The sequence below is a fragment of the Marmota monax genome, unplaced genomic scaffold (assembly GCF_021218885.2).
Source record: "Marmota monax isolate L192 unplaced genomic scaffold, Marmota_monax_Labrador192_F-V1.1 WCK01_AAM20220418_F8-fsc00160, whole genome shotgun sequence".
Taxonomy (NCBI): domain Eukaryota; kingdom Metazoa; phylum Chordata; class Mammalia; order Rodentia; family Sciuridae; genus Marmota; species Marmota monax.
Window position 1 is genome coordinate 3966701 of NW_026694183.1, and position 144179 is coordinate 4110879.

Genomic DNA, 144179 nt, shown 5'->3' on the forward strand with positions numbered 1-144179 from the left:
TGTTGGACATTCACAGTGTCACAGGGTCACTGTGAACGTGACATATTTCTCTAAAATTATCTGACAATATGAAGAATAAAACAAAATTCATGAAACGGTTTTCCCTTTTAAAAAAGGTAGCTCTTGTGGCTGGGCTTGTGACGCCGTGCTAGAGCACTTGTCTAATATGTGTAAGGCCTGGGTTGAATCCTGAGCACCACACAAAATAAATACATAAATAAAAGGTTTAAATATAAATCATTAAATTAAAAAAAGGTAGCTCCTTTTCTTCATGTGCATATTATTCTGTCAGAGAACAGGTTCCCCTCTGCAATTTTGCCTAATTGGATCCACTTTTCCTTCAGCCAGAATACTACTCATGCCCAGTTATTGGTCATTCTCCCCAAGATACACTCAGCAGTCTGTGGCCACCTGAGATTTAGGGTCAGAATCAACAGCTCCTGGTGTCACACACAAGTGCTCAGTCTATTGATACACCCAAGAATTAAGAGGGAAAGTGGCAATGATTTTGCTCCTGGTTATCATACATTCTACATGAAACACTGTTGCGTCCAATGTGGGGCTTACATTCATTAGACGGTTTTCATTTTAGCTGACAGAAGACCATGGGGACTGACAAAGATGTAGGTGCATCCTGAAGCATTCCTGGAATCAGTAGGTGGCTATTTATGGGCCCCCTGGATGGGCGTGTTGCTTGAACATGTGGAGCTGTTGGTCCCCGAGTCTCCTGGGTACTGAGAGTGCTCGACCAAGGATGAGGCAGAGCTTTGACGGACCCTTTATGTGGTAGATATGAAGACTCTCTCATCTCAGCCCCTAAATCCTGACAGCATGCAGCCCACTCCCACAGGTTAATCAGAAGGTAATGGAGGACTGGACCCTGGAGTCCAGTGACAGTCCACCTCATATCTGCTGCCTCTGAAGCAGGTTCCTGCCCTTTAGCCTGAGAGTCTTCAGTCCACTGTCCCTCTGTCTGCTTCCAGGCTACACTGTATCAATTACACTGTATCAGTCGGTTGCATGTAAAAATTCTACTTTGAAAACTCTTCAAATGCAAATAAATGAGAAAGAGTGGCTTTCTCAGGTCTCAGGGATTCATCAGTGGGATTATTTTGCAGCACTTGCCACGGCGTCCTGTCGTGAGATCATGTTGAGGTCACAGGGCTCATGTTCTCTGTATGAGTCCAAAATTGATCAATACAGTGAAACTTTAAACCACCAGTCACAATTTGTTTTTATAACAGTTAATTTGACCAAAAAAAAGTTAATGATTCTTTTGAACCATTACTTTTTTTTTTTTTTTTTTTTACTTTTGTTAAAGTAAGACTAGGTTTAAAGTCCAATCTCACTATCTCCCACAAGGCCCAATGGTGTGAACCTCAGCACAGCACAGAGAAATCATCATCATGACAGATGGCTACCTGTGGTTTGAAGGGTTACCTTTCCCCCGTGTTGGTTGGAGCTGTGATGGCCTAAAAGAAGCATGTACTAAATTTGTGATAAAGGACGAAGACACAGTAATGGTGTCATACCCTAAGTCAGGTAAGGAAACTAGAAAGGAACTGTCCATGAGAACGGCGAGGGCTGTGTTCTTCCCCTGCTCAGCAGATGGAGTTCATGGCCTCTACAGCCAGTGAGCCCTGCTTGGGGGAGGAAGGGGCAGTGCCCCAGGCCACTTCCACTCAGACTAGGACACAGGGACATAAGTGCTCAGCAGGGGTCAGCTAAGCTACTGCAGGAAGATACAGGAGTGAATCCTAATATCACCCAGGCATCTGTGTGGTGGCCTGGGAGGGGGGTGGCAGAGAATGACCAGTGAGCACTTAAGGGTGAAATACCAGCTCCATAGAAATGAAAGAGGGAGTGGGAGGCCATGGGGTGAGGAGGGGGATTTTAGAGCAGGAGGGTCAGCATGGACAAGGGCTGGGAATCAGACAGGAGCCTGAGAAATTCAAGGGACTGAAAGGACATGCATCATAAATCTATGTGGTGGGCCTGGGGGCAGGGGCATTGCAAACAGGGCGAGGATTGAGGCCAGTGTCCTTGGAAGGGGCACTGTGCTGGGAAGTCAAGGGAAAGGGGAACATATAAAACTGACCTCAGCAAACAGCCAAGAGGTGGAGCAACCTAAAATCCTTTCATAGATGAATGCATAACAAAATGTGGCGTGTTGATACAATGGGATACGATTCAGCCTTCACAAGGAATGTCTGACACCCTCTATAACACAGATCAATCTAGAGGGTCTTCTGCTAAATGCAGTATGTTGGGCACAACAGGACAAATGCTATAGGATTCCATTGGTGCAAAATACCTAGTGTATTCAAGTTCATAGAAACAAAAAGACAATGGTGGGTTCCAGGGGCTGAAATATGGGGTTTTTAAATAGGGAAATGTTGTTAAGGAGCATGGTTTTTCACCATGAAAGGTTTCTCAACATTGATTGAGCAAAATGAGGAATGTGCTTAACAATGTTAAGCACCACTCACAGCATGCTTAAAATGGGTATGAGGTAAAGTTTATGTTATGCATTTCATCATTATGTGTTTGTTCACAATCCAGGTTGATATGAGTGACTATCACTTTTCCTTCCTTATCTAGGATCCCACTGGGTGATTGAAATTCTCTGTCTGATTCACTCCAAAGGGGATACCAAGTGGATTCAATCTGTGCCCATCTGGGAACGCGCACCCTGGTTAGAGACAGATGTAGGCTATAAAATGTTAAATGAGAGAGAGGGCCCACGGCTCCTGGCCTCTCACCTCCCCTTCCATCTCATCCCCAAGACTTTATTCACTTCCAAGGCCAAGGTCAGTGCCTAATGTTTGATCAATGACTTTTTTCCCTTCCATGTGCCTAGATAATCCCTGCAGATCTTGCTGGGAGTCTGCTTATTGGTAAATTGGGTGAGAAATAACATTCTCAGATATGAGGTGTGGTTGACGTGGCCACAACAAGACCACACTGAGGGCCAGGATGTGGACCATTACACAGATTACCTTGCCAGATTCAGGAAAGTCACGGGCTAATGCCAGAATATTAGAAAACCACTCTCCTGTGCAAGCAGAATTTATAATCTACACCGGATTATCCCAGCCTTGCAGCTCTTTAAGACGTCAGCCTGTATTAATTCAATAAAAGCCTCCTGCCAGGTAGGTGGAAGCAGAGAGGTCAGTGGTGCCCACATGGGAGCAGAGCACGCACACATTGAAAAAGCATGGATCCAGGGGTGGCTCAGGAGTGGTGGCCAGCTGTGTCTCCATGGCAGCCCAGGGCACGCCACTGTGTCTTGTGATTCGCAGCCACTGCAGCCTCCCTCTGGCTGACAGATGATCAGCACAGACCAGGGATATCCCAGATGTGATGTGCCACAGACTCTCTTTAGAAACACACCTTTTAAAAGTGTTTGTTGACTTCTGAAATTTTTCATGGTTTTGTTTAAACAACACCAAGAAATCTGGAATACTAATCTCCACTCTTGGAAATGTCATAAAGTGTCTAACAGTGAGGCTGCCCCAACAGACCCACTTCCATGTCTCCTGTTGGGTTGCTTTAACCCCTGCCTGATTAAACTGGGGTCTAAGGAGACACAAGACCTCCAATAACAACACCAGGAAAGTTGGTGCAAATACAAAGTCAATTTCTGATGTTCAAGTACAAAATGGTGAGTGTGTGTGTTTGTGTGTGTGTTCACTAATCTTGAACACCAGCCTCTTCCTATGCACATATGTACACAGTTGGGAAACTATCACCCAGACCAGATTAGACTTTTCTACTATCCAGAAAGTCTTCCCACGCTCTTCCTACCAATCAGTGCCCCACACCTGAGGAAACCACTCCCTGCACTTCAGCTATACATTACTTTTGTTTATTCTTGAATTTGTATAAAGGCATTCATGCAATTTAGATGTGATATCTGTGAGATTCCTGGATGGTCTTGAGTGTGAGAATGACTGTGTGTTGCTATGAATCTGAATATACCAGAACTGATTAACCCATTCTGCTGTTAGTGATTGTTCTGGGAAAGCACACACACAGCCCTCCCCACTAACCACTTAAACCTTTCCAGCAGCTTCCCATGTGGAGTCGACTAATATCCCAGAAAGAAGAGACAAGGTCTTCCTCTTCTATTCCTGCACACGAATAGTAATAGGAATGTTAAAGTATTTCATTGATGAATGTTATACTTAATTCATTAAAGGAGCCCATTGATGTTTATTAGTAGAGCTTAAGTAATAACTGCCTGGATACAGTATGATCAAGGTGGGAAATGACCAATTGAGGCTGATTTTTCATTCCTCATGTTTCCTTAATTCAAGGTGATATATGTTATGAGAAGTCCCAAAGATGTTCTTGTGTCAGGTTATTATCATCGGTCTGTGACAAAACTGAGTAAGAACCCAGAGTCACTGGAACAATATTTTCAATGGTTCTTGGAAGGAAACGGTGAGTGTTCTGTGACAGATTTGCTTCCTCTAGTTTCCTGGCCTTTCTCCTACTTTTGTGAAATCCCTTTTGAATTCTCTTTCTGTATCCTTTCCACATATTAGGAAAACAGACCACCCTTGGCTTTGTGAGTGTGGCTTGTTTCAAATACTATGCTGTTCTCCAACCCACCCATTTTCCTGCAAATGACATAATTTAGTTCTTCTTGATGACTGAGTAAGACCCATCATGTGATGTGACATATTTATTTGTCTGTCCTTCAGTCAGGGGACACCCAGGCTGAAGTAGCTGCTGGGAGTTGGACTCCTACCAACATGGGTGTGCCTGTCGCTGTAGTGCGCTGACTTTCATTCCTTTGGGTAAATACCATGGAGCTCTGTGACCAGATCATATGGTGGCTCCATTCCTTGTCTTTTGAGGAAACTCCACACTGATTTCCATGTGGTTGTGCTAATTTCCAATCCCAACAGTGTGTAAGTGCTCCCTTTCTCTCCCATGCCTGCCAGCGTTTATTATTATTTATTTATTGTGTTCTTGATGATTGCCATTCTAACTGGAGTGAAGTTGTTAAAAATGTTGGAATTTTTTTTCATAAAATTTTTGGCCATTTTCTTTCTTCTTTTAGAAATGATTGTTCATTTGCCCACCTACTCATTGGATTATTTGGTTTTTGGTGTTAAGACTTTTGAGTTCTTTATATATTCTGAATGTTAATCCTCTTTCCTCTCTCCCCTGTCTCGATTCCTTTGCTGTTCAGAAGCTTCTTAACTTGATGCCAGTCAGCAATTCTCGGTTTTCCTTCCTGAGCATAGAAGTCTCTGGAGGAGGCCGAGCCTGCACCTGGATGTTGGAATGCACGTGCTGTGTTTATGTCCTTGTAGTGTTTATGGTCCAATCCTGTGTTTTTTCATCCACTTTGAGTTGAGTTCTGCAGGATTTCGCTTCATTCTTCTGCATGTAGCTATTTAGTTTTCTAAGCAGCAATCATTAGACTGGCTATGTTTCCTCAGTATTGGCTTCTGGTGTCTTTGTTAAGGGTCAGATGATGCCATTGTGTGGTTGCCTCTGTGTCTTCCATTCTCACCCATTGGTCTATGTGTCTGCTTTTTTTTTTTTAAGAGAGAGAGAGAGAGAGAGAGAGAGAGAGAATTTGTTAATATTTATTTTTTAATTTTTGGTGGACACAACATCTTTAATTTTTATTTTTATGTGGCGCTGAGGATCTAATCCAGTGACCTGAGCATGCCAGGCGAGCATGCTACCGCTTGAGCCACATCCCCAATCCCCTATGTGTCTGTTTTTATAGTAACAATTTTTGTTACTATTTCTTCTTAGTATGATTTGAGACTGGGAAGAATTTAAAAAGTGATTAACTTCAGCACTATTCGTGTTTGTGTGTGTGTGTGTGTGTGTGTGTGTTGGGGATTAGACCCAGGGCCTTGCCTACGCCAGTCAAGTGCTCTACCACTGAGCCACACACCTGCACTTCACCATAGTTCATACTGCTGAGAAAGGCTTTGAATTTTTGTTTGTCATTTAATTGGGGATTGTTTCTTCTATTTCTGTCTAGAATGTCTTTGGTGTTTGATGGGGATTTCATTGAATCTGTAGAATTCTTTGGGTAATATGGCATTTTTGATTCTGGTCATTTAAGAATATAGAAGGGCTTTTCACCTTCTAGTGTCTTCTTCAGTCCCTGGTTTGTCAAGGGTTCTGCATGAGGTCTTCCTCCTCTTTGGGAAGATTATGCTTAGGACTTTTGTGTTGTTGTTTGTTTGCTTGTTTTGGTACCAGCCAGGAATTGAAGTCAGGGTCGATCGACCACTGAGACATATCCCCCCATTTTCTGATATTTTATATAGAGACAGGGTCTTGCTGAGTTCCTTAGGGCCTCACTAAGTTGCTCAGGCTGATTTTGAACTTGCCAACCTCCTGCCTCAGGCTCCCAAGCTGCTGGATTTACAGGTGTGCACCATGCACCTGGCTACCTAGGTATTTTTTGAGACCATTGTGAATGAAAAGCATTCCTGATTTCTTCCTCAGCAGATTCATCATTGTTATGAAGAATAGTTCTGGATTTCAGTGTGGTGATTTTGTATCCTTCTACTCTGCGGAGTTGGTCATCGATTCTACAAGTGTTTGGGGAGAGCTTTTTTGGGTATTCAAAGCATGGTATCCCATCATCTGCAAACACTGATAATTTGGCTTCATTCTTTCCAACTTGTATTTTCTTTTCCTTTTCTTTTTTCCTTCTCTGGCTTTCTTTCTCTGACTAGAGTTTTAAGACGTTTATTGAATGGGAGATGTGACAGTGGACATCCTTGCCTTGTTCTGGATCCAGGAGCAAAGCTTCCAGTTTTTCCCAGGTTAGCATGATGTTGGCTTTGGGCTTGTCACAGATAGCCTTTAGGATGCTCAGCCAAGTTCTTCTCTCAAGGCAAAATCTATTGATGTGGTAAAATACATTTATGAGTTTGCATAAGGTGCACCCACCTTACATCCCCACAATGAAATCAGCATGTTGTGATGTATGACCTTACAGTGTTAATACAACATGTCTTGTGTTTAATCTTAATGTTGAAAAGGATTTTCTAATATTTCAATAAGGTTTTCTGTATCTGTGTTCATGAGGAATATTGGTTTGTTAATTTCTTACTTGATGTGTCTTTCTCTGGTTTGGGTATCAGTATGATACTGGCTTCATAGAATTAATTCAGGAATGTTTCCCTCTGTATTTCGTTACCTAATTTGAACAGCATTTATCAATTATACATGAATCAAGGTGTCAGGGTATGAAGAGTGACATGGACAGTCCAGCCTCTGTTTGGCAGTGTGTAACCTGCACCCCTGTGCCTACCCCGCAGTGGCCTATGGATCATGGTTCGAGCACATTCGTGGCTGGATGTCCATGAGAGACAGGGAGAATGTCCTGCTGCTGAGTTATGAAGAGCTGCAGAAGGTGAGCCCCCTCTCAGGGTCAGCACCTGGCAGCCCTGATTGCTACCCCTGATATCCCTGGTCCTCAGGGTCTCCACTCTACATTCCCTGTCACAGTGTCGCCTCCCAGAGGTCAAGAAAAGTAGTGAACTTTGATCTCCATTGCTCGCTCTGCTTCTGCCTGACCCTCTCCAAGCTCCAATCTATTTCTTCACATCTTCAATCTATTACATCTGGCAACATCTGAAGGGCCCTTCCACACCCAGGCAGAGGTCAATGGCTTATGATTGCACCTGTGGCTGCCAAGGTCTCTGCAGGCAGGACCTATGATGCTGACAGAAACCTCGTCATTAGAAGAAACTGGGCAGAAAGCATTGATCCCAGAGTTGTGTCCACCTTTCTGGCTTCTCCTCTTGACTGACAAAGTGACATGAATGTGAGATATCACTTTGTGTAGCTTTTCTGAGGGGTCAGGGGCTGGAGTAACAGGAAAGTCCTGCAGATGATGCTCAGCCCTGGTGGGTGGGTGCAGGGTACAGCTGGGAACAGCAATGACTTCCAGTGACCTGAGGCACAGGGTGGTGACTGTGGAGAACAGTAATCAATCATACATTTCAAATTAGCAAACGGAAAAAATTTTGAATGTTCCCAACTAAATATAGGATTTATTTCTGAGTTTGTACATGTGCCACATTCAAAGGTTAGGTCATCCTACATCAAATAGATCCCGATTCTAACTTTATTTTTCTGATGGTGTAGAAAAATGCCACACTGAACAGCACAAAGCTGCACAGTTCTGTGTGTGATTTTTAGAGGTCCAGACATAGCTGAAAGCTTTAAGATTTTTAGAAAATTTCTTCAGAACTGTTAAGCAATGTAAGAAAAAGTAAAAGACTGAAAAGACCTTTAGAGAACAGCTGGCCTGTGAGTGTGTCTTGGGGACAGAGAAGGTGCCACAGGCTCAGGCATCTGCTTACCCTGGAGAAAGGACCCTGCTCACCTTCCTGCAGCTGCTTCCTGTTCTGCTGGGTTCTCAGCATGAGGTCGGTTCTCACCAAGGACCTTGATGCCACCTCCAGCCACCTCAGCCTCAAGCTCCCACACGTCCCTGTGATTCTCCACTCAAACCACATGTTTTTTTAAATTATTGCCACAGTTGTGCGTCTTCTTGTTATATAGTGACTGGGGATCATGAAAAAAAAACCACTACTAATAAAGGCTGATTGTGCCACCAGGAAGGTCTAGGATTCCAAGAAATCCTCCTTATAAAGATCTACTTCCTTGGTGTGATCTCCCAGGAATACACATCAATAATCATGGGTCAATTTTAGGGAGACATTTTAAAGCCCGATGGTTATTCAATGTCAGTTAAGGATTAGTCTTTGGGGGATTTTTCTCCTTGCTCATGTTGCAAGGACATTCTTTAGACGTCCGACACCTGCCTTTGGGGTGTCCTGAGCTCAGCCTCCCTGGGAAGCCCCTGTTGATCATCACGTCACCACATCCTTCACTCCCTCTGCTGGCCCCTTGCTCTTTCTCCCTCCATCCAGCACCCACTTCAGTCTTTTCCCATTTTGAGATGTCGTCCTCTCCTCTTCCTCCCCCACACCCCTCCTAACACTTCTGTTCCCATTTCCCACCTCTGCTGTCCTTCCCGTTCAGAGCATCACTCTTGATTGTTCACATGTAGGACCCAAGAAGCATCATAGAGAAGATCTGTCAGTTCCTGGGAAAGAAGTTGAATCCAGAAGAACTGGACTCAGTCCTCAAGAACAGCTCCTTCCAAGTCATGAATCAAAACAAGATGTCCAACTTTGAAATACTGTCTGAAACTTTCACTACTAAGAATTTCAAAATTACTAGAAAAGGTAAAATGCTGTGGTATCACAATGTATGAGAACACTTGGAGGGCATTCTGTGTTCACCGCCTGACACTAAAGGTGAAGGAGTTGGACCTTTTCAACTTTAACCATTCATGGCCCAGAAAGCCTCTCGTGCCCTTGTGGGAAAGCTGTGTTCATGGGACTGGGATGGGCTGCAGGTACCTGGAGAAGGTTGACCCCATCTTGGGGAGGAGGGGGGGGGGTTCTGGAGATGGTGGTGTCTGGGCCACTCCACTGGTGTTTGAGCACTGCCCTAAAGAGAGAGATACACAAAGAAAGACCAAATTGGAGAAAGTGGGGTGTGGGTCATTTGCTCTGAGACATTGTAAGGCCTCTTTTCTATGAGGAAAGATGAATCATATCTACATGTTTGGAATCAGGCCTATTGAAAATATCTGCTCCGAGTAGAACCTGTTTTCCCCAAGTTTACGTGCACCTGGAATGGTAAACCATGGAATCAATATACCAGATCCTTCAAAGGATATTCAATAGGTCAGGATTCCTGCCACAGAGTGCCTGGAGCACAGAGCCATAAAACAGAGGACTGGGCTGGGGAGGTAGGTGAGAGCCCAGGCCTAGCAGAAGAAATCAATAAAGACTGTTCTACTAATGAAGATAACTATGAAAGTGGGAGTAAGAATGAGTGGTTATAGGAGAGCCATTGCCTATTAGAAATTCTGCTACTTGATATTCATTTGGGTGCCGGGTTTCTGTTCTCACAACTAAAAGGCTCAGGGGTCACTCCAGTTGAACTGGGCTGACTGAGCTGCACAAAATAACCACACAAGAGTCACAAATACCTTTTTCATTGGGGTCGCTGTGATGGCTCCTCTGACCCTAAAGGTCCACAGGAAGAGAGAGAGCGAGAGCACACACTCTTATTGAGGAGAAGCTATTCAAATGAGGCCAGGGGTCAGGTTTCAGGGAGCTGAGTCTATCTTCATGGATGTCCACTGTCAGCAGGTTGACTGACACCTGGGTAGGCCACACCCAAGGGCACAGTAAGAGAAGGGGACACACACAAGGCACTTCCATGGAAGATTCTATCCTAAACAGGGCAAGGGGTTATATCACAAAGGAACAGGTGAGCGTAACTTCACCCATGGGGCTGTAGCAAGACACACCCATGCACCAGACACTGACCCTCGAACCCAAGAAGGATGGGGAAAGCTCTGCCACATTTATGTGACTGAGCGCCTCAGCACCCAGCCGGGGAGTGTGACTCAATACGTGCAAGGTTGGTCTCCCACATTTGGGTTAATTGTTTATAGGAGTATATTAGTTTAGATGTCATTAAATATTTCATTAATTATTTAGTTTGGGCTGGTAGGTCAAAATTAATTTATGTTATATATAATACTGTGACCACATAAGTAAAGGGTATGACTTACATCCATATCTTTAGCTTCCCATCCACCCACCACTCAGTAACCCCTCCAAGGCTTTTAAAAAAAAATCCTTTTCTGGAAAACAAGGTATTATGCTAGTATATTACTCTTTATTTATCCTTTCAAACATTTGTTATTGAGCATATACTATGCCATTCCATTAAGTACTGATTCTTAGGTAATTTATAAAAATGATTTCATATCCTGATATCTCAGAAATGCATACCTTATGCACATTCAGAAAGGAAGTACAGAGCTGGGGTGGTGGCTCAGAGGGAGCGAGCTTGTCTAGCATGCCTGAGGCACTGGGTTCCTTCCTCAGCACCACATAAAAATAAAATAAAGATATCGTGTCCCCCTATAACTAAAAAAATAAATTATTTAAAAAAGGAAGTACACAGAACGTATCATGTTTGATCATTGCTATGAACGAGGATGGAGATGTAGGGTTCTGAGCTGAGAGCCCCACTGAGTCACTGCACTGGAGTAAACATTTGAGTGAGGCCAGTGGACAGAGGTGAAGGTGTCTGCTAGGACAGCACTCTGGGGTCAGGAGCAGGAAAGGTAAACACCCTGAGGAGGGGGCAGCCTGGCAAGTCTGAAGCTGAATCAGAAGACTGTGTCATGGAGCCGAGAGAGCAAATGGGCAGTCCCAGGGATGGAGTCCAACAAGGACCCTACACCTAGAGCCTCAAAGCACCAGGGAACTTGGCTGAAGGAGAGTGGACGTCCTGGGAGACTCTGACCCCAAGGGACTGGAGCCACTGGATCTGGCAAGGGGTCAACATGGGTTCCTTGTGCAGAAGGAATGATCACAGGGATTGGCCAAAGCAGAGAGACTAGGTGTGACCTGCTCTCATCACCCAGGTCAGAAATTTTGTCAGCTTGGGCCAAAGTGCTCGAAAAACAAGTGGTCAGACTTAGTTCCAGTCCAGATGTTCTGATTTATAGTCAGGATTGCTGCTTGTGGATTCTGTGCAGGATGGTTTGGGAGAGAAGGGCAGTCAGGACACACTTTCCAGACAGGTAGAAGGGGAAATGCGCATGGTGGCCAGGGGAGAAGGCCTCACCAATGACCCAGGGGTCACTCTGCTGTCTTGACAGAGCAAGGAGGAGGTCTCCATCTTAAGACCTATCCCTAGATCTGATCTGTGTCTACTTCATGTTTTCTAGGCATCTCTGGGGACTGGAAGAATCACTTCACAGTGGCCCAAGCTGAAGCCTTTGATAAAGTTTACCAGGAGAAGATGGTGGGTTTCCCCAAAGAGCTGTTCCCATGGGAGTAATGTCCTCCCCAAATTCCAGATTTTATATGGATACTGACATTGGTTTCCTGTCCTGGGACATGTATACATCTTGATGGTTCTTAAGATAAAACACATTTCTAAAAGGAAGGGGGAAGGAAGGTTAGGTAACATAAAGAGCCAGTGAAATATAAAATGATAGATGAGGAAAAGGAGTCTAGTCCTATAGAGAAAGGACAATGGGAGAGGGAGGGTCCTGGTGGGGAAAGTGGGATCATGCACTAAAATGGATTCCCATGCACCAAGGAGTTTTTCCAAATGAACCCAACATATGTATACGTACAAAGCTGTGACAAAAATTTAAAAATGTGCTTCTTCATTCTGGAGTCTTGAATCATATATTCTTCTTTCTCTGATCACTTGCTTGTAAAAATTACTGGGACTTCAATATTCACTTCATCACATCCTAGCCCTTAAAATGGTCTTTGTAGTATTTCAAACACACAGATGCTTACAAACATAATATGAATATTACCCACCATGGTGTCTACTTTTAAATGAAGAAATACAATACAGGAGTAGTTAAGGTTCCTTTTCTGTTACGTGTATCACCAGCATTTATGATGATGATGATGTAGAGGAGTATAATTTCCAACCTACATTTGTTTTAATTCCTGGTGTGTGTTACAGCATCAATCAAAAGTGGTATGAATAAAACTTTTAATACTTACATAAATGGTGAATGGTGCAATATATTCATAGACTCTCATTTCTACTCAGCATTTAAGAGATGGTTTTATGTGAGCTGACATGTATAGAGTCGTTCCAAATTAAATTGAGCCTTGGGACACAGTTGAGTCACCTGTTCTGCTGTAAATGACTCTGGGTTTGTCCCTCACCAATTCTCCCACATTTAAAGCAGTGTCTGGAAGCATAAGGAAAACAAAGGTAGGAGGTGTCCTAGGATGTACATTTAGTATTGAACTGTTCTGACGTTTAGTCTGACTGGTAACTGATAGGCCTTTTATGGGTGATACCAAAATTTCTCCAATAATCTTGTAATTAATGTAATATTTAAATAAACTTTTTTGCCACTGCCTGCTTTGAGTTTGGTGTGAAATTCACTAATTTGGAGGACATGCAGCTGAGCTATATAGTATTGGTCTCCCATTTCGAGGTGTTGAAGACCTTGGAATTTGAACAGAAACTTTTTAACTGCTAGAAAAAGGCATGGGGTCATGTCTCTGACATATAGTGGCAGGTATCGACTTCCTCAATAATACACCTAAAATATAGAAAATAGAACAAAGGTTAACAGAAAGATACCAAATTAAAAGATTCCGCACAGCAATGGAAGCAAGTATGTGAAGTAAGATACTAAAGAATGGGAGATCATTGCCAGCTACTCTTCTGACAGAATGTAATAAGAACTCAAAAAAAAAAAAAAAAACTTAACACCAAAAGCAGAATTATTTTTTAAATACATGACTGTGGAATGCATTACAATTCTTATAATCAATTAATTATTTTAAAAAACCACGATTATGCCAATCAATACATGGGCAAATAACATTTTCCACTAGAAGAAATACAGATGGCCCACAAATATATGAAACATTATTCAATATTCTTATCAATCAATGTAATGCAAATAAAAACCAATAAGAATTTATCTTCACATAGAATGTTAAGTATCAATAATAATAATAAATTCTGGTGAAGGCATGGGAGAAGGGAAACTTAGGTACTGTTGGTGCAATTAGAAGTTAGCACAACCAGTATGAGGATAGGAATGGAGATTCTTCAAACACTAGGAAGGGTACCACCACATTCCCCAGCTCTATCTGTGGTATTATTCAAAAGAATTCCAGTCATCATACTATACAACAGTAAATGCACACCCAAGTTTATACCAGTGAGATTTACAATAAGTAAGTTAAGGGAGTCATTTTGTCAACTGATGAGTGCATAATAAATGTGGTATACATTCATCAGGAAGCTTTGTTCAGCCATAAAGAGGAACAAACTTATGCCATTTGCAGGAAAATGGATAAAAATGGAAAACATTTTTTAAGTATAGTAAGACAGACTTAGAAAGACAATGGTCATATATTTCATAACATATGTAGAAGGTTGAAGGAAAAAAGAAAATAGCAGAGACAGTACAAAGGTAAATGAAAGAGACAGGAGAGTCTTGGAAATGAATCACGGAAGGGAGGAGTGGGTGGAAGGGGAAAGCTTGGTCCAGCAGTGAAGCAAACCTCATTACGCTCTGCGCATGCGTGAATACATCACCACAAGCCCAAGTATTGTGTGCAATCCTAATGCACAATACAGCCCTCTGTGTGGGCTGCTTGGATAACTCTTTCCAATGCCTTTATGTTCGCAATGTGGGAAGGTTTTTCCAATTGCTCATGGAAATACTTAAACAAATACACATATTTTGTTTCTAGTATGTTTAGTTTGATAGAAATCCCTGTGATGCTGTTTTAATGAAACAGAATTTGATTGTCATTTCTGCCGCTGAGTAATATCATAATTTTAATTACTAATTTTTCAGATGCTCTCTCTGTGGTCATCTCTCTGGGTTCAACGGTTAGCTTCTATATTTACTGTTTAGTGAACACTGCTTTGTGCCCTACTTTCCTTTACATAAAAGCAATTACAATAGAAACTTACTCATAAATTGGTTGTACTATACATGATATAATGTAGCAAGCAATAAAACAATATCTAGCACATACTGAGTGCTAAGAAAATGGTTTATTTAGCATTGTTGGCAATCTTGCTCCTATTACTACAACCAATAACAATAAAATGAACATTGTACAATGATTCTTCTATTAAAAAACAAAACCCCCAAACTTCATATGGCATGCAAATGTATGAACCCACTTTATTGATGGAGAAACTTTGCCTTAAAAGTTAACCAACCATTCTAAGTTCTTCCTGCTGGTAAATATGTGTTGGGGATCAAAATTTCATGTCATCTTATTCTGGCATGAGCTAAGTCTTATGACATTGTAGTTGTGTGGTCAGAATTTACTGATTTTGTTAACCAACTATACTCTTTGTGGGTCTTGGTATCTATCCAGGTAAAACTGTATTTTATTTATGGAGAGTGAACAGTGTTGATGCCTAGTGGATTCCTCCAGAACAATTACTGAGATTTATATTGTGTATAATTTTGTCTGGACCCTTTATACTGAATGGACAGCTTGGCTGGGTATAGAGTTGTTGGTGCAGAGGTAGGGTTGGCTCAGTGATAGAGCACTCATGGAGCATGTGTGAGGCCCTGGGCTTAATCCTCAGCACCACATAAAAATCAATAAATAAAATAAAGATAAATGTTAAAAAATTATTAGTGCACACACTTATATGAATAGTTTCATAGCATTTCCCTCATATTTTTCTGCCAATGAATGTTGTTGTGACATATTCGATAATCTTATAAATTGGTAGCTAAATGTCTGTTAAGTGTTGAATGGAAAAATAGAGTGTGACACATATAAGTAATGCAATCTGGTCAGTCTAAGAAAGGCATGCAATGCAATTTCTTATGGCAGCATGGATGGACATGCAGTACATTATAAGTGACATCAATCAGTCACAGAAAAACCCATACTACACTTGTAATGGCATATAGAAAAGATGACATCGGAACAGCAGAGTGGTGCTTAACAGACACAGGGATGGTAAGGAGCAGAGGACAAGGGAGTTTGGTTAATGGGTACGGTTTTACAGGTAGACTGGAGAAATATGTCCTGGTGTTCCATGGCACAGTGTGCCATACGGTCAACAATAATGCATCATATGTGTCAAATTAGTTAGAAGTTAGAAGTAAGGGTTATTTATAACTTTGTCCTTTGGGAAAGCTTAGAGTTATCAGGTGCTTCAAGTTACATACTTTTACTCTATGGATATATCAGTATAAGATCTTTTTTTTTTACTTTTTTCATACATGACAATAGTGGAATGCATTATCTTTGTTATCTTATGAATTTTCTCTTGTTGAGAAACTTTGGGTTCTTTTTTAGAAATTGCAATTATTTCTATGTCTGTCTGCTATATATAATCACTTTCTAAAAGGGTGTTTATTTTTAAACATAGTTTTCTTTTCTTCTTGCATCACTATGTTTATATTCCTCCTTAAATTTGATGATTGTGAATATGGTGGCAGTCCTTTGAATCACATCTTCATTTATGATGAATTTTAGTGCTTTTACCTGTTTCTAACTTTAGTTCTATAGGTTTCTGCATAATATCCTTCGGTTGAAAGGGTCAGAGTTTGAGGTAATTGGGGTAATACTTGCCTTTGTTCTCAACAGTGAGGGGAACTTATTCAGATTGTGGATATGTAAATCCAGAGAGAGGGGAAGAGGGAATGGAGAGAGAGGATGGAGGGAGGTAGGGAGGGAGGAGAGGGGCTAGAGATGGGAGAGAGGGGGACATGGTGGGAGGGAGGGAGAGAGAGAGAGAGAGAGAGAGAATATGAATATAGCTATGATAATTCAGGAATTCAAGGATCATTCTTTTTAGTCAACCGAAAGTACTGACCTATCAACATCATGAAGGAAAGGGTTTGCTGCTTGTTTAATTTTACCAAAAATAAATGCCATGGAAGAAACAGCAGCCAAATTGTATAAAGCAAGACATTCTCCATGGTGCTACCTCTTAGTTCTCCATATTCAGAGCCTGGATATAGTGAGTGGCTGTAAGAGGAGCCTGAATTAACAATGAAAACTGCCATCAGGCCTCTGATCACATCCTGGACCACACAGATACAAGACAAAGGAAAAAGCTACACAAAGCCCAGATAATCAGCACATTAGAAAGTTCTTAAAGAAGGAAACTCATCACTACTTGAAAACACAACAGTCACTGGAATAAATTCATTTACTTCACTCTCAAAAAGGCCCAGAATTTGAGGCCAAGCTCTTGGGGAATGAGAAGGATTGGTGTTCTTCAGCTAGGAAGCCAAGGAAGATGGGAGGCTCTCACCACAAAGCCATGAGAGGGAGCCCAGGTGCTGAAGGAAGAGAGAGAGAGGGAAGCAGGACTGGGCTGGGAGTGGGCAGAAGGCACCATAACGGCAGACCTGTAGGTGGCGCTCCCGAGGCCTGGTTGGCCCATTGTCTTACTTCACTTTATTTTGCTGTATTTATTTTGCTGTATTCAGGATGAGATAACTTGGGTACATTGAGGTCAAATTATCCTTTTATTTCAGGTCCATTTACATATGTTTTAAAAGTTCTAAACATAGCACTTGTTTTTTTATGCTGTAAAAACCACTGGGAATGAAAATAAATCTACGTTGGAAATTTCACTCTTCCAGATCATCATCATAATAAATTCAGGAGACCCAAGTAATGGAAAGGAACCTCAACTGGTTCTACGATTTATTTCTTGTTTTAAAAATGAGACACAATGGTGGGATATTCATTTTATCTTTGCAGGCCTCTATGTGTTTGAAATATTAGTTAGATTATTTAAAAGCTAGGATGTGGTGAAGTGAATAGGGAAATTCTAGTAGTTTTCAACAGGCAAGTGATTAGAGAAGAAAAACATATAATTCAAGTAAGCAGAATGGCAAATTGGTTTTTTTATTTTTTGACACAGCTGTTATTGTTATATACATAGTGTTGAGATCTTCCGTAAAAAGTCATCCATGCAATCAATTTTAGATCACAATCCTTCTTTCTCTGCTGTGCGCCCCCCTTACCCATTCTCCTTCCTCTGACTGACTAGACTTCCTTTTACTCATTTATTATTTTACATTTCATTGGTTCTTTATGTTATCATATCTTTTCCTTCCTTTTCTCATAGAAATGGTTTTTATATTAAGAACCTCCCAATCCTGTAAATATCCCAAGACAGGAAACAATGTCAGTATCCATAAAAGCTCCAGAATTTTTGGACATTACTCCCATGGGAACAGCTCTTTGGGGAAACCCGCCATCTTCTCCTGGTATAATTTATCCAAGGCTTCAGCTTGGGCCACTGTGAGGTGATTCTTCCAGTCCCCAGAGATGCCTGGAAAAGATGAAGTAGACGCAGATCAGATCTAGGGAGAGGTCTTAAGACGGCGACCTCCTCCCTGCTCTGTCGACAGCAGAGTGACCCCTGGGTCACTGGTGAGGCCTTCTCCTGCCTGGCCACCATGCGCATTTCCCCTTCTACCTGTCTGGAAAGTGTGTCCTGACTTCCCTCTATTTTCAAAGCAATCTGTACAGAATCCATACTCAGTGAGGCTGGGTGTAAATCAGAAGATCTGGACTATAACCAAGTCTGACCACTTGTTTTTGAGCACTTTGGTCGAAACCAACAAAATTTCTGACCTGGTGATCAGAGCAGGTCACAACTCATCTTTGTGCGTTAACTTTTCTCTGTGAGAAGTTCTTCTGCACATGGCACCATGTGGATCCATTGGCAGAGCCAGTGGCTCCAGTCACTTCTGGCTCAGAGTCTCCCCAGATTTCCAGTCTCCTTCAGCCAAGTTCCCTGGTGATGTTGAGGCTCTAGGTGTAGGGTCCTTGTTGATTCAGACTCCATCCTGTGACTGCCCATTGGCTCTCTCGGCTCCATGGCACAGTCTTCTGATTCAGCCTCAAGCTTGCCAGGCTGCCCCCTCCTCAGAGTGTTTACCTTTCCTGCTCCTGACCCAGAGTGCTGTCCTAGCAGACACATGATGTCATGTCCGTTAGCCTAATTCAACTGTTGACTCCAGTGCAGTGACTCAGTGGGGCTCTCAGTTCTAACCATACAAATCCATCCTTGCTGACTTCACAGCAATGACCAAAATGATATGTTCTATGTATTTCCTTTTGAATGTTCATATGGTATGCATTTCTCAAATATTAGGACACCAAAAAATTTATAGACTATGTAAGATTTAATTCTTCAAGGAATGACATAGTAAATGTTTAAGAAATAATTTTTGAAATGATTAAAAGGACCATGGAATTTGATAGATATCATTATCCAAAGTATGTGTATGAAGACACAAATTGGTGTGAACATACTTTATATACAACCAGAGATATGAAAACTTGTGCTGTAAATGTGTAAAAAGAATTGTAATGCATTCTGCTGTCATTTATTTAAAACAAAAAGAATGAGTAATATACTAGCATTATACCCTGTTTTACAGAACAGAGTTTAAACAATGCCCTGTCAGGGTTACCCTGTGGGAAAGTGGTGGGGGTCAAATGGAAGCTAAAGTTACGGGCATAAGTCAGACCCTTTCCTTATCTGATTATAGTGCCATTTTATGTATCATACGAATTCATTTTCACATACCAGACCAATCAAATTAATTAATAGAAAATACAACAATATCTGGTGTATATAAATGTAAACATTATACTCATATGAATATAAACAGGAATGTCTAATATGTAATTGTTATCCTATAACCACTGATTCTTATGCCCATGTTCATTGATATCTTCGTCATTAGAACAAGCTTTCTTGACTTCTTCTGCCAGGCATGGGCTCTCCCCATGAGGTACACCCCTAGCTCACTCCTCTGTTTTATGGCTCTGTGCTCCAGCCTCACTCAGTGGCAAGAATCCTGATCTTTTGAATATCTTGTGAAGCATTTAGTCTAAATACTCCATGGATTGCCATTTCAGATACATGTGAACTGGGGAAATTTTGGAAAAACTGGTTCTGTGAGTACATGCAGTAGACATTTTCAATAGACATGAAAGTGAAGGTGTAGATATAATTCATCTTTCTTCACAGGAAGGAGGCGTTACAATGTCTCATCACAAATGACCCAGTCCCTACTTCACCTATTGGCTCATCCTCTATGTATCTCTTCTTGAGGGCAGTTCTCGATGGTAGTCACTAGTGGTGTGGCACAGACATGACCATCTCCAAGATGCACTCTCCTCCCCTGGAGGAATCAGCTGTCTCCAGGGACTGCAGCCCATCCCAGAACCGTGGAGACATTCTTCCATAAGGCACATGAGAGGTTTTCTTGGTTATGAATCACTCAAGTCAATATGTTCAAACACCCTAACTCTAAGGGTCCGGTGGTAAACACAAGAATTCCCTCCAAGTATTCTCACACATTCTGAAACCAGAGCTTTTACCTTTTCTTGTAATTTTGAAATCCTTATCAACACGAGTTTCAGGCAACGTCTCTAAATTGGACATCTTGTTTTCTTTCATGACATGGAAGGAGCTATTCTTGAGGACTGAGTCCAGTTCTTCTGGATTTAACTTCTTTCCCAGGAATTGACAGATCTTCTCTATGGTGCTTCTTGGGTCCTACAATGTGAACAACAAAGAGCGAGTCTATGAGAGGGCAACACAGGGGATTCGGGAGGATTAGAATGAAGGTGTTAGGAGGGCTGGGGGACGGGGGGAGGGGAGAGGAATGACATCAGGATGAGAGGAGATTGCTATGGGTGTCAGAAGGAGGGAGAAACAGAAAGGGTTTTTTCTTACATTGCTTAACAACTCAGAAAAAATTTCTAGATATTTTAAATTACATTAATTTATTATGTAATTTAAAGGTTTGAATTACATTTGGTGCTCTTAAACTCACATCCAGAAGTGGACATCTATGTGCAAGTCAGTGTGCCATTCCTCTACGATAACAGAAAAATAAAGTTAGAATGAGTTTCTATTCAATGTGTGACGATCCAATCTGTAACGTATCACATCTACAAACTCAGACATAAATCATTGATTTAGTTGAAAACACTCAAAATCCTCTTCACTTGCTATTTTGAAATGCATTATTGATTATCACTGTTTATAGTGGCCACGCTGTGCTACAGGTCATTAGAAGTCATTTCTGTTACCCAGCTGTACCCGGCACCCAGCCCAGCAGTGCCGAGCTTCATCTGTAAGCCCTTGGGATGACTCCAGCCCCTGACCTCTCACAAGAGTTACACAAAGTGACAGCTCTCCTTCATCTCACCTGGCCAGTCAAGGGGAGAAGCCAGACAGGTGGACACAACTCTGGGATTAATGTTCTACCCAGTCCCTTCTGATGACGAGGTCTCTATGAACATCATAGGTCCTGCACACAGAAACCTTGGCAGCCATAGGTGCTAGCATAAGCCGTTGCCCTCTGCCTGGGTGTGGGGAAGGGCCCTTTAGATGTTGTCAGATGGAAAACTTTGAAGACATGAAAGAAGAGCTTGCATTTGGGGGCAGATCAATGAAGAAATGGCAATGGAGACCAAGGGCTCATCTCCTCTTAGTGACCCTTAAGAGGCTACGATTTACAGAAAGTTGGGGAGCAGATACTGAGGACCACGGACATTACAGGGAGCAAGGATGGTCAAGAGCTGGCGGGCGCTGCATCTGACAGGTGCTCACCTTCTGCAGCTCTTCATAACTCAGCAGCAGGACGTTCTCCCTGTCTCTCATGGACATCCAGCCACGAATGTGCTCAAACCATGATCCATAGGGCACTGTGGGGCAGGCACAGGGGTGCAGGTTACACACTGCTGAAACAGGGCTGTGCCATCCGTGTCACTCTAACACCCTGACAGCTTGACTCATGTATAATTGACAAATACTCCTCAAACAAGGTGATGAAATAGAGACGGGAACATTTCTGAATTCATTCTATGAAAGCAGTAGCGTATTTACCCAAGACAGACAAGATATCATGTAAGTAAACAACAGCCCAATATTCCTATGAACACAGATACAAAAACCTTATTAAAATGTTAGCACATTCTATTAAGATTATACACAGGGCATGGTGTGTTGACACTTTAGGATTATACTTTAAGACACGTTGATTTCATCCCAGGGATGTAAGCCTGGTTCACCATATGCAAATTCATAAATGTATTTCACCACATCAGTAGATTTTACCTTGAGAGAAGAACATGGCTGAGCATCCTAAAGGTTACATGTGACAAACCCAAAGCCAACATCATGCTAACCTGGGAAAACTGGAAGCATTTCTCCTAAAACCAGGAACAAGGCAAGGATGTGCACTCTCACCACTCATTAAACAGAAGTTTGGGAACTCTAATCAGACAAGTCAGGCAAGAGAAGGGGATCAAGATAATACAAATTAGAAAGAAGGAAGCCAAAATATCAGTGTTTGCAGATGATGGATGCAATGTTTGAAGACCCCTAAAGCTACCCCAAAACCCTTGTAGAACTGATACCACATTCAGCAGAGTAGGAGGATACAAGATCATCATAGAAAAAAATCCATAATAATAATGAATCTGCTGAGGAAGAAACCAAAAATACAATTCCACTCACAATGGTCTCAAAAAACACTTAGGTAGCCAGGTGTGGTGGGGCACACCTGTAATCCCAGGCGCTAGGGAGGCTGAGGCAGGAGGATGGCAAGTTCAAATCAGCCTGTGCAACTTAGCAAAGTTAAGGACCTCAGCGAGACTACCTTATTTATATATAAAATATAAAAATGGAAATTGCTCAGTAATTATTTGGTTTGAGATCAATACCTGGTACCAATTCAAAGAAACAGAAAAACAATAACAACAACAACAAACAAACCAACCCTTGGCATACTACTCCACCCAAAGAGCAGATACACCTCTTAGAATGAAAATTATAGAACACTGAAGAAAGAAATTGAAGAAGACACTAGAATGTGAAAACCCCTTCCATGTTCATGGATAACCAGAATTTAAACAATGCCACATTTCCAAAAGAAATCTACAAATTCAGTGCAATCTCCGTCAAATACCAATGAGATTCTTCACAGAAATAGAAGAAATAGTCCCACAATTTTCATGAAAAACAAAAATGCAAAGCCATTATCAGCAATAAAAATAATGATCAAGGGCCGAGAATGATGCTCAGTGGTAAAGCACTTGACTGGTGTTGCAAAGCACTGGGTCTAATCCCAACACACACACACACACAATGAACAGTGCTGAATGTATCACATTTTAAATTCTTCACGGTCTCAAATCATACGAAAGTGGTGCAATAACAAAAAAATTGTGCTGTATAAAACAGACATAAAGATCAATTTATTAGAATAGAAAACACAGAGAGAGACAAATCACCCAGATACAATCATCTGATTCATAACAAAGACACCAAAAGCTAATATTGGAGAGAACACAGTCTGTTAAATAAATGGTACTAAGAAAACATGTAGAAGAATGAAGCTAAATGCTGCAACAAATTCCACTCAAAGTGGATCAGCAAATAGGAATTTGACCCTAAACCCCTTAAGTACTAGTAGAAAACAATGGTTACACCACAACATACAGATGCAGGCACAACTTCGTCCACAAGACTCCTCGTGTTCAGGAAACAAAACCAAGAATTGATAAAGGAATGTCATCCATCTAAAAAGCTTTTTTACAGCAATGGTAAGGAGACAAGAGAGGGTTGAAAAATGGGGAGAAAATCTTTGTCAGCTACTCTTCTGACAGAGGATTAATATCCAGAATGTATGAAGAACTCAAAAATATTAACACCAAAACCCAAATAACCGAATCAATAGATGGGTAAATGAACAATCATTTCTCAAAAGGAAAAATATGATGGCCAACAATTTAATGAAAATAAAAGTCAACATTTTTAATAACTAGAGAAAAGCAAATCCAAGCTACACTGAGATTGCATCTCACTCCAGTCAGAACGGCAAATGTCAAGAACACAAATAATGATACATGCGACAAGGATATGAATGAAAAGAAATGCTTACCCACCACAGAGATTGGAGATGAGTACAACCACCATGGAAATCAGTTAAGCACCTCTGAAAAGACTAGGAGTGGGACCACCATATGCCCCGGTCACAGGGCTCCTTGGTTTTCATCCAAAAGAATTAAAGTCAGCCACTATAGCAATATGTGACAACCATGTTGATGCCAGTTCAATTCACAGCAGCTAAGTTACGGAGCCAGCCTAGGTGTCCACTGACTGAGGAAAGGGTAAAGAGAATGTGGCACATACATGTGACAGAGTTTTCCTCAGTCATAAGGAAGAACTGAATTATGTCATTCACAGGAAAATGGATGGAACTGGAGACCAGCATGCTCATTGAAGGAAGCCAGGCTCACAGAGTCAAGGGTTGTCTGCTTTCTCTCATACATGGGATGTACACAGAAAAAGAACACAAAAGTCATGCCACACAATTAGGAGAGCAGTGTGGATGCAGATCTGTAGGTCACAGAGACTCACCGTGGCCTTGGAGGAACCACTGAAAATATTGATCCAGTGACTCTGGTTTCTTAGTAAGTTTTTTCATGGACCAATGATAGTAACTTGACACGAGGACATATTTGGGATTTCTCATGATATATATCACCTTAAGTGAAGGAAAATGAGAGAAAGAAAAAAACCAGTAATAATCAGTCCTTTCCCACCTTGATTTTCATCTTTTCCCAGGAAGTTCTTACTTAACATCTGCTGAACATCAAGGGATTCATTTAATTAATTATTTATAGCATTCATTCATCAAATACACATTTTAGTTTCCCATTATAGGAATAGAAGAGGAAGACCTTGCCTCTTCATTCTAGGACATTAGGTTACCCAACATGGGAGCCTTCAGGAAAGTTCTAGATGGTGTTGGTGAGGCACTTGTGTGCTTTGCCATAATGATCACTAACAGCAGAATGAATTGATCAGTGATGGTACATTCACCTTCATAGCAACACACAGTCATTCTCACACTCAAGCCATGGAGGAGGCTCACAGATAGGACATCCATGCAGCACGAATTCCTTATTCAAAATACAGATATACACCAAAGCAATCTGTAGCTGAAGTGCAGGGGGAGTTTCCCTCAGGTGGTGGGCACTGATGGGTACAAGGAGCCTGGGGGACTTTCTGGACAGCAGGAATGTTCTAGTCTGGTCTGGGGATAGTTGCCTAACTGTGTACATATGTACATATTAAGAGGCTGGTGTTTATTAGCCAGTCACTTCACTACCAAATTTAGACTGGGCTAATCTGTGCAATGGCTCACATTCTTGCACCTTAGTGTGGTCTAGTTGTGGCTACATCAACCTAAACTCGTATCTGAGACTATCAGGTCTCGCCCAACCTACCCAGGGAGCACATACCCCAGCAAGATCTGCAGGCGTTATCTGGGCACATGGAAGGGAAAAAGGCACTGATCAAACATTAGGCACTGACCTTGGCCTTGGAAATGAAAAAAGACTTAGGGAAGAGATGGAAGGGGAGGTGAGAGGCCAGGAGCCGTGGGCCCTCTCTCTCCTTTAACAATTTGTTTCCTGAATCTATCTCTAACCAGGGTGCACGATCCCAGATGGACGCAGATCGAATCCACGTGGTATCGCCTTTGGAGTGAATCAGGCAGAGAATTTCAATCAACCAGTGGGTTCCTAGATAAGAAAGTAAAAGTGATTGTCACTCATTTCAACATGACTTGCGAACAAAAAAAATGATGGTAAAAATGCATGACACAAACTTTACCATCATACCCATTTTAAGCATGCAGTGGGGTAGTGCTAACCATTTTAAGCACGTTTCTGATTTTGCTCTTCCAATGTCCAGATACTTTACATCTTGAAAAACTCAAATTCTTGCCTTATTAACAACATTTCCCTAGTTATTCCATATTTCAGCCCTGGAACTCACCATGCTTTTTGTTTGAACACTAGGTATTTTGCTCCAATGCAATCCTATAGTACTTGTCCTTTTGTGCCCAAAATATTGCATCTAGCATGACTCCCTCAAGATTGCTCTATGTTGTAGAAGGTGTGAGACTATTCTTCCTTGTGAAGGCTGAATCGTATCCCATTGTATCAACATGCCACATTTTGTTATGCATTCATCTATGAAAGGATTTTAGGTTGCTCCACCTCTTGGCTGTTTGCTGAGGTCAATTTTATATGTTCCCCTTTCCCTTGACTTCCCAGAGCAGTGCCCCTTCCAAGGACACTGGCCTCAATCCTCGCCCTGTTTGCAATGTCCCTGCCCCCAGGCCCACCACATAGATTTATGATGCATGTCCTTTCAGTCCCTTGAATTTCTCAGGCTCCTGTCTGATTCCCAGCCCTTGTCCATGCTGACCCTCCTGCTCTAAAATCCCCCTCCTCACCCCATGGCCTCCCACTCCCTCTTTCATTTCTATGGAGCTGGTATTTCACCCTTAAGTGCTCACTGGTCATTCTCTGCCACCCCCCTCCCAGGCCACCACACAGATGCCTGGGTGACATTAGGATTCACTCCTGTATCTTCCTGCAGTAGCTTAGCTGACCCCTGCTGAGCACTTATGTCACTGTGTCCTAGTCTGAGTGGAAGTGGCCTGGGGCACTGCCCCTTCCACCCCCAAGCAGGGCTCACTGGCTGTAGAGGCCATGAACTCCATCTGCTGAGCAGGGGAGGAACACAGCCCTCGACGTTCTCATGGACAGTTCCTTTCTAGTTTCCTTACCTGACTTAGGGTATGACACCATTACTGTATCTTCATCCTTTATCACAAATTTAGTACATGCTTCTTTTAGGCCTTCATAGCTGTAATCAATAGAAGGGAAAGGTAACCCTTCAAACCACAGGTAGCCATCTGTCATGATGATGATTTCTCTGTGCTGTGCTGAGGTTCACACCATTGGACCTTGTGGGAGATACTGAGAGACTAGACTTTGAGTCCAGTCTTATTTTAACGAAATTAAAAAAAAATCATTGAAGATTCAAAAGAATCATTAACATTATTGGTGTCAAATTAACTGGTTATAAAACAAATTGTGACTGGTAGTCTAAAGTTTCACCGTATTGATCAATTTTAGACTCATACAGAGAACATGAGCCCTGTGACCTCAACATGATCTCATGACAGGACGCCGTGGCAAGTGCTGCAAAATAATCCCACTGATGAATCCCTGAGACCTGAGAAAGCCACTCTTTCTCATTTATTTGCATTTGAAGAGTTTTCAAAGTAGAATTTTTACATGCAACCGACTGATACAGTGTAATTGATACAGTGTAGCCTGGAAGCAGACAGAGGGACAGTGGACTGAAGACTCTCAGGCTAAAGGGCAGGAACCTGCTTCAGAGGCAGCAGATATGAGGTGGACTGTCACTGGACTCCAGGGTCCAGTCCTCCATTACCTTCTGATTAACCTGTGGGAGTGGGCTGCATGCTGTCAGGATTTAGGGGCTGAGATGAGAGAGTCTTCATATCTACCACATAAAGGGTCCGTCAAAGCTCTGCCTCATCCTTGGTCAAGCACTCTCAGTACCCAGGAGACTCAGGGACCAACAGCTCCACATGTTCAAGCAACACGCCCATCCAGGGGGCCCATAAATAGCCACCTACTGATTCCAGGAATGCTTCAGGATGCACCTACATCTTTGTCAGTCCCCATGGTCTTCTGTCAGCTAAAATGAAAACCGTCTAATGAATGTAAGCCCCACATTGGACGCAACAGTGTTTCATGTAGAATGTATGATAACCAGGAGCAAAATCATTGCCACTTTCCCTCTTAATTCTTGGGTGTATCAATAGACTGAGCACTTGTGTGTGACACCAGGAGCTGTTGATTCTGACCCTAAATCTCAGGTGGCCACAGACTGCTGAGTGTATCTTGGGGAGAATGACCAATAACTGGGCATGAGTAGTATTCTGGCTGAAGGAAAAGTGGATCCAATTAGGCAAAATTGCAGAGGGGAACCTGTTCTCTGACAGAATAATATGCACATGAAGAAAAGGAGCTACCTTTTTTTAATTTAATGATTTATATTTAAACCTTTTATTTATGTATTTATTTTGTGTGGTGCTCAGGATTCAACCCAGGCCTTACACATATTAGACAAGTGCTCTAGCACGGCGTCACAAGCCCAGCCACAAGAGCTACCTTTTTTAAACGGGAAAACTGTTTCACGAATTTTGTTTTATTCTTCGTATTGTCAGATAATTTTAGAGAAATATGTCACATTCACAGTGACCCTGTGACACTGTGAATGTCCAACAGTAATGGAGGGCTGACATGTCTCTGTAGAATTCTGAACATTTAATACCTGTGACCCGTTACATCATCCCACCAAGCCTATGGAACAAATGAGGCAGTCCTGAATCCACCCACCCGACAGTGTAAAATGCTTAACTTTCTTAAGCTCTTATTAGTGCACTGGGGTTCAACATTGCAGTGGTGTTCATTTTAACATAGCCATACAGACATGGAATTTAACTCCCTCCCATTCTGTGCCCAGTGACTATGCCCTCCGTCCCCACTTTTCCTCCTCTACCTACTAGTATTTATTTATGTATTCATGTGTTATCAATATGCATGAAGGTGAACCCACTGTGGTGTATTTATACATGCTCATGGCATAATTTTATCCATTTCATTCTGCACTTGCTTGCCCTTCCACCCCTCCCTATCCCCTCAGTCTATTTCTTCTTCTCCATTCACCTTCCCTCTATCTTTATGATATCAAAGCCCCCACCCCAGAGTTCCCCCATGCTTTGCTCTATCTTCTGCATATGAGCAGGACATTTAACCTTTCACTTTCTGAGTCTGGCTTATTTCACTTAGCAGGACAATCTCCCGTTACATCCATTTACCAGCAAAGTCCACAATTTCATTCTTTGTCATGACTTACTAATTCTCCTCTGTGTCTATAATGCCATATTTTCTTAATCCATTCGCTTGTTGATGTGTTCCTGGGCTACTTCCAAAACATGGCTCTTGTGAGTGATGCTGTTATCCACACTGATGCAGCAGCGTCACTCTAGTATACTGACTTTAGAGATGGGTAAATACCAAGGAGTGGGATTGCTGGGTCACCTTGGGGTTCCATTAGTCTTTTGAGGAATCTCCATAGGACTTTCCAGAGTGGCTGTGCTAATTTGCAGTTCCACCCATGATGTCTGAGTATACCCTTTCCCCGCTCATCCTCCACAGCACTCATTATTTGTGTTCTTGATGATTGTTATTCTGATGGAGTGAGATGAAATCTCAATGTCGTTTTGATTTGCATTTCCCTGATTGCTAGGGGTGTTGAACATTTTTTTTCATGTATTTGTTGGCCATTTGTATTTCTTCTTCTGAGAAGTGTCCATTTAGCAGTTTTGGTAAAATGGTTACTTTATTGGAAAGCATCCATGTGTCAAGAGTGTGATGACACTTACATATAGTTCCTCTGAAGCACCCTCTGCCTACACTTGTCACCAGATGTGACCCCAGTTATTGCTCTCTGCTGGATCCCACAGTGTCACCAGAGTCCATGCTCAGTACAGAACTTCTGTCCATGTCCTGTCGTGGACCAGTGTTATGTCTGAGGGAAAGCAGAGTCCAGCATCCACTGGACTACAGTGATCCCTGGGTGACCCCAGTCCAGCTCTGTGCTGCACTATGCTTGTTCCCAGTGGGAACCAAGTTCATGTTCTCTAATGGAAATGCTGGGTGACCCCTGAGTCAGTGCTGCACTGGTCACTGTTATCCCCAGTGCCCTCGAGTGCCTGCTGTGTACGGTCTGCAGTTATCCCTGGTGGCACAGGAGGCTCTGACTGTACTGCTACAATCTGTCCTTCCTGTCTAGTCCCTCTGCTAGGGTGGTCCAAACATGTCACCCATGGAGATTTTACAAGAAATCGATGAAGTAGATCCCTGTACTTCACCTTAATATAAAAGTCAACACAAAGTGGGTCAAAGACCTAGAACCAGACCAGAAACATTATAACTGTTATAAGAAGACATAGGGTCAATTCTCTGACGTATAGTTCCCGGCACTGACTTCCTCAATAAGTCTCCTAAAATTTAGGAAATCAAACAATGAATCAATAAATAGACACCAAATTAAACCAGTTCTGCAGAGCAACGGAAGCAAGTCTGTGAAGAAAGATGCAAGTAATGGGAAGAAAACTTTGCCAGCGACTCTTCTGACAGAATGTAAAAAGAACTAAAAAAAACCTTATTTCCAAATAACCAAATACTCCAATTAATAAATGTCAGATGAAAGTTCTTCAAAGACTAGGAGCAGAGTCACCATGTGACCCAACTCTAACACCCCTTGGTACTTATTCAAAAGAATTCAAATCAGCATAATAAACAGCAATACGTGCACAGCCAGGGCATGGACTAAAGTTGAGTCTATGGAATCTGGCAACACTGTGTGATCAAGCAGAGAGCTTGAACATGGGTCACAAATGGGGACAAGTTTAGGCAATAGTGTGCTTCAAAGGAACTTTATATCAAAGGGTCAACACAATCCTGACACATGAACTTATTCCAGCAAATTGACAATTTTACCAGGAGAACTGAACACATACTTCTCAGAAGAAGAAATACAAATGGCCAAGAAATACATGAAAAAATGTTCAACAACATCCCTAGTTATCACAGAAATGCAAATCAAAACTACATAGAGATTTCCTTTCACTCCAATCAGAACGACAATCATCAAGAACACAAATAGTATATGCTGGGGAGGATGTGGGGGGATGGAGACACTCATCCATGGTGGACATGCAAATTAGTACAAACACTCTGGAAATTGGCATGGGTTACCCATGTGACCCAGCTATCCCACTCCTTGGTATTTACACATCTCTAAAGTCAAATACTATAGTGATACAGCCACATCAATGAATATTATAGCATAACTCACAAGAACAAAGGTGTGGAAATAGCACAGCTACCCATCAATAGGTGCATGGATTAAAAATCATGGTGTATATACACAGTGGACAGTTCCTAATTTATAAGGAAGAACAAAATTATGGCATTTGGCAGTAAAACTATGGAACTGGTGAACATCATGCTGACTTAAACAAACCAGGCTCAGAAAGCATACAGGTAGATGTTGTTGCTTATATCCAGAATCTAGAGTAAAGTAAGAGGGAAAACCAGGTGGGGGTTCTAATATCATAAAGATAGAGGTAAGCTCAGAGGACTAGAAGGAGACCCAGGGAGTAGGGAGATGGATGGGAAAGGTAAGGAAATGCAGAAGAAATTAACAAATTTATGCTGTGTGCAATATAAGTAGACCACAGTGGATTCCTCCTTAATGCATATCTATAAAGCATAAATAAATAAATACTAGCAGTTAAATAAATAAATACTAGCAGTTAAGGAGGGAAAAGTAGGGTAGGAAAATCACAGTCATTGGGGTCTGAAGTGGAGCAAATTATATCCCATGCATGTATGATTGTGTCAAAGCAAACCCAAATATAATGTATAAACATAGTGCACTATTAAACTGTAACAAAGTTCACCATTTTACTCTGTTGAGTGTGTGGAGTTCATGACCTCCTCATTCAATTAATGGGATTGGTGGATGATGTAATGGTTGATATGTATGAAGTGTTCAGAATGCTGTAGAAACATGTCAGCCCTGCATTATTAGTGGACATGACAGGGTCATTGTGATTGCCATAACTCTCTAGAATTACTTGGCAATACTGAGAATGAAACAAAATTCATGAAACAGTTTCCCCTTTAAAAAAAAATGATAGGTTTTTTTGTCTTGATGTGCATAGTATTCTGTCCAGAGCACAGGTATCCCTTGCAACTTTGCCTAATTCAATTCCACTCTTCTATCAGCCAGAATAATACTCAAGCCCCAATTGTTGGTCTTTCTCCCCAAGAGGCACACAACAGCCTCTGGCTATATCAGATTTACACTCAGTGTCAACAGCCCCTTGTTTAATAAACAAGTGCTTCATCTATTAATACTTCCAGGAATTAACAGGAAAAGTGAAAAGGGTTTTTCCTCCTGATTATCAAATATTCTACATGAAACAGTAGTGCCAAAAAATGGGGTTTGCAGATTCAGGCATTTTTATGGTGGCATGGGAGAAAGTGGTGGAAGAGTGAAAATCTCCTAGGGAAATACCAGCTCAATGGAAATGAAAAGTCTGAATGGGTGTTCACGTGGTGGACAGGGGTACTGTAGAGCAGGAAAGTCAGCATCGACAATGGCTGGGAATCAGAAATGAGCCTGGAAAATTCAAGGGACTGAAAGAACATGCATCATGCCTCTACAGGAGAGGGACTTGGGGCAGGAGCATTGCAAACTGGGCAAAGCTTGAGGCCAATGTCATTGGAAGGAGCATGGGACTGGAGAGTCAAGGCAAGTGGGAACATATTAAAAGCATCTCAGCAAAGAGCCAAGTAGTGGAAGCAACCTCAAATCCATTGACTGATGACGCATGAACAAACTGTGGCATGTTGATACAATGGAGTATGATTCAGCCTTAACAAAGAACATAGTCTGACACCTTCTGCAACATAGATCAATCTTGAGGACATCATGCCAAATACAGTCTGTTGGGCACAAAAGTCTAAATCGTATATGATTTCATTGGTGCAGAATACCTAGTGTAGTCAAAGTCATAGAAATAGAAAGCTCCATGGAGAGTTTCAGGGGCGGAATGAAGGAATGAATAGGATTTATTGTTCATAAGCAGAGAATTTCAGTTTTTTAACAGGAAAAGGTTCTGGACATTGACTGAGCAAAAATATGAACGTGCTCAACACAGCTTAGCACCACCCAAATGTAAGCTGACATGGGTATAATGATAGATCTTGTGTTATATATTTTGTCATGATTTTTTGTTCAAAAGTAAGGTTCAAATGAGTGATCATCACTTTTTTTTTCCTTATCTAGGAAACTACATGCTGATTAAAATTCTCTGCCTGATTCACTCTAAAGCAAATCCCAAGTGGATTTGATCTTTGCCCATCTGGGAACACTCACCAATGTTAGAGACAAATATGGTTTATAAATTTGTGAATGACAGTTGAGGGCCCACAGCTCCTGGCTTCTCCTCTCCCTTTCCATCTCTTCCCCAAGTCTTTATTCACTTCTAAGACCAAGGTCAGTGCCTAATGTTTGATCAATGCTTTTTGCCCTTCCATAGGCCTAGATAATCCCTGCAGATCTTGCTGGGTGTCTGCTCATTGGTAGGTTGTGTGAGACCTGAGTTTCTCAGACATTAGATAAGGTTGCTGTAGCCAGACCTCACCTGAGTGCAAGGATATGGACCATTCCACAGATTAGCCTAGCCTGAATTCAGTGGTAAAGTCACTGGCTACTGTTGCCCTTAGCCTGTGGGGGCAGCTGAACTTAAGTTCATTCATGTGAATTTCCAGGGACACCAAATAAAACATAGACACACACACTTTACCTTTAAACAAGCTTCAGGATGGCACCTCCACTCTTGGCCTCAAGCTCCCCAAATGGGATAATGAGAGATAGTCACAAGAGGCTGGCGAGAGAGAGAGAGCCAGCACTTTCAGAAGTGGGCTTTTATTGGGAGGACCCTCATTCTTAGAATATTCCATCCAAAAAAGGTAAGAAGGGGGTGGAGTTACAAGGGACATGTGAGTGTAATTCCACCCAAGGACTGTAGGGTGACACCTACATCTGAAGACATGTCTTCAAACTTCTAGGACCAGGGCAATGTCCAAGTCACTATGAGATGTAGTGACCATTAAAGCCTCTCTGCCCTGGGACGGAAACACAAATCATTCAGAGTGGCTCCCCACATATTCCCTTTTCTTTCTTTGAAAAGCAGGTGATGGGTCACTATTTCGAGTCCCAGAATCTTTGTTTTGAAGGCTCACCATCCTACAATTATAGAGAGAATTAGTAGCAAAGAGAACAATATAAGGATATAACCTGTAGAATGTTTAAGAATGTTTCCAGGGTTGACGTCATTCAATTATTTATGTATTTGATCAGCTAAAGAAGTAGGATCTGAAAAATCAATCTTACTTTTTTTGTATATCTTGAATATGATGATGGAGCTCCAAAAAAATCCAAGGTGTTATTATTATTTTGCTGAATACCCAATAAATGATTTTTAACCTTTTCCCAATCCCATTGGGAAGCATTGTATTTGGCAGCAGTAACACACACATACCTATTGCTAGTGCAAGAGTTAAGTCTTTCCTTGAATTTCAAAGCTGAAAGTTCATTACCAATATTTATGACAGTAGCCTCTAAGGCATTTAGCTTAGTCTCAATCCTTTCATCAATATTTATTTGGTAAATAAATATTGATGAAAGAATTCTGAGCCATATTATTAAGAAAATTTGCATGTTGAATATTTTGAGATGTGGCCACCAAAACTGTGATCATTGAAACAATAAAGGCAACAATTCCCACTACAACAAGTCTAAGAGCACGTTTAGGTCTCACTAGCTGGGTATGTATTTATTGTAAAACTTGAAAACCAGCATCAGCATATCATGGCTCTGAAATATTAGCTGGCAATAAGACAAAAGAGAGCTGATGATGTATCAGCATTCCTTTCCCTCTGTTATATCTGGGGATACAGTTAGTTACTTTGATATTTCTTCTTTTTGAGGGAAGGCTTCTCTAGGTCAATCTTCAGTCATTTGAATCTTGGTTCGATTTCCTCCATGCCTGATGGCACGTTCAGGTACCCAAATAGGATGAAAAGCACCTTCTGGGAAAATCCAAGCATGACCTCTGCCCCACATAATCACTGGATCTGGTCCTTTCCATTGACCAGTCTGTAAGTCCTTCCACCAAACTCGGCCTAAAGGGCCTGTTGCTGTGGAAGACATGTGTCGCTCTGCTGCAGTGTGACCTTCCGAGTCACAATTTTAAAAATTTAAAATAAACAGCATGATTGAGGTGATTTGGGGGAGTCCTAGTCCTATTTCCCCCTTTTAGTTTTTGTAATTATAGCTTAATAGATAAATAAGCTCGTTCCACAATGGCTTGACCTTGGGGGTTATAAGGAATTCCTGTTTATGGTCAATATGAAACTCTTGGCAAAATTGTTGAAATGTAGAGCTAACATAAGCCAGTGCATTATCAGTATTAATCTGTAAAGGGCATCCTAATACTGCAAAGGCAGCTAGGCAATGAGAAATAACATGCTGAATATTTTCTTTTGCATGGTCTATAGCAAAGATAAACCTAGAATAAGTATCTACAATTACATGTACAAAACATTGTTTACCAAATTGAGGAATGTGAGTTACATCATTTACCATAATTGATTTGGTTTTAATCCACAGTGATTTACACCAGATGGTAAAGATGGAGTGTGTCTAACACACAGGGGACAGTGACATACAATTGACAAGCTTGCTCTCTAGTAATATTAAGTTTTTTATGTAAGCTAGAAGCATTTTGATGATGTAAAGAATGCAAAGCTTGTGCACAGTCATACAAAGACCTTTGCTTACAAACAGCAACCAATTTATTAATTTTTTATTACCTGAATTTAGAGGCCCTGGAATATTAGTGTGAGCCCATATGTGACCTATAAAATATGGGTGCTTTCACATTTGCACCGTCCTTTGTAGGATATGAAACAAACTGAATAACTCTTGTGATGACGTATATCCAATAACTGAATTATCCAAGTTTCAATATTTTTTTATAACTCCAACTGCACATAAGCTGTCAGAATAAATATTGATGGACTCATTTGTAAAATAACTTAAAGCACAAATGAGAGCTTATTGTTTTTCTCCTTGGGCAGAAGCATATGAGGTTTGTATTGTCTCTGTATGAGCATAACTATAAAAACCTGCTTTACCTGAGCTTGAGCTATCAATGAATACTGTTAGTGTGCCATATTTGTTGTGCACATAAAATCTTTGGAAATATGAATGGCTTTACCGATGCGAATTGAATAATTTTATCCCAAGGATAATGACTCTTTATTTGACCAGGAAAATTAGCAAAAGCTACTTCCCAAGAATTGGAATTTTGAAACAGCCAATTATTCTGTTGAACAGAAAATGGAATGATTATAATATTAGGTTCTGATCCAATGAGCTGTAAAACTCTTGTTTTGCTCTTTATCACTAATTCAGCAACAAACTCATGAAGAGGAGTTAATGACTTTTGAGCAGAGTGGGCTAAATGAATTCACTCAGTAACTCCCAGTGTTTGTCGTATCACCCCTGTAGGAGAGTGAGCAGTTGAAAATATCAGTAAATATATAGGCTCTTGTGGTTGATTCTAGTAAACTGAGCATTTTTAATAGCAATTTCAACTTTCCTTAAAGCCGTTCTTGCTTCTGCTGTGAGCTGACGAGAAGAAGTTGGAGAAGGATCTCCCTGTAATATCAGGAATAAAGGACTCAAATCTGAAGTAGTTAGTTTTAAAGATGGCCTCAGCCAATTAATATCTCCTAATAACTTTTGAAAATCATTAAGGGTGTGCAGCTCCTTGACTATTATTTGTAAGTTTTGAGGACAGATTGTATGTCCTTCGATCACATGACCTAGATATTGAAAAGGAGATGTCTTTTGCAACTTTTAAGGTGCAATGCACAAACCCATTGCTTTCAGTGAAGTCTCTAATTGGGCAAAACTTTTTAAAAGTACATCTGAATTAGCATGAGCTAAAAGTATGTCATCCATAAAATGAATAATATATGCATTAGGGAATTTTTCCCTCACAGGCATGATAGCCTGCACAAATTCTGACACAGGGTAGGACTGTTATGCATTCCCTGAGGCAGCACTTTCCAGCAATATCTTTTAACTGGTTCTTTAAAATAAATGGCTGGAAAGTGGCAGGATATAAAATCAACACGCATAAATCAAAGGCATTCCTGTATATCAGTGACAAATCCTCTGAAATGGAAATGAGGACAACCACTCCATTCACAATATCCTCAAAAAAAATAAAATACTTGGGAATCAACCTAACAAAAGAGGTGAAAGACTTATACAATGAAAACTACAGAACCCTAAAGAGAGAAATAGAAGAAGATCTTAGAAGATGGAAAAATATATCTTGTTCATGGATAGGCAGAACTAACATCATCAAAATGGAGATATTACCAAAAGTTCTCTATAGGTTTAATGTAATGCCAATCAAAATCCCAATGGCATTTCTTGTAGAAATAGAGAAAGCAATCGTGAAATTCATATGGAAAAATAAAAGACCCAGAATAGCAAAAACAATGCTAAGCAGGAAGTGTGAATCAGGCGATATAGCGATACCAGACTTCAAACTATACTACAGAGCAACAGTAACAAAAACAGCATGGTACTGGTACCAAAACAGGCAGGTGGACCAATGGTACAGAATAGAGGACACAGAAACCAATCCACAAAACTACAACTATCTTATATTTGATAAAGGGGCTAAAAGCATGCAATGGCGGAAGGATAGCATCTTCAACAAATGGTGCTGGGAAAACTGGAAATCCATATTCAACAAAATGAAACTGAATCCCTTTCTCTCGCCATGCACAAAAGTTAACTCAAAATGGATCAAGGACCTTGATATCAAATCAGAGACACGCCGTCTGATAGAAGAAAAAGTTGGCTACGATCTACATATTGTGGGGTCGGGCTCCAAATTCCTCAATAGGACACCCATAGCACAAAAGTTAATAACTAGAATCAACAAATGGGACTTACTCAAACTAAAAAGTTTTTTCTCAGCAAAAGATACAATAAGAGAGGTAAATAGGAAGCCTACATCCTGGGAACAAATCTTTACTCCTCACACTTCAGATAGAGCCCTAATATCCAGAGTATACAAAGAACTCAAAAAATTAAACAATAAGAAAACAAATAACCCAATCAACAAATGGGCCAAGGACCTGAACAGACACTTCTCAGAGGAGGACATACAATCAATCAAGAAGTACATGAAAAAATGCTCACCATCTCTAGCAGTCAGAGAAATGCAAATCAAAACCCTAAGATACCATCTTACTCCAGTAAGATTGGCAGCCATTATGAAGTCAAACAACAACAAGTGCTGGCGAGGATGTGGGGAAAAGGGTATACTTGTACATTGCTGGTGGGACTGCAAATTGGTGCAGCCAATTTGGAAAGCAGTATGGAGATTTCTTGGAAAGCTGGGAATGGAACCACCATTTGACCCAGCTATTCCCCTTCTCGGTCTATTCCCTAAAGACCTAAAAAGAGCATGCTACAGGGACACTGCTACATCCATGTTCATAGCAGCACAATTCACAATAGCAAGACTGTGGAACCAACCTAGATGCCCTTCAATAGACGAATGGATAAAAAAAAATGTGGCATTTATACACAATGGAGTATTACTCTGCATTAAAAAATGTCAAAATCATGGAATTTGCAGGGAAATGGTTGGCATTAGAGCAGATTATGCTAAGTGAAGCTAGCCAGTCCCTAAAAAACAAATGCCAAATGTCTTCTTTGATATAAGGAGAGTGACTAAGAACAGAGTAGGGACGAAGAGCATGAGAAGATGATTAACATTAAACAGGGATGAGAGGTGGGAGGGAAAGGGAGAGAGAAGGGAAATTGCATGGAAATGGAAGGAGACCCTCAGGGTTATACAAAATTACATACAAGAGGAAGTGAGGGGAAAGGGGAAAAAATACAAGGGGGAGAAATGAATGACAGTAGAGGGGGTAGAGAGAGAAGAGGGGAGGGGAGGGGAGGGGAGGGGGGATAGTAGAGGATAGGAAAGGCAGCAGAATACAACAGACACTAGTATGGCAATATGTAAATCAATGGATGTGTAACTGATGTGATTCTGCAATCTGTATATGGGGTAAAAATGGGAGTTCATAACCCACTTGATCAAAGTGTGAAATATGATATATCAAGAACTATGTAATGTTTTGAACAACCAACAATAAAAATTTTTAAAAAAATAAATGTTGGTGAGGATGTGGGGGAAAAGTTACACTTATATATTATGGTGGAACTGCAAATTAGTACAACCACTTTGGAAAGTGATGTGAAAATTTCTAAAAATAAATAAACTACCAATGAAAGTAGCATACAAAAATAAATAAATAAATAAATAAATGGCTGGGACACTAAAGGCAAACTTTTACAGTTATCTGGGTGCAAAGGTATAGAGAAAAAACAATCTTTTAGATCTACTACTATCAAATTATAATTTAAAGGGATAGCTGTGGGAGAAGGAAGCCCAGATTGTAATGCTCCCATGAGCTCTATGACCTGATTAATAGCTCTAAGGTCTTGTAATAATCTCCAGTTACCAGATTTTTTTAAATTACAAAGATGGGTGTGTTCCAAGGGCTGAGCTTAGGCTCTAAATGACCAGCTTGAAGCTGTTCCTCAACTAACATGTGGGCTATTTTAAGTTTTCCCCCTGTTCGGGGCCACTGACTAATCCAGATTGGCTCTTCTGTGAGCCAATTAATATTTTTGCTGTTTTTGTGGTCAGGGAAAAGGTCAGGGCCCCCATGAAAAATTTTGGTTGGGTGCATTAAATAATCTCTGCCAAGGAGATTGGGTCATAGGTAGGTACTCACCCTGTAAGTTTCCCTCAATTTCCCTAGGAGTCAATCCTTGATTAAGTTCCTCAAATGAACCGATAGAATCTGGGGTTACTAATAATAATCCTAAACTGCTTAAAATATCTCTGCCCCATAAATTTACTGCTAATGTGTCCAAAACATAAGGCTTGAAAATTCCAGTATTACCATCTCAGTCTTCCCAGCGAAGATACTGGGCACTCTGGGCAGGCTGAGAAATCTGCCCTATGCCTTCAAAATTGGCAGGCACAATATGTAAAGGCAGCATTGGTGCCAAAATCCACGAGATAAAACAGATTTATTTGCCCCAGTATTTACCATACTTTGAAATTTTTTATGATTGATTTTAAGTTCCAGTAGGGGGCGCTCCTGCAGAATTAACTGAGCCCAGTACACCCTGTCATGGAACCCGAATGTTGAGCTGTCTAGGGAACAGCAAGGTGAAAGTACTGATTGTGCCAGGCTGTCTAGGGAACAGCAAGGTGAAAGTACTGATTGTGCCAGGCTGTCTAGGGAACAGCAAGGTGAAAGTACTGATTGTGCCAGGCTGTCTAGGGAACAGCAAGGTGAAAGTACTGATTGTGCCAGCTCGGCTTTTGTAGAGAGCCGAATGGCATGCTCTGATTTCACAGTGACTGTTAGCTCTTCTCTAAAATCTGAATCGATAGCTCCAGGCATTACTTGAATTCCCTTTTTAAAACTATTTCGTCCCCAAATTAGGCCTATGGCACCTGGGGGTAATGGCCCATGGATTCCAGTGGGAACTTGCTGTGGTCCCATTTCAGCTGTTTATTACCACGTCTGGGTGGAGCTGGCTGGTAAGAGTGATGCTCTGCAAAGGCCGGCTGTGATGACGTCAAGGCCTGCGACTCTGACTCCTCCTCCCACCCATACTGCAGAGCCCCCACTGTTTGTTGGGCCTGGGGTAGATCCCGCCCTCCATTTTTTGTCCCCAAAGGAGGCGGATGTGAAGTTAGAAATGCAGGCGGGCCGCTGCCATATCCGTTCCCATCCCCCCTCGCCTCGCGGCTTTCTGCCGCCAGTGGGAACCAGGAGAGGTTTCTGCCCTATGGCGCGGATTCGCAGTCCTGCCAAATGCCCAGTTCTGCCACAATTAAAACACCGCCCACGAGAATGGTGTCTCCAGGATTGGGGCTGAAGTACCTGTTTTAAAGCCGCGGTGAGCATTAAAACCTTGTAATTGTGTAGGACCAACATCCTCACAAAGGCAAATAAATTCCAAAAGTGTCCCTTTCTTCCAGTGGGGTGGGAGTGAAGCCAGAATCAGACAGGCAGTCAGTATAGAGAGGTAAACCCAGTCAGGTCGGATCCAGGCGGCCAATTTTGAGTCCGGGAAGTTGGAGACTGTCCCCTGAGGGATTGAAATGTTAATTCCTTCAGGGCCCTTCTGTTGTAGGGACAAAGGAGGCAAGGCACTGAAGACAGCAGGAAACGGTTTTATTTGGGGGCAGCCAGGTTCAGGGGGCACAGCTTTTGCTGTAATCAATCCCCTGAACCCCGAGTTCAGGGAGTGTCAGAGTTTTATACCCAGCATGTAAGGGGAGGGGCTCGGAAGTTCCCAGTCTGCAGAAGTTCACATAAAAGCAGCTTTTTCTTTCACTGTTCTGGGAAAGTTAACCCTTCAAGGACAACATCTGACTGAGAAGGGGGGAAACTTCTTCTCCCCTCTCCTTCTTCCCCCTGTCAGCTGTTACCATGGAGCCCATTTGTAACTTATCTTAAAAATGTAGACATCTCTGTGAAGCCCTGCTCAAGGCCAGAGGCCTTGTTTGCACATTTCTTCAAAGTACTGTACTGGATACATGTTTGTGAAAACTAGTGAGGGGGTGTCCAGCACCTGGAGGGCTGGTATCTTCTCGGCCAGTGGCCAAGTAAACAGGGCGACAGGAAAATAGGAAGTTTATCTACACTGAACTCTTTTGCAGAGATTCTTTTGCTGACAGTCCTAAAATGTAGGGCGTGGCTGCCTGCTTCCTTCCTGGTCTTGAGGCCACACATGTGACTGGGACAGCTCCTGGGGATCAGCCAGGAGGCAGTGCTGTGGGCAGTGATGGAGGAGGCAGACCACCTCAGGATAGGTCTAGGACCCTTCCACCCTCGTGGACAGCTTGTGCCTTCCCTTAAAGACTATAAGGTGGGTGTACACGTGAACTTGCTCCACCCCTCTGACCTTTATCCTGATTGGCTCCTGTGCAGTATATAAGCTGTGTGTACTTCCTCATTAAAGGAGATCCTGCTTTGATTGTTCTCCCTGGCACATCTGATTGTCCTCCCAGGAGGGAGGGCTGGGTGTGGTCTGCCAGTCGACCTGACCTTTCCTCTCTTGGTTCATCTTGGTTGGGGCGTGCTTTTCCCGCTTCTCCCACTGGTCAGGAGGAGACGGGCTAAAAACCCCAACATCTGGCGCCCGGAACAGGGACGCCGAACAGGGACACGAAGAAAGTGTCAACGAGCCAAGCGAGTACCGAGGTAAGGGTATCCCCGGAAAGATGGGGTGATCTCACACTCCCTGGTTGATGCTTCTCCTGCTTCCCTGTATGGCTGAGGGGAAGGAGGAGGGAGAAGTGTGTGAGAGGGAGCCAAGCCGGGAACCAAGCGGGCCGTCTCGAGGCTCACCCTGCGCCCCTTTTTCTTTTTTTACAAATTTTGACATCCCAGGAGCCCCCACTCCACTTTCTTGGGGAAACCTACTACTGAAAAGTTGGGAGATATGGAGTGTTCCTGGTGCCTGGGGTGGGACAAAACCAGCGGAACTAATCCTGTAAGTGGGAGGAGGGACTGAGGGACTCCCAGCAGCTGCTGAAGCCCTTTTGCTTTGGGGAACTTCCTCCTTCCTTCCCTGCACTGTAAGGAATACTCCACCTCTGTCTAGTTAAAAAGGGGGAAATAGGGGGGCATTGAATGCAGTAATGTGTTGATATTATAGTTTGTTTCTTGGGAATGACCTTGGTTGAATGTGAGTCTACAGGATGATGTTTTATTGTAACAATCTGGTATCTGAATGGGTTTTTGAAACTTTGCACAATCTTGCAGTTAAAAGTTAGGTTTATATAATTGTCTAGTATATGATTTCAGATAATTCATGCCAGAGAACTTAAATACTTAGGATGGGAAACTAAAGAACTGTACTTCCAAGTTGGCGGCTAACTCCCAATCATTCAGTTTTTTCATCAATTTTTGAATTAGGTAGCCTGGGAAGATTTCATTAGGTGTACCAGTGCATTATTAATTTGGGCAAGGATAGTAATCTGTTCCCCTCAGTGTGTAGGATTTAGGAAAGGAAAGTGTTTGATTGGGATGTTGGTCTGGCTTATTGAAATGACATTGAATAACAACTGTCTTGGAAATTTTTAAAGTTTAATTTTGGATATACATGGTAGTGTGTGGTTCTCTTTTGGAATTTTTCAGGTGATGTAATGTAAGTTAATACTACTTTAGGAACTTCAGAACAAAGGAATGGCTTAATGATCCTGAAGGGATTTCTTCGATAGTAGCTTTTATATTATCAAGTAAGATCCTATTTTCAGTTTTATGTGAGCAAGTTTTTTCTAGTGTAGGAAATTTTTTTTTCTTTGGCAAAACAAGATGTAAAGATATGAAATTTTGTGAATTGTATCTTAAACTTGTATCATAATTTTCAACATCCAAACCTGGGAATTATGACTTAAGGTTAAAATGCCTTGGGCATGAGGCTTCTGCTCAGAATAGCAGTTTTCTCTGCTCCTTCCACACCTGAGCCAGGACTTAAGTTGAAATGCAAATGGAAGAAGCCTGTGAGCTCAGTAGGAGACTGATCTGGGGATCAAAAAAAAAAAAAAAAAAAGGAGGGGGCAAAGGTGTCTTTCTTTTACCTGAACTCAAACTAGACTAAACCAAAAAGTAAATTGTATGGTGCTTTCTAATTACCGGCTGGTCATTTTTTCTAGGACCCTTGCTTTTTCTTAGATTCTGTATTTTTTGAGCTCATGATTTTGATCTTACAGACCTAGGTTAATGTTTTTCTGATCAGTTCTATTAAAAACTGGAGTTTTTAAACATTGCAATGGAGATTTCACATGAAAAAAGCTACAAGGCCTTGTGTTATGTGTGCACACTTGTGTTATGTGTTGTATGTCTGTGTGTGCATATATCCATATGTCATGCACATGGTATGAAGATTGGCAGATATATGAGGAGCGCTCATGAAAAATTTAAAAAAAAATGGATCCAAATATCTTTTATTCACGTGATTTAAACAGTTCAATTTAAATTGGGTAAACAGATGAAAGTAAAGATGTCTTTACTTTCATCTGTTTAACATATCAGTCATATGTTAAAAGGACAAAGATTCCTTAAAACATTAGTTTACCCATAACATTGTGTTTTATAAAACTTATAAAAATAAGTTTTGTTTCTTGTTTCTAGAGCAAGTAATCTTAAAGAAATTAATAAACAGCTGGTTAAACAAGAACTGTTATTTTAGAGAATTGTGCTATGTTAATTCTTTAAAAGCTAAATTTAGTTAATATAAAAACATCAATGTATCAATCTGGTGTTCTAAAGTTGTATGGTAATTTTAGGCGTAAAAGAAAAACAGGTTGGAGATTTGTTTGTATCTTTGATGTTCTATGGCTGGACCTGTTGTCGATGGGGTATGTGGGGTTTTCTGTTGAGGTATGATTCTTTAATTGTAAGAATGAAGGACCATTCTGGACACTTTGACTGGTTGTGGCCGGACTCCTCGTTGTCTCCCTCATGGCATTTGTTGTGGCCACGGGGATGGGAACTGGACTTGGCTGGCCTCAGTGCACCATGTTGTCAGCACTACCTCCAATCTCAATTCCTTGGCTGTGGTAGTCCTCCAAACCTGCTTACCGCCCGAGAAGGAGGACTAGGTCTGTTCCTACAGGAGGAGTGCTGTTTCTATTGGGCTCCTCCAGTTTCTCAAGGATCGAGCCAGAACTGTTCAACTGATGGTGGTCGGGCAGCAATACGCCGTCTTACAAGATACTGACTGTGAACCCTATGAGGTTGGCCACCGCCCCTACTGGGATGTGCAGATGTAAGCAGGGAGCAGAGCCATCTCTCTTCCTTAAGGCTTCCCATTGGGCCTGCAGGCCCTGCAGGTAGGATTGCCCAAAGAGCTAGAGTGATAGTCAATGCTGGGTAAGATCCCCAGAGGGGGACAACCTAAGACAGGCACACTCTCGAGTAAGGCAAACACCTGCTAATAAAACGAAAAGGGGGAGATGTAGGGTGTGGCTGCCTGCTTCCTGGTCTTGAGGCCACACCTGTGACTGGGATGTCTTCTGGGGATCAGCCAGGAGGCGGTGCTGTGGGTGGTGATGGAGGAGGCATACCACCTCAGGATAGGTCCAGGACTCTTCCGCTCTGGTGGACAGCTCGTGCCTTTCCTTACAGACTATGAGATGGGTGTACACGTGAACTTGCTCCACCCCTCTGACCTTTATTCTGATTGGCTCCTGTGCAGTTTTACATAAGCTGTGTGTACTTCCTCATTAAATGAGATCCTACTTTGACTGTTCCCCCTGGCACATCTGATTGTCCTCCCAGGAGGGAGGGCTGTATGTGGTCGGCCAGTTGACCTTTACCTCTCTTGGTTCATCTTGATCGGGGCATGCTTCTCCCATTGGTCAGGAGGAGACTGGGGCTAAAAATCCGGACATTTTGCAGAGACTCTTTTGCTGACAGTCCTAAAATCAGCCATGGTGAAGCAGGCTTTTCTGTGGAGAAAGGGGGTGCCACTTCAATTCCCCCCTTTAATGATGCTCCCCATAATTTAATCCTTTAAATTTAAGAGCATCACTACCATCATCTTGGCTTAAAGCCTTATATATTGCCAAAATCTTAGTTGTTGTCATACTTTCAACAGAAGCTTCTATAGTGGACCCGATAGTTTAATGCACAGTGGAGCCAAACATGGGAGCAATAAACAGGTTAACAGCAGAATTCCCACTACACCAGTTAAGCTTTTAAATCTACCAAGAGTTGAAAACCATCTTCTCAAAGCATGTTTGGGATCCAAACTTTAATGCCCTTCTAGGTATGAACTAACACATGTGCTAGTTCTCTTGTGTTGTTGGCTATATTCTTAACTGTTTGTCTATTGTCATCCTTTTGGATGCAACAATCTGAGCTGTTGAACTCTCCACATATATTCTTTCCTCAGCCAGTAAGTAATCTAATGCCAAGTGGTTCTGATAGTTAGCCACTCGCATCTGGTCTGTTGTATGGCTAGGAAGTCAAAGGCTGTGGCAGTCTGATTAATAATAATTTCTAGTACAGCTTGTAAGTGAATAATTCTGTTTAACATGTAAATAGGAGTTCTATAGCTCCAACTGCCATTTTGTTTCCAGGTAGCAAGACCATAAGTGGCAATAATCCTCTGGGGTGGCCAGTTACCTTCACCCCAAGATCGGTGACCTCCTAAATCAAGTTTCTTTCCAATGGACCTCTTTTTCCTTTCCAGTCATCCATCTGTAGCATTCCTCTGGTGGGACAGGTCCTAAATATATGTTTTACCACCTCTTAGTTATAGTGGATTGTCTTGACACATGGTTCACATGATCTCTGTGGTTGGAATAGGAGTAGGACAGACTCCCTTAAGGTTATCAAAGGAAACCAAAATAAATAATAGAGTAATGTTTTGGTTAGCATAGGTTAAACAGCATAAATTAACAAAGCCAAACTAAAACACCAAACAAATCCTAGAAAACTTATATAAGCAAGACAAAAAGTATAAGTGAAATTTTGTTACCCAGAGTCCAATCAGAAGGAGTTACTGTTATCAAACCAGTAGCAAAAACCAAACAGAGAACTGTGTATATATCTAGAAGCAAGGGGTGGCAATGCATTACAGTATAAGAACTATCTCAGAGGTTGAAAGAGTCCATTAGTCCTGGTGGGAAGTTTATCTTTCACGGGGCATTGATCAGCTAGTCCCTCCTGTGTGGCTGAAACAGGGCTGTAGTCTCCTTAAGCTTCGGCCGTGCATAGACCAGTCAGCTTCAGGAGTGACTGGAGCAGGGCTGTTGTCCTTCTGATCCTCAAGCTTCTCCGGTGCTCCTTTTTCTTCAGGATGGTCAGCTTCAATGGTGTAGCAGCATCTGGAGAGCACTCCCAGTCCGCAGCTGCAGGCGTGAGTCTGGTGTAGTGAATCCAGGGACCTGTCTCTGCAAACTTGACTGCAGCTGGGGGGGATAAAATAACAGGGAAAGGGCCCTTCCAAACAAGTTCAGGGGTTGAATATTTCATTCTTTGACCCAGACTCCATCTCCAGGCTTGAAGGAGTGTGCACTGGGTCAAACTTACTGGGTCTCTTTCTCTAACCCATTGGTTGAGAACCTAAGACCTGAAGCTGTCATCTCAGGGTTAATTTTCCTGTCTCTCTTAAGTCTCCCTGTAGTCTCCTAATAAGAGGGGGGGTCCTCCCATATATTATCTCAAAAGAAAAGAATCCACTCCTCAGAGCAGGAGTGGATCTAATCCTCAACAGTGTAAGAGGGAGAAGTTCATCACAATGTAAATGAGTCTCCTGACACAGCTTACCTAATTGAGCCTTAAAGTCCTGTTCATCCTTTGAACTTTATTAGAACTCTGCAGCCTATAGGCAGTATGTAACTTTCATCTGATATTTACACTCTTGGTCAGTAATCATATCACCTGTGCCCAAAAGCTGGCCCATTGTCTGAGCCAATAATTATTGGGACACCAAATCTGGGAATTATTTCCCAGAGAAGCATCCTAGTATCTCCCTAGCCTTTTCAGTGTGGATGGGAAAGGCTTCCACCCAGTCAGAGTGGGAGTACACAAAAACCAAAAGTTACTTATAGCCCCGTGAGCGTGGAAGTTCAGTGAAGTTTACTTCCAAGTCTTCAAAAGGTGTTCCTCCTATAGTTTGGATTCCTGGTGGGAGCTCTGGGCACTGACAAGAACTGTTGTGAGCACAAACCTCACATTGTTTGCAGATCATCCAGGTGTTGCTTGTGAGCCGGGGGACATAGAAATGTCGACTCGGAACTGTCTCAAGTGCTGTATGTCCAACATGTTTTCCTGCAAAACTGTTTGATAAAGGCTGGGGTTGGAATCTCTGGGATGGCTATGTGGCCATCAGAAAATCTCCACCATCCACCTGGGAAAAAATGTCGTTTTTCAGTCTTAAATCACTTACTTTCATGTTGGGAGTATGTTGGCTCCCTTTCTGTTAGCTAGTCGGCCAGGCAGAAGGGCAGCATTTAAACCTGGGACTGGATTTTCTTCCTGTTTCTTGCAGACAGCTAACCTGGCCTCTCTGTCAGCTTCCGGTTGCCCTGAGAAACCACAGTGTTTCCCTTTTGATGACCTCGGCAATATATAATCACAACCTTCCTGGGAGCCCATAGTGCATCCAAAAGTTTAAGAATTTCTTGCCTGTACATCATGCCCCCCCCTTTTTTTCCTCCTGAGTTAATTAGCCTACATAAGGCCTTATGAACATCAAGGGGTAGCAAACGCAAATTTTGAGTCTATGTAAATATCCACACAGAGTCCTGCTGTCAACTGAGGTGCTCGAATCAAATCAATAAGTTTTACTTTTTGTGCTGAAGTTCCCTGAGGCAGAGGTTTTGCCTCGACAGTAAAGTCCAGAGTGACCACTGCATATCCAGCAAAACATACCCCATCTTTTTATAAAACTGCTTCCATCTGTGAAGTAATCTGCATCAGCATCCCCGAGGGCTGGTCTGCCAGATCTGGTCTGCTGGAGAACACTTCATCCATGACCTCAACACATTAGTGATCAGGTTTTCCAGGTCCAATGGGCAGCAAAGTTGCTGGGTTTAGAGTTCTGACGACCTCAACATGAATATGTGGGTTTTCACATAACATGCCCTGATATTTGACCATTCCTTCGTTAGTCAACCAATAGTGTCCTTTTTATTCTAACAGTGTCAAAATTGAATGAGGAACTCTAACAACCAGTTCTTGTCCTATGGCCAGTTTATCAGCTTCCAACACCAGAAGAGCTGTGGCCGCAAGGGCCCATAAACAAGGTGGCCAGCCCTGGGCTACAGAGTCCAGCTGTTTGGACAAATAGGCCACTGGACGGTGCCATGTCCTCAGCATCTGAGTCAAAGCTCCCACAGCCACTCCAGACAGATCATGGACATACAGAAAGAAAGGCTTCATGAGATCAGGGAGCCCTAATCCAGGTGCACTGGTGAGTGCTTGTTTAATGTCCTCAAAGGCCTTTTGCTTAGTTGGCCCTAACATCAGAGGATCTCCTTCTCCCCACTTTGTGGCTTCATAGAGGGGTTTTGCCATGACTGAAAAGTTAGAGATCCATATATGGCCGAACCTAGTAGCCCCCAAGAATTCTCTAGTCTGAAGGCAGGTTGAAGGGACTGGAATTGAACAGATCTCCTGTTTCTTTTAAGGCTCATTGGTTGTTCTGTTCTGTTGTTAAATCAGGTGGTAACCAAGGTATTTGACTTTTTCTTGATAGATGTAGACTTCTAAGTTAGAGTCCAGTGCTGTCGCAAAGATGGTGTACTCCAGCCCCTGGGAGGAACTGTCATTTAGGGAAGGGAGGCGTACATAGAGCCTCTGGTGCTTTAAGATGCAGGAATTTTTTTGTTATCTCCTTGTGCAGGATCTTGGCTGCTGGGATTCTCCAACTCTTAAATCTAATGTAAATCTTAGCAGAGACTGATGACCTGGGATATCACTTGTGTAAAAGGCACCTATGTCAGTCTCACCGGGGGCCATCTGCCAAGGTTGGAGGACAGCAGTGTGGTCCCGTGCAGGTCCCAGCATGGCAGCCACATTGTGCCCACCTAGGTGTTGCTCTTTGACTGTGTGGTTTTCTCCTCTTGCCAGGTGGGAGCCTGCTCTAATTGTATATAGGAGCTGCCCTGCTTGTGTTTTTGTTCAGTATGCCAGGTGCATGGGGCTCTGTGGCCCTTCCTGCTGGTGGTTCACAGCATGTGGCTTGGAGCCAGGTGACATGTCCTTTTGGAATGAGCACCCTATGGCCCACTACTGGCTGTTAACATGAACATATTCCGGGTTCATTTGGGGCTTGCAGCAGCTGAGCCCTCCGGCGCTGGGTCTCGAGCATCAGATGCAACTGTGTGTGTCTATCGGACTCCTGTCATATTCACCAATCATCGACTTCCAAGCAAGTGGGAACCAACTGAAAGGAGGGGCAAAACAAATGGACCCTGGGGGCCAAAGGCTTGGGGAAAGCATTCCTTCCTTCTCTGTTCAAGTCTCAGCTTTTGAGCGTGGCAGTGGGTGCTTGTCTGCCAGGGCCACTGGAGGCTTCCCCTTTTGTCTGGCCACACTTTTTTTCCTTATAAACATTTGGACCATTGTCTTTGTTCTAGTGAGACCCCCCTTTGAGTGACCTCTGGGTTTGTAAGGAGATCCATCCTCCTCTTTATCTTTCTGGTCTGCCTGTCTTTGAGTCTCTGGGTCTCGACTGATGAAAACTGTGGTGCCCACCTTAATCAGCTCACTGTCACACTTTTCAGAAAAGTCCTCTAGAATTGTAATTTTTGGCAAATGGCTCTCTGAGCCTGTCCCACAAAGGCTGCACTGATCATCTGTTGCTTGCGCCTGTGCATTTTCTCACTGACAAACCTGCACCATGGCTGCAATGTTTGTATGATGCCCCTCCTCCCTTGGGGACCTCTGGGCAGGGAGAGGGGTGGCAGCGGTGGTGGCCTGGACACTTAGCTCTGAGTCAGTTGGGTACATCTCTTTTGATCGTTGCTGCCAGGTTCATAGGGCAGAGGGGCCTTAGGCAGATGTGGGGCCCAGTTCGGGGCTATCGAGGGTGCGAGAGGGAGATGCTGGAGCAACAGGAGGCTTATCTGGGCTCTGTTTGTCTGCAGATGCCTTTGGCTTAGACCAGGGCTCAGGGCTGGCTCCGATTCCTTCTAACTCTTGGGAACAGTGTGTTTTATTATTTTTTAATATTCTTTTAGACTTCCTATGAGGGCTGCTTGACATCTCTTTACCTTTAGACCTTCTTCTTGGTTGGGCCCCATCCCTGATCTGGATAATGGGCTGCACCAGATCAGTCCTGGCCCAGGGTTTCTCCGTGTAGGCGGGAGCATGATTTTTCCAGCTTATGAGCTCTGGGGTGGAGAAAGGCTGGCACACAAAACGGCCTTGTCTCCCTCAGGTGTTTCCCTTCTGGACAACATGGGCAGGTCCTTTAGTCCCTTGCAGGGGCATCTGGAGAGTTCTCATCTGAATTGTGGCTCTGGTCTCGGGACAAATCTCCCACCTTATTCTTGGGAGGTGAAGAGTCTTTGGTCCTACGAAGCCTTTGGCTCTGAGGACATCACAGAGGAAGGAATGGCCAGGATTGGGGGCCATCATTTGTTGCCTCTGAGGATGAGGGGGCTAGGGAACAGTCTGCTGTCCCAGTGGTCTTGGCAAAGTTGCGTAGAGTGGCACATAGGTCCTGGGTCCTCTTCTGGCTCACGGGGAATACTATTCCCTTCCTGTCTTTCCTAGTCAGGTTTTCTGTTTAGCTGCTTTCCGCTGGGTCTTAGAGACCACTATGCTCCTGGCTAACATCAGTTTGGACTGTCCATCTAGACAGGCTCTCAACAAAGGGGACTGTTTTTGTACTATCTCTTGCCAGCAATCAATGTAAGAGAATTGGTTCAGAGAAAGTTCCAACAACAATCAAAGGACCTCAGCAATGACTCATGTAAAGATCCTTCTGGTGGCCAGCCCACATCTTGGGTGGGCCACTCTAATTCACAGAGTATGCCACCTTTGTGGAGTGAGTCTCACCCACAGTCACCAGGAAAACCTTCCTAAAGGTCTCTAACACATATTTCAGAGGCTCAGTTTCCTTAGTGTGCCTCCCATGGTCCACCCTGCTTCGGTGTCACACACTTAGAACAAAACACACTTAGGACAAGACTTGCTTCGTCCATCTCTGGCCGCTCCCCTCGTGGGGACTTAGGGCCCTCTTGGCCTTGTGGGTCGGTATCAACCCCGATCTGGAGCTTTGACCTGGACGTTGGTTGGTGAAATTCCGCCATAGACTGTATGAGGGGCCACGGAACCGCGGATCAGGACTCTGCATTCGCTTCGACCCTCGGGTTGGATCCCTTTGTCCGTCTCATTCACACACTTTCCCACAGACATGGCCAGGACAGAATTTCTATACTGACCAAATTCCAACAATTCCAAACCAAACAGAAAAGGGAGTCACGGTGGGTGTCCCCTCTGCTCGCTGACCCCGAACAGAGACTACTCGGGTGACCCCCCCCCCCCGGGTCCCTTTCAGCTCCAACCACTTTGGAGGGTACTTGGGGTACCCAAGCTTCCTTCTTCTACATGTAGATAATCAGTTTTCCAGTCACCATTTATTAAATTGGCAGCGTTATCTCCAAGATTTGCTCTTGGTGTCTTTGTTAAGAATCACATGACTCTATGTATGGGTTTGTCTCTTTGTCTTCTATTCTACTCAGTTGATCTATGCATCTATTTTCATATTAGTACAATGTTTTGTTGCTACATACCTTTGCTATGATTTTTCTACCAATGACATAATTTCATTCTTCTTTATGGCTGAATAAAGCCCCTGGTACATATACATACCCCATTTTTAAATCCATTCATCGGTGGAAGGTTGATTCCTTAACTTGGTTAGGTGACTCTCACTGGCATAAACAGGGGTGTGCATGTGGTGCTATACAGGATGTTGACTTGAATTCCTTTGAACAAATGCCCAGGGGTGTTGGACTTGGTTCACGTGGTGGCTCCATTCCTAAGCTTTGGAAGAACCTCCCTCCCTATCTCCATAGTGGCTGTGCTAAGTTCTCTTTCCACCAACAGCACATGGGTGCTCTTTCCTCCATGCCCTCACCAAAATTTGTTAATATCCTTGATACTTGACACTCTAACTAGAGATGAAATCTTACTGTAGTTTTAATTTGCATTTCACTGATTGCTAAGAATATTGAACATTGTTTTATATATTTGTTGGCCATCTGTATTTCTTCTTGTGGGAAATGTATGTTAAATCTATTTGCATATTTAGACATTGAAGTAGTTTTGGTGTTAATGGGTTTTTAAAATTTTTTTTGAGTTTCTTTTAATTTTACATTCTGTAAGAGTAGCCAGCAAAGATCATCTCCCATCATTTAGCATCTTTCTTTGCATACCTCTTTCATTGCTGTGCAAAACTCTTTTAATTTGGTGTCTTTCTATTTGTTAATTCATTGTTTTATTTCCTACATTTTAGGAGTCTTATTGAGGAAGTCAGTGTCTGCAACTCTATGTTGGAGAGTTGACCCTATGTCTTCTTCTAGCAGTTAATAAGTTTCTGGTCTGACTCTAGGTCTTGACCCATGAAGTTTTGACTTTTATATGAAGATGAAGTACAGGATCTACTTCATGAATTTCTTGTGGAATCTCTCTGGGTGACATCTTTAGGAACACCCCAGTTAAAGAATGAGACAGGAAGAACAGATTGTAACAGTACAGTGAGAGCCTCCTGTGCCACCAGGGATAAATGCAGACCGTATACAGCAGGCACTCACGGACACTGGGGATATCTGTTGCCAGTGTAGCACTGATGCAGGAGTCACCCACGGTTTTCCATGTACGGCGTGAACTTGGTTATCACTGAGAACAAGCATACGGCAGCACAGAGCTGGACTCAGGGTCACTCAGAGATTGCTCTAGTCCAGTGGACTATGGACTCTGCTGTCCCTCAGACATAAGAGTGGTCCAGGACAGGGCATGGATACAAGTTCAGTACTGAGCTTGGACTCTGGTGACACTGTGGGATCCAGCAGAAAGCATAACTCAGATCACACCTGGTGACAAATGTAGGCCAGCAGGTGATTCAAATGAACTATATGTAAGTGTCACCACACTCTACACACAGGGACTCTTTCCAATAAATTTAACCATTTTACCAAAAAAAAAAAAAAAAAAAAAAGAACTAAACAGTCAATTCTCAGAAGAAAGAAGAAATACAAATGGCCAACAAATATATAAAAGAAGTTCCACATCCCTAGGTGTCACAGAAATGCAAATGAAAACTACACTGGGACATCTACTCACCCTAGTCAGAGTGATGAGCATCAAGAACACAAATAATGAATGCTGAGGGGAGGAGGGGGAAGGGGCCTCATCCACTGTGGGTGGAACTGGAAATTAGCCCAGCCACTCTGGAAAGTGTGAGAAGATTCCTCAAAAGACGAATGGAACCCAAGGTGACCCAGCTATTCCATTCCTTGATATTTATCCTTCTCTAAAGTCAGAATACTGTAGGGACACAGCCACATCAAGGTTTATAACAGTGTAACTCACAAGAGCCACATTTTGGCACTAGCCCAGGAACACATCAGCAGGTGGATGGATTAAGAAAATGTAGGATATAACTGTGATTGCTATAACTTTTAGAATTATCTGGCAATACTAGGAATAAAACAAAAGTCATGAAAAAGTGTCTCCTTTTTAGAAAGGTAGCTCTTGTGGCTGGGCTTTTGAATCAGGGGTAGAGCACTTGTCTAACATGTGTGAGGCCCTGTGATTGATCCTGAGCACCACCAAAAAAATAAATAAATAAATAAGAAAAACAAAGTTTTAAAGAAAATATATCCTTAAATTAAAAAATTAGTGCTCTTTCTTCGTGCACATATCTTTCTCTCTGTCAGAGAACTGGTATCCCCCTCCAATTTTTCCTATTGGATCAGCTTTTTCCTTCAGCTAGAATACTACTCATGCCCAATTGTTGATCATTCTCCCCAATATACACACAAGAGTCTGTGGCCACATCATATTTAGGGTCAGTATCAACAGCTCCTAGTGTCATACACAAGTGCTCAATCTATTGATACACCCAAGGATTAACAGGAAGCGTGGAAAATGTTTTTTCTCCTGATTTTCATACCTTCTACATGAAACTCTGTTGTCTTCTACGTGGGGTCTACATCAGGCGTTAGGATTCCATTGGTTTCCCTTTTAGCTGACAGAAGCCCATGGGGACTGATGAAAATGTCATTGTTTCTTTAAGCAATTCTAGGATCAGTAGGTCCCTATTTATGGGCCCCGGGGATGAGCATGTTGCTGGAGCATGTGAAGCTGTAGGCCTCGCAAGTCCCCTGGCACTGAGAGTGCTGGACCAAGGACGAGGCAGAGCTTTGATGGATCCTTGATGTGGTAGACATGAAAATTCTCTAAATCGGCCCCTAACTCCTGACAGCAAGAAATCCACTCCCACAGGTTAATCAGAAGGTAATGGAGGACTGGACCCAGGAGTCAGTGACAGTCCACCCTCATATCTGCTGCCTCTGAAGCAGGTTCCTGCCCTTTACCTGAGAGTCTTCAGTCCACTGTCCCTCTGTCTGTTTCCAGGCTATTATTTATACACTGTATCAGTCGGTTGCATGTAAAAATTCTACTTTGAAAACTCTTCAAATGCAAATAAATGAGAAAGAGTGGCTTTCTCAGGTCTCAGGGATTCATCAGTGGGATTATTTTGTACCACTTGCCATGGCGTCCTGTCATGAGATCATGTTGAGGTCACAGGGCTCATGTTCTCTGTATGAGTCCAAAATTGATCAATACGGTGAAACTTTGGACTAACAGTCACTATTTGTTTTTAGATCCAGTTGAGCTGATAACAAAAAAAAGTTAATGATTCTTTCAAATCATTAATGATTCTTTTTGAATTTCATTAAAGTAAGACTGGATTTAAAGTCCAATTTCACTATCTCCCATAAGGTCCAATGGTGTGAACCTCAGCACCGGGCACAGAGATATCATCATCATGACAGACGGCTACCTGTGGTTTGAAGGGTTACCTTTCCCTTCTATTGATTACAGCTATGAAGGCCTAAAAGAAGCATGTACTAAATTTGTGATAAAGGATGAAGATACAGTAATGGTGTCATACCCTAAGTCAGGTAAGGAAACTAGAAAGGAACTGTCCATGAGAACGTCGAGGGCTGTGTTCCTCCCCTGCTCAGCAGATGGAGTTCATGGCCTCTACAGCCAGTGAGCCCTGCTTGGGGGTGGAAGGGGCAGTGCCCCAGGCCACTTCCACTCAGACTAGGACACAGTGACATAAGTGCTCAGCAGGGGTCAGCTAAGCTACTGCAGGAAGATACAGGAGTGAATCCTAATGTCACCCAGGCATCTGTGTGGTGGCCTGGGAGGGGGGTGGCAGAGAATGACCAGTGAGCACTTAAGGGTGAAATACCAGCTCCATAGAAATGAAAGAGGGAGTGGGAGGCCATGGGGTGAGGAGGGGGATTTTAGAGCAGGAGGGTCAGCATGGACAAGGGCTGGGAATCAGACAGGAGCCTGAGAAATTCAAGGGACTGAAAGGACATGCATCATAAATCTATGTGGTGGGCCTGGGGGCAGGGGCATTGCAAACAGGGCGAGGATTGAGGCCAGTGTCCTTGGAAGGGGCACTGTGCTGGGAAGTCAAGGGAAAGGGGAACATATAAAACTGACCTCAGCAAACAGCCAAGAGGTGGAGCAACCTAAAATCCTTTCATAGATGAATGCATAACAAAATGTGGCATGTTGATACAATGGGATACGATTCAGCCTTCACAAGGAAGAATAGTCTCACACCTTCTACAACATAGAGCAATCTTGAGGGAGTCATGCTAGATGCAACATTTTGGGCACAAAGGGACAAATACTATAGAATTCTACTCTTGTAAAATACCTAGTGTTCATAAAAAAAGCATCATGGGTTCCAGAGACCAAATATGGAGTAACATGGAAAATGTTGTTAATAAGCTGAGAGTTTGAGTTTTTCAAAGATAAAAGTATCTGGACATTGTAAGAGCAAAATTAGGAATGTGCTTAACACTGCTTAGCAGTACCTGACTGCATCTTAAAATGGGTAAAGTTTATGTTATGGTAAAGTTTATATTATGCATTTTACCATAATTTTTTGTTCGCAAGTCATGTTGAAATGAGTGACCATCATTTTCACTTTCTTATCTAGGAACCCACTGGTTGATTGAAATTCTCTGCCTGATTCACTCCAAAGGCGATACCACGTGGATTCGATCTGTGTCCATCTGGGATCGTGCACCCTGGTTAGAGATAGATACAGGATACAAATTGTTAAAGGAGAGAGAGGGCCCACGGTTCCTGACCTCTCACCTCCCCTTCCATCTCTTCCCCAAATCTTTTTTCACTTCCAAGGCCAAGGTGAGTGCCTAATGTTTGATCAATGCTTTTTCCCTTCCATGTCCTAGGTAACCCCTGCAGATGTTGCTGGGGTGTGTGCTCACTGGGTAGGCTGGGTGAGACCTGGGATAATAGTTTAGGTTGATGTGGCCACAACCAGACCACACTTGACATTGCATAGATTATTCTAGCCTGAATTCAGGTGTGAAGGGACTGGCTAATGCCAGAATCTTAGAAAACCACTCTCCTGTGCAAGCAGAATTTACAATCTACACCGGATTATCCCAGCCTTGCAGCTCTTTAAGACGTCAGCCTGTATTAATTCAATAAAAGCCTCCTGCCAGGTAGGTGGAAGCAGAGAGGTCAGTGGTGCCCACATGGGAGCGGAGCACGCACACATTGAAAAAGCATGGATCCAGGGGTGGCTCAGGAGTGGTGGCCAGCTGTGTCTCCATGGCAGCCCAGGGCACGCCACTGTGTCTTGTGATTCGCAGCCACTGCAGCCTCCCTCTGGCTGACAGATGATCAGCACAGACCAGGGATATCCCAGATCTCTTGGTCATCAGACTCTTTTTTAGAAAAATACCTTTGAAAAGTGTTTGTTGACTTCTGAACTTTTTCATGTTTTTGTTCAAACATTACCAAGAAATCTGGAATACTAATCTCCACTCTTGGAAATGTCATAAAGTATGTAACAGTGAACCTGCTCCAACAGACCCACTTCCATGTCTCCTGTTGGGTTGCTTTAACCCCTGCCCAATTAAACTGAGGTCTAAGGAGACACAAGACCTCCAATAACAACACCAGGAAAGTTGGTGCAAATACAAAGTCAATTGTGATGTTCAAGTACAAAATAGTGAGTGTGTTTGTTTGTGTGTGTGTTCACTAATCTTGAACACCAGCCTCTTAATATGTACATATGTACACAGTTAGGCAACTATCCCCCAGACCAGACTAGAACATTCCTGCTGTCCAGAAAGTCCCCCAGTTTCCTTGTGCCCATCAGTGCCCACCACCTGAGGGAAACTCCCCCTGCACTTCAGCTACAGATTGCTTTGGTGTATATCTGTATTTTGAATAAGGAATTCGTGCTGCATGGATGTCCTATCTGTGAGCCTCCTCCATGGCTTGAGTGTGAGAATGACTGTGTGTTGCTATGAAGGTGAATGTACCATCATTGATCAATTCATTCTGCTGTTAGTGATCATTATGGCAAAGCACACAAGTGCCTCACCAACACCATCTAGAACTTTCCTGAAGGCTCCCATGTTGGGTAACCTAATGTCCTAGAATGAAGAGGCAAGGTCTTCCTCTTCTATTCCTATAATGGGAAACTAAAATGTGTATTTGATGAATGAATGCTATAAATAATTAATTAAATGAATCCCTTGATGTTCAGCAGATGTTAAGTAAGAACTTCCTGGGAAAAGATGAAAATCAAGGTGGGAAAGGACTGATTATTACTGTTTTTTTTTTTTCTTTCTCTCATTTTCCTTCATTTAAGGTGATATATATCATGAGAAATCCCAAAGATGTCCTCGTGTCAGGTTACTATTTTTGGACTACGACAAAATTTTCTAAGAAACCAGAGTCACTGGATCAATATTTTCAGTGGTTCCTCCAAGGCCACGGTGAGTCTCTGTGACCTACAGATCTGCGTCCACACTGCTCTCCTAATTGTGTGGCATGACTTTTGTGCTCTTTTCTGTGTACGTCCCATGTATGAGAGAAAGCAGACAACCCTTGACTCTGTGAGCCTGGCTTCCTTCAATGAGCATGCTGGTCTCCAGTTCCATCCATTTTCACACCAATTTGTGTCTTCACACATGTACTTTGGATAATAATGTCCATCACATTCCACCATCATTTCTAACCCCAAGCACCCTCCCCTCCCCTCTCACCCCTCTTCCCTATCTGGAGTTTGTCTGTTCTTCCCATGCTCCCCTTCCTACCCCACTATGAATCAGCTTCCTTATATCAGAGAAAGCATTCTGCATTTGATTTTGGGAACTGGCTAAATTCACTTAGCATTATCTTCTCTAACTCTATCCATTTATCTGCAAATGAAATTATTTTCTCTTTTATTGATGAGTAATATTCCACTGTGAGGTTTTAAGATTTTTGAGTTCTTTATACATTCTGGATATTAATCATCTGTCAGAAGAGTAGCTGACAAAGATTTTCTCCCCATTTTTCAACCCTCTCTTGTCTCCTTACCATTGCTGTAAAAAAGCTTTTTAGATGGATGACATTCCTTTATCAATTCTTGGTTTTGTTTCCTGAACACGAGGAGTCTTGTGGACGAAGTTGTGCCTGCATCTGTATGTTGTGGTGTAACCATTGTTTTCTACTAGTACTTAAGGGGTTTAGGGTCAAATTCCTATTTGCTGATCCACTTTGAGTGGAATTTGTTGCAGCATTTAGCTTCATTCTTCTACATGTTTTCTTAGTACCATTTATTTAACAGACTGTGTTCTCTCCAATATTAGCTTTTGGTGTCTTTGTTATGAATCAGATGATTGTATCTGGGTGATTTGTCTCTCTCTGTGTTTTCTATTCTAATAAATTGATCTTTATGTCTGTTTTATACAGCACAATTTTTTTGTTATTGCACCACTTTCGTATGATTTGAGACCGTGAAGAATTTAAAATGTGATACATTCAGCACTGTTCATTGTATGTGTGTGTGTGTGTGTGTGTGTGTGTGTTGGGATTAGACCCAGTGCTTTGCAACACCAGTCAAGTGCTTTACCACTGAGCATCATTCTCGGCCCTTGATCATTATTTTTATTGCTGATAATGGCTTTGCATTTTTGTTTTTCATGAAAATTGTGGGACTATTTCTTCTATTTCTGTGAAGAATCTCATTGGTATTTGACGGAGATTGCACTGAATTTGTAGATTTCTTTTGGAAATGTGGCATTGTTTAAATTCTGGTTATCCATGAACATGGAAGGGGTTTTCACATTCTAGTGTCTTCTTCAATTTCTTTCTTCAGTGTTCTATAATTTTCATTCTAAGAGGTGTATCTGCTCTTTGGGTGGAGTAGTATGCCAAGGGTTGGTTTGTTTGTTGTTGTTGTTGTTATTGTTTTTCTGTTTCTTTGAATTGGTACCAGGTATTGATCTCAAACCAAATAATTACTGAGCAATTTCCATTTTTATATTTTATATATAAATAAGGTAGTCTCGCTGAGGTCCTTAACTTTGCTAAGTTGCACAGGCTGATTTGAACTTGCCATCCTCCTGCCTCAGCCTCCCTAGCGCCTGGGATTACAGGTGTGCCCCACCACACCTGGCTACCTAAGTGTTTTTTGAGACCATTGTGAGTGGAATTGTATTTTTGGTTTCTTCCTCAGCAGATTCATTATTATTATGGATTTTTTTCTATGATGATCTTGTATCCTCCTACTCTGCTGAATGTGGTATCAGTTCTACAAGGGTTTTGGGGTAGCTTTAGGGGTCTTCAAACATTGCATCCATCATCTGCAAACACTGATATTTTGGCTTCCTTCTTTCTAATTTGTATTATCTTGATCCCCTTCTCTTGCCTGACTTGTCTGATTAGAGTTCCCAAACTTCTGTTTAATGAGTGGTGAGAGTGCACATCCTTGCCTTGTTCCTGGTTTTAGGAGAAATGCTTCCAGTTTTCCCAGGTTAGCATGATGTTGGCTTTGGGTTTGTCACATGTAACCTTTAGGATGCTCAGCCATGTTCTTCTCTCAAGGTAAAATCTACTGATGTGGTGAAATACATTTATGAATTTGCATATGGTGAACCAGGCTTACATCCCTGGGATGAAATCAACGTGTCTTAAAGTATAATCCTAAAGTGTCAACACACCATGCCCTGTGTATAATCTTAATAGAATGTGCTAACATTTTAATAAGGTTTTTGTATCTGTGTTCATAGGAATATTGGGCTGTTGTTTACTTACATGATATCTTGTCTGTCTTGGGTAAATACGCTACTGCTTTCATAGAATGAATTCAGAAATGTTCCCGTCTCTATTTCATCACCTTGTTTGAGGAGTATTTGTCAATTATACATGAGTCAAGCTGTCAGGGTGTTAGAGTGACACGGATGGCACAGCCCTGTTTCAGCAGTGTGTAACCTGCACCCCTGTGCCTGCCCCACAGTGCCCTATGGATCATGGTTTGAGCACATTCGTGGCTGGATGTCCATGAGAGACAGGGAGAACGTCCTGCTGCTGAGTTATGAAGAGCTGCAGAAGGTGAGCACCTGTCAGATGCAGCGCCCGCCAGCTCTTGACCATCCTTGCTCCCTGTAATGTCCGTGGTCCTCAGTATCTGCTCCCCAACTTTCTGTAAATCGTAGCCTCTTAAGGGTCACTAAGAGGAGATGAGCCCTTGGTCTCCATTGCCATTTCTTCATTGATCTGCCCCCAAATGCAAGCTCTTCTTTCATGTCTTCAAAGTTTTCCATCTGACAACATCTAAAGGGCCCTTCCCCACACCCAGGCAGAGGGCAACGGCTTATGCTAGCACCTATGGCTGCCAAGGTTTCTGTGTGCAGGACCTATGATGTTCATAGAGACCTCGTCATCAGAAGGGACTGGGTAGAACATTAATCCCAGAGTTGTGTCCACCTGTCTGGCTTCTCCCCTTGACTGGCCAGGTGAGATGAAGGAGAGCTGTCACTTTGTGTAACTCTTGTGAGAGGTCAGGGGCTGGAGTCATCCCAAGGGCTTACAGATGAAGCTCGGCACTGCTGGGCTGGGTGCCGGGTACAGCTGGGTAACAGAAATGACTTCTAATGACCTGTAGCACAGCGTGGCCACTATAAACAGTGATAATCAATAATGCATTTCAAAATAGCAAGTGAAGAGGATTTTGAGTGTTTTCAACTAAATCAATGATTTATGTCTGAGTTTGTAGATGTGATACGTTACAGATTGGATCGTCACACATTGAATAGAAACTCATTCTAACTTTATTTTTCTGTTATCGTAGAGGAATGGCACACTGACTTGCACATAGATGTCCACTTCTGGATGTGAGTTTAAGAGCACCAAATGTAATTCAAACCTTTAAATTACATAATAAATTAATGTAATTTAAAATATCTAGAAATTTTTTCTGAGTTGTTAAGCAATGTAAGAAAAAACCCTTTCTGTTTCTCCCTCCTTCTGACACCCATAGCAATCTCCTCTCATCCTGATGTCATTCCTCTCCCCTCCCCCCGTCCCCCAGCCCTCCTAACACCTTCATTCTAATCCTCCCGAATCCCCTGTGTTGCCCTCTCATAGACTCGCTCTTTGTTGTTCACATTGTAGGACCCAAGAAGCACCATAGAGAAGATCTGTCAATTCCTGGGAAAGAAGTTAAATCCAGAAGAACTGGACTCAGTCCTCAAGAATAGCTCCTTCCATGTCATGAAAGAAAACAAGATGTCCAATTTAGAGACGTTGCCTGAAACTCGTGTTGATAAGGATTTCAAAATTACAAGAAAAGGTAAAAGCTCTGGTTTCAGAATGTGTGAGAATACTTGGAGGGAATTCTTGTGTTTACCACCGGACCCTTAGAGTTAGGGTGTTTGAACATATTGACTTGAGTGATTCATAACCAAGAAAACCTCTCATGTGCCTTATGGAAGAATGTCTCCACGGTTCTGGGATGGGCTGCAGTCCCTGGAGACAGCTGATTCCTCCAGGGGAGGAGAGTGCATCTTGGAGATGGTCATGTCTGTGCCACACCACTAGTGACTACCATCGAGAACTGCCCTCAAGAAGAGATACATAGAGGATGAGCCAATAGGTGAAGTAGGGACTGGGTCATTTGTGATGAGACATTGTAACGCCTCCTTCCTGTGAAGAAAGATGAATTATATCTACACCTTCACTTTCATGTCTATTGAAAATGTCTACTGCATGTACTCACAGAACCAGTTTTTCCAAAATTTCCCCAGTTCACATGTATCTGAAATGGCAATCCATGGAGTATTTAGACTAAATGCTTCACAAGATATTCAAAAGATCAGGATTCTTGCCACTGAGTGAGGCTGGAGCACAGAGCCATAAAACAGAGGAGTGAGCTAGGGGTGTACCTCATGGGGAGAGCCCATGCCTGGCAGAAGAAGTCAAGAAAGCTTGTTCTAATGACGAAGATATCAATGAACATGGGCATAAGAATCAGTGGTTATAGGATAACAATTACATATTAGACATTCCTGTTTATATTCATATGAGTATAATGTTTACATTTATATACACCAGATATTGTTGTATTTTCTATTAATTAATTTGATTGGTCTGGTATGTGAAAATGAATTCGTATGATACATAAAATGGCACTATAATCAGATAAGGAAAGGGTCTGACTTATGCCCGTAACTTTAGCTTCCATTTGACCCCCACCACTTTCCCACAGGGTAACCCTGACAGGGCATTGTTTAAACTCTGTTCTGTAAAACAGGGTATAATGCTAGTATATTACTCATTCTTTTTGTTTTAAATAAATGACAGCAGAATGCATTACAATTCTTTTTACACATTTACAGCACAAGTTTTCATATCTCTGGTTGTATATAAAGTATGTTCACACCAATTTGTGTCTTCATACACATACTTTGGATAATGATATCTATCAAATTCCATGGTCCTTTTAATCATTTCAAAAATTATTTCTTAAACATTTACTATGTCATTCCTTGAAGAATTAAATCTTATATAGTCTATAAATTTTTTAGATGTCCTAATATTTGAGAAATGAATTCCGTATGGACATTCTAAAAGGAAATACATAGAACATATCATTTTGGTCATTGCTGTGAAGTCAGCAAGGATGGATTTGTATGGTTAGAACTGAGAGCCCCACTGAGTCACTGCACTGGAGTCAACAGTTGAACTAGGCTAACGGACATGACATCATGTGTCTGCTAGGACAGCACTCTGGGTCAGGAGCAGGAAAGGTAAACACCCTGAGGAGGGGGCAGCCTGGCAAGCTTGAGGCTGAATCAGAAGACTGTGCCATGGAGCCGAGAGAGCCAATGGGCAGTCCCAGGATGGAGTGTGAATCAACAAGGACCCTACACCTAGAGCCTCAACATCACCAGGGAACTTGGCTGATGGAGACTGGAAATCTGGGGAGACTCTGAGCCAGAAGTGACTGGAGCCACTGGCTCTGCCAATGGATCCACATGGTGCCATGTGCAGAACTTCTCACAGAGAAAAGTTAACGCACAAAGATGAGTTGTGACCTGCTCTGATCATCTAGGTCAGAAATTTTGTTGGTTTGGACCAAGGTGCTCAAAAACAAGAGGTCAGACTTTGTTATAGTCCATATTTTCTGATTTACACCCAACCTCACTGAGTATGGATTCTGTACAGATTGCTTTGAAAATGGAGGGCAGTCAGGACACACTTTCCAGACAGGTAGAAGGGGAAATGCGCATGGTGGCCAGGCAGGAGAAGGCCTCACCAATGACCCAGGGGTCACTCTGCTGTCTTGACAGAGCAGGGAGGAGGTCTCCATCTTAAGACCTATGCCTAGATCTGATCTGCGTCTACTTCATGTTTTCCAGGCATCTCTGGGGACTGGAAGAATCACCTCACAGTGGCCCAAGCTGAAGCCTTGGATAAATTATACCAGGAGAAGATGGCGGGTTTCCCCAAAGAGCTGTTCCCATGGGAGTAGTGTCTAAAAATTCTGGATCTTTTATGGATACTAACATTGTTTCCTGTCTTGGGATATTTACAGGATTGGGAGGTTCTTAATATAAAAACCATTTCTATGAGAAAAGGAAGGAAAAGATAGGATAACATAAAGAACCAATGAAATGTAAAATAATAAATGAGTAAAACGAAGTCTAGTCGGTCAGAGGAAGGAAAATGGGTAAGGGGGTGCACAGGAGAGAAAGATGGATTGTGATCTAAAATTGATTGCATGGATGACTTTTTACGGAAGATCTCAACACTATGTATAACAATACAGCTGTGTCAAAAAAAAAATCAATTACCTGTTGAAAATTACTAGAATTTTCCTATTCACTTCACCACATCCTGGCTTTTAAAAAATCTAACTAATATTTCAAACACATAGAGGCCTACAAAAATAAAATGAATATCCCACCATTGTGTCTCATTTTTAAAACAAGAAATAAAATTTAGAACCAGTTGAGGTTCCTTTCTATTACTTGTGTCTCCTGAATTTATTATGATGATGATGATCTGGAAGAGTGAAATTTCCAACGTAGATTTATTTTCATTCTCATTGGTTTTTACAGCATAAAAAAACAAGTGCTATGTTTAGAACTTTTAAAACATATGTAAATGGACCTGAAATAAAAGGATAATTTGACCTCAATGTACCCAAGTTATCTCATCCTGAATACAGCAAAATAAATACAGCAAAATAAAGTGAAGTAAGACAATGGGCCAACCAGGCCTCGGGAGCGCCACCTACAGGTCTGCCGTTATGGTGCCTTCTGCCCACTCCCAGCCCAGTCCTGCTTCCCTCTCTCTCTCTTCCTTCAGCACCTGGGCTCCCTCTCATGGCTTTGTGGTGAGAGCCTCCCATCTTCCTTGGCTCCTAGCTGAAGAACGTCAATCCTTCTCATTCCCCAAGAGCTTGGCCTCAAATTCTGGGCCTTTTTGAGAGTGAAGTAAATGAATTTATTCCAGTGACTGTTGTGTTTTCAAGTAGTGATGAGTTTCCTTCTTTAAGAACTTTCTAATGTGCTGATTATCTGGGCTTTGTGTAGCTTTTTCCTTTGTCTTGTATCTGTGTGGTCCAGGATGTGATCAGAGGCCTGATGGCAGTTTTCATTGTTAATTCAGGCTCCTCTTACAGCCACTCACTATATCCAGGCTCTGAATATGGAGAACTAAGAGGTAGCACCATGGAGAATGTCTTGCTTTATACAATTTTCCTGCCGTTTCTTCCATGGCATTTATTTTTGGTAAAATTAAACAAGCAGTAAACCCTTTCCTTCATGATGTTGATAGGTCAGTACTTTCGGTTGACTAAAAAGAATGATCCATGAATTCCTGTATTATTATAGCTATATTCATATTCTCTCTCTCTCTCTCTCTCTCTCTCTCTCTCTCTCTCTTTCTCTCCCTCCCTCCCTCCCTCCCACCATGTCCCCCTCTCTCCCATCTCTAGCCCCTCTCCTCCCTCCCTACCTCCCTCCATCCTCTCTCTCCATTCCCTCTTCCCCTCTCTCTGGATTTACATATCCACAATCAGAATAAGTTCCCGTCACTGTTGAGAACAAAGGCAAGTATTACCCCAATTACCTCAAACTCTGACCCTTTCAACAGAAGGATATTATGCAGAAACCTATAGAACTAAAGTTAGAAACAGGTAAAAGCACTAAAATTCATCATAAATGAAGATGCGATTCAAAGGACTGCCACCATATTCACAATCATCAAATTTAAGAAGGAATATAGACATAGTGATGCAAGAAGAAAAGAAAACTATGTTTAAAAATAAACACCCTTTTAGAAAATGATTATATATAGAAGACAGACATAGAAATAATTGCAATTTCTAAAAAAAAGAACCCAAAGTTTCTCAACAAGAGAAAATTCATACAATAACAATTGTCATGTATGAAATAAGTAAAAAAAAAAGAAAGATCTTATACTGATATATCCATAGAGCAAACGTTAAAGGGAAACATTTACCCTGAATAGTCAATGCTAATTCATATCCAAGTAAAAGTATGTAGCTTGAAGCACCTCATAACTCCTTAAGTTTTCACAAAGGACAAAGGGTTATTTATAACCCTTACTTCTAACTGCTAATTCGACACATATGGTGCATTATTGTTGACCATATGGCACACTGTGCCATGGAACACCAGGACATATTTCTCCAATCTACCTGTAAAACTGTACCTATTGACCAAACTCCCTCGTCCTCTGCTCCTTACCATCCCTGTGTCTGTTATGCACCACTCTGCTGTTCCGATGTCATCTTTTCTATATGCCATTACAAGTGTAGTATGGGCTTTTCTGAGACTGATTGTTGTCACTTATAATGTCCTGCATGTCCATCCATGCTGCCATAAGAAATAGCATTGTGTGCCTGCCTTCCTTAGACTGACTATATTGCATTACTTATATGTGCCACTCTCTATTTTTCCATTGAACACTTAACAGACATTTAGCTACCAATTTTATCAGATTTCAAATATGTCATACTAAGATTTAGTGGCAGAAAACAGTGCGGAAAATGCTATGAAACTATTCATATAAGTGTGTACACCAATAAGTTTTTAAAATTTATTTTTTAGTTGAAGTTGGACACAATACCTTTATTTTATTTATTGATTTTTATGTGGTGCTGAGGATTAAGCCCAGGGCCTCACACAGGCTCCATGAGTGCTCTATCACTGAGCCAACCCTACCTCTGCACCAACAACTCTATACCCAGCCAAGCTGTCCATCCAGTATAAAGGGTCCAGACAAAATTATGCACAATATAAATCTCAGTAGTTGTTCTCACATGCTTTTCTGGAGGAATCCACTAGGCATCAACAAACTGTTCACTCTCCATAAATAAAATACAGCTTTACCTGGATGTATCCCAAGGCCCACAAACAGTGTAGTTGGTTAACAAAATTAGTAAATTCTGTCCACACAACTACAATGTCATAAGACTTAGCTCATGCCAGAATAAGATGACTTGAAGTTTTGATCCCCAACACATATTAACCAGCAGGAAGGACTTAGAATGGTTGATTAACTTTTTAGGGCAAAGTTTCTCCATCAATAAAGTGGGTTCATACATTTGCAGACCGTATAAAGTTTGGGGATTTTGATTTATAGTAGAAGAATTGTTTTACAATGTTCATTTTATTGTTATTAGTTGTAGTTTTAGGAGCAAAATTGCCAACAATGCTAAATAAAACACTTTCTTAGCACTCAATATGTGCTAGATATTTTTTTTTATTGCTTGCCACATTATATCACGGATAGTACAACCAATTTATGAGTAAGTTTCTATTGTAATTGCTTTATGAAAAGTGAAGTAGGGCACAAAGCAGTGTACACTGCACAGTAAATATAGAAGCTAACCGTTGAACCCTAAGAGACTGACCACAGAGAGAGCATCTGTAAAATTAGTAATCACTTAAGATGGTGATATTTCTCAGTGGCAGAAGTGACAATCAAATTCTGTTTTATTGAAACAGCATCACAGGGATTTCTATCAAACTAAATATAATATAAACAAAATATGTGTATTTTTTTAAAGTTTTTCCATGACCAAATGGAAAACCCTCCCACATCACAAAAATAAAGGCATTGGAAAGAGTTATCCAAGCAGCCCACACAGAGGGCTGTATTGTGCATTAGGATTGCACACAATACTTGGGCTTGTGGTGATGTATTCACGCATGCGCAGAGCGTAATGAGGTTTGCTTCACTGCTGGACCAAGCTTTCCCCTTCCACCCACTCCTCCCTTCCGTGATTCATTTCCAAGACTCTCCTGTCTCTTTCATTTACCTTTGTACTGTCTCTGCTATTTTCTTTTTTCCTTCAACCTTCTACATATGATATGAAATATATGACCATTGTCTTTCTAAGTCTGTCTTACTATACTTAAAAAAATGATTTCCATTTTTATCCATTTTCCTGCAAATGGCATAAGTTTGTTCCTCTTTATGGCTGAACAAAGCTTCCTGATGAATGTATACCACATTTATTATGCACTCATCAGTTGACAAATTGATTCCTTTAACTTACTTATTGCGAATCTCACTGATATAAACTTGGGTGTGCATGTATTGTGGTATAGTACGATGACTGGAATTCTTTTGAATAATACCACAGACAGAGCTGGGTAATGTGGTGGTATGGTACCCTTCCTAGTGTTTGATGAATCTCCATTCCTATCCTCATACTGGTTGTGCTAACTTCTAATTGCACCAACAGTGCCTAAGTTTCCCTTCTCCCATGCCTTCACCAGAATTTATTATTATTCTTGATACTTAACATTCTAAGTGAAGATGAATTCTTAGTGGTTTTTATAGAATATTGAATATTGTTTCATATATTTGTGGGCCATCTTCTTGTGAGAAACATATTTGCCCATGTATTGACTGGCATAATTGTGTTTTTTAAATATTTAATTGATTATTAGAATTGTAATGCATTCCACTGTCATGTATTTAAAAATAATCATGTTTTTGGTGTTAATATTTTTTTTGAGTTCTTATTACATTCTGTCAGAAACATAGCTGGCAAAGATTTTCTCCCATTCTTTAGCGTCTTACTTCACATACTTGCTTCCATTGCTGTGCAGACTCTTTTAATTTGGTATATTTCTGTTAATCTTTGTTCTATTTTCTAAATTTTAGGTGTATTATTGAGGAAGTCAATACCTGCCACTATATGTCACAGACATGACCCCATGCCTTCTTCTGGTGGTTAAAGAGTTTCTGTTCAAATTCGAGGTCTTCAGCCAATTTTGTGTTGACTTTTATATTAAGATGAAATCCAGGGATCTATTTCATCCCTGTACTGTGGAATCTCCCTGGTTCATATGGTTGAACAGCCCCAGTAGATGGACTCCTTGTAGAACAAATTGTAAACCGTACAGTTAGACCCTCATCAGCCACCAAGGATAACTGCAGACCATATGCAGCATGCGCACGAGGGGCACTAGAGATAACTGTAGCCAGTGGAGTCACCCAGGACCACTGTAGTCCAGTGGATCCTGGATTCTGCTGTCACTCAGACATAACAGTTGTTCAAGGACAGGGCATGGAACAAAGTTGAGTCTATGGAATCTGGCAACACTGTGTGATCAAGCTCTTGGGTCACAAATGGGGACAAGTTTAGGCAATAGTGTGCTTCAAAGGAACTTTATATAAAAGGGTCAACACAATCCTGACACATGAACTTATTCCAGCAAATTGACAATTTTACCAGGAGAACTGAAAAATACTTCTCAAAAGAAGAAATATATATAAATAGCCAAGAAGTGTGTGAAAAAATGTTCAACATCCCTAGTTATCACAGAATGCATCATAGTATCTCTGTTCATTGTGGCCCTAAAACGTTGGTCAGGTTTCAGTTTAACTCTGGAGCTGAACATATTCATCATTTCTTAAGTGACTCATCTGGAACTAAAATACAAGATTGATTTGACCTAAATTTACCCAAATTATCTCCTTCCATGATGGTTGAATACAGCAAGATTAAGTTAACCAACACAATGTCCCAACAGAGCTTGGGAGTGACATTTAGAGATTCCAGGAATCAGATCAATCCTGCCCACTCCTTCACCTGCTCCACTCCATGGAACAACACAATATATTCCTCAACATGCAGGTAAAACTGTCCACATTGACCAAGCTCCCTCCTTCTGTCTCCCCTGTAACCCCTGGTCTCTGGTCAGCACTATTCTACTGTTCTGGGGTCCCCTTTTCCACTGAGAGTGTAGTATTGCTGTTCCTGTGGCTGGCTTCTTTCACTGATAGTGTCATGCAAGTCCCTCTGTGTGGCCATGAATAATAGGACTTCATACTTTTTTTTGTAGATGGAACACATTCCATTGCTTACATGTGCCACACACTTTCTGTCCATTCATCAGTTAACAGACATTTAGCTAGAAGAGAATTTTATCAGATTAGTGGGATATGTCAAAAGCCAACATTCAGTGGCAGAAAAATGTGAGGGAGGTTCTATAAAACTACTCAAAATCATGTGCACGAACACATTCATACTCAACCGAACTGTCCATCCAAGACACACAAGCAGGTTGAACACCTGCTTTCTTTCTGTGCTGTGCATCTGTGAAGCATGGGTATGAAACACACCCAGTCACAGACACAAGTGAAGCATTTAGCTCATGTGCCCACAAATATGGGGAAACCCCAGGATTGCAGGTTAGTCTACCTCATGATGATGCTCACAAATTCTCCACTGGGTTGAGAGCTGCATTGTAAGATGTTCTACATAAAAACTGGCAGAAATATCTTCACTTTTGTAGAAGATAAAAACTGAACCACTGCCCCCTCTCACCTCTGTCCCAATCAATGGCAATTTTGATTGACCTGTGATTGGTTATTTTGTACAGAAGACTTGGAAAACAATGGACCTCTGCCCCTTGTAAGGGTTATGACCTTCAGTAAGATTCTGTCTTCTTTCACATTAATATGGTATTGGCCCATGATAATACACAGAAGATTTGGGTTCGTGGTGATATATTCATACATGCACACAGAAAAAATGTGGTCTCTTTCATTGCTTGACCCACACTCTCCCCTTCCCTCCTCTCCTTCCTTCCCCAATTCATTTCAAAGACTCTACTGTCTCTTCTATTTTTTTATTACTCTTTTCTTTTTCCTTTTTTCTTTCTGTCTTCTGCATATAAGATAAAATATACAACCACTGACCTTCTGAGTCTTAGTTATCTAACTTAACAAATTGTTCTCTACATTGATCCATTTTCCTGCAAATGACATAATTTCATTCTTCTTTATGGCCAAATAATGTTTTCTGCTATATATACATACCCCATTTTTAAAATCCATTCATTGATTGAGAGGTTGATTCCTTAACTTGATTATTGTAAATCTCACTGGCATAAACAGGGTTATGCATGTATTGCTATACAGGATGCTGACTTCAATTCCTTTGAATAGATGCCAAGGTGTGGGTCACGTGGTGGCTCCATTCTTACTTGCTAAGTTCTCTTTCCACCAAGAGTTCATGGATGCTCTTTCCTCCATGCTCTCACCAAAATTTATTATTATATTTGATACTTGACCTTCTAACTAAAGATGAAATCTTGTATTTTTGATTTGCATTTCCCTGATTGCTAAGAATATTAAACATTGTTTTATATATTTGTTGACCATCTGTATTTCTTCTTGTGGGAAATGTATGTTAAATCTATTTGCATATTTACAGATTGAAGTATTTTATTTTTTGGTGTTAATGGGTTTTTAATTTTTTTTTTAGTTTTTTTTCACATTCTGTAAGAGTAGCCAGCAAAGATATTTTCCCATCATTTAGCATCTTTCTTCACATACTTCTTCCATTGCTGTGCAAAACTCTAAATTTGGTGCCTTTCTATTTGTTAATTCATTGCTTTATTTCCTACATTTTAGGAGTCTTATTGAGGAAGTCAGTGTCTACAACTCTATGTTGGAGAGTTGACCCTATGTCGTCTTCTAGCAATTATTAAGTTTCTGGTCTAATTCTAGGTCTTTGACCCACTAAGTTTTGACTTTTATATTAAGAAGAAGTACAGGGATCTACTTCATCGATTTCTTGTGGAATCTCCCTGGGCGACATGTTTGGAACACCCCAGCTAAAGAATGAGACAGGAAGGACAGACTGTAGCAGTACAGTGAGAGCCTCCTGTGCCAGCAGGGATAACTGCAGACTGTACACGGCAGGCTCTCAAGGGCACTAGGGATAACTGTGGCCAGTGGAACATTAACTCAGTAGTCAAACAGAATTTTCCATTTACAGAGCATGAACTTGGTTATCACAGTGAACAAGTGTGTTGCAGCACAGCTGGACTCAGGGTCACAGAGAGACTACTGTAGTCCAGTGGATCCTGGACTCTGTCATCCCTCAGACATAACAGTTGTCCAAGGACAGGGCATAGACTAAAGTTGAGTACTGAGCATGGCATCTGGCAACACTGTGTGATCAAGCAAAGAGCTTGAATATGGGTCACAAATGGGGACAAATTTAGACTAGAGGGTGCTTCAAAGGAAGTGCATATAAGGGTCAACACAATCCTGACACATGAACTTATTCCAGCAAATTGACAATTTTACCAGGAGAACTGAACACATACTTCTCAGAAGAAGAAATACAAATGGCCAAGAAATACATGAAAAAATGTTCAACAACATCCCTAGTTATCACAGAAATGCAAATCAAAACTACATAGAGATTTCCTTTCACTCCAGTCAGAACGACAATCATCAAGAACACAAATAGTACATGCTGGGGAGGATGTGGGGGAAAGGGGACACTCATCCATTATGGGTGGACATGCAAATTAGTACAAACACTCTGGAAATTGGTATGGGTGTATCCCCAAAAACTTCGAAAAGAAACTTCATGTGACCCAGCTATCCCACTCCTTGGTATTTATCCATTTCTAAAGTCAAATATTATAGTGATGCAGCCATATCAATGAATATAATAGCATAACTCACAATAACAAATATTGGAACTAGCACAGCTACCCATCAATAGGTGCATGGATTAAAAATACTACATATATATACACACACACACAGTGGATAGTTGCTAATTTATAAGGAAGAATGAAATTATGGCATTTGGCAGTAAAACTATGGAACTGGTGAAAATCATGCTGACTGAAACATGATTATATATATATATATATATATATATATATATATATGAAAGAAAATGAGAGAATGGAAAATCAGTCTCAATCAGTCATTTCCCACCTTGAACTTGATATAGGCAATTATAACTTAATTTCTATTAAACATCAATGGGTTCCTTTAATGAATTACCTAGAGCATTCATTAATCAAATCTACATTTACAAGATCCTATTACATATTCATTCACCTAGGAATAGAAGAAGAAGACTTTGTCTCTTCTTCCTGTGGTATCACTCTACTCAACATGGGGGCTGCTGGAAAGGTTTATTTGGTAAGTGGTGAGGGATTTGTGTGCTTTCCCAAAATGAGGACTAAGAGTAGAACAGATGAATAAAGTATGGTATATTCAGATTCAAGGCAACATGCAGTTATTCACACACTCAGGACCATTGCGGAATCTCACAGGTATAGCATGAACACAGCATGAATGAATCTATTCAAAACCCAAGAATGAGCAAGAGTAAGCTGAAGCTGAAGTCCAGGGAGTGTTTCCCTCCAGTGGTGAGCACTGATTGGTAGGAGGGGCCTGGGGGCACTTTCTGGATGGTAAAATGTCTAACTCTGGACCTGGGCTTCTCCTGGTAGGTAGACTTTTGATGGCATCTGCTATTTTGTCACTTGAAATTGATCTCTTTAAATTGTGTAGATCATCCTGATTCAATTTGGGCAAACTATATGACTCTAGAAATTTGTTGATGCCTTCAATATTTTCTGTTTTATTGGAGTACAAGTTTTCAAAATAATTTCTAATTATCTTCTGTAGTGTCTGTTGTGATATTTCCTTTTTCATCACGTATGATAGTGATTTGAGTTTTCTCTCTCCTTCTCTTCATTAGCATGGTCTGTCAATTTCATTTATTTTTTCCAAAGGACCAACTTTTGGTTCTGTCAATTTTTCAATTGTTTCTTTTGTTTCGATTTCATTAATTTTTAGCTCTGATTTTAATTATTTCCTGTCTTCTGCTGCTTTTGGTGTTAATTTGTTCTTTTTTTCCCTAGGGCTTTGGGATGTGGTGTTAAGTCATTTATTTGTTGACTTTTTTCTTCTTTTAAGGAATGAACTCCATGCAATGAGTTTTCCTCTTAGAACTGCTTTCATAGTGTCCCAGAGATTTCAATATGTTGTATTTGTGTTCTCATTCACCTCTAAAAATTTTCAATCTCATCCTTGATGTCTTCTGTAACCCATTGTTCATTCAGTAGCATATTATTTAGTTCCCAGGAGTGGAGCGGATTTTATTTCTTATTTTATTGTTGATTTCTAATTTCATTCCATTATGATATCATAGAATGCAGAATAGTATCTCTACTTTTTATATTTGCTAAGAGTTGCTTTGTGGCATAGTATATAGTCTATTTAAGAGAAGGATCCATGTGCAGCTGAGAAGAATGTGTATTCACTTGTTGAAGGGTGAAATATCCTATAGATGTCAGTTACTTCTAACTATTGATTGTATTATTGAGTTCTATAGTTTCTTTGTTCAGCTTTTGTTTGGAAGATCTATCTAGTGATGAAAGAGGTGTGTTAAATTCACCCCAAATTAATGTGTTGTGGCCTATTTGACTCTTGAACTTGAGAAGAGTTTGTTTGATGAACACAGCTGCTCCATTCTTTGGGGCATATATATTTATAATTGTTTTGTTGTTGTATGGTTCCCTTGAGCAGTGTGTAGTGTCCTTCTTTATCCTTTTTGATTGACTTTAGTTTGAAGTCTACTTTATTTGATATGAGGATGGAAACCCCTGCTTACTTCCAAGTCCATGTGAGTGGTATGATTTTTCCCAGCCCTTTACCTTCAGTCTGTGAATGTCTTTTTCTATAAGATGAGTCTCTTGGAGGCAGCAGATTGTTGGGTATTTTTTTATCCAATCTTCTAGTCTATGTCTTTTTATTGGTGAGTTTAGGCCATTAACATTCCAGGATTATTATTGAGACATGATTTGTATTCCCAGCCATTTTTGTTTATTTTTGATATTTACCGTGACTTGTTTCTCTTATGATTAGATTTATTTTTAGTGTAATCCCTCTCTCTGCTGATTTTCATCATTGTTTTTCATTTCTTCTTCTTGGAATAGTTTGCTGAGGATGTTCTGTAGTGCAGGATTTCTAGTTGTAAATTCTTTAAACTTTTGTTTATCATGGAAGGGTTTTATTTCATCATCAAATCTAAAACTTAGTTTTGCTGGATATTAGATTCTTGGTTAGCATCCATTTTCTTTCAGGGCTTGGTATATGTTGTTCTATGATCTCCTGGCTTTGAGGATCTAAGTTGAAAATCTGCTGAGATACGAATTGGTCTCCCCTATATGTGATCTGATTCCTCTTGAGGCTTTTAAGATTCTATCCTTATTCTGTATGCTAGGCATTTTCATTATAATGTGCCTTGGTGTAGGTCTGTTGTAATTTTGTATATTTGGTGTTCTGTAAGCCTCTTGTATTTGGTCCAATTCATTCTTCATGTTTGGGAAATTTTCTGGTATTATCTCATTGAAGAGATTGTGCATCTCTTTAGTTTGAAACTCTGAATCTTCCTCTATCCCAATAACTCTTAGGTTTGGTCTTTTGATGCTGTCCCATAATTCTTGGATGTTCTATTCATGGTTTCTAACTTTCTTCACTGTGTGATCAACTTTATTTTTCAGATTGTGTACTTTGTCTTCATTATCTGACGTTTTTTCTTCCAAGTGATCTAGTCTGTTGTTATGCTTTTTATTGAGTTTTTTATTTGATTTATTGCATTGTTCATTTCAAGGATTTCTGACTGTTTTTTTTTTCATGGTCTCTCTCTCTCTCATGAAGTAATCTTTTGCTACCTGTATTTGCTCTCTTATGTCATTGTTGGAGTGACCAATTTTTGCCTGTATTTGCTCATCTAGGTCATTCTTTAATTCACGAATCATTTTAATTATGAGCCTCCTGAACTCCTTGTCTGACATTTCATCAACTCCACTGCCCATGGGTTCTTTATTATAGTGTCCTGGTTTGTTTGGGGCACTTTCCTCCCTTGTTTTTCCATGTTATTTATGTGTCTTCCTTTCTTGCAGTGCGGATCTGAGATATTACCAGGAATGCTATGTGCCTGGGCCCCACAGAGGCCACTGTGGGGGGATCTGGGCCCCTGGGCTTGACCTCCTTCCATAGTCTGCTGTCAGAAGGGGTGGTCCTACACCAAAGGCTAGGCTCAAGTGGTGTCTGCCCTGCCCAGAGAGGGGTGAACTGGGCCTACTGAGATCCTGGATCCCGCATGAGTGGTTTGAGCAGTCTGGGCTGAATCTTGGCCCCCGCAGTAGTCCACTGGTCAGAAAGGGTGGTCCTGCACCAGAGGCTTGGCTCTGGCGAGTGTCTGCCCCACCAGAAAAGGGGTGGACTTGGCCAACTGTGTGCCTGGGCCCTGCAGAGGCCGGTGTGGGTGGATCTGGCTGAATAAACATATTTTGTGTATATATACCACATTTTTTAACCATTCAGTTGACAGTTGTCAGGTTTATTCTCTTAACTTGGTAATTGTGAATCTCAACGGTATAGACATGGGTGTGCATGAATTTCTATACAGTATGCTGACTGCATTCTCTTGAATAAATGTCAAGGTGTGATAAACCTGGGTCACATGGTTGCTCCATTCTTAACCTTTTGAAAAATCTCCATTTCTAAATCCATAGTGGTTGTACTGACTATATTTCCACCAACAGTGCATACATGCTTCTTTCTCCCATGCCTTCAACTACATTTATCATCATTCATCATACTTGACATTCCAACAAGAGCAAGATAAAACCTAATTGTGGTTTTGATTTACATTTCCCTGATTCCTAAGAATATTGAACATTAGTTCATATTTTTTTTTGCTGGCCCACTGTATGTAATCTTTTGGGTAATATCTGTTGAGTTTATTTTCCCATTTATAGATTAGAGTATTTGGGTTTTTGGTGATAATTTTTTTGAGTTCTTTCTACATTCTGTCAGAAGGGTAGCTGGCAAAGACTTTCTCCACATTTATCATTGTCTATCTTCACATACTTGCTTCCATTTCTGTGCAGATCTCTTTTAATTTGATGCTTTTCTATTTGTTATTTTTTATTTCCTAAATTTTAGGAGTCCTATTGAGGAATTCAGTGCCTGCAACTCTATGTTGGAGAGTGGATCCTATGTCTTCTTCTAGCAGTTACAAAGTTTCTGGTTTGATTCTAGGTCTTTCACCCACTTTGTGTTGACTTTTATATAAGATGAATTACAGAGATCTACTTTATCACTTTCTTGTGGAATCTCTCTGGTTGACATGTTTGGAACACCACAACAGTGAGATGAACAGGAAGAACAGATTGTAAACAGTACAATTAGAGCCTCATGTGTCACCAAGAATAACTGCAGACCATTACACAACATGCAGCTGAGGGGCAGTAAGTATAACTGTAGCCAGTGCAGCTCTGACTCCAGAGTCACTCAGAGTTTTCCATTTACAGAGGATTAACTTTATTATCACTAGAAACAAGTCTACTGCAGCAGAGAGCTGGATTCCAGGGTCATCAAGAGATCACTGTAATCCAGTGGATCCTGGGTTTGGCTGTCCCTCAGACATGGCAGTTGTCCAGGACAGGGCATGGACTGAAGTTCAGTACTGAGCATGGACTCTGGTGACACTGTGGGATCCAGCAGAGAGCAAGAACGTGGGTCACCACTTGGTGACAAATGTAGGCAGAGGGTGCTTCAGAGGAACTATATGTAAAGATCACCACACTCCTGACAAATGGACTCATTCCAATAAAGTTATCCATTTTACCAAAAGAACTGAACAGACATTTCTCAGAAGAAGAAATACAAATGGCCAACAAATATAAGAAAAAATATTCAACATCCCTAGCAATTAGGGAAATGCAAATCAAAAATATATTGAGATATCTTCTCACTGCAGTTAGAATGACAATTATCAAGAACACAAATAATAAATGCTGTGGAAAGGGTACACTCATACATTGTGAGTGGAACTGCATATTAGTACCACCACTTTGGAAAGTTGCATGGAGATTCCTCAAAAGACTAATGGAACCCTAAGATTACCCAGCTATTCCACTCCTTGGTATTTATCCATCTCTAATTTCAGAAGATATAGTGGTACAGCCACACCAATGTATATAACAGCATAACTCACAAGAGCCAAGTTTGGAACTAGTACAGGCACCTATCAACAGGTGGACAGATTAAGAAAATGTGGTGTATATATACACAGTGGAGTATTACTAAATCATAACAAAGATTGGAATTATAGCATTTGTCAGTTAATGGATGGAACTAGAGAACATCATGCTCAGTGAAACAAGCCAAAGCCAGAAAGAGAAGAGTTAATGTTTTGGCTCATATGTGGAAGCTAGAGCTGAGTAATGGAAAAATGTATGTGTATGAGCAGGGGCTCTGATATCATAAAGATAGAGGGAAGATCTATAAGGAAAAAAAAGAGACACAGAGACAAGATGCAGAGACAGGAAAGATGGCTGCTTGTCCAAGCAGCCCCATTTATTTATACCAATAGGTTCCATTAGGTCATTAGTGCGATAACTACATTATTGTTTATTGTGTCATTAGGTAGGTTTCAGAGTTAGCAATATTGTGCAGCTTATTCCTCAGTTACACACTATACTTGCAATGTGCAATGTTAGGAGCTTTGTGTAGCTCTCAAGAAAGTCATTGTTTAAAGTTACTGTTAGTGGGCAGGCCCAGGAGCACCAGAGCTTGGTTAAGCATTGTAGTTATCTAGCAAGTGAGTTCCTTTATTCCCAGGAGCTATGTGGCTGGGATCAAGGTCGAGGCTGATAAGATTCTAGCACAGAGCCTCCTGATGTGGGGCATTGCTACCGCAGCTAGGCATCCTGTGTCTTTGAACAGGAGTTTCCCTAGCAGTGAAGTATTTCGTGTCTGCACAGAAACTCCCCTAGCCACCAAGCATTTTCCATAGTCATGAAGCTATCAGAGACCTTAATCCTAAATACAGAATCCTTACAAAGATCAGTGGAGTAGAAGAAGGAAAATGCAAGGGTAGGGACAGATGGGAAAGGGAAGAAAATGTAGAATGAAACTGACAAAATTATGCTGTGTGCATGTATAAATACTCCACAGTGGATTCCACCTTAATTCACATCTATAAAGCATAAATTAATTGATATGCAAATAAATAAATAAACAAATAAATACTAGTAGGTGGGGGGAAGTAAAGGAGAGAAATCAGAGTCACAGGGACTGAAGTGGGGCAAATCACATTTCATGCAATATGAATATATGAATATTACCCCAACTATTCCTGTAAAACAATAGTGCACTCTTAAACCATAAGAAAATTAACAAGTTTACTCTGTCATAACTTCCTCATTCATGGGATTGGTGGGATGATGTAATGGATGACATTTATTACCTGTTCAGAAAGCTGCAGAGAAATGTCAGCCTCCCATAATTATGGGACATTGGCACTGTCACTGTGATTGCCATAACTCTCTAGAATTATTTGGCAATACTAAGAATGAAATGAAATTCATGAAACAGTTTCCCCTTTTATAAAAGTTAGCTCTTTCATCTTTTTTGGGGTATGTATAAATTTATTTTTATTTTAAAAATTGACACATAAAGTTGTACATATTTACAGGTACTCTCTTGTTTCTTTTTTGTATATATTAGTTCCTTGTTCACAGTGTTACTTCTCTCCAGAGCACATATATCCCCCTGAATATTTTCCTGATTCAATTCCTCTTTTCTTTCACCCAGAATAGTACTCATGCACTAATTTTTGGTGATTCTCCCCAAAATGCACACAACAGTCTGTGGATATGTCAGATTTATACTCAGTGACAACAGCTACTAATTTAATACACATGTGCTCTGTCTATTAATACAATCAAGAATTAACAGGAAATGTGGAAAGTGTTGTTGCTCCTGATTATCAAATATTCTAGATGTAACACCATTGCCTATAATGCCTTTAATGTGGGGTTTACATCATTCATTAGATAGTTTTAATTTTAGCTGACAGAAGCCCATGGGGAACTGATAAGAATGTAGGTGTTTCTTTAAGCATTCCTGGAATCATTAGATTGCTATTTATGGGCCCCCCTGAGTGGGCACGTTGATTGAACATGGGAAGATTTTGACTCCCAGAATCCACTGAAAACTGAAAGTGCTAGACCAAGAATAAAACAGAGCTTTGATATACTTTTGATGTGGTAGATACGAAAATTCTCTTATCTCAGTCTCTAAATCCTGAATCTTGAAACCCATTCCCACATGTTAATCAGAAGGTAAGGGAGGACAGGACCCTGGAGTTCAGATAGAGCCCACCCCAATATCTGCTGACTCCAAAACAGGTTCTTATCCTTTAGACCCAAAGGGTTTTCAGTCCATGGTTCCTCAATGTCCCTCCAGGCTACTATTTGAACACTGTATCTATTGGTCACATGTAAACTCCTCTTTTGAAAATTGCTCAAAATGCAAATAAAAATAAAATTATGGATTTCTTTAGGTCCCATGGATTCATCAGTGGCTTTTTTTTTTTTTTTGCAGCATGTGCTGTGGAGTCCTGCTGTGAACTGTTGCTCAGATCCTGATCTTCATGTTTTATGAATGAGTCCAAAATTGCTGAATACAATGAAACTTTGGACCACCAGTCACAATTTGTTTTTAAAACCAGTTAATTTGATAACTCAAAAAAGTTAATAATTCATTTGACTTTACTTCAAAGTCCAGTCTCCCAGTACCTCCCCCAACATCCAATGGTGGCTACAGCTTGAACCCCTGCACCTCGCACGGAGAGCTCATCACCATGACAGATGGCTACTTGTGGTTTGAAGAGTTACCTTTCCCTGTGGTTGGTTACAGCTATGAAGTTTTGAAAGAAGCATGTGCTCAGTTTGTGATAAAGGATGAAGACACAGTATTGGTGACCTACCCCAAATCAGGTAAGGAAACAGGACAGGGACCATCAATGGGAAAGGCAATGGCTGCGTTCTTCGCTTACTCAGCAGAGGGGTGGCATGTGCTGTACCTGCCAGCGAGCCCTGCTTGGGGAGGAAGGGTAGTGCCCCAGGCCACTTCAATTCAGACTAGTGCAGAGTGGTGTAATGCTGAGCAAGGATCATCTAAGTTATTAGAGGGAGATATGGGAGTGAATCCTAAGCAGATTGAAGCATTTGTGTGTGATTGCCTGGCAGAAGTGGGTGGAAAAGCGTGACCCATGAACATCTAATAGCAAAATAGTAGCTAAATAGAGATAAAAAAGACTGAAATTGAGGTCATGAGGTGAAGAGGGATAATTTAGAGTAGGATAAGAAGCATGGGTGATGGCTGGAAATCAGAAATGAGCCTGGAAATTTCAAGGGACTATGAGGACTATAGGAGTAGGGACAGGAGCATTGCAGGGGTGAGGATTGAGGCCAATGTCATTGGAAGAGGCATGGGGCTGAAGAGTCAAGGGGAATTTCATGGGGTCTCTCTCTCATCCAGCAAGGAGGTCCATGGAACAGGGTAGAGAAGAGTGTGGTTGCAGAGTCAATAATCAGAACCTCTGGAGACCAAGCAGGAAGCAGGTCTGATTTTATTGCGCAGTTACCAAGTATATATATTCAGGCAGTAGCTAAGCAGATTACAGGCAGCCACCAATGCAATGTCTGCTAACTGCCCTTGCAGCAACCAATTGAGGAGTGGACTGTGGAGCAAGCACAGGGACTGCAACACTTGGCCTCATGCCCAGGGCTGTGCCTACAGGGTAAGCAGCCTGCCGCTCACACACCCAGCACGGGGGAGTGGCCTGCCACTCAGATGCGCAATGCAATTTCCGCTAACTGACCTTGCAGCAACCAATCGAGGAGTCAGCCATGGAGCAAGCACAGGGACTACAACACATGGCCTCACGCCCAGGGCTGTGCCTACAGAGCAAGAGGCCTGACGCTCACATGCCAAACAGAAGGGGAGTGGCCTGCCACTCAGACACCCTTAATGTATGCCGTGTGTGCAGTACTCCATGCACTTGCCCCACAGGGAGTGATAACATATTAAAAGGATACCAGCAAAGAGCCAAGAGGAGGAAGCAAGCTAAAATCCATTCATAGATGAATGCATAAACAAAATGTGACATGTTGACACAATGTAATATGATTCAGCCTTAAGAAGGAAGAATAGTCTGACACCTTCTACACATAGATTAATATTGAGGGCATCAAGCTAAATGCAATAAGTTGAACACAAAAGGACAAATACTATATTATTCCATTGGTGCAAAATATCTAGTATAGTGAAGTTCATATAAACAGAAATTCCAATGGTGAGTTCCAAGAACCGAGTGATGGAATAAGTAGGGATATGTAGTTAATAAGCAGAGAGTTCCAGTTTTTCAAGAAGAAATGATTCTTGACATTGGCTGAGCAACAGTAAGAATGTGCTTAATGCTACTTAGCATACTTGAGTGCATGCTTTAAATGGGTATAATGGTAAAGTGTATGTTAGGTATTTTATCATAATTTTTTGTTCACAAGTCATGTTGAAATGAGTGACCATCACTTTTTCCTTCCTTATCTAGGAAGTCACTGGGTGATTGAAATTCTCTGACTGATTCACTCCAAAGGGGACACCAAGTGGATTCAGTCTGTGCCAATCTGGGAACGATCACCCTGGTTAGAGTCACAGGGGTTCTAAATTGTTAAAGGAGAGAGAGGGCCCAAGACTTCTAGCCTCTCACCTCCCCTTCCATCTCTTCCCTACATCTTTGTTCACGTCCAAGGCCAAGGTCAGTTCCTAAAGTTTTATCAATGTTTTTGCCCTTCCATGTGCCCAGATAATTCCTGTATCTTTCTGGGTGTCTACTCATTGGGTAGGTTGGGTGAGACCTGAGGTTATTAGACATTAGGTGAGGTAATGTGGCCACAACTCAGACCACGCTTGAGTACAAGGATGTGGACCATTCCACAAATTAGCCTACCCTGAATTCAGGGTAAAGTGACTGGCTAATGTTGGAAACTTAGAAAACCACTTCTTATGTTCAACCTGAATTTATAACTGCATTTACTCTAGTTTCCCATCTTGGAAGCTCCTGTATATGTTTACCCATATTAATTCAATAAAACTCTCCTGCCAGGTAGGTGGAAGCACCCAATCAGTGTTGCCCATATAGGGAGGAGAGTGCGCATACATTGATAACTGCATAAATCCAGGGGACTGCTCAGGGGTTGTGGCCAGCTGTCTAACCACAGCAGCCCACTACACATCACTGTGTGTGCTCTGTGATCAGCAGTCACTCCAGCCTCCCCATGGCTGATGGATGATCAGCACAGACAGTGGATATCCAAGATCTAACATTCCAAAGACTAAATTTAGAAACATCCTTTCTTAAGGTGTGTGTTGACTTCTGAATGTTTCATGTTTTTATTTTAAAAACACCAGGAAACCTAGATAATATTCTCCTGCCTTGGAAATGTAATAAAGTTCCAGATGGTGAGGTTGTCCAAATAGACCTATTTCCATGTCTTCTGTTGGGTTTATTAACCTCAGCTTGATTAAACTCAGGCCTAAGGTGATACGAGACCTCTAGTAACAACACAAAGAGAGTCAGTGCAAATACAAAGTCAAATTCTGATGTTCCAGTACCAAGTGGTGCCTGTGTGTGTGTGTGTGTGTGTGTGTGTGTGATCTCTAATCTTAAACACCAGCCTCTTATGCACCTAAGTACACAGTTGGGCAACTATCATCCGGACCAGACATTTCTACCATCCAGAAAGTCTTCCAGGCCCCTTCTACCAAACAAGGTCCACCCCCTGAGGGAAACACTCCCTGTACTTTAACTACAGATTACTTTTGCTTATTCTTGAATTTTGCACAAATACATTCCTGGTATATGAATGTAATATCGGTGAGATTCCTATAGGGTCTTGACTGTGTGAATGACTGTGTATTGTCATAAATCTGAATATACTATAATTTATTAATCCATTCTGCTGTTGATGATTATGGGAAAGCACACACATACCTCACCACTTACCATTTAAAGCTATCCAGTAGTTTCCCATGTTAAGTAGACTAATATCCCAGAATAAAGAGAAAAGCTATTCTTCTTCTATTCCTAGCACATGAATACAGAAAAAGGAATGTTAAAGTATTTGATTAATGAATGCTATAACTAATTCATGAAAGGAACCCATTGATTTTTTTTAAAGAGAGAGAGAGAGAATTTTTTAATATTTATTTTTTAGTTTTCGGCGGACACAACATCTTTGTTTGTATGTGGTGCTGAGGATCGAACACGGGCTGCACGCATGCCACTCGAGCGTGCTACCACTTGAGCCACATCCCCAGCCCACCCATTGATTTTTAATCAAGACTAAGTTAGAACTGCCTGGGTGAAGATTAATATCAAGGTGGGAAATGACTGATTCAGACTAATTTTTCTTTCTCTCATTTTTCCTTAATTTAAGGTGATATATATCATGAGAAATCCCAAAGATGTTCTTGTGTCAGGTTATTATTTTTGGACTATGACACATGTTTCTACGAAACCAGAGTCACTGGAACAGTATTTTCAGTGGTTCATGGAAGGAAACGGTGAGTGTTCTGTGACATATAATTCTGCTTCCTCTACTCTACTGTTCTTTCTCCTAATTTTGTGGTAACCCTATTTTATTCTTTTTCCACATATGAGAGAAAACAGACAACCCATGACTCTGTGAGTCTGGCTTCTTTCAATTAACATTCTGATCTCCAGTTCCACCCATTTTCCTGCAAATGGCATAATTTAGCTCTTCTTTATGACTGAGTAAAATCCATCATGTACATGGACCTCATGTTCTTTATCCATTCATCAGTCAGGGGACACCTAGGCTGGTTCCCTAATTTAGCTGCTGTGGGTTGAACTGGCATCAACATAGGTGTGCTGTACTGCGATAGTGTGCAGACTTTCATTCTTTTGGATAAATACCAAGGAGTTCTATGACTGGGTCATATGGTGGTTCCATTCCTACTCTTTTGAGGAAACTCCACACTGATTTCCATGATGGTTGTTCTAATTTCCAATCCCAAGAGTGTGTAAGTGTTCCTTTTCATTCACATTCCCACCAGCACTTATTAGTATTTGTGTTCTTGATGATTGCCATTCTAACTGGAGTGAGATGCAATCTCATGTAGCTTGGATTTGCTTTTCTCTCATTGTTAAAGATGTTGAAATTTTTGTCATTCTAATTATTGGCCATTGTATTCCTCCATTTGTGAAATGATTATTCAGTTATTCATCTATTGATTGGGTTATTTGGTTTGGGGTGTTGTGATTTTTTGAGTTCTTTATAGATGCTGGATGTTAATCTCTGTCAAAGAGGCAGAAATTTTCTCCCAACCTGTAGGCCACCTCTTCTTTGCTGGGTGGAAGCTTTTTAACTTGATGTCATCCCATTCATCAATTCTTGGTTTCCTTTCCTGAACACTAGGAGTCTTATAGGAAGTCACGCCTGCACCTTTATGCTGGAGTGTAGGCTCCATATCTTCTACAATAGTTACCATGTTTATGGTCTAATTTCTATAAATTTTAGCCCACTTTGACTTGACTTTTGTGCAGGATTTAGCTTCATCTTCCTCATTTAGATATTCAGTTTTCCAAGCCCCGTTTATTAAACAGGCTGTGTTTTCCCAATATTTACTTTTGGTGTCTTTGTTAAGGATCAAATGACTCTGTCCTTAAGTATTTGCCTCTGTGTCTTCTATTGTATTCAATTGATCTAGGTGTCTGTTTTGATATTAGTGCCTTTTTGGATACTGTACCCCTGTAGCGTGATCTGATAGTGGGAAATGGGATGACTTCAGCATTACTCCTGTTACTATTCGGCATTGGGAACACACCGGGGCTCTCAGGTGCCAGTTAAGTGCCACATCCCCAGCACTTCATCATGGCTCAGAACGACTTTGGCTAAGCTTAGTCTTTTATTTATCATTCAAATTTGAGAACTGTTTCTTATATTTTTTTGAAGAATATCATTGGAATATGACGGAGATTACACTGAGTCTGTAGATTTTTTGGTAATGTGGCCACTCTGGTTCTGCCTATATAAGAACATGGAAGGGCTTTTTACGTTACACTGTCTTCAAGTGTTTTTCTTCAGTCTTCTATGATTTTCATTGTAAGAGGTCTTTCACCTCTTTGGAGAGATTATTCCTAGGATTTTGTGGTTGTTGTTTGTATTTGTTTGTGTGTGTGTTACCCATGATGTAACCCACTGAGCAACATCCCTAACCCTTTGTTTTTATATTTTATTTAGAGACAGAGTTTCACTGAGTTACACAGGGACTCATTAAATTGTTGAGACTATCTTTTGAACTCACAATCCTCCTGCCTCAGCCTCACAAGCTGCTGGGATTACAGGAGTGCACCACCACATCCAGCTACCTAGGTTTATTTTGAGGCCCTTCTGAATGGAATTGTGGTCCTGATTTCTTCCTCAGTAGGTTCATCATTGATACAAACAAAAGTTCTGAATTTTTGTATATGAATGTTGCATCCTGCAACTTTGCTGAATTTTGTTATCAGTTCTAGAACTGTTTTTGTAGAGAACTTTTTGGGTCTTCAAAGCATAACATCATATCATTTGCAAACACTGATAATTTGGTTTCTTTCTTTTCTACCTATGAATATTTGATTTCCCTTCTCTTGCCTGACTTATCTGGCCTGAGTTTCAAGAACTCCATTGAATGGGAGTGGTGTGAGTGGACATCCTTGCCTTGTATTTGATTTTAATAGAAATGCTTCCAGTTTTTTTTCCGATTTAGTATGATATTGGCTTTGGGTTTGTCACATATAGCCTTTATTATGCTCAGTCAAGTTCCTCTGTCAAGGCAAATTTTATTGATATGGGGAAATACATTTATAGATTTGCATATGTTACCCAACTTTACATCCCTGGAATGAAATCAACATGTTGTGATGTATAATCTTAAAGTGTGAACACAATGTGTCGTGTTATAATCTTCATGTAGAATATGATTTGCTGATATTTAATACATCTTTTTGTGTCTGTGTTCATGTTGTTTTCTTACTCGATGTGTCTTTTTCTGGGTTGGGTAACAGTATGATATGGTTTCATAGAATGAATTCAGGAATGGTCCCTCTCTCTATTTCACTACCTAGTTTGAGGAGGATTGTTCGATTGTACATGAATCCAGCTGTCAGGGAGTGAAGAGTGACAGGGACAGCCCAGCCCCTGGTAGTATGTAACCTGCACCCCCTGTGCCTGCCCCGCAGTGGCCTATGGATCATGGTTCAAGCACATTCGGGGCTGGATGTCCATGAGAGACAGGGAGAACGTCCTGCTGCTGAGTTATGAAGAGCTGCAGAAGGTGAGCCCCCTCTCATAGTCAGTGCCTGTCAGCTCCACACCATCCTTCTCCCTCCGACATCCCAGGTCCTCATCGTCTCCACTCCACCAAGAGGCTGTCAAAGTGCAGCCTCTTGGAGGTCACCAAAAATATATGAAAGCTTGGTCTCCCTTGCTGTGCTTCTGCTTCACCATCCCCAAGCTTTCTTCATGTCTTCCAGTTTATTGCATTTGACGATTCTATAGAACCCTTCTACACACAAAAGCTGAGGGCCACGGCTTATGCTATCACCTGGGGCTGCCAAGGTTTCTGCATTCAGGACTTATGATGGTCACCAAACCTAGTCATCAGAAGAGACTGGGCAGAAAGCATTAAATCCCAGAGTTGTGTTCTCCTCTCTGGCTTCTCCCCTTGACTGATGAGGTGAGGTGAATGTGAGAAGTCACTACTGCGTGGCTATTGTGGGGGGTCAGCGGCTGGAGTAACAAGAAAGGCCTGCAGATGGTACTCAGCCCTGGTGGGTGGGTACAGGGTACAGCTGGGTAACGCAATGACTTCCGATGATCTGTAGCACAGTGTGGTGACTGTGGAGAACAGTGATCAATCATACATTTCAAAACAGCAAATGGAGAGGATTTTGAATGTTCCAAACTAAGTAAATAATGTCTACCTGAGTTTGTAGATATGCCACTTATACTGATTGGATTGTTACACATTAAATAGGTACTTATTCCAACTTTATTTTTCTGCTAGAGCAGAAAAATGTCACATAAACTGCACAAAAATGCCCAGTGCTCTGTGTGAGTTTAATAGGTCCATATGTAACTGAAAGCTTTAACATTTCTAGAAGCTTTTTCAGAAGTGGTAAAAAATGAAAAACAAAAAAAAAAAGTAGAAGAGTGAACAGACCTTTAGAAAACACTTAGCCTCTGAGTGTGTCTTGGGGACAGAGAAGGTGCCACAGGCTCAGGCATCTGCTTCGCCTGGAGAAAGGACCCTGCTCACCTTCCTGCAGCTGCTTCCTGTTCTGCTGGGTTCTCAGCATGAAGTCATTTCTCACCAAGGGCCTTGATGCCACCTTCAGCCACCTCAGCAGCAAGCTCCCACATGTCCCTGTAATTTTCCTCTCAAATCACTCAACACTCTTTGTAAATTATTGACACAGTTGTGTGTCTTTTTTATATAATGCCTGAGGCTCATGGGGAAAATAAACTAATAAAAAGCACTATCATCCTAAGAGGAAGGTCTAGGATTTCAAGCAAATTGTTTCTTCTTATGAAGACCTATTTCCTTGGTGTGATCTTCCAGGAATATACATCAGTAATCCTGGGGTCAAGTTTAGGGAGATATTTTAAAGCCCTATGTGTTATCCAAGTGTCAGTTAAGAAACACAGTATCATTGGGTGTAAGGATTAATCTTTGGGAGATTTATCTCCTTGCCTTATCTTGAAATCCCAACGCCTGCCTTTGGGGTGTCCTAAACTCAACCTCTCTAGGAAATGCACCCCAATCTTCACGTCACACACACACTTCACACCCCTCTTCTTGGCCCCTTTCTCTTTCTCCCTCCATCCGGCATCCATTTCAGTCTTTTCTTATTTTGATATCACTCCACTCCTCTTTCTCCCCCACACCCCTCCTAACACTTCTGTTCCAATTTCCCATGTCTGCTTTCTTTCCCTTAAGAGCCTCACTCTTGATTGTTCACATTGTAGGACCCAAGAAGCACCATAGAGAGGATCTGTCAGTTCCTGGGAAAGAAGCTAAATCCAGAAGAACTGGACTCAGTCCTCAAGAACAGCTCCTTCCAAGTCATGAAGGAAAACAAGATGTGCAATCTTGAAATGTTGCTTGAAGAATTCTCTTAAGGATTTCAAAATTACAAGAAAAGGTAACTTCTCTGTTTTCAGAATGTATGGAAACACGTGGAAGGCCTTCTATGTTTACCACCCTACACCCAGAGTGAAGGTATTTGAATACATCAACTTGAAATGATTCACAGCCCAGAAAGCTTTGCATGTGCCTTTTATGGCAAAAAAAAAATGTTTTCATGGTCCTGGGATGGGCTGTAGGCACTTGGAGAAAGTTGATTCAGTCTTGGAGAGGAGGGTTATTTTGAAGATGGTTGTTTTGGGGCTACTCCACTGGTGACTTAACATAGAGAACTGCCCTAAATAAAGAGATCTACAAAGACCAACCAGCAGAAAGTAAGGAGTGGGTCATTTGCTATGAGATAGGGTAAGGCCTCCTTACTGTGCAGACCGATGAATCATATCTCCACCCTTGGATTCAAGTCTATTGAAAATATCTACTCACAGAACCTACTTTTCTAAAATTTCTCCAGTTCACAGGTATCTGTAATGATAAATTATGGAATAAATATACTAAATGCTTCAAAAGATATTTAAGAGGTCAGGATTTCTGCCACACATTGAACTTGGAGCACAGACAGAGAAAATAGAGCACTGGGCTGGGGATGGGACTCAGTGGAAGAGCCCAGGCCTAGCAGAAGAAATCAGTAAAGATTGTGCCACTAATGAAAATAGGGTACGGATAAGTGGTTATAGGATAACAATTACATATTACACATTCTGCTACTTTATATTCATTTGAGTGTATTGTTTACATGCATATAACAGTTTAGAGATTGTTATAAATTTTATTAATGAATGAAATTGGTCTCAAAAGTGAAAACTAATTTATATGACACATAAAATAATGCTATAATCAAATGAATAAAGTGTTTGACTTATGCCCATATCTTTAGCTTTCATTCCACCACAACCACTTTCCCACAGGGTAACCCTGCCAGTGCATTTTTAAAAAATTCTTCTCTGGAAAACAGGCTATTATGCTAGTATATTACTCATTCTTTACTTTATCCTTTCAAACATTATTTACTGAACTTATATGTTGTTGAGAGCCACAGCCAAAGGGGCCCCAGCAAACTTCCAGCTGCCAGCAAACTTCCAGCTGCTGGCTGATGATTGGCTCACAGCGGCCCCAGCAACATCTAGCTGATTGGCTCCTCGGCCCCAGCAACATCTAGCTGATTGGCTCCTCTGCGGTGATGCTCATTGGGCTGTTTCCCTGCCCTTTCAGACCACGGAGCTGCTCATTGGGGGACTTTTTTGGCTCTGCCCACGTGACCCAGCCAATCGGCCTCAAGAGCAGGAGGATTGTGGGAGGTGGGGAGAAGCTTGTGTGGGAGAGAGAGGCTTGTGGAAAGCCGGTGGTGGCAGTTGAGGCTCTGAGGGTTTTTCCTGAGAGACTATTTTGTTTGTCATGTGTGGTTCTAAAAATAAAGTTAGTTTCTTTTGACAAGTGGCTCCTGATTGTGCCCAGCCAGACTGCGGCATTTGGTGGCTCGCACGGGGAGCGACTGAGGGTAAGTGAAACTGCTCGCCCCTGAGGGCAGGGCGAGAGGATGGGTAGCCATTTTAAGATTCTTCTTTTGTTATTTTGTTTCACTTTTGTTTTAAGTTGCCTGTCCCTGGAGATGAGTGAGACGGAAGAAAAACCGCTCACATCTGAGGAAAAACTATTTACGTCTGAGGAACAGATAGGGAGAAAGGACGGATGCCCATGTCAGGAGGATAGAAAGGCTATAATGACTTTTTGTTGTTCCCTTTTTATTTCATTCTGTCTCGGTTTTGTTTGGCGTCATCTTGTTGGGTTGTATTATAGTAGAAATACGGAATCAGAAATTAGTAAAAAACAAACTGAAAGAGTGTTAAGTAAATTGTTAGAGGAAGGAGGCATCTCAGTAAAATCAAGAACAATCAGGGCATACGTTGATACAATACAAAAATGTAGCCCATGGCTTTTTAAGGAGGAGTTGTTAAATATATCACAATGGAACCATCATGGTGAAGATTTAAAAAGAATAGAAAAGAAAAGCCCAGGGACTCTGCCAGTTGGCACATTGCCATTGTGGACATTCGTATCTTGTTTGCTTAGTCCAAAGCCTTCAGTTCAGACAATGGTAGAGGAAGGAGAAGACATAATGATTCAAGTAAAAGAGAAGGTCTCTCAAGTTAGTCAGACAGAGGAAAAGATTCAAGTAAAAGAGAAGGCCTCTCAAGCTAGTCAGACAGAGAAAGAAAGTGTAAAACAGAAAAAGCCATCAGGGGGAAAGTTACAACAGGAGACTGCTACTAACACCTTTCTATCACCAGAGGGTGTAAGTGTCCAACCAACAGCACCACCTCTACAGGAGACTGCTACTAACACCTTTCTATCACCAGAGGGCGTAAGTGTCCAACCAACAGCGCCACCTCCATATGCTGGGAGGCCCCCAACCCCCGCAGTTGATAGTTGGGATCCTCAGACAAGATCTCAAATATTAACATGCCCTGTATTTGAGGCAGGAGGGCAGCGATTTTACCAAGTTTTAAATTTCAAAACAGTGAAGCAGCTAAAAGAGGCTGTAACAACCTATGGTCCTCAAGCACCCTTCACTGTAAGCTTGGTCGAATCCATTAACAACTTGAACATGACGCCAGCAGATTGGGCTAATATGTGTAAAGCTGTGCTAAATGGAGGACAATACCTGTTATGGAAGGTTGCCAATGAGGAATTTTGCAAGGAGACGGCTAGGCGAAATGCAGCAGCTGGTTATCCTCAGAGAAATCTAGATATGTTGTTAGGAAAGGGACCTTATGAGGATCAGCAGCAACAAATTGCATATGATCCTGGCGTATACGCACAAATTGCTGCAGATGCAATTAAGGCATGGAAGACTTTACAAGGACATGGAGGTTTACAAGGTCAATTATCTAAGGTAATACAAGGAGCTAATGAACCTTATGCTGAATTTGTAGATAGGCTTATTCAAACAGCTACCAGAGTTTTTGGGAATACAGAACAAGCAATGCCATTACTAAAACACCTGGCTTATGAGCAAGCGAATCGTTGGTGCAGAGATATCATTAGACCATGGAAACATGAAGATTTAAACACATATATTAAATTATGTAGAGACATTAATGAACAAGAGCAAGTCGTGGCAGCTGCAGTAAAACAGGCTTTAGATGCCAGAGACATTAATGAACAAGGGCAAATTGTGGCAGCTGCAGTAAAACAGGCTTTAGATGCCAGGCCAAGAACATGCTACAATTGTGAACAAACAGGACATTTTAAAAGGAATTGCCCCATTGGAGGAGGGTTTAACAAAACTAGGTATCAAAGGAGTAGAATACCAGGTATTTGCCCACGATGCCGTAGAGGGAGACATTGGGCTAATGAATGCCGTTCCCAAACCACCATAGAGGGTACTCCATTATCAAAAAACGAACAAGGACCAGGTGTTTATCCACAATATCGTGGAGAAAGGCATCGGGCTCCATTGCCAAAAAACGGACAGGGGGGCCCAATGCTCCGGGGCCCAAAACCACAAATATACGGAGCACTGGAGGAACCCAGCAACCCCATCAGGGTAGTGCCCAGGACACATTGTCCATCAGATCCCTCATCAGACAAACCAGAGGGAGCGCAGGGTTGGACATCTGCGCCTCCGCCAGAGCAGTACTAACTCCAGAGATGGGAGTTCAAATCATTCCCACAGGGGTGAAAGGACCTCTTCCCAAAGGAACAGTAGGCTTATTATTGGGACGCAGCTCTTCTACTCTAAAAGGACTTATGATAAGTCCTGGGGTAATTGATCCCGATTATGAAGGTGAAATAAAAATTATAGCCAGTTCTCCAAAGGGTATATCAGTAATTTCACCAGGAGATAGAATAGCACAGTTACTAATAATACCCAGCCTACATGATAAATTTTCCAGTCGTACTGTAGAAAGAGGTTCCAAGGGATTAGGCTCCACAGGTGTAGATTGGGCTATGCTTTCTTTAAATTTAGATTCTCGCCCCATGCTAAAACTAAATATTCAAGGACATGAATTTAATGGGCTACTGGATACAGGTGCAGACCTTAGCATCATCTCTCGTCAAGAATGGCCAAAACATTGGCCATTACAACAAGCCACTCAAACGCTTCGAGGCCTGGGAGTGGCGACTAATCCCCATAGAAGTGCAATGGTATTAGATTGGAAGGATCCTGAAGGATGTGAAGGAACTATACAGCCATATGTATTGGATCATCTTCCCGTAAATTTATGGGGACGAGATGTCCTAGATCAATTAGGTTTGACATTAACAAATAACATCAACCAAAATGCACCCACTATTATGACTAGACAAGGTTTTAGGAAAGGAAAAAGATTAGAAAAACAAGAACAAGGTATAGCAGCACCAATACAAATAGATCAAGGAACAGACAGACATGGGTTGGATTTTCAGAAAGGGCCACTGAGACAATAAAAATTACTTGGAGATCAGAAAGACCAGTATGGGTTCCTCAGTGGCCCCTGACTAAAGAAAAGATACAAGCAGCCCATGACCTGGTCAAACAACAATTAGCAGAAGGACATATACAACCTTCTGTATCTCCCCATAATACTCCCATTTTTGTCATCAAAAAGAAATCTGGTAAATGGAGATTATTGCAAGATTTAAGAGCCATTAATAATGAGATGGTTATTATGGGACCTGCTCAATCAGGGATTCCTCAGTTGTCTGCTTTGCCAAAAACCTGGTATGTTTTAGTTATAGATATTAAAGATTGTTTTTTTTCAATTCCAATTCATCCTGAGGATAGTCCACGTTTTGCATTTACTATCCCTGCACTGAATCATGAAGGTCCTGATCAGAGATATGAATGGAAAGTACTCCCTCAAGGGATGGCTAACAGCCCAACTATGTGTCAAATTTATGTTAACAAAGTAATCCAGCCACTTAGAAATCAAAATCCTGAACTACAAATATTTCACTATATGGATGATGTATTATTAGCACACAAAGATAAAAACACATTGCTAGAATGTTATGCCACACTTACAAACTTATTAAAAAATTATAATCTAGAGATAGCAATAGATAAAGTACAATTAAATTTTCCAATTAATTATTTAGGAGTTCTATTATCCTCAACCATGATCCGTCCACCAAAAATTCAAATACGAGTAGATCAACTCAAATCACTTAATGACTTTCAAAAGTTATTAGGAGACATAAATTGGATAAGGCCTTATTTAGGTATACCAACAGGAGAGTTGGGACCTTTATTTGATATCCTACAAGGTCCATCAGATCCAAATTCACCCCGAATGTTAACGCCTGAAGCAAGAAAGGCATTAAAAATCATTGAAACATATATGGAAAATATGCATTTGGATAGAATTGATATAAGTTTGCCTTTATTATTTATTGTACTACCAACAAAAAATATTCCTACAGGAGTATTTTGGCAAGAAGGTCCATTATTATGGATACATTTATCTTATTCTCCTAACACTATTCTTACTAGGTATCCTGAGGCTGTAGGACAATTAATACTCAAAGGAATAAAAGCAGCAAAGGGAGTGTTTGGAATTTCTCCCAATAAAATTATTACTCCATATACTATGAATCAAATTGATGAGTTAGCTAATGAGTTAAATACTTGGGCAATAATCATGTGTAAATCTAATGTTTCATTTGATAACCACTTACCATCTAATCCTTTATTGTCTTTTTGGTCATTGCATCCTGTAATTTTTCCAAAAATGACAAGAAAAACACCTATCATGAATGCTCCAAATATATTCACTGATGGGTCAAATAATGGTACAGCAGCAGTAGTTACCCCTGATCAAACTTTTACATTTTTAGTACCCAAACAATCAGCTCAAAAGGTAGAGCTTAATGCAGTTTTACAAGCTTTTGTGATGTTTAAAGATTCTGTATTTAATTTATTTTCTGATAGTCAGTATGTAGTTAATGCTATAGTATCTCTTGAAGATGCTGGTAGGATTTCCCCTTCTTCTACTGTTTTCTCTTTGCTTTCCACTATACAAAGTCTAATCTGGGACAGAAAAGATCCATTCTTTATAGGACATATCAGGGCACATACAGGATTGCCTGGAGCCCTTAGTTTGGGCAATGATTTAGCAGATAAAACTACACATGACATACATATTTTCTCTACACTAGAAGAAGCTATAAATTTTCATAAAAAGTTCCATGTCAATGCTAATACTTTACAAAAGCGTTTTAAAATAACTAAGGAACAAGCTAGACAAATAATAAAACAATGTCAAAATTGTGTGACCTTTTTACCACAAGTTAATCTTGGAGTCAATCCTAGAGGATTGATACCTAACCATATTTGGCAGATGGACGTCACACACTTGCCAGAATTTGGAAAATTAAAATATTTGCATGTTACAGTTGATACTTCTTCTGGATTTTTGATGGGCTCCCTTCATGCCGGAGAAAAAACTAAAGATGTTATAGCTCATTGCTTACAAAATTTTGCCACTGTGGGTGTTCCAAAACAGTTAAAAACAGATAATGCCCCTGGTTATACTTCTACCTCTTTTAAACAATTTTGCTCAACATTTGGCATTACTCATATAACAGGAATCCCATACAATCCACAGGGACAAGGCATAGTTGAAAGAGCTCATCAAACTATTAAAATGTACTTATTAAAGCAAAAAGAAGGAATTGGGAAGGGGTATATATTCCCCAAAGATAAACTTAAAATAACCCTTTTTACTCTAAACTTTTTAAATTTGGATTCATCAGGACTTAGTGCTGCGGAAAGGCATATGTGTCCAAAAAATGTACATAAGCCCAAGGTACTTTGGAAGGATATTCTAACAGGACAATGGAAAGGTCCTGACCCAGTAATTGTCTGGAGTCGAGGGTCTGTTTGTGTGTTTCCACAGGGAGAACAGCAGCCGATTTGGATTCCAGAGAGATTAACCAAGGTCCTGACCCAGTGATTGTCTGGAGTCGGGGGTCTGTTTATGTGTTTCCACAGGGAGAACAGCAGCCGATTTGGATTCCAGAAAGATTAACTAAAGCGATTTCTACAGACCAAAAAGAAGATGATTTGGCTCAAATCCATAACAACTGATATCCAAAACTCCAGTTTGGCTATTCTTACATCTGCAACAGAACCAGGATGCTTTTTTCAATATCTATTTTATTATTGCCCTTTGCCATATCATGAAGTTCTATTTTGTTTTTTGAGCTCATACAGACCTAGGTTAATGTTTTGCTGATCAGTTCTATTTTTTGACTATAGAGTTTTTAAACATTGCAATGGAGATTTCACCTGTAAAAAGTTATAAGGCCTTTACTATAATGTTATGTGTTGTATGTATTATATTATGTGTGCACACTTGTGTTTTGTGTTATATGTTTGAATGTACATATGTCCATATATCATATATGATGAGCGCTCATGATAAAATGGATCCAAATATTTTTTTTTCACGTGATTTATATGGTTTAATTTAAATTGGGTAAACAACTGTTGAGGATTGTTTTAATATGTAAACAAAAAAGAAGGTTAACAGATCTGTTTGTTTACTTTCACCTTTCCTTTTCATTATATTTAATAATTCTCTTAAAGATAATGTAAATTGTTAAGAAAATTGTTTTCTTTTAGTGCCTTCTGTAGTGTTACATAATTTTTTCTTTAGCCATTATTGCCAGAATTCCTATCTTCATCCCAGTGCTGGTGAAGTCAAAGATAAAACCAATCTACAGCTTCTACAATAGCCATCACTGAACTGCTTGCAGAACTTGCCTGGACACATTGTGAGCTCACCTGTATGCATTGTGAACTATCTGTTGGTGCAGCGACTTGTGGTAGTGTTGGGGTATTTTTGCTGATGATGTCACCGGTGGTACAATTTTTCAAAGGAGCCCTCAATTGGCTTAATGTCATGGCATTTTGCATCCTCCTCTACTAGTGATGGTCTAAAATTTGGGGGCCAACAGAGGTGAGGCAAAGAACCTCACCCCCCCACAGGTGCAAAGGCCTATCCACAAGTATGGCTGTATGCTGGACCGGTAGTCAGTGACGGGTATGATCCAATTGCAGTGGTACCAACCTAAGACAGGAGGCTGACGCCTAGAGGTCAGTTCATCTGATGACGGGTAAGGACCATATGTTGAATTGGACTGCCTAACAGGCACGGTCCCTAAGCCACATGCTTGTTGTTTAAACAGAGAGGGGGAGATGTTGAGAGCCACAGCCAAAGGGGCCCCAGCAAACTTCCAGCTGCCAGCAAACTTCCAGCTGCTGGCTGATGATTGGCTCACAGCGGCCCCAGCAACATCTAGCTGATTGGCTCCTCGGCCCCAGCAACATCTAGCTGATTGGCTCCTCTGCGGTGATGCTCATTGGGCTGTTTCCCTGCCCTTTCAGACCACGGAGCTGCTCATTGGGGGACTTTTTTGGCTCAGCCCACGTGACCCAGCCAATCGGCCTCAAGAGCAGGAGGATTGTGGGAGGTGGGGAGAAGCTTGTGTGGGAGAGAGAGGCTTGTGGAAAGCCGGTGGTGGCAGTTGAGGCTCTGAGGGTTTTTCCTGAGAGACTATTTTGTTTGTCGTGTGTGGTTCTAAAAATAAAGTTAGTTTCTTTTGACAAGTGGCTCCTGATTGTGCCCAGCCAGACTGCGGCAATATGTCATCATGTCATTACTTTAAGCAGTAATTCTTAGGAAATTTGTAAAAATGATTTCATACCCTAATATGTTAGAAGTGCATACCTTATGCACATTCAAAAAGGAAGTACACAGAACATCTCAGGTTTGATCATTGCTATGAACGAGGATGGAGATGTAGGGTTCTGAGCTGAGAGCCCCACTGAGTCACTGCAATGGAGTAAACATTTGAGTGAGGCCAATGGACAGAGGTGAAGGTGTCTGCTAGGACAGCACTCTGGGGTCAGGAGCAGGAAAGGTAAACACCCTGAGGAGGGGGCAGCCTGGCAAGTCTGAAGCTGAATCAGAAGACTGTGTCATGGAGCCGAGAGAGCAAATGGGCAGTCCCCGGGACGGAGTCCCAACCAACAAGGACCCTACACCTAGAGCCTCAAAGCACCAGGGAACTTGGCTGAAGGAGAGTGGACGTCCTGGGAGACTCTGAGCCCCCAGGGACTGGAGCCACTGGATCTGGCAATGGACCCACATGGTGCCAAATGCAGAAGAACTTCTCACAGAGAATGGCCAAAAGCAGAGGGACTAGTTGTGATCTGGTCTGATAAGTTAGGTCAGAAATTTTGATAGCTTGGGCAAGGTTCTGAAACAAGAAGTGGTCAGTTAGTTATAGTGCAGGTGTTCTTATTTGATAGACAGCATCACTGCCTAGGGATTCTGTGCAGGATGGTTTGGGAGAGAAGGGAAGTCAGGACACACTTTCCAGGCAGGTAGATGAAAAGGGTCTGACTTATGTTCATAACTTTAGTTTCCATTTGACCCCCACCACTTACCCACAGGGTCATCCTGCCAGGGCATTTTGTAAAACCTTTTCTGTAAAACAGGGTATTGTGCTAGTATAGTACTCATTCTTTATTAATTCTTTCAACAATTATTTATTAAACATATACTATGTCATTCCTTGAAGGGTTAAATCATGCAGTTTATAAAATTTTTTGGTGTCCTAATATTTGAGACATGCATTCCGTATGGACATTCAAAAAGGAAATACATAGAACATATCATTTTGGTCATTGCTGTGAAGTCAGCAAGGATGGATTTGTATGGTTAGAACTGAGAGCCCCACTGAGTCACTGCACTGGAGTCAACAGTTGAATTAGGCTAACGGACATGACATCATGTGTCTGCTAGGACAGCACTCTGGGTCAGGAGCAGGAAAGGTAAACACCCTGAGGAGGGGGCAGCCTGGCAAGCTTGAGGCTGAATCAGAAGACTGTGCCATGGAGCCGAGAGAGCCAATGGGCAGTCCCAGGATGGAGTGTGAATCAACAAGGACCCTACACCTAGAGCCTCAACATCACCAGGGAACTTGGCTGATGGAGACTGGAAGTCCTGGGGAGTCTCTGAGCCAGAAGTGACGGGAGCCACTGGCTCTGCCAATGGATCCACATGGTGCCATGTGCAGAAGAACTTCTCACAGAGAAAGCCCAAAAGCACAAAGACTAGTTGTGACCTGCTCTGATCATCTAGGTCAGAAATTTTGTTGTCTTGCATCAAAGTGCTCAAACCCAAGTGGTCAGAATTAGTTATAGTCCAGATCTTCTGATTTACACCCAGCCTCACTGTGTATGGATTCTGAACAGCTTTATTTGAAAAGGGAGGAAAGTCGGGACACACTTTCCAGGCAGATAGAAGTGGAAATGGGTGTGGTGGCCAGGCAGGAGAAGGCCTCACCAATGACCCAGGGGTCACTCTGCTGTCTTGACAGAGCAGGGAGGAGGTCGCCGTCTTAAGACCTCTCCCTAGATCTGATCTGCGTCTACTTCATCTTTTCCAGGCATCTGTGGGGACTGGAAGAATCACCTCACAGTGGCCCAAGCTGAAGCCTTTGATAAAGTTTACCAGGAGAAGATGGCGGGTTTCCCCAAACAGCTGTTCCCATGGGAGTAATGTCCAAAAATTCTGGATCTTTTATGGATACTGACATTGTTTCCTGTCCTGAGATATGTATATAACAGAGGGATTCTTAGCATTAAAACTATTTCTACAGGAACGTGGAAGGGAAGGAAAGAATAACATAAAGAACCAATGAAATAAACATTAACAGATGAGCAAAGGAAATCTAGTCACACAGAGGAAGGCAAATGGGAGGGGGAAGGAGAATGGGAGGAGGGAGGGGGAACAGCAGGGAAAAGGGCATCATGAACTGAAATCAGTTTCCGTGCATGGATGAGTTTTTCTGTATGAACTTAACTCCTATGTATAATTACAAATATCTGAAAAAAAAGACTTCGTGGGTCATGGTGGCATATGCTTGTACTTCTAGTGGCTCAGGAGGCTGAAGCAGGAGGATCCCGACTTCAAAGCCAGCCTCAGCAACTGAGCGAGATCATATCTCTAAATAAAATATTTAAAAGGACTGGGGATATGGCTAAGTGGCTAAATACCCCTGGGTTAAAATCTTAACACCAAAATAATATTAATAATAATTATAAAAGACATTTTCTTCATTTTGAAGCCTTCAATTATCCCTTTTGTGTCTCTGAACACTTGCTTCTGAAAAATGACTGGGATTTCCCTATTCACTTCATCACATTCTACCTTTTAAAAAGTCTTTTTAATATTTTAAACACATAGAAGCCTACAACAATAACATGATTATCATCCACAGTTATGTCTCATTTTTAAAACAAGAAATAAAATGTAGAAGCAGTTAAGATTCTTTTTTCTATTACATATCTCTCCAGAATTTATTATGATGATGATCTGGTGGAGTATAATTTTCAACATAGTTTTTTTTTTTCATTCGCAGTGGTGTTTATAGCATAATTAATAAGTGGTATGTATGGAAATTTTAAAACTTATATAAATGCTGAGTGGTAAGATATATTCATAGACTCTTATTTCTCCTCAGCATTTGAAATAGAGTTTTATCTGAGCTGACAGGTATAGAGGAGTTCAGGATTGAATTGAGACATGGGACACAGTTTATTTATTTGTTTTTTTTATTGGTTGTTCAAAACATTACAAAGATTGCAGAATCACATCGGTTACACATCCACATTTTCACATAATGCCATATTAGTAACTGTTGTATTCTGCTACCTTTCCTATCCTCTACTATCCCCCCTCCCCTCCCCTCCCATCTTCTCTCTCTACCCCATCTACTGTAATTCATTTCTCTCCTTGTTTTTTTTTTCCCATTCTCCTCACAACCTCTTATATGTAATTTTGTATAACAATGAGGGTCTCCTTCCATTTCCATGCAATTTCCCTTTTCTCTCCCTTTCCCTCCCACCTCATGTCTCTGTTTAATGTTAATCTTTTCCTCCTGCTCTTCCTTCCTGCTCTGTTCTTAGTTGCTCTCATTATATCAAAGAAGACATTTGGCATTTGTTTTTTAGGGATTGGCTAGCTTCGCTTAGCATAATCTGCTCTAATGCCATCCATTTCCCTGCAAATTCCATGATTTTGACATTTTTTAATGCTGCGTAGTACTCCATTGTGTAAAAATGCCACATTTTTTTTTATACATTCATCTATTGAAGGGCATCTGGGTTGGTTCCACAGTGTAGCTATTGTGAATTGTGCTGCTATGAACATCGATGTGGCAGTATCTCTGTAGTACGCTCTTTTAAGGTCTTCAGGGAATAGTCCGAGAAGGGCAATAGCTGGGTCAAATGGTGGTTCCATTCCCAGCTTTCCCAGGAATCTCCATACTGCTTTCCAAATTGGCCGCACCAATTTGCAGTCCCACCAGCAATGTACAAGAGTACCCTTTTCCCCACATCCTCTCCAGCACTTGTTGTTTGACTTCATAATGGCTGCCAATCTTACTGGAGTGAGATGGTATCTTAGGGTGGTTTTGATTTGCATTTCTCTGACTGCTAGAGATGGTGAGCATTTTTTCAGGTACTTGTTGATTGATTGTATGTCCTCCTCTGAGAAGTGTCTGTTCAGGTCCTTGGCCCATTTGTTGATTGGGTTATTTGTTTTCTTATTGTTTAATTTTTTGAGTTGTTTGTATACTCTGGATATTAGGGCTCTATCTGAAGTGTGAGGAGTAAAAATTTGTTCCCATGATGTAGGCTCCCTGTTTACCTCTCTTATTGTTTCTCTTGCTGAGAAAAAACTTTTTAGTTTAAGTAAGTCCCATTTGTTGATTCTTGTTATTAACTCTTGTGCTATGGGTGTCCTATTAAGGAATTTGGAGCCCGACCCCACAATATGTAGATCGGAGCCAACCTTTTCTTCTATCAGATGCATAGTCTCTGATTTGATATCAAGGTCCTTGATCCATTTTGAGTTAACTTTTGTGCATGGCGAGAGAAGGGGATTCAGTTTCATTTTGTTGCATATGGATTCCCAGTTTTCCCAGCACCATTTGTTGAAGATGCTATCCTTCCTCCATTGCATGCTTTTAGCCCCTTTATCAAATATACGAAAGTTGTAATTTTGTGGATTGGTTTCTGTGTCCTCTATTCTATACCCACCTGTTTTGGTACCAGTACCATGCTGTTTTTGTTACTATTGCTTTGTAGTACAGTTTGAAATCTGGTATCGCTATACCTCCTGATTCACACTTCCTGCTTAGAATTGCTTTTGCTATTCTGGGTCTTTTATTTTTCCATATGAATTTCATGATTGCTTTATCTATTTCTACAAGAAATGCCGTTGGGATTTTGATTGGCATTGCATTGAACCTATAGAGAACTTTTGGTAATATCGCCATTTTGATGATGTTAGTTCTGCCTATCCATGAACAGGGTATATTTTTCCATCTTCTAAGATCTTCTTCTATTTCTCTCTTTAGGGTTCTGTAGTTTTCATTGTATAAATCTTTCACCTCTTTTGTTAGGTTGGTTCCCAAGTATTTTATTTTTTTGAGGATATTGTGAATGGGGTGGTTTTCCTCATTTCCAGTTCAGAAGATTTGTCGCTGATATACAGGAATGCCTTTGATTTATGCGTGTTGATTTTATATCCTGCCACTTTGCTGAATTCATTTATTAGCTCTAGTAGTTTCTTTGTAGACCCTTTTGTGTCTTCTAGCTATAGGATCATATCATCTGCAAATAGTGATAATTTAAGTTCTTCGTTTCCTATCTTAATGCCTTTAATTTCTTTTGTCTGTCTAATTGCTTTGACCAGTATTTCGAGAACTATATTGAATAGAAGTGGTGAGAGAGGGCATCCCTGTCTTGTTCCAGATTTTAGAGGGAATGCCTTCAGTTTTTCTCCATTTAGAATGATGCTAGCCTGAGGCTTAGCATATATAGCTTTTACAATGTTGAGGTAAGTTCCTGTTATCCCTAGTTTTTCTAATGTTTTGAACATAAAGCGATGCTGTACTTTGTCGAATGCTTTTTCTGCATCTATCAAGATGATCATATGGTTCTTATCTTTAAGTCTATTGATGTGGTGAATAACGTTTATTGATTTCCGTATATTGAACCAGCCTTGCATCCCAGGGATGAATCCTACTTGATCATGGTGCATGATCTTTTTGATATGTTTTTGTATACGATTTGCCAGAATTTTATTGAGGATTTTTGCATCTAAATTCATTAGGGATATTGGTCTGAAGTTTTCTTTCTTTGAGGTGTCTTTATCTGGTTTGGGAATCAGGGTGATATTGGCTTCATAGAATGAATTTGGAAGTTCTCCCTCTTTTTCTATCTCCTGAAATAGATTGTGGAGTATTGATATTAGTTCTTCTTTAATTGTAAAACTCTGCTGTATATCCATCCAGTCCTGGGCTTTTCTTGGTTGGTAGTCTTTTGATGGCTTCTTCTATTTCCTCACTTGATATTGGTCTGTTTAGGTTGTTTATATCTTCCTGACTCAATCTGGGTAGTTCATATGTCTTAAGGAATTTATTGATGCCTTCATTATCTTCTATTTTATTAGAGTATAGGGTTTCAAAATAATTTCTAATTATCTTCTGTATTTCTGAATTGTCTGTTGTGATGTTGCCTTTTTCATCCCGTAAGCTAGTAATTTGGGTTCTCTCTCTTCTTCTCTTTGTTAGCATGGCTAGTGGTCTATCAATCTTATTTATTTTTTCAAAGAACCAACTTTTAGTTTTGTCAATTTTTTCGATTGTTTCTTTTGTTTCGATTTCATTGATTTCAGCTCTAATTTTAATTATTTCTTGCCTTCTACTGTATTTGCTGCTGATTTGTTCTTCTTTTTCTAAGGCTTCGAGGTGTAGTGTGAGGTTATTTGTTTGTTGGCTTTTGCTTCTTTTAAGGAATGAACTCCACGAAATGAATTTTCCTCTTAGTACTGCTTTCATAGTGTCCCAGAGATTTCGATATGTTGTGTCTGAGTTTTCGTTTACCTCTAAGAATTTTTTAATTTCCTCTTTGATGTCTTCTGTAACCCTTTGTTCATTCAGTAGCATATTGTTTAATCTCCATGTGATGTAGGATTTTTCCTTTCTCATTTTATTATTGATTTCCAATTTCATTCCATTATGATCTGATAAAATGCATGGTAGTATCTCAACTCCTTTGTAATTGCTAAGATTTGCCCTGTGACATAATATATGGTCTATTTTTGAGAAGGATCCATGTGTTGCTGAGAAGAAAGTGTATCCGCTTGATGTTGGGTGGTATATTCTGTATATATCAATTAAGTCTAAATTATTAATTGTATTATTGAGCTCTATGGTTTCTTTGTTCAACTTTTGTTTGGAAGATCTGTCCAGTGGTGAGAGAGGTATGTTAAAATCTCCCATGATTATTGTGTTGTGGTCTATTAGACTCTTGAACTTGAGAAGAGTTTGTTTGATGAACGTAGCTGCACCATTGTTTGGGGCATATATATTAATGAACATCAAGTATTGTTGGTGTATGTTTCCCTTGAGCGGTATGTAGTGTCCTTGTTTATCCCTTTTTTTTTTGACTTATGCAAATTGTATTCCACATTAAGTTTGATTAAAATGTGTAAAAGTATTAACAGATGCTAGAGTATTATTCACTCACCAGTATGTTTTACAGTTACATAGAACATTTAGTCAAGTGGAACACTATGATGTCTGTCATTTAACAACAGGATGCAATGCATGAGTGTTAACATATAAACAAATATTCAGTTATAAAGACATATTGCATACATAAGGTAAATATAGGTTAAAAAATTCACTGTAAACCTGACATGATGGTCTATGCTTGTAATCCCAGCAAACTGGGAAGCTGAGTAATTTCATAAGTTTAAATTCAGCCTCAGCAACTTAGTGTGGTTTCAAGCAACTTAGCAATACAGTCTCAAAATTTGAAAAAGTGGAGAGAGGGCTTAGGAATGTGGCTCAGTGTATAAAAATACCTAAACTTAAACTGAAATACAAAACAAATTATAGTTTAAAATATTACACTTCAGTGTTAAACATCAAAAATAGATTTCATATAATTCTTTTATCACTATTCAAAAGTGAAAATAGTAATTTTTAATTTATAAAAACAATTATATTCTTTCAAAGATGAGGTTTCTTCACTATGCATTTGATATTGATGACTGATATTTCTACAAAATAACTTGATAATGCTTAATAAATTTAAGCAAAAGTTAAAGACAACTACTTGTTTTCTAAACTTAAATGAGTTCTGTATTTTACTGATCCTCATATACATCAAGGTGTAATATAGAGATAATAAATTTACTATACTCTCACATTTATTATAAATGTTTCATTGTTATATAAGGCATACATTTTGGACAAAATCTGTTCAATGTTCACTACTAGTATGAGTTTTCAGATGTTCAATGAATTTAAAATTTAAATACATTTTGGAAATGTTATTTAACTTTTTAGAGTTTCTGGGCACAATGAATTCTCCAAAAATAAGCAGTGTTTAAGAACATGTAGCTACATTTTTTTTTCCACTTGTATTTTCTCTAACCAGTATGTATCCACAAGTGCTGAGTATTGGTGAATAAATTTTGGAGGCATTGTCACATTATCAATTTTCACATTTCAAAACTTTCTCTACACTATGGTTACTTGGTGAGGATTAAATGTTGTCCCTTTCTTAGAGTAATGGTACAATGATCTCATTTGTAGAGCTTTTCTCCAGTGTGTTTTCTCTGATGTTTAGTAATATATGATATATAATTTAAATTTTTTTACATTCTCTACATTTAGATGTCTTCTTTCCAGAATAAGTAGCCTAGTGGTGAAAAGAATGATTTCTTATTAAAAGCTTTGCTGCATTGTTTCAATTTGTAGGGGTTCTTTTCTGTATAAATTCTGTTGTTAATAAGGTTTAGTCTTTCTTTTTTTAATGTTTATTTTTTAGTTGTAGTTGGACACAATACCTTTATTTCACTTATTTATTTTTATGTGGTGCTGAGGATAAAACCCAGGATCTCACACATGCAAGGCTAGCACTCTACCACTGAACCACAACCCCAGCCCCAAGGTTTAGTCTTTCTTTAAAAGTATTATCACTTTATTCACATTTCACATTCACAAGCATGTCTTCTGCTGTGGTGACTAAAGTTTTATTTTTTATTAAAAGCTTTTCCACATTATTCACATTTGTAGGGCTATTCTCCAGCATGAGTTCTGTTGTGGTGAATAAGGCCTGTTTTATTGCTAAAAGCTTTGCAACATTCCTTATAATTGTAAGGCTTCTCTCCAGTGTAAATTCTTCTGTGGCAAATAAGGGGTAAAATTTGAGTAAAAATTTTGTCACATACTTGCATTTGTGAGGTTTCTCTCCAGTGTGAGTTCTGTTGTGGCAAATAAGGTGTGATTTTTGACTGAACACTTTGCCACATTCTTTACATTTGTAAGGCTTCTCTCTAGTGTGAGTTCTGATGTGGCAAATAAAGCCTATTTTTTGAGTAAAAGCTTTGCCACATTCTTTACATTTGTAGGACTTCTCTCCAGTGAGTTCTTCTGTGGTGAATAAGGTCTATTTTTTGACCAAAACCTTTGCCACATTCTTTATATTTGTAGGGCTTCTCTCCAGTATGAGTTCTGCTGTCGTAAATAAGGTGTGATTTTTGACCAAAAGCTTTGCCACAATCTTTACATTTGTAGGGCTTCTCTCCAGTGAGTTCTTCTGTGGTGAATAAGGTGTGATTTTTTGTCACGACCCCTTGCCCGCAAGGAAGACGCAACTCAGGAATCTTCTTTCAGCAGTTTATTCAGGCCCTTGATATTTCTTCTTCTCTCTCTCGGATGCCCCTCCCAGCCTTAATAAAGCATCCCAAGCCCCAATGCAAAGCTGCCGCATGGAGCTTTCTCACAGGGTGGTGAAAAATTATGTGCCAACTTTCCCAGATAAGGAGTTGTTTGTCACAGACCACAGCGGAGCCAGCGTCATCTTGTAATGGCGACCATAGTCTGCAGAAACGGCAGAAGCGGCTCACCACAGTTCCCCCTTTTCTGTTTTCTTAAAACAATACAGGCGAGAGTAGAGGTCCTATCCCACTGTGCAGAAGTGGCTGCATAGTATGACTTAGTCCTAAGGAGGCGCCTTCCCCAGATCTGAAGCCATATCAGCCGACGCCTTTTTTCGTGGGGCGGGGCGTGAACGCGTCTAACCCGCATGCAATAGGACATGCTCTCCTTGAGGTCCTCGTCAAGGATCACTCAAGTGCAGTGCCTTGCCTCGCATCCTGTATCGTGACGATGGTGGACGAAGGGGGATAGCTGAGGCTGAACTGTGGCTGTTTATAATGACAAACAAGTTGACAGCACCCTGAAAGAAAGGCACGAACTTCAAGGCGATAGAAAAGTACTAGTGTGGAAACCCATCTGCGTGCAATGGCAGTAAGACCGGCAGAGTGCAAGGGCTTTCCAACACTAAGAGAATAACAAGGAAAGTCATGTCGATCCCAGTGCAATGTTATAATAACTTGGGGTGTAACGACCATGACAAAGGTTTACTGCTTAAGATGCGCAAGCCAGACTTGAGGCGAGTTGCCATTTTCTAAAGCTGCAAGAGCTTGTATGATCATAGCCTTTTCTTGTGCATGGCGAGTTTTAAGGCGACAGAGAAGCCACAAACAAAGTACAACACCGAAGCAACACATTGCACCAAAAATGCCTACTCCCACCCACTCTTTGAAGAAGGAAAAAGCAGAAGATATCCAATCGGTGAATTGACCCAAAGTCACGGGATCGACACGGGTACTGTTCAAGACAGCTATCTGGGTTAGTTGAGACTGGATCATGTTTTCTGCTTCCATGGACCAGGTTCCGGATAGATACTCTCCGATGATGCGGGAGGCATTTCTGGAATCATTAAATCTGACAGAGGTTATACATAAATGTGCACGTTGATCAACACAACCCAAATGTACTAGGTCAGACAATTCCTCAACTTGAGCTTGGAGTAAATCTATTCTTTGATTAGCAGCCAAAATCCCAGATAAAATGTGTTGATTAATTCTACTTTGAGATTCAAGTATGGTGGATGTTTGTTGAATAACCTGATTAATAGTAGCAGCAGTTTGTACTTGGCTGGCCATGGCTACTCCAGCTGTAACTGCTGCAGCAGCAGACACTGCCACAGCTGTCACTATAGCTGCCGTAATTCCAAAATCTCTATAGGCTCTAATCAGTTCAACAATAGGAAATGACTCTGGATCTGCAGTAACCGGGATCAGGACAAAAGTTGGAAATTTCATAACCATTGCCATAGTCCAGGAGCCATTCCAACACTCAGACAAATAACAGGTAATATTAGAACAATTAAGCATCCCCTGTAATGTAACATTAGCCAAAAGAAACAGGAACGGAGATTGGAGACAGACTGCTGCGGAGGGTAATGTAGCATTAGATAATTGTGAATTATTTGTAGAAATTTTAAGCCTCCTACCTCGCTCCGAGTCTTGGGTACTGCCAGAAACATTAAACAGCCAACTTTGGACTCCTAATATTTCCCTGGGGAAACACAAGCGCAGACTAGACTAGCCCAATCTGAGGGAGTCATGCAAAATCTAGTAAGTCCCTCCACCTGAGTGAGAGTGAAAGCGGCATCTATGCCATAAGTGCGGACAGATTCTGCCAAGGTTTTAATTATCTTAAAGTCTAAAGGCTCATGATATCTTCCCCTGTTATTGTCCTGAAATACAGGGTATGCAAGTCCCATATCTATATTAACTGTCCTCCAAACATGTGCATGAAAAGATCTCCCGGAACCTTGGCACCCCCCACATACGGAGGTGGGGCAATCGGCACCATATCTTCTTCTAGATATTCTACCTCCTCCTCCTCAGAGTTTTGTTGACCAATGTTAACTCCCTTCCCCTTCTTACAGTAGGCCTGCGTGCCCTGTGTCTCCTTTTTCTTCTTTTTCATTTTTATCTTATGTAGTTGTTGTAACAATATATCAAGGTCCTCAGAACTCTCTGAGTCGCTTGTGTTCTCAGGCGTTTTTAATTCGGTCAAGTCTGGGTAGAGCCTTCTCCTATTTTTATCTTCAGGCTCTTTTGCCTTCTCACTACTGTTACTTTTAATACTCTCTGCCACTTCACTACATGATCCTTCAGATTTTTCCTCATGCAGTTGCTCAAGAATAGCTTGACCCTCACTCACAGCTTCCTGGCATTTACCATCTGTAAGGCAACCACGGACCATTTTCCAAAGGGGTATCACCCCACCCTCTAATATGCCCTGCTCAGAAGCAAAGTCAAGATCTTTGCCTAATTTATCCCAACTAGGCACAGTAAGGCTGCCCGAAAATGCAAACCACGGTGCAGCGATATCTATCTTCTGTAAAAATCTCTGTAAAGTACTATGTTTCACTTCCAGTCCCTTGGAACGTAACAGGCCATCTAGGGCCAGGAGAAGCGGACTTGAAGATGCGGCACCCATGACACAACAACAAAGGAAGCACAAAAAAAAGAAAGCAAAAGTAGGAGCAAAAGTACACAGTGCAGCTGCAATAAAATGTAAGGCTCTCTCTTTCATTACAGAGGAGCTGTCCCGCTTTGGTCGCGGATCCCACTTACTAGGGACTAACCCCGCTTTGATCGCGGATCCCACTTATTGGGACTAACCCCGCTTTGGTCGCGGATCCCACTTACCTGGGACTAACCGGTGCACCACCCCTGACTGCTGAAAGTTCTGGTTCCCGGGTTTCGGCACCACTTGTCGCGACCCCTTGCCCGCAAGGAAGACGCAACTCAGGAATCTTCTTTCAGCAGTTTATTCAGGCCCTTGATATTTCTTCTTCTCTCTCTCGGATGCCCCTCCCAGCCTTAATAAAGCATCCCAAGCCCCAATGCAAAGCTGCCGCGTGGAGCTTTCTCACAGGGTGGTGAAAAATTATGTGCCAACTTTCCCAGATAAGGAGTTGTTTGTCACAGACCACAGCGGAGCCAGCGTCATCTTGTAATGGCGACCATAGTCTGCAGAAACGGCAGAAGCGGCTCACCACAATTTTTGACCAAAAGCTTTGCCACAATCTTTACATTTGTAGGGCTTCTCTCCAGTGTGAGTTCTGCTGTGGTAAATAAGGTTTGATTTTTGACCAAAAGCTTTGCCACAATCTTTACATTTGTAGGGCTTCTCTCCAGTGTGAGTTCTGCTGTGGTAAATAAGGTTTGATTTTTGACCAAAAGCTTTGCCACAATCTTTACATTTGTAGGGCTTCTCTCCAGTGTGAGTTCTGATGTGGCAAATAAGGTATGATTTTTGACCAAAAGCTTTGCCACATTCTTTACATTTGTGGGGCTTCTCTCCAGTGTGAGTTCTGCTGTGGTAAGTAAGGTCTGATTTTTGACCAAAAGCTTTGCCACAATCTTTACATTTGTAGGGCTTCTCTCCAGTGTGAGTTCTGATGTGGCAAGTAAGGTATGATTTTTGACTGAATGCTTTGCCACATTCTGTACATTTGTAGGGCTTCTCTCCAGTGTGATTTCTGATGTGGCGAATAAGGTCTGATTTTTGACCAAAAGTTTTGTCACATTCTGTACATTTGTAGGGCTTCTTGCCAGTGTGAGTTCTGCTGTGGTAAGTAAGTTGTGATTTTTGACCAAAAGATTTGCCACAATCTTTACATTTGTAGGGCTTCTCTCCAGTGTGAGTTCTTCTGTGGCGAATAAGGTGTGATTTTGACCAAAAGCTTTGCCACAATCTTTACATTTGTAGGGCTTCTCTCCAGTGTGAGTTCTTCTGTGGCAAATAAGGTGTGATTTTTGACCACAAGCTTTGCTACAATCTGTACATTTGTAGGGCTTCTCTCCAGTGTGAGTTCTGCTGTGGCAAATAAGGTGTGATTTTTGACCAAAAGCTTTGCCACAATCTTTACATTTGTAGGGCTTCTCTCCAGTGTGAGTTCTGCTGTGGCAAATAAGGTGTGATTTTTGACCAAAAGCTTTGCCACATTCTTTACATTTGTAGGGCTTCTCTCCAGTGTGAGTTCTGCTATGGTAAATAAGGTCTGATTTTTGACCAAAAACTTTGCCACAATCTTTACATTTGTAGGGCTTCTCTCCAGTATGAGTTCTGCTGTGGTAAATAAGGTTTGATTTTTGACCAAAAGCTTTGCCACAATCTTTACATTTGTAGGGCTTCTCTCCAGTGTGAGTTCTGCTGTGGTAAATAAGGTCTGATTTTTGACCGAAAGCTTTGCCACAATCTTTACGTTTGTAGGGCTTCTCTCCATTGTGAGTTCCTCTGTGGTAAATAAGACTTTTTTTTTTACTACAAGCTTTGCAACATTCTTTATATTTGTAGGGCTTCTCTCCAGTATAAATTATCTGGTGATGGACAACGCCTGAGTTTTTATATGATTTCTGGTCTTCACTCTCACTTGTAGTTTTCCATATTTTCTTTTGTGGGAAATAGTCAAGATCACAACTTCTATATTTTGCACTTATCACTTCATGAAATATATGTTTTAGGCCCTTTTCTGGTGAATATTCTTGGATATGATTAGGAGTCATGGCTTGTGAATATTATCCCAATTCTTGTAGAGACCACATTATCCAAGAGGACTACATCACAAAAAGTGTAGAAAAGTATCATTAACAGCCTTTTGTCCTTCATAAGATAGTATTGTGTATTTGGGAAATATCTACCAGCTACCTTCAGCAGGAAGGCCAAGTTTCTATAGTTCTCTAGCATCACATCTCTATATAAATTTTTCTGAGCAGGCTGAAGGCAGTCCCACTCCTCTTCAGTAAAATCAATGGATATATCCATAAATGTTAACAGTTCCATTTCCTGGCTCTCAGGGTTCTCAGCGTTCTCCCTGTGGTTTGTTTTCAGATTCTGCATAGCACAGACACCTGGGCTCCGGATCCAGAACAGAAGCCTACAAAAAGATTTTTTAAATGGCGGGTTCCAGACACCAAGGGAAGAGAAGTTTGTGGAAGCCCGCCCCCTCATCACTCTTGTTTATCCCTTTTGATTAACTTTGACTTGAAGTCTATTTTATTTGATCAAGTATGGACACCCCTGCTTGCTTCCGGGGTCCGTATGAGTGATATGATTTTTCCCAACCCTTCACCTTCAGTCTGTGTATGTCTTTTCCAATCAGATGAGTCTCCTGTAGGCAGCATATTGTTGGATCTTTTTTTTCAATCCATTCTACTAGCCTATGTCTTTTGATTGGTGCATTTCAGCCATTAACATTTAGGGTTACTATTGAGATATGGTTTGTATTTCCAGCCATATTTGATTATGTATGTTACTTAACATGATTTGTTTTTCCTCTATGCTTAGTTTTTCCTTTACTGTACTACCTCCCGCTGTTGGTTTTTATTGTTATTTTTCATTTCCTCTTCCTGTAATGTTTTGCCAAGGATGTTTTGAAGAGCTGGTTTTCTAGCTGCAAATTCTTTTAACTTTTGTTTATCGTGGAAGATTTTTATTTCATCTTCAATCCTGAAGCTTAATTTCGCTGGATACATTGTTGCAGTAATTCACGTGCAGGTCAGCATGGGAAAAGAAAGAAGAAGCAGAGCAAGCAAAGCAGCAGCAGAAAAAAAGTCCTTTGTTGTGTACAAGCAATCTTTTTATAGTATTGTGAACAAAGAAGTCAGCCTTCCAACATCAATAAATCAGGTCTTTCAGCTAATTAAACATAACACACAGAAGTTTTACTTTCTAATCAGAAGTGACCCGCTTCTCATGGCTAATCTACTCTCGGCCTGGAGTATGCTGAGCTCTGCTCTTTGTTAAGAACAGATAATAAAATTTTTCTCAGCGCCCTCCTAGCCCACTTGGCAGAACATCCCGTTTGCAGGCAAGTCCTCCCAAGGACAGCAGACACCTCGCTTTCAAGCATGTCCTCTGTTACCTTATCTAAACCTTGAAGGAACCTCTCGTTTGCGAGCAGGCCCTTCCAAGGACAGCAGACATCTCGTTTTCAAGCATGTCCGCTGTTACCTATCTATATCTCGACAGAATATCCTGTTTGCAGGCAAACTCCATCAAGGACAGGAATAGTAACGCAGTCACATCTGATTCTCTACATACATGATTCTTGGTTGGAACCCTTTTTCTTTCATTGTTTGAAATATGTTGTTCCACAATCTTCTAGCTTTCAGAGTCTGTGTTGAAAGATCAGCTGTTATCCTGATTGGTTTACCGCTAAATATAATCTGCTTCCTCTCTCTTGTGGCTTTTAAGATTCTCTCCTTATTCTGTATGTTGGGCATCTTCATTATTATGTGTCTTGGTGTGGATCTCTTATGATTTTGTACATTTGGTGTCCTGTAGGCTTCTAGTATTTGGATTTCTTTTTCATTCTTTAAGTCTGGGAAGTTTTCTGGTATTATTTCATTGAATAGATTGCTCATTCCCTTGGTTTGGACCTCTATACCCTCTTGTATCCCAATAACTCTTAGGTTTGGTTTCTTGATGTTATCCCATAATTCTTGGATGTTCTGCTCATGATTTCTTAACATTCTCGCTGAGCTGTCTATGTTCTTTTCAAGTTGAAAAACTTTGTCTTTGTTGTCTAAAGTTCTATCTTCTAAGTGTTCTACTCTGCTGGTAATACTCTCATTTGAGTTTTTAATTTGGTTTATTGTTTCCTGCATTTCCAGGATTTCTGTTTGTTTGTTCTTTATATCCTCTATCTCCCTATAGAGTTGATCTTTTGCTTCTTGGATTTGTTTATGTAATTTTTTGTCAAAGTGATTTTTCATTGTCTGAATTTGCTGTATAATGTCTTCCTTGAGACTACAGATCATCTGAAGCATGTATATCCTGAACTCTTTGTCTGACATTCCATCAGCTGCAGATATTACCTCATCTAATGTTGAATTGACCTGTATTGTTTGTGGTCCTTTCTTTCCTTGTCTTTTCATACTGCTCATGATTCTTTCTAGCTTTGTGAAACTGTTGTGCTAATGTTTTTCCCCTTATATATTTGTATTGTTCTTGTATAGCTCCAAAATCCCTCTTTTACAGAGAAAGACAATGTTAACAGTTCCCCATATCAACAGTACATTATCTAAGCACAAGTTTTCATTATTAATACATTTATAGTTAGATTCTAAGACTATAGATATTGGTTTTAATTATTACTTTAGAATATATTCATTAGTTTCATAAAAGGTGTACCATATCTGGTGGCATATAGAAAACAATTTCAGACGAAGGATGTTATACTTAGAGGGAAAGGAGTGAGGGTATGAGGTTAAACTAACTTAGCACCTTTGGAGAACTCTAACCAATAGACTGTTAATTTATGGAAGAATGTATAGACTCAACCTCCTATCTGTATTTAAATAGTTACCCTATGTATAGATAGCAAAAGTTAGGAGATTGAAAGTGGGATAGAGAGAATATGAATGAAAAAAAAAGAAAAAAAATAACAAGGAAGAAAAGAGAAATAAGAGAAGGAAAAGGAAAGTAAGATAGAAATAAAGAAAAAAAATGGGGAGAAGGTGGGGTATATGCAATTCCTCTATATTATATTACTTTGGTAATTTGGTTGTTCATGCACAGTTCTTGGTTTCACATATGCTGAAGTTGTGGAAGAGAGAGAAGAAAAGAGAGAAAGAAAGAGAAAAAAAAAGGTCTCTCAGAACACTGTTTTCCTTGCTTCCAGTAGGTGGCATTGTCTATTCCTATCTTGAGCCTCTGTGTTCAGGGTGGTGGGTATAGCCAGTGTGAAAGGAAATGAGCTTCCACCTGTATCTTCCCTACTCTAATCTCTGAGGTAGAAACCAGGTGCCTGTACAGTTGTTGTTTTGCATTGATAGCTACAACCCCCAAAAGCTTGTGGGAAATATTTTGAGTTATGGCAGCTAAGGGTGGGGGAGTTGGAAACCGGGTACCTGGATCAGCCGCAGAACCTTGCTGGTAGCCACACCCCCTTTGATGGGTTTTAAGGGTTGATGGGTTTCCTCCGGACTAGCACACGGGGCAGGGCCGGACTTCCTCCTCCGGTCTGGCTTGGCACCGGGCTGGGACACAGTTTAGTTACCTATTCTCCTGTAAATGACTGTGGGTTCCACCTCACTAATATTCCCATATTTAAAGCAGAAATTGGGTAAGCATGACAAAAACAAAGGTAAGATTTTCCTTGGGTGTACCTCTAGTACTGAACTTGACTGTTCACTCATTCACCTTTTGTAGGTATTAGAAACGTTTCTCCAATAATCTAGTAATGAAGGTAAAATCCAAATAAATACCTCTACCTCTGCCTTCTTTGAGATAAATTTAAAATTCACTAATTTTGGAGGTCATGCTGCTGAGCTACATAGTATTTGTCTCCCAGTACTTTGATGTGCAAAACACTTCTTATATGATGCAATGATGATAAGATTTGCTGAGGAGTCTTTAAAGGAATTTGAAGACCATTTTGGTAAAGGCCATGACTGTTCACTTGGTCCTGCAGATTTGTAATGGTTAGCTAAAAAAGCGGAATTGAGAAGCTTGCCATCTTGGCCTTCTTGTAGGGTCTCTCTTCTGTGATGCTCTAAAAGCTTGGGTCAGGTTTCTGTTCAACTCTCCAGCTGAACCTATTCGTCCTTTCTCAAGTGGCTCATAAAATACAAGGTTAATTTCACCTAAATGTGTCTAACTTATCTCCTCCCATGAAGGCTGAGTACAGTAAGACAAAGTGAACTAAAACAATGTCCCATCCAGGCCTTGGGAGTGGCCCTAGATGTCTCCAGTCATCAGTCCTTCCTGCCCACTCCCCACCTGCTCCTTCTTCCCCCCCCCCCACTGTGTGGCTCTTCTGCACACTAGGGTCCCTGTGGTGGCTTTGCTGGTCAGAGCCTCCCACCTTCTTTGGCTTCCTAGCTGTCCAAACCAATCTTTCTCCTTCCCCAAAGCTTGGCCTCAAAATCTTAGTCTTTTTCAGTTTTTTCAGGGTGAAGTAAATGAATTCGGTTCTGTTTTCAATTAGTGATGACTTTCCTCTTTAAGAACTTTCTAATGTTCTTAATTATTATCTGGGCTTTGTGTAGTTTTCTTTATTTTTTCTTTCTGGCTTTTATGTGGGTTGTCAAGGATATGAGCAGAGGTTCTTTTTTACTGCTAATTTTGGCTTCTCTTATACCCATTATCTCGCTCCCAATATGGAGAACTAAGAGATGGCATCATACAGAATGACTTGGTTTATGCAGTTTGCTGGCAGTGTCTCCCATGAAATTTCTTTTAGCTAAAATTGAACAAGCAGTAAAATGTTTTTCTCAGTGACATGGATAGGTCGGTACTTTGGACTGCCTACAACAAAGAATGAATTCAAGTATGATCATAGTCATATCCTCTCTCTCTCTCTCTCTCTTTCCACCGCCCCCCCCTTTCCTCTTCCCATCTCTGGATTTACTTCTCCTCAAACTGAATAATTCACACCACAGTGTTCAGAAAAACAACAAACATTATCCCAAGCAACTCAAATTCTGACCCTTTCAACAGAGAGATATTATTCATAAACCTATAAAACTAAAGTTAAAAACAGATAAAAACAATAAAAATTATCATAAATAAAGTTGAACTTCAAAGAAGTGCCAGCAACATTACAATCTTCCAATTCAAGAAGGCATATAAACACAGTGGTGGAAGAGAAGAAAAACAATGTTGAAATGATAAAGACTCTCTCTGAAAATGATTTTTTAAACAACAGACAAAGATTTACAGACTCAGAAAAAATTGCCATTTCAAGGAAAGGATCCGATATTTTTAATCAAGAGAACATTCATAAAATATGATGAGTATTGGGCTGGGGAGGTAGCCCAGTTGGTAGAGTACTTGCCTTGCATGTATAAGGCCCTGGGTTCAATCCCCAGTACCACCAAAAAAAAAAAATCTTAACATAAAGTATGATGAGTATTAAGCTGACATATCTATAGGGCAAACCAGTAAGTGGAAACATTAACTCTGAATAGCCAATGTTGATTCATATCCATGTAAACTATGTAGCTAGAAGCACCCTGGTAACTTCAAGCTTCCACAAAGGACAAAGTAATTAAAAATCCTTACTTCTAACTTCTAACTAATTCAAGATATATGATGCATTATTGTTAACATAGTGGCACACTGTGCCATGGAACACCAGGACATATTCCTCCAATCTACCTATAAAACTGTTTCCATTGAACAAATTCCCTCCTTGTCTCCTCCGGACCCTCCCTGGTCTCTGGTCAGCACTATTCTGCTGTTCTGATGTAATCTTTCCTATATTCCACACAAGTGTAGTATTGCTGTTCCTGTGGCTGGCTTCCTTCACTGATAATGTCATGCAGGTCCATCTATGTGGCTGTAAGTAATAGGACTGCATTTTTTAGACTGAACAGATTCCATTGCTTCTATGTATCACACTCTTATTAGCCATACGTCAGTTAACAAATATTTAGCTACCAGAGAATTTCTTCATATTGACCTGATATGTCACAATACTCACATTCAGTGGCAGTAAAGAATGAGGGAGCCTGGCACAGTGGTACATGCCTATAATCACAGCAGCTCAGGAGGCTGAGGCAGGAGCCTCAAGAGGAGGATCATGAGTTCAAAGCCAGCTTCAGCAAAAGTGAGGTGCTAAGCAACTCAGTGAGACCCTGTCTCTAAATAAAATACAAAATAGGGCTGGGGACGTGGCTCAGTGCTCAAGTGCCCCTGAGTTCAATTTCCAGTACCCAAAACAAAACAAAACAAAACAAAAAAGGGTGCAGGAAATTCTATAGAAATATTCCTGTAAGTATGTGTCCCAATAATTATATATAGCCAGCTGAACTTCACATTGACTATAATTTTGTATGCACAATGAAGAAGATCTTGGTCACTGTTCTCACCTGCTATTCTGCAGGAATCCACTAGGCATCAGCACTGTTCCCTCTCCATATATATAATACAGTTTTGGACACCAAGGACACCATGGACACCAAGGCCCATGAACTTGGAGAGTGTTGAACTAGTGAACTTAGTAAATGCTGTCCACACAGGAAAAATGGCAGGGTGACTTTACTTGTGCAAGAATCAGATGACATAAATTTGGATTTGCACCTCATATTTTATCAGTGGTAAGAACTTAGAAAGTTTGCTTAACATTTTAGGGCACATACTTTCTCCATTAATAAATTGGATTCATAACTTTGTATGCCATCTGGAGTGGGAGGTTTGTTTTATAATAGAATAATAACTTTAAATGGTCATTTAATTATTATTATTAGTAGTACTAGAAGCAAGAATAGCAGTAGCAATTTTGCTTAAATAAAACACTTCCTTAGCACTTACCCTGTGCTAAGTATTGCTTGCCACATAATATTATGTATAGTAAAGCAAATTTATGTGTAGAGTGCAATTGTTAACTGCATTTTCATGAAAGGAAAATGGTGCAGAAAGCAGTATGCACCACACAGTGAATGTAAAAGCCTGCAGTTGAATCTAGAGACTGACAACAGAGACAGCATTTATAAAATTACTAATTACTTAAGATGATAATTTTACTCAGTGAAAGAAATGACAATCAAATTCTATTTTATTCAAACACAGGTGGCTAACTGGACATTTCAGGCATCATTTCCAGCAAGGCCTAAATGTGGCTCTTGGGTTTCAGAACCAGAAGTACTAATTGGAAGTACTCACCGGGGAAAACACACAGTCATGAATATTAGCAATAGAAAAGAGTTTGGAAATCATTCTCACCTACTCTCTAGCAGGTGTGAACATCAGATATTACTTTTCAGGATCACAAAGCAGGTCATGGACACTAGACTCATGAACAACAACAATCATTCTTCTCCATAGCTCAGAAGCTGCCCTGTTTGGGCCTGAATGCTCTCTCCACATTAAGGCACAAATTCATCATACAAAATATATGAAGAAGGCCTGGTCTGTTAATTCAACCAATGGTGGTTGATCATGTGCTCATTTTCAAGCAATGTTTATCTTAGTGGGGTAAATTGTTAAAGCGAAGTTTCCACCATCTTAGAGTATGGAATGTAGCTGAAGAGAAAGATAATAAATCCACACATTCACAGAAATGAATGTAAGTGTAGGTAAGGATGCAAATGTATGAAATCAGGCAGAGATACCCACTGTGGAATATTAAGTCATGGTAAGGGAAAGATGGAGGTATCCCAGTCGCCATCTTAGAGAATGAGTAAGAAGGCCTCTCTCAAGCCAGTGAAATAGATTTTCTAAGATATGAGAAATGGAGGAATGGAGAAAGAATTACCTGCCATCTTTCAGGAATACTTTTGGCAGACAGAGCCAAAATGTAAATGACCTGAATTCAAATTGTGTTTAGCTGTTTGAGGAATGGCAGGAAGGCTGCCTGGTTTGCATGGCTGTGACTTCTACTCAGTTCTAGAGGTATATTGAGAGGATGGCCCAATCAAAAACTCTGATATGCAGAGTTTCAGGAAGATTTGTGTGTCAGATGCACAGTTGTTCAACCCTCTAAGTCAATCAGTCCTCATCGAAGCATTGTGGTTCAGGCCTGTGTCTTAGCTACTATATGACTGAGGCAGGTGGATTGCATGTAAAACATTACTCTGGGCAACTTAGTAAGACTCTGTCTCAAAATACAGAATACTAAGTGCTGCAGATGTGAGTCAGGGGGAGAGCTCTTGCCTACTTCACATGAGACACAAATCAAACAGAATAAATATCAAAACAAAAATCAAGACAAATCCATGAAAGCTGAATACATGCTTTCTTCTGGTGCTGTGCTCCTATGAAATACGGGTATTAAACAACCCCTGTCACAGGTACAGATTGAATCATTCAACTAACGTACTCATAATATGGGGGAAAATTCAGGATTTGAACCTTAGTCTACCTGATAATAATATTAGATATTCTACATTGTATTTACAGCTGCATTGCAAAGCATTCTAAAATGCAAACTGGCAAAAATATCTTCACTTTTGTAAAAGGTGAAAACTGATCCACTGCACCTTCTCATCTCTATCAGAATCAATGGCAATTTTCATTTCCTGAGATTGGTGGTTCCATATGAAAGATACGAAACCCAAGCACAGCTCTGCCATTTAGTAGGGTTATGACTTTCAGTAAAATTGCTTCCTTTTTACATTAATGTGTTATTGGTGCATTAGGATGACACAGAATAGTTGGGCTCATGGTGATATGTCCACACATGCACACAGCATAATTAGGTCTGTTTCATTGCTGCACACACACTTTCCCCTTCCCTCCTTTCCTCCCTTTTCTAATTAATTTCCAAGACTCTACTGTCTCTTCTATTATTTATTTATTATCTTTATTCTTTCCAGCTTCTGCATATGAGATAAATATATGACCATTAATGTTTTGAATCTTACTTATCTCACTTAAAAAGATGTTTTCCATTTTCATTCATTTTCCTGCAAATGAGATAATTTTGTTCTTCTTTATGGTTGAATAAATCTTCCTGGTGTATATATACCACATTTTTTATCCATTCATCAATTGACCGGTTGATTCTCTGAACTTGGTTATTAGGAATCTCACTGGTATAAACATGGGTGTGCATGTATTGCTATATAGTATGTTGACTGGAATTCTTTTGAATAAATACCAAGCTATGATAAAGCTGGGTCATGTGGTGACTTCATTCCTAGTCTTGAAAAATCTCTATTTCTATCTCCATAGTGGTTGTGCTGATTTATAATTCTACCAACAGTGCACAGGTGCCCCTTTCTCCTGTACCCTCCCCAGAATGTATTATTATTCTTCATACTTGACATTCTAACTGGATTGAGATGAAACCTAATAGTCGTTTTGATTTGCATTTCCCTGATTGATAAGTATATTGAACATTGTTTTATATACTTTTTGGCTACCTATATTTCTTATTTTGGAAATGTCCATTTAGTTCATTTGCCCATTTATTGATGGGCTTATTTGGGTTTTTGTGTTAATTGGGTTTTTTGGGGTTCTTTTTACATTCTGTCAAAACGGGAGCTGGCAAATAATTTGTCCTGTTCTTTAGCACTTTTCTTCACATTCTTTCTTCCATTGCCATACAGAACTCTTTTAATTTGATGACTTTCCAATTGTTAATTCTTTGTTTTATTTCATAAATTTTAGGAATTTTTTTGGAGGAAGTCAATGCCTGTAACTGTATGTTGGAGAGTTGATGATACGTCTTCTAGAAGTTATAAAGTTTCAGGTCTGATTCTCGGTCTTTGAATGCTTTGTATTGACTTTTTATAAAGATGAAGTTCAGAGATCTACTTCATCACGTTCCTGTGGAACCTCTCTGGGTGACATGTTTGGACAGCCCCATCAGAGGGACTAGACAGGAACAACAGATTGAAAACAGGACAGTCAGAGCCTCCTGTGCCACCAGGGATAACTGCAGACCATACAGAGCAGGCACTTGAGGGGCACTGGGGATAACTGCAGCCAGTGGAGCACTGACCCAGGAGTCACCCAGAGTTTTCCATTTACACAGCATGACTCTGGTTATCACAGGGAACAAGCATACTGCAGCACAGAGCTAGTTGTCGTTCAATGGATCCTGGACCCTGCTGTCCCTCAGACATAACACTTGTCCAAGACAGGGCATGGCCTGAAGTTCAATATTGAGCATGGACTCTGGCAACAGTGTATAATCCAGTAGAGAACATGAACTTGGGTGACCCCTGGTCACAACTGTAGGCCAGAGAGTGCTTCAGAAAAGCTATATGTGTAGTGTCACCACACTCCTAACACATGGACTCATTCCAATAAAGAACCATTTTACAAAAAGAGCTGGGTAGGACACTTATCTAAAGAACAAATACAAATAGCCAACAATATATGAAAAAAATGTTCAAAATCTCCAGCTATCACAGAAATGCAAATGAAAAATATATTGAGATTTCATTTCACTCCAGTCAGAAAGACAATCATCAAGAACACAAATAATAAATGATGCGGAGGATGTGGGAGAAAGGATATACTCATACATTGTGGTTGGAACTGCAAATTAGTACAGCCACTCAGGAAAGAACTATGGAGATTCTTCCAAAGACTAGGAATGAAACCCCCATGTGACCCAGCAATCCCACTCCTTGGCATTTATTCATCTCTAAAATCAGAATACTGTAGTAATATAGCTGCATCAATGTATATAACAACATAAGTCACAAGAGAAAAGTTTGGAACTAGCCCAGGCACCCACAGCAGGTGAGTGGATTAAGAAAATGTGGTATATATACACAGTGGAAAGTTACCAAGTCATAACAAAGAATAAAATTATGGCTTTTGCCAGTAAATGGATGGAACTGAAGAACATGTAGGCACATGGAAGGCCAAAAGTCATTGATTTTCCATTTACACAGCATGACCTTGGTTATTAGGCACTGACAAACATTAGGCACTGACTTTGGCCTTGGAAGTAAATAAAGACTTGGGGAAGAGTTGCAAGGGGAGGTGAGAGATCATGGGCCATGGGCCCTCGCTCTCATTTAACAATTTGTAACCCAAATCTGTGTCTGACAAGGGTGAGCATTCCCAGATGGGCACAAATCAAATCTATCTGGGATCCCCTTTGGAGTGAATTAGCCAAAAAGGAAGAAAAAGTTATGGTTACTCATTTACACCTGACTTGTGACAAAAAATCATGATAAAATACATAACATAAACTTCACAATTATAAGTATTTTAAGCATCCAGTCAGGTAGTGCTGAACAGTGTTAAGCACCTTTCTGCTGTTGCTCAACCAATGTCCAGTAGCTTTTCATCCTCAAAAAGTGAAACACTCTGCTTACTAATAACATTTCCCTATTTATTCCATCTTTCAGACCCTGGAACCCATCATGGGGCTTTCTGTTCCTATGAACTTGACTACACAAGGTATTTTGCACCCATGGAATCATATAGAATTTATCCTTTAGTGTTCAACTTATTGCATTTGGCAAGATGCCCTCCAGATTGATCTATGTTGTAGAAGGTGTCAGAATCTCCTTCCTTGTTAAGGCTGAATCATATTTTGTTTGTTTTTTTGCATTCATGTGTCAATGGATTTGTGGTTGCTTCCACCTCTTGGCTCTTTGCTGACATCCTTTTAATATGTTCCCACTTTCCTTGACTTTCCAGCACCGTGCCCCTTCCAATGACATTGGCCTCAATCCTTGCCCAGTTTGCAATTCTCCTGCCCCCCGTCCCACTTCATAGATGCATGATGTATGTCCTTTCACTCCCTTGAATTTTCTAGGTTTGTTTCTGATGCCCAGCCATTGTCCATGCTGAGTCTCCTACTCTGCAATGCCCCTCTTCACCACATGACCTCCCATTCAGTCTTTCATCTCTATAGAGCTGCTATTTTACTATTAGTTTTCACTGGTCACCCTCTTCCACTCCTTCTCCCACCTCACAAATGCCTGAATCTGTTTAGAATTCACTCCTATATTTTCCTCGAATACCTTAGATGATCCCTGATGAGCACTTACGCCACTCAGCACTACTCTGAGTGAAATTGGCCTTGGCTACTGCCCCTTCATCCTCAAAGCAGGGCTCATTGGCCTGGAGAGCACAGGCCTTCTATCTGCTGAGCAAACAAGGAATGTAGCCATCACTTTTCTCATGGACAGTTCCTGTTATCTTTCTTTACCTGACTTGGGGTAAGACACCATTGCTGTGTCAACATCCTTTATCACAAACTTAGTACCTGCTTAAAGCTAACCCTTCAAACCACATGTAGGCATCTCTTCCGATGATGGATTCTGTGTGTACAGTACTGGGGTTCTAGTCATAGTTATCTGTGGACGTTGTATGTGATACCGGGAGACTGAACTTTAAAGTGAAGTCAAAACAATCATTAACTTTTTCTTGCTGCCAAGTTAACTTTTTGATAAAAACAAATTGTGATGTGATCCAAAGTTTCATTGTATTGAGCAATTTTGGCATCATTCAGAGAACATGATGATCTTTATCTGAGCTTGAGGTCATGGGCAGGACCCCATAAGAAGTAGTGCAAATTGACCCCATGATGAATCTGTGGAAATGAAGAATGCCCTTCTTTTTTGTTTACTTGCATTTTGAAGAATTTTCGAAAGAGACCTTTTACATGAAACCTATAGATACAGTGTAAAAATAGTAGCCTGGAAGGACATTGAGGAACAGTGAACTGTAGACTCTTTGAGACTAAAGGATAAGAACCTGCTTTAGAGTCAGCAGATATGGGGGTGGACTGTCACTGGACTCCGGGGTTCAGTCCTCTATTATCCTCTGATTCACATGTGGGAATGGGTTGCACACTATCAGGATTTAGGGACTGAGATAAGAGAATTTTCATATCTACCACATCAAAGATCCATCAAAACTCTGTTTCATACTCGGTTGAGCACTTTTAGTTCTCAGCGGATTCAGGGGCCAAAAGCTTCACATATTTAAGCAACATACCCACTCCAGGGAGCCCATAAATAGGGATCTACTGTTTCCAGAAGTGCTAAAAGAAACACTAACATTTTTATCAGTTTCCTATGGGTTTCTGTAACCTAAAATGAAAATCATCTGTGAATGATGTAAACCTCACATTAAAGGCAAATGGTGTCACATACAGAATATTTGACAATCAGGAGCAAAAATGCTTTCCACATTTCCTGTTAATTTCTGGGTTTATTAATAGACTGAGCACTTGTGTACTAAACTAGCAGCTGTTGATACTGGATCTCAATGATGTGACCACAGACTGTTGTGTACATCTTATGGAAAATGAGTATTATTCTGAAAGAAGAGTGGAATTGAATCAGGCACGTTGCAGGGGATACATGTGCTCTGAAAAGACAGAATACTATGCACATCAAGATAAAAGAGCTACTTTTTATGAAAGAAGAATCTGTTTCATAAATTTGTTTCTTTGTTAGTATTTCCAGGTAATTCTAGACAGTTAAGGCAATCACAGTGACACTGTCAATGTCCAGTAATTATGGGGCTGACATGTCTCTAAAGCATTTCAAACACTTAATACATGTCATCTATTAAATCATCTCCCCAATCCCAAGAATGGAATGAGAAAGTTATAAATCCCACCCACTCAACAGATAAATGGTAAACTTTCTTATGGTTTTATTAGTGCGCTGTGATTATACATAATTTGGGGGCTCATTTTAACACAATCATCCATGATTGGACGGTAATTTGCTCCACTTCAGTCCCCAGTGACTCTGCTTTCACTCACTCCCTTTTCCCTTCTCTGTCTACTAGTGTTTATTTATTTATTGATGCTTTATTGATATGCATGAAGGTGGAGTCCACTGTGCTGTTTACACATGCACACAGCATACTTTTGTCCATTTCATTCTGCATTTCTTTACCTTTCCCATCCATCCCCTTACCCCCTCAGTCTACTTCTACTCCACTGACCTTCTTTCTATCTTTTTTTTTTATATATAAGAGAGTACCCGCTGTTTCTGCATGCAGGACCTATGATGCTGGCAGGAACTTAGTCATTAGAAGAGAGTGGGCAGAAAAAATTAACCCCAGAATTGTGTCAACCTTTCTGGCTTCTCCCCTTGACTGATGAGGTGATATGAAGGAGAGAAGTCACTTTGTGTAATTATTCTGAGAAGTCAGAGTCCAGAGTAACAGGAAAGGCCCACAGATGATGCTCAGCACACATGTGGTGTAACCGAGGTGCAGCTAGTTAACAGGAATGACTTCTAATGATCTGTAGCACAGTGTGGTGACTACGGAAAGCAATATTTTTAAAAATATTTTTCTTATATGATGGACCTTTATTTTATTTATTTATATGTGGTGCTGAGAATCGAATCCAGTGCCTCACACATGCTTGCAAGAGCTGTACCACTGAGCCACAACCCCAGCCTAGAAAGCAATATTAATTATACATTTCAAAATAGCAAATGGAGAGGATTTTGAATGTTCCCACCTAAGTACATGATGTATGTCTGAGTGTATAGATATGCCACTTACACAGAATGGATCATCACCCATTGAATAGGTACTTATTCTTACTTTATTTTTCTATTGGTGTAGAAAAATGCCACACTGGACTGCACATACATGTACAGGTCCTTGGCCTCATGTGGGATTAGGCCCCAACTTCCTTAATAAGATTCCTATAGCGCAAGAATTATAACCAAGAATCAATAAATGGGATGGAATCAAACTAAAAAGATTCTTCTCAGCAAAAAACAAACAAACAAACAAAAAAACAATCTATGAGGTGAACAGAGAGCCTACATCCTGGGAGGAAATTTTTACCCCTCACACATCAGATAGAACACTAATCTCTAGGGTATATAAAGAACTCAAAAAGCTAAGCACCAAAAAAAAAAAAAACAAATAACCCAATCAACAAATGGGCCAAGGCCCTGAACAGACACTTCTCAGAAGAGGACATACAATCAATCAACAAATACATGAAAAAATGCTCATCATCTCTAGCAATCAGAGAAATGCAAATCAAAACTACTCTAAGATATCATCTCCCTCCAGTCAGAATGGCAGCTATTATGAAGACAAACAATAGTAAGTGTTGGAGAGGATGTGGGGAAAAAGGAACACTCATACATTGCTGGTAGGACTGAAAATTGGTGCAGCCAATATGGAAAACAATATGGAGATTCCTTGGAAATCTGGGAATGGAACCACCATTTGACCCAGCTATCCCTCTCCTCGGTCTATACCCAAAAGACTTAAAAGCAGCACACTACAGGGACACAGCCACATCAATGTTTATAGCAGCACAATTCATAATAGCTAAACTATGGAGCCAGCCTAGATGCCCTTCAGTGGATGAATGAATAAAAAAAAATGTGGCATACATACACAATGGAATTTTTTACTCAGCAATAAAAGAGAATAAAGTCATGGAATTTGCAGATAAATGGATAGAATTGGAGAAGATAATGCTAAGTGAAGTTAGCCAATCCCAAAAAAACAAATGCCAAATGTTTTCTCTGATATAAGGAGGCTGATTCATAGTGGGGTAGGGAGGGGGAGCATGGGAGGAATAGACAAACTCTAGATAGGGCAGAGAGGTTGTCATTATGATGGGAAGGGAGGGGGCATGGGGTTAGAAATAATGGTGGAATGTGATGGTCATTATTATCCAAAGTACACGTATGAAGACACAAATTGGTGTCAACATACTTTATATATAAACAGAGATATGAAAAATTGTGCTGTATATGTGTAATAAGAATTGATGCATTCTTCTGTCATTTATTTTTTTAAAAATCAATAAAAATAAAATAAAATGGAGCAAATTACATTCAAAATATGAATAATTATGTTAAAATGAACCTAACTAGGGACTCAGGCTATAGCTCAGTTACAGAGTGCTTGCCTAGTATATGTGAGGCTCTGTATTCAATCCTCAGCAGCACCACATAAAAATAAACAAAATAAAAGTATTCTATCTACAAAAAAACCCCATTTTTTTAGGGGATGGGGATATATTTCAGTTGGTAGAGTGCTTGCATCGCATGCACAAGGCCCTGGGTTCAATACCCAGTACCAAAAAAGATGAAACAGAAACCAAAGATGAAACAGAGCTTCGATGGATCCTTCATGTAGAAGATATGAAAATTCTCTCATCTCAGCCCCTAAACACTGATAGTAAGAAACCCAGTCCCACATATTAATCAGAAGGTAAGGCAGGACTGGACCCTGGAGTCTAGTTACAACACACCACCATATCTGGTGACTCTAAATCAGGTTCTTTTCAGTTAATCTCAAAGAGTTTTCAGCCCATGCTTCCTCAACATCCTTCCACCTATTACCCTATCAGTTTCATGTAAAACTTCTATTTTGAAAACTCTTCAAAATGCAAATAAATGGGAAAGGATGTCTTTCTTCAGGTCCAAGGACTCATCAGTGGGGTTATCTTGCAGCACTTGCTCTGGGTCCTGCCTGTGAAATCGTCCTCAGATCATGATCCACACATTCCCTGAATGAGGCCAAAATTGCTCAATACAAAGAAACTTTGGATCACCATCACAAGTTGTTCTTACCAACCAGTTAATTTGACCATGAGAAAAAGTTAATGATTCTTTTGACTTCAAAGTCTAGTCTCCGAGTATCTCCCACAATGTTCAATGGTGGCTACAGCTGGAACCTCTGCACCACGCACAGATAGCTCATCACCATGACAGATGACTACTTGTGGTTTGAAGGGTTACCTTTCCATGTTCTTGGTTTCAGCTATGAAGTTATAAAAGAAGTATGTACTCAGTTTGTGATAAAGGATGAAGATACAGTAATGGTGTCTTTCCCAAAGTCAGGTAAGAAAACAGAACAGGAACCCCCCATGAGAAAGGTGTGGGAGGAAGGGGCAGTGTCCCATGGCACTTCCTTTTAGACTTGTGCAGAGTGACATAAGTGTTCAGCAGAAATACTCTAATGTATTGGAGGAAGATATAAGAGTAAATCCTAAGAAGAGTCAGCCATTTCTGTGATTGCATGGGAGAAGGGATGGAAGAGGGTGACCTGTGAAGACCTACTAGTGAAATACTAGCTCAGTAGGAATGAAAAGACTTAATGGGAGGTCATGTGGTGAAGAGGGATATTGTAGAGTAGGAGAGTCATCATGGACAATGGCTGGGAATTAGAAATGAGCCTTGAAAATTCAAAGACTGTGAGGATATGCATCATGCATCTACAGGAGTGGAACTGGGAGTCAGGAGAATTCAAACTGGGTGAGGCATCAGGCTAATGTCTTTGGAAAGGGCACGGGGCTGGAGAGTCAAGAGAAAGGTACTTATTAAAAGAATCTCAGCAAAGAGCCAAGAGGTGAAAGCAACTGAAAATTCATTGACAGACGAATGCATAAACAAAATGTGGCATGTTGATACATCAAAATACATTCAGCCTTAACAAGGGAGTATAGATCTGGCACCTTCTACCACACAGATTGATATTGAGGACATCATGCTAAGTGCAATATGTTGGACACAAAAGGACAAATACTGTAGGATTCTACTGGTGCAAAATACCTAGTGTAATCAAGTTCATAGAAACAGAAGAACCCAGGGTAAACTCCAGGGACTGAAGAATGGAATGAGTAGGAAAATGATGTTAATGAGCAGAGAGTTTCAGTTTTTCAAGATGAAAGTTTCTGGACATTGGCTGAGCAACAATAGGAAGGTGCTCAACACTGCTCAGCACTACTTCACTGCATGCTTAAAATGGGTATGATGGTAACATTTATGTTACGTATTTTATTATGATTTTTTGTTCACAAATCAGGTTGAAATGAATGACAATCATTTTTCCTTCCTTATCTAGGATCCCACTGGTTGATTAAAATTCTCTGCCTGATTCAATCCAAAGGCAATACCATGTATTCGATCTGTGCCCATCTGGGAACGTGCACCCTGGTTAGAGTCAGATGAGGGTTATGAATTGTTAAAGGAGAGAGAGGGCCCGCAGTTCCTGGCCTCTCACCTCCCCTTCCATCTCTTCCCTAAGTCTTTATTCACTTCCAAGGCCAAGGTCAGTGCCTAATGTTGGATCAATGTTTTTGCCCTTGCATGTGCCTAGATAACCCCCACAGATCTTCCTGGGGCGTCAGCTCATTGAATAAGTTCAGTGAGACCTGAGATTCTCAGATATTAGGTGAGGTTGATGTGGCCACAACTCACACCACACTTGTGTGCAAGAATGTGGACCATTGCACGGATTTGCCTATCTTGAATTCAGGGTTAAAATCACTGGATAATGCCAAAATCTTAGAAGACCCCACCTTACATGCATGCAACCAGAATTTACAACTGCATTTACACTAGAGTATTCCACCTTTCAGCTCTTGAAGATATTAGCAAATATCAGTTCAATAAAAGCCTCTTTCCTTGAAGGTGGCAGGAGAGGGAAAAGGATCAGATCACAAATTTACATTGATAAATATAAAAATCCTAGGGACTGCTCAGTAGTCATGGCTAGCTATTCTAACTGTGGCAGCACACTGTACATCACTGTTTTGTGATCAGCAGCCACTACATCCTGCCCGTGGCTGATGAATGATCAGCACAGACCATGGATATCTAAGATCTAATGTGCCATGGGAACTATATTTAGAAATATGCCTTTTTAAAATATTTGTTGGCTTTTGAATTTTTTCATGTTTTTTTAAACAACACAAAGAAACCTGAAATAATAATCTCTTCTCTTGGAAATGTCATAAAACTGCCTAAGAGTGAGGCTGCCCCAATAAACCCATTTCCATGTCTTATGTTGGGTTTCATTATCCTCTGCCTACTGAGACTGAGTCCTAGGAGATATAAGACCTCCAATAACAACACCAACAGAGTTGGTGCAAATACAAAGTTGGTTTCTGATGTTCAAGTACCAAGTGGCGTGTGTGCATGCATATGTGTGTCTATTCACTAATCATAGACACCAGTCTTTTATACTTTGTAAATATATACAAAGTTGGGCAACAATCATCCAGACCAGACTTAAAACATCTCTACCATTCCAGAAATTCTCCCCAGGCCCTTTGCACCAATCAGTGCCCACCACCTGAGGGAAACACTCCCTGGACTTCAGCTACAAATTACTTTTGCATATTCCTGAATTTTGTATAAGGCATTCATGCTGTATGGGTGCCATATCTGGGAGACTCCTCGATGGTCTTGAGTGTGAGAATGACTGTATGTTTCTATGAATCTGAATATACCAGAATTGATTAATCAGTTCTGCTATTAGTGATCATGATGGGAAAGCACACACACACCTCACCACTAACCATCTAAAACTTTCCAGCAGCTTCCCAGGTTGAGTAGACTAATATCCCAGGAAGAAGAGGCAAGATCCTACTCTTCTATTCCTAGCACATGAATATGTAATAGGAACATTAAAAATGTGTATTTGATTATGAATGCTGTAACTAATCATTGAAGAAATCTATTGGTGCTTAATAGAGATTAAGTAAGAACTGCCTAAGTAAAGATCAAGATCAAGGTGGGAAATGACTGAATAAGGCTGATTTTTCATTCTCTCCTTTTTTTCTTAATTTAAGGTGATATATATCATGAGAAATCCCAAAGATGTTCTTATGTCAGGTTACTATCATCAGACTTTGACAAACTTTTCTAAGAAACCAGAGTCACTGAAACAGTATTTTAAATGGTTCCTCCAAGGCCACGGTGAGTGTTCTGTGAAATAAAGACCTGCTTCCTCTGCTCTACTGGACTTTCTCCTAATTTCATGGTATCTCTGTTGTTTTCTTATTCTGAATACTTTCCCCATGTGAGAGAAAGCAGACCACCCTTGACTCTGTGAGTCTGGCTTGTTTCAATTACCATGCTGACTTCCAGTTCCACCCATTTTCCTGCAAATGACATAATTTAGCTCTTCTTTATGACTGAGTAAAAATCCGTCATGTACATGGACCTCATGTTCTTCATCCATTCATCCGTCAGGGAACACCTAGGCTGGTTCCCTAACTCAGCTGCTGTGAATTGAACTGCTATCAACATGGGTGGTGCATGTATTGCTATAGTGTACTGACTTTAATTGTTTGGGGTAAATACCGAGGAGCTCTATGACCGGGTCATATGCTGGTTCCATTCCCAGTCTTTCAAAGAACTTCATATTGATTTTCATGGTGGTTGTACTGATTTCCAACCAATAATGTGTAATCATTCCTTTTTCCTCACATCTCTGCCAGCAGTTATTATTATTTATGTTCTTGATGATTGCCATTCTAATTGGAGTGAGATGCAATCTCGTGTAGTTTGGATTTGCTATTCTCAGGTTGTTAATCACGTTGAGAATTTTTTCATAGAATTGTTGGGCATTGTATTTCTCCTTTTGAGAAATGATTGCAGATTTACCCATCTCTTGATCAGTTTATTTGGTTTTGTTGTTAAGATTTTTGAGTTCTTGGGGTTGGGGATGGGGCTCAAGTGGTGGTGCACTCACCAAGCATGGGTGAGGCACTGGGTTCGATTCTCAGCACCACATAAAAATAAAATAAATATAAAAAAGATCATATTGTTAAAAAAAGATTTTTGAGTTCTTTATATACTTATATATTCTGGATATTAATCTTCTGTCACAAGAGTAGCTGCCAAAGCTTTTCTCCATTCTGTAGCTCTTTTCTCTGACTCATTTCCTTTGCTGTGCAGAAGATTTTTAACTTGATGCCATACCATTTATCAATTCTTGGTTTTTGTTCCTGAGCGCTAGGAACCTTATAGGAAGTCATGCCTGAATCTATATGTTGCAGTGCAGGTGCTATGTTTTCTATTAATAGTTACAGTGTTTACAGTCTAATTCTTATGTTTTCTATATACTTTGAGTTGACTTTTTTGCATAATTTAACTTCAATATTCTAATGGAAATATTCAGCTTTCCAACCACCATTTCTTAAGCAGGCTGTGTTTGCTCCACTATTTGCTTTCAATGTCTTTGTTAATGAACAGATCTGTGTGGGTTTGTTTCTGTGTCTTCTAGTCTACTCAATTGATCTAGTATTTGTTTTGATATTAATACAAATTTATGTTACTATACCTCTCAATGTGATTTGAGACTAGGACCAATTAAAAATGTGATGATGTCAACATTATTCTCTCTCTCTCTCTCTCTGGGTGTGTGTGTGTGTGTGTGTGTGTGTGTGTGTGTGTGGTATGTGTGTGTTTGGGGTTAGACCCAGGGCCTTGAATGTGCTAGTCACTGCTCTGACCCTGAGCCACATCCTAGACCTTCATCATTGTTCTTATTGCTCAGGATGGCCTTATATTTTTTTGTCACTAAAATTGTGGAACTTTTTTTAATCTATTTCTGAGAAAAAAAATGTCATTGATATTTGATGGGGATTGCATTGCATCTGTAGATATCTTTTGGAAATGTGGCGTTTTGATTCTGGGTATCCAAGAACATGGGAGAGCTTTTCACCTTGTAGTGTCTCCTCCACTTCTCTTTCAGAGTTCTATAATTGTCATTGTAACAGGTCTTTCTCCTCTTTGGGTAGATCATGCCTAGGGTTTTGTGTTGTTTTGTTGTTATTTGTTTATCTGGGTACCAGGAATTGAACTAAGGGGCACTTAACCACTGAGACATATTCCCCTCACTTTTTTATGTTTAATATAGAGATAGGGTCTTGCTGAGTTGCTTAGGGCCTTGCTAAGTTCCTGAGGTGGGCTTTGGACTCGTGATCCTTTTTCCTCAACCTCAGAGGCACTGAGATTACACAGATACACCATCACATCTGGCTAACTAGGTATCTTTTGAGATCATTGTGAATGGAATTGTATTTCTGATTTTTTCCTCAGAAGATTCATTATTGTTATAAAGAGAAATTCCTCCTTTATTATACTGATGTTGTATTCTGCTACTCTGCTGAATTTGGTTATCAGTTCCAGAAGTATTTTGGGAGAGCTTTTTGGATCTTAAAAGCATAGCATCCTATCATCAGCAAACACTGATAATTTAGGTTCTTTCTTTCCTACTTATAATTATTTATTCCCTGGACTGATTTCTCTAGCAAGAGTTTCAAGAACTCTACTGGATGGAAGTGGTGACAGTGGCCATCCCTATGTTGTTCCCAACTTTAGGAGAAATGCTTCCAGGTTTTCCCCACTTAGCATGATGTTGACTTTGGGTTTGTTATATATACCCTTTTTGATGCTCAGCCAAGTTCTTCTGTCAAGGTAAATTCTATTGATATGGAAAAATACATTTATGAATTTTCATATATTGAACCAACTTTACATCCCTGGAATGAAATCAACATGTTCTCACGTATAATCTTAAAGTTTTAACACAACATGTCCTGTGTATAATCTTAATATTGAATAGGATTTGCTAATATTTTAATGAGGTTTTCTGTATCTGTGTTCACCAGGAACATTGGTCTGTTGTTTTCTTACTTGATATATCTTTGTCTTGGATATCAGTATGATACTGGTTTCATAGAATGAATTCAAGAATGTTCCCTCCTCTATTTCATTATCTATTTTGAGGAGGATTAATCAATTAAACATGAATCAAGCTGCCAGGGTGTGAGAGTAACAGGGATGGTCCAGCCCCCGTTTTGGTAGTATGTAACCTGCACCCCTGTGCCTGCCCCACAGTGCCTTATGGATCATGGTTCGAGCACATTCGTGGCTGGATGTCCATGAGAGACAGGGAGAACGTCCTACTGCTGAGTTATGAGAAGCTGCAGAAGGTGAGCATGCTCTCATAGTCAGCACCTGTCCAAGCCCCAACATTCTTTCTCTCTACAACATCCCTGGACATCAGTGAGTCCACTCCACCTGACCTGTAAAAGCACAGCCTGTCAGAGGTCACTAAGAGCAGACGAGACCTTGATCTCCTTTTTCCTATCTCTATGGACCTTCCAAAACTCCAAGCTATTTCTTCATGTCTTCCAGTCTATTTCCTCTAGCCATAATCTAAAGGGCCCTTCCACACACTGAGGCAGAGAGCCATGGCTCATGCTAGCACCTGTGGCTGTCAAGATCTCTGCATGCAGGACCTATGATGTTGATAGAAAACTAGTCTTCAGAAGGGACTGGGCATAAAGCAGTAACCCCAGAGTTCTGTCCACCTCTCCGGCTTCTCCCCTTGACTAACGACATGATGTAAAGGGGAGAAGCCAATTTGGGTAACTATTTTGAGAGGTCAGGGGCTGGAGGAACAGGAAAGGCCTGCAGAGGATGTTCAGCACTCGTGAGGTGGGTGCAGGCTACAGCTGGGTAACAGGAGTGATTTCCAATGAGCTGTAACACAATGGGTGACTGTGGAGAAACAGTAATTAATTATACATTTCAAAATAGTGGATGAATTTTAAGTGCTCCCAACAGAAATAAATGTCATATGCCTGAGTTTGTAGATGTGCCACTTACACTGATTGGATCATCACACATTGAATAGGTACTTATTCTAACTTTATTATTCTGTTGGTGCAGAAAAAAATATCACACTAACCTGCACAAAGATGCACAGTTCTCTGTGTGAGTTTCATAGGTCCAGACATAATTGAAAGTTTTAAGAAATGTTTCTCAGAGTTGCTAAACAATGTAAGAAAAAGTAAAAGAGTGAAGAGAACTCTGAGAACACTTGGCCTACTGGCATGTCCTCAGGAACAGAGAAGGTGTCACGGGCTCAGGCATCTGCTTTCCCTGCAGAAGGGACCCTGCTCACCTTCCTGCAGCTGCTTCCTGTTCTGCTGGGTTCTCAGCATGAGGTCAGTTCTCACCAAGGACCTTGATGCCACCTTCAGTCACCTCAGCCACAAGCTCCCATACTTCCCTGTGATTCTCCTCTCAAATGACACAGCACATTTTTTAAAATTATTGCCGCAGTTGTGCATCTTCTTGTTACACAGTGACTGGAATCATGGGGGGAGAAACTAACATTAAGCACAATTGTTGCAACAAGAAGGTCTAGAATTCCGTACTTTCTTCTTATATCCATCTATTTCCTTAGTACGATCTCTCGGGGATATACACCAATAACAATGTGTTCAAATTTAGGAAGATATTCTAAAGCCCTGTGTGTTATTCAAGTGTTAGTTATGAGACAGAGTATCGTCTGGTGGAAGGATTACTCTTTTGGGCTTTGTCTCCTTGCCTTATCTTCCATTTTTAAGAGTCTCTTTAGAAATCCCAACACCTGTCTTTGGAGTGTCCTACACTCAGCCTCCCTGGGAAGCCCCTGTTGATCTTCTCATCACCACATACTTCATACCCCTCTGCTTGTCCCCTTCATCTTTCTCCCTTCAGTCTTCTCTTATCCTGATATGTCATTGCTCCCCTCTTTCTCCCCCACCTCCCTTCTAACACATTTGCTCCAATCTTCCCTTTCATAACATCACTCTTGATCATGTTTTAGGACCCAAGAAACACCATAGAGAAGATCTGTCAGTTCCTGGGAAAGAAGCTAAATCCAGAAGAACTGGACTCAGTCCTCAAGAACAGCTCCTTCCAAGTCATGAAACAAAACAAGATGTCCAATATTGAAATATTGCCTGAAACATTAATTTCTAAGGAATTCAAAATTACAAGAAAAGGTAAATTCTCTGTTTTCAGAATGTATGAAAACACTTGGAAGGCATTCTATGTTTCCCACCCTACACCCAGAGTGAAGGTATTTGAACATATTGACTTGAAATGATTCATAGCCCAGAAAGCTCTTCATGTGCCTTTATGGCAAAAATGTTTTCATGGTCCTGGGATGGGCTGTGGGTACCTGGAGAAAGTTGATTCAGTCTTGGAGAGGAGGGTGGGTTTTGGATATGGTCGTGTCTGGGCCACTCCACTGGAGACTTACCATACAGAACTGCCCTAAAGAGAGACATACACAAAGAAAGATCAAATTGGAGAAAGTAGGGAGTGGTCATGTTATGAGACATTGTAAGGCCTCCTTCCTGTGAAGAAAGATGGATCATATCTACACCCTAGGATTTAGGTCTATTGAAAATGTCTGCAGCAAGTACTAACAGAAACTGTTTTTCCAAAATTCCTCCAGCTCACAAATGTCTAGAATGTTAAACCATGAAATAAATATACTAAATGCTTCAAGAGATTCATGAGGTCAGGATTCCTGCCACACTGTATGCCTAGAGCACAGAGTGAGAAAAGAGATGACTGGGTTGGAGATGACTGGGTTGGGAGAGTGGATGCCTAGCAGAAAAAACGAGGCAGATTGTTCCAATAATGAAGATATCGATGAATATGGGAATAAGAATGAGCACTAATAGGATAGCAATTATATATTAGATATTCTGCTACTTTATACTCATTGAGTATATTGCTTACATGCATATATTAATTTAGATATTGTTATATATTTTATTAATTAATTGGATGGCTCTACTATGTGAAAATTATAGTATGATACACAAATCAATAGTGCAGTCACATAAGTAAAACGTATGACCTGTGTCCATATTTTCAGCTTCCATTCCACCCCCACCACTTTCTCACTGGTTAACTCCTCCTTGGCTTTTTAAAAATACATGTCTGTAAAACAGGGTATTATGCTAATATTTTACTCATTCTTTATTAATCTGTTAGAGTCTGTAAACAAGTCACTCCCCACCCCTGGTTATTTTGCTGCAGCCGGACTGAGGCATTAATCTTTTCAAAAATTATTTATTGAGCATATATTATGTCATTCTTTGAAGCACTAAGTCTTAGGCAATTCATAAAAATTTTGACTTCCTAATATATTAGTAATGCATACTGTATGCACATTCAAAAAGGAAATACCTAGAACATATTATGTCTGATCATGGCTATGAAGTCAGCAAGAATGGAGATGTACATTTTTTAACTGAGAGCCTCAATGAGTCACTGCATTGGCATAAACATTTGAATGGTCCACGTGTGTGCATGTCTGCTAGGACAGCACTCTGGGGCAAGGAGCATAAAAGGTAAATAGCTTGAGGAGCAGGGAAGCTGGGCAGGTTTGAAGCTGAATCAGAAGACACCATGCAATGGAGCAGACAGAGCCAATGGGTAGTACAGGGATGGAGTCTGAAACAACAAGACCCTACCTCAAAAGAACTGAGGAACTTGGCTGAGAGAGACTGAAAGTCCTGGGAGACTCTGAGCCAGAAGTAACTGGAGCCACTGGATCTAACAGTGGATCCACATTGGTGCCACGTGCAGAAGAACTTCTCCCAGAGAATGGCCAAAAGCACAGAGACTATCTGTAATCTTCTCTGATCATCCAGGTCACAAATTCTGTTAGAGTGAGCCAAAGTTCTCAAAAAAGAAGTTGTCAAACTTAGTTATATTCCAGATGTTCAATTTTATAGCAGGCACCATTGCTCATGGATTCTTTACAGGATGGTTTGGGAGAGAACAGAAGTCAAAACATTCTTTCTAGACAGGTAGAAATGCAAATGGGTATGGTGGCCAGGCAGAAGATCAGCTCAACAATGATAAATGCTCACTTTGCTGTCTTGACAGAGCAAAGCGGAGACCTTGGTCATAAGACCTCTCCCTAGATCTGATCTGCGTCTACTTCATCTTTTCTAGGCATCTCTGGGGACTGGAAGAATCACTTCACAGTGGCCCAAGCTGAAGCCTTTGATAAAGTTTACCAGGAGAAGATGGTGGGTTTTCCCAAAGAGCTGTTCCCATGGGAGTAATGTTCAAAAAATTCTGGATCTTATATGGATACTGACATTGTTTTCCTGTCTTGGGATGCATACAGGCTTGGGGGTTCTTCACATAAAATCCATACTTAAAGGAAAGATGCATTGATGAGTTTTTTCTGGATAAACCCAATTACTATGTGACTATAAAGATCTGACAAAACATTTAAAACCTGCTTATAATTCTGGAGACTTGAATTATGCATTTTTCTTCTCTGATCACTTGCCTGTTAAAAATTACTGGGATTTCCCTATTCATTCCATCACATCCTAGCTTTAAAAAAATCTTTATAATATTTTAAACACCTAGAGGCCTACAAACATCCTATGAACATCATCCATAATTGTAGCTGATCTTTTAAAAGAAGAAATACAATGTAGAAGCAGTTCTTTTTCTGTTACATGGATCTCCAGAATTTATTATGATGGTGATCCAGAGGAGTGTAATTTCCAATGAGTGTTACTTTCATTCCCAGAGCTGTTTATAACATAAATAACAAGTGGTGTGTATGGAACTTTTAAAACTTACATAAATGATGAATGGTATGATATATTCACAGACTCTCATTTCTACTCAGCATTTAAGATATAGTTCTATCTGAGTTAACATGTATAGAGTAGTTCAGAATTGAATTGAGAATTAGGGCACAGTTTAGTTACCTGTACTCCTATAAATGACTCTGGGATGCCCCTCACCAACTGCCCCACATTTAAAGCACTATTTGGCAAGCACAACCAAGACAAAGCTAAGGTACTCCTAAGATGTACATTTGTACTAAACTTGACTGGTCACTCATTGGCCTCTTGTAGGTGTTACCAAATGTTTCTCCAACAATCTTGTAATGAAGGTAAAATCCAAATAAACACCTCTAATTCTGCCTGCTTTGAGTTGACTGTGAAATTCCCTAATTTGGGGATCACACACCTGAGCAATGTAGTATCAGTCTCTCGCTACCTTGCTATAGAAAATATCTCCCATATGAGGATATGGTGATAAGAGTTGCTTAGGGTTCTTTAAAGGCATTTAAAGACCATTTTAGTAAATCCCTGACTGTTCACTAGGACCTGCAGATGTCCAATGGGTAACTAAAAAACAATTGAGAAGCTTGCCCTCTCCAACTTCTGGTAGTATCTCTCCTCTTTGCTGCCCTAAAACTTTGGGTCAGGTTTCTGTTCAACTCTGCAGGTAAACATTCATTCTTTCTCAAGTGGCTCATCTGGAACTAAAATACAAGGTTGACTTGACCTAGATTTATCTAACTTATCTCCTCCCATGAAGGCTGAAGACATAGTGAACCAACACCATGACCCATCCAGGCCTTGGGAGTGGCCCTAGAAGTCTCCAGTCATCAGTCCTTCCTGCCCACTCCCCACCTGCTCCTTCTTCCCCCTCACTGTGTGGCCCTTCTGCACACTAGGCTCCCTGTCGTGGCTTTGCTGGTCAGAGTCTCCCACCTTCTTTGGCTTCCTAGCTGTCCAAACCAATCTTTGTCCTTCCCCAAAGCTTGGCCTCAAAATCTTGGCCTTTTAAAATGTGATATTAATGAATCTGGTTCAGTGACAGTTCTGTTTTCAATTAGTGATGACTTTCCTTCTCTAAGGAGTTTCTAATGTTCTTAATTATTATCTAAGCTTTGTTTAGTTTTCTGTGTTTGTCTTGTACCTGTGATGTCCAGGATGTGAGCAGAGGTTCTCATTGCAACATTCACTGTTAATTCAGGCTCCACACACACCCATTTACTATATCTGGGCTCCCAATATGGAGAACTAACAGATGGCATTATACAGAATGACTTGTTTTATGCAATTTCCTTGCGATGTCTCTCATGGCATTTCTTCTATCTAAAATCTAAAAGCTTGTTTAAACAAGCTGTAAATCCTTTTTCTAGTTGACATGGATAGGTCAGTACTTTGGGCTGCCTACAACAAAGAATGAATTCAAGTATGATCATAGTCATACCCTCTCTGTACCTCGCTCATTCTCTTTCTCTCTCCCTCTCCCTTCTCTTTCTCTCACTCTCTCTCCCTCCCTCCTTTCCTCTTCCCTTGTCTCTGGATTTACTTCTCCCCAAACTGAATAATTCACACCACAGTGTTCAGAAAAATAACAAAACATTATCCCAAGTACCTCAAATTCTGACCCTGTCAACAGAAGGGTATTATTCATAAACCCATAAAACTAAAGTTAGAAACAGATTTTTTAAAAATAAAAATAAAAATCATCATAAATGAAGGTAAAATTCAAAGAAGTTCCACCAACATCACAATCATCCAATTTAAGAAGGCATATAAACATAGTAGTGGAAGAGAAGAAAAAACAATGTTGAAATGATAAAGATCCGTTCAGAAAATGGTTAGCAGAGATTCCAAGATGGCCGCGAATAGAGTGCATCACATCCCGTGTACCGCGACACTGCGCAGGTGAATAACGAGTTAGAACGACAAAAAGCTATCTTGTCAGGAATTTACAGCAAAGTTGGGGTGCACTGAAACCTAGAGGAAGGATTTCCATCACCGAGGACTGGTTATTGAGTCTCAAACGTGAGCCAACTGTGCGACCGGAGATCCAGGCTGACTGATCCGCCACTCGCCACGCGGCCTGTCCCGCGGCTAAAGACGGCGGGGCGCCGCCGAGAAGCAACCAGCAAGCAGAGAGAAATGGTGCTATGGATTCTGTGGAGTCCTGCCGGCTGTGCCCTCACTGAGCTCCGGGCTGAGTTTGGGGTTTGAGTCGGGGAAGGAAGCGGTCCAGTTCTATCCCCCACAACAGAAAGTCCACCAAGGAAGCCAGCAGCCACCATCTTGGAGAGCTGACGTCACTACTGCCAGTTTCAGACAGATTGCAACAATAAAACAGGTGTGTGTTACTCAGCCCATCTCCCATACAGCGGGGAATTCGCATAAAATCTCTCCCAGGCTTTCCGGGGGAGGGATTATCAGAACGAGCCTGCATAGAGACACGGGGAAAGGTAGAGACACCTGACCTCCAACTCCCCCTCCCATCAGCAGTGAAAACTAAACCTGTCTTGCCAGCTCTGGGGGAGGGGCAAGCGGAAAAAATCAAAACAATAGGGTGCCGATTCCCAATAGCCACCCTCCACACCCAGCAAACCGCAGGCCCAGAGTACAGTTTGAACTGCCGAGAGGCATCACAGAGGGGAAGGCCGGGCTAGCAGGAGGAGCCAGGGGACTAGAGGCCAGGCCCTCGAGACTGCCCGCCCGCCAGCGACCGCCCACCAGCGACCGCCCGCCCGCTGCCCGCGCGACTGGGCAGCTGGAGATCGCCTGCTCGCAGGCAACCACCCGCAGCCCCCACGACTGGGCAGCTGGAGACCGGGCGGCTGGAGACCGACCGCCCGCCAACCAGCGACCGGGCAGCTAGACCCCAAAGTGTGGCCCAGCAGGTATGGCGCAGAGACTCAAGAAGAGGTCTATAGCCAGGCCTTCATGAAGTAGACAACCGGGAGCTGAAACCAACCAGAGACAGACCAGTCCCACCCCTCCCTTCGGACACCCCAGCAAGGAGCCTGGGGCCCGCCATAGCAGAGAGGTGACATCACCAGAGTTTGGCCGACGGAATTCCTTCCCAGCGGAATCCACTTTAGCAGGAGAGAGCAGAAACACAGCAATCAAACAAAGCTGGAAAGTAACGTGAACAACATGAAAAAACAAGGGAAAAAAGGATTACAAACAATGCAGGACAACTTAAATCTACAGGAGGACCTAGAAGCATCAGAAACATGGATAGGGAAAGAACTCAAGGCATACCTAACTCAGATGGAACAGAATATTAGAGAAGACATGAGACAGCAAGTCCAAGCAACGAAAGTATATTTTGAAAACGAATTAAACAAATTCAAATGGCAAAGAACGAGCTTTACCAGGAGATAGAGATTTTTTAAAAAAATCAAACAGTAATCCTAGTAATGCAGGAAACTATAAACCAAATTAAAAACTCAAACGAGAATATTACAAATAGACTAGATCAAGTAGAAGTCAGAATATCAGATAATGAAGACAAAGTTTATCAACTTGAAAAGAATATAGTCAACACAGAAAGGATGCTTAAATCTCACGAGCAATCTATTCATGAGATATGGGATGTCATAAAAAAAACAAACTTGAGAGTCATTGGGATAGAAGAAGGTATAGAGGTTCAAACTAAAAGAGTGGACAACCTATTAAATGAAATAATTCTAGAAAACTTCCCAGAGATGAAAGATGGAATGGATTGCCAAATCCTGGAAGCTTACAGGACCCTAAACATTCAAAACCGTAATAGACCAACTCCAAGACATATAATTATGAAGATAGCCAACATACAGAACAAGGAGAGAATATTAAAAGCTACGAGAGAAAGGAGGCAGATTACATTCAGGGGTAAACCAATTAGGTTAACGACGGATTTTTCATCACAGACTTTGAAAGCGAGAAGATCCTGGAACAATGTATTTCAAATGCTGAAAAATAATGGATTCCAACCAAGAATACTGTATCCAGCCAAATTAAGCTTCAGATTTGACAATGAAATTAAAATATTTCACGATAAACAAAAGCTAAAAGAATTCGCAGCCAGAAAACCAGCACTGCAAAGCATTTTGAGCAAAATACTACAAGAAGAGGAATTGAAAAATAGCGCCCAAAACTAACAGTGGGAGGTATCTCAGTAAAGGGGGAGAAAAATAACCAAAGAGGAAAAACTAGCCAAACTAAAATAAATAAATAAATAAACATGACTGGAAGTACAAACCATATTTCAATTGTAACCTTAAATGTTAATGGCCTAAATTCACCAATCAAGAGACATGGGCTAGTATCCTGGATTAAAAAAACAAATCCAACAATATGCTGCCTTCAGGAGATGCATATGATAGGAAAAGACACACACAGGCTGAAGGTGAAAGGTTGGGAAAAATCATACCACTCACATGGCCCTCGGAAGCAAGCAGGAGTGGCCATACTCAAATCGAATAAAATCAACTTCAAACCTAAGTTAAACAAAAGGGAAAAGAAGGACACTATATACTGTTAAAAGGAACCATCCACCAACAAGACATAACAATTATCAATTTGTATGCACCAAACAATGGTGCTGCAACATTCATAAAACAAACTCTCCTCAAGTTCAAGAGTCAAATACACCACAACACAATAATTATGGGTGACTTCAACACACCGCTCTCTCCATTGGACAGATCCCCCAGACAAAAGCTGAATAAAGAAACTATAGAACTCAATAACACAATCAATAACCTAGACTTAACCGACATATAGAGAATATATCAACCATCATCAAGTGGATACACGTTCTTCTCAGCAGCACATGGATCCTACTCAAAGATAGACCATATATTATGCCATAGGGCAACTCTTAGTAAATATAAAGGTGTGGAGATAATACCATGCACCATATCTGATCATAATGGAATGAAACTGGAAATCAATGATAAAAGAAGGAAGGAAAAATCCTGCATCACCTGGAAAATGAACAATATGTTACTGAATGATCAATGGGTTACAGAAGACATAAAGGAGGAAATAAAAAAAATTCTTAGAGATAAATGACAATACAGACACAACATACCGGAATCTATGGGACACAATGAAAGCAGTTTTAAGAGGGAAATTTATTTCCTGGAGTTCTTTCCTCAAAAAAAGAAAAAAACAACAAATAAATGAACTCACACTACACCTCAAAACCCTAGAAAAGGAAGAGCAAAACAACAGCAAATGTAGTAGAAGACAAGAAATAATTAAAATCAGAGCAGAAATCAACGAAATTGAAACAAAAAAATACCATTGAAAAAATTGATAAAACTAAAAGTTGGTTCTTTGAAAAAATAAATAAGATCAACAGGCCCTTAGCCATGCTAAAGAAGAGAAGAAGAGAGAGAACTCAAATTAGTAACATACGGGATGAAAAAGGCAATATCACAATGGACACTACAGAAATACAGAAGATAATTAGAAAGTATTTTGAAACCCTATATTCCAATAAAATAGAAGATAGTGAAGATATCGATAAATTTCTTAAGTCATACGATCTGCCCAGATTGAGTCAGGAAGACACACGCAATTTAAACAGACCAATAACAAAGGAAGAAATAGAAGAAGCCATCAAAAGACTACCAACTAAGAAAAGCCCTGGACCGGATGGGTATACAGCGGAGTCTTACAAAACCTTCAAAGAAGAATTAATACCAATACTTTTCAAGCTATTTCAAGAAATAGAAAAAGAAGGAGCTCTTCCAAATTCATTCTATGAGGCCAACATCACCCTGATCCCGAAACCAGACAAA

At 40.8% G+C, this 144179-nt stretch overlaps 3 protein-coding genes and 2 pseudogenes across 8 annotated transcripts; 4 read left to right on the forward strand and 1 right to left on the reverse strand.

Moving 5' to 3' along the window:
- The first annotated feature begins 1337 nt into the window (after window positions 1–1337).
- Window positions 1338–12997, forward strand: LOC124107983 (sulfotransferase 2A1). Of its 2 annotated transcripts, none has more exons than XM_046466356.2 (6): window positions 1338–1542; window positions 2647–2810; window positions 4320–4446; window positions 7311–7405; window positions 9074–9251; window positions 11828–12997. In XM_046466356.2, exons 1-6 carry the CDS (start codon window positions 1407–1409, stop codon window positions 11938–11940), a joined length of 813 nt encoding a protein of 270 aa, XP_046322312.1. In that variant the 5' UTR covers window positions 1338–1406; the 3' UTR covers window positions 11941–12997. The 2 variants fall into 2 exon arrangements, with proteins under 2 accessions (XP_046322312.1, XP_046322310.1); XM_046466354.2 differs by having other exon boundaries at window positions 1339–1542; window positions 2602–2810.
- A 4483-nt stretch (window positions 12998–17480) lies between these two features.
- LOC124107984 (sulfotransferase 2A1) lies at window positions 17481–26467 on the reverse strand. The gene is made up of 6 exons (XM_046466357.2): window positions 26276–26467; window positions 25012–25220; window positions 24052–24178; window positions 21238–21332; window positions 19998–20175; window positions 17481–17931 (listed from the first exon to the last, which is right to left on the reverse strand). Exons 1-6 carry the CDS (start codon window positions 26409–26411, stop codon window positions 17819–17821), a joined length of 858 nt encoding a protein of 285 aa, XP_046322313.1. The 5' UTR covers window positions 26412–26467; the 3' UTR covers window positions 17481–17818.
- Window positions 26468–40020: 13553 nt separating this feature from the next.
- On the forward strand, window positions 40021–64422 carry LOC124107985 (sulfotransferase 2A1). 5 transcript variants are annotated; one of them, XM_046466358.2, is made up of 7 exons: window positions 40021–40254; window positions 54840–55021; window positions 56083–56291; window positions 57775–57901; window positions 60409–60503; window positions 61566–61743; window positions 63812–64422. In XM_046466358.2, exons 2-7 carry the CDS (start codon window positions 54886–54888, stop codon window positions 63922–63924), a joined length of 858 nt encoding a protein of 285 aa, XP_046322314.1. In that variant the 5' UTR covers window positions 40021–40254; window positions 54840–54885; the 3' UTR covers window positions 63925–64422. The 5 variants fall into 5 exon arrangements, with proteins under 5 accessions (XP_046322314.1, XP_046322318.1, XP_046322316.1 ...); XM_046466362.2 differs by having other exon boundaries at window positions 54942–55021; XM_046466360.2 differs by lacking the exon at window positions 40021–40254 and adding an exon at window positions 41072–41229.
- Window positions 64423–80233: 15811 nt separating this feature from the next.
- Window positions 80234–100178, forward strand: LOC124107987 (sulfotransferase 2A1-like; annotated as a pseudogene).
- Window positions 100179–127205: 27027 nt separating this feature from the next.
- Window positions 127206–138763, forward strand: LOC124107988 (sulfotransferase 2A1-like; annotated as a pseudogene).
- The last annotated feature ends 5416 nt before the right edge of the window (window positions 138764–144179 follow it).

Excerpts from the sequence above, each read along its gene's own strand:
- LOC124107983 (XM_046466354.2), top strand. The coding sequence starts at position 1,407 with ATGACAGATGGCTACCTGTGGTTTGAAGGGTTACCTTTCCCCCGTGTT. Across the intron at positions 1,543-2,601 it reads GGTGTCATACCCTAAGTCAG|GATCCCACTGGGTGATTGAA; the intron begins GTAAGGAAACTA and ends TTCCTTATCTAG. Across the intron at positions 2,811-4,319 it reads TATTCACTTCCAAGGCCAAG|GTGATATATGTTATGAGAAG; the intron begins GTCAGTGCCTAA and ends CCTTAATTCAAG.
- LOC124107984 (XM_046466357.2), bottom strand. The coding sequence starts at position 26,411 with ATGACAGATGGCTACCTGTGGTTTGAAGGGTTACCTTTCCCTTCTATT. Across the intron at positions 25,221-26,275 it reads GGTGTCATACCCTAAGTCAG|GAACCCACTGGTTGATTGAA; the intron begins GTAAGGAAACTA and ends TTTCTTATCTAG. Across the intron at positions 17,932-19,997 it reads TTTCAAAATTACAAGAAAAG|GCATCTCTGGGGACTGGAAG; the intron begins GTAAAAGCTCTG and ends CATCTTTTCCAG.
- LOC124107985 (XM_046466358.2), top strand. The coding sequence starts at position 54,886 with ATGACAGACGGCTACCTGTGGTTTGAAGGGTTACCTTTCCCTTCTATT. Across the intron at positions 57,902-60,408 it reads GTGGTTCCTCCAAGGCCACG|TGCCCTATGGATCATGGTTT; the intron begins GTGAGTCTCTGT and ends CCTGCCCCACAG. Across the intron at positions 61,744-63,811 it reads TTTCAAAATTACAAGAAAAG|GCATCTCTGGGGACTGGAAG; the intron begins GTAAAAGCTCTG and ends CATGTTTTCCAG.